The following is a 144179-nucleotide window of genomic DNA, read 5'->3' on the forward strand; positions in this document are numbered from 1 at the left end:
AAGATCTCCCCCATCTCGTGAGGCTCCACACATAGACGACCACTCTGATCTTCAAGGGGACCAATTGTGTCCCTTACTATCTTTTTACTCTTAATATACTTGTAGAAACCCTTAGGGTTTACCTTCATATTATCTGCCAAAGCAACCTTATGTCTTCTTTTTGCCTTCCTGATTTTCTTTTTTAGTATTTTCTAACATTTTCTATACTCTACAAGTACTCATTTGCTTCTTGTTGCCTATACCTGCTATACACCTCTCTCTTCTTCTTAACCAGATCGCCAATATACCTTGAAAACCAAGGTTCCCTATGCCTGTTAACTTTGCCTTTAATCCTGACAGGAACATGCAAACTCTGCACTCTCAAAATTTTGCCTTTGAATGCCTTCCACTTATTGAACACATCCTTGCCACAAAACAACTTATGCCAATCCACTCTTCCCAGACCCTTTCTCATTTACACAAAATTGGCCTTTCTTCAATTTAGAATCTCAACTCGAGGACCAGACCTATCCTTATCCATAATTAGCTTAAAACTAATGACATTGTGGTCACTGGACCCAAAATGTTCGCCTACACATACTTCTGTCACCTGACCTGTCTGGTTCCCTAATAGGAGATCAAGTATTGCATTCTCTCTCGTTGGTACCTCTACATATTGATTTAGAAAACTGTCCTGAACACATTTGACAAACTCCAAGCCATCCAGCCCTTTTACAGTATGGGAGTCCCAGTCAATATGTGGAAAGTTAAAATCTCCTACTATCACAACTTTCTGTTTCTTACATCGGTCTGCTATCTCTCTACAGATTTGCTCCTCTAATTCTCTCTGACTATTGGGCGGTCTATAATACAACCCTATTAGTGTGGTCACACCTTTCCCATTCCTCAGCTCCACCCATATGGCCTCTGTAGATGAGCCCTCCGGGCTGTCCTGCTTATGCACAGCTGTGATATTTTCCCTGACTAGTAATGCCACTCCTCCCCCTTTCATCCCTCCCCCTCTATCACGCCTGAAACAACGGAACCCCGGAACATTGAGCTGCCAGTCCTGCACCACCTGAAACCAAGTCTCACTAATAGCAATAATGTTGTAATCCCACGTGCCAATCCACGCCCTAAGCTCATCTGCCTTTCCGACAATACGTCTAAGTGCTTGGAATGAAAGATGATTCCGAGGCAAGGACCAACGTAATCTCTGTGCAATTGCACCCAAGGTCTACCAGGACACTCCCATGGGTGTAATGGGACTGCCACTGGTAACTCTTGCAGCTGTTGATATTGCACACAGTGTTTTACCCCCCGTCCAATATCACCGTCCATCCCCGGCCACCAAAGATAACTTTGCGCTATCGTCTTCATACGTGAGATTCCTGGATGGGCATGTGTCGCTCTACTAAGAGTGGTTCGCTTCCTTGTGAAGGAACTACCACTCGTACACCCCATAATAGAATACCATCTTGACTGCTCATCTCGTATCTTCGGTTGCAAAATGGCTTCAATTCATCAGAGACTGATTTCTGGGACCAGCCATGTAACACTTAGTCTCTCACTCGAGACAGGACTGGATCACAATTCGTCCAGTTTCTTATCTGCCTGGCACAGACTGGCGAGGAATCTCGGAAATTCATCACTAATATGAGTGCTTGAGGAATTGGGATGTGGTCATTGTTCTCTTGTAAAGGAAGGCGACTTAGGGCATCGGCATTTGCTATATGAATCCCTGGTCTATGTACAAATGTTATTCATATGCTTCCAAAATTAGGGCCCATCATTGTATATTCGTGCTGAAGCTATGGGTGATATAGCCTTTTCCTCACTAAAGACCCAAAAGTGGTTTGTGGTCTAATACGATCGTGAAATGTCGCCTGTGCACGTATTGGTGGAATTTTTTACGCCAAAAATAATGAACACACTTTCCTCTTGGAGCTGAGAATATCCTTTTTCAGCTGTGATAAGTGTCCTGGATACATAGCCTAATGGCCTCTCGGTGCTCTCATCCATTTTGTGAGACAGGACCGCTCCCAATCCATAGGGGGACCCGTCACAGGTTAGCACCAATTCCTTTGTCTGGTCATAATGCACTAACAAATTTGAAGAGTATAAGAGCTGTTTTACTTTCACAAAGGCTTCTTCTTGGGGTGACTCCCAAAACCAACCCTGTTTTTTTCCTAGCAGAGAATGTAGAGGGGCTAGAACTGTGGAATAATTTGGTAGAAATCGCCCATAATGATTTACCATCCCTGAAAATGATTTAAGTTCAGAGATGTTCTTAGGTGCAGGTGCCTCTCTTATTGCTTTACCTTTCTCCACAACAGGGTGTAACCCTTGGGCATCTACCCAAAGGCCCAAATAAATGACTTTGTTTGCCTGAAAAGTGCATTTTTCCTTCTTCAGGAACACTCCTGCTTCCATAAATCGTTCCCAAACTTCCTCCAGGTTCGCCAAGTGTTCCTTTTCTGTGAACCCAGTTATCAGTACATTGTCCAGGTAGACCATTACTTGAGGTAGGCCCTGTAGTAAGCTCTCAATTGTCCTTTGGAAAATGGCACAGGCCGAGGAGACACCGAAGGGCAGGCATGTATGTTGATACCCTTTGTGGGTATTTATGGTCACAAATTCCCGGGAGGCATCTTCCAACTCCAGTTGCTGATATGCATGACTCATGTCAAGCTTTATATACGTTGTACTTCCTGCTATAGGTCTTCAATCTTGGGAATGGGGTACCTGTCCAGTTTGGCTGCTCCGTTGATTGTTAGTTTATAGTCCCCGCAGATCCGGATGGTCTGGTTTGGTTTAAGGACAGGAACCTTGGGTGCTGCCCACTCTGAGAACTGGACCAATCTTATGATTCCCAGCCACTCTAGCCGGTTGAACACAGCATCAAACTTCTCTCTCAGGGCGTATGGCACCAGTCTTGCTTTCAAGAAGCGAGGGGTTGCTTCTGGGCCCACATAAATCCTGGCCTGTAGGCCTTGGATTTTTCCCAGTTCATCCTTGAAGACAGTGTCATATTCTATTAGCAGCTCGAGTGGTCTCCCTGCTCGTAACTGGAAGATTTCGGACCAGTTTAATTTAATCTCTTTCAACCAATCACACCCTAGAAGGCTTGGTCCTTCACCTCCTACCACCATCACTGGTAGCTGTGCCGATTGGTGTCTAGAATGAACAGTTGCTCTAGTGATACCTATTACCTGGATTTCTTCATCTGCATATGTTTTCAACTTGGCAGATGTTTGTTCCAAATTTAATTGTTGATCACCTTTATTTAAATATCTGAAAGTGTGTTCTCCTATAACAGTGGGAGAAATACCTGTGTCTCCTTCCATTTTTAATTGTTTACCATTCATTTGCACTGTGACAATAATTGGCTCTGTCTTTCCAACTTTCATGTTGAATAATGAATAAATGTCAGAATTGGTTCTTTCCGGCTCTTCTACACTACAGACTTCATTGAACTTCGATTGTTGTTTGGAGGCCTGTTTAAATCTCACTTTGCAATGTTTCAATATGTGTCCACTCCTGTGACAAAAATAACACTCTACTTTCTTAAATTGCCAATCGCTAGAAGAATGATTGTTTCCATGTCGATACAAATTCGTTTTTGATTTTGTTGCTGAGCGATTTCCTCGCATTTTTTGGTTTGCAGGGGCTGTTTCCCACTTCATAGCAGAGTTCCGGCTTTTCACGCCACTTTCTGCTGACTGTTCCCGCCCAACTAGGAGGACAGCACTATTTTGTGCCCCTTGAATTGCTTGTGAATCCCTTCCGGAGATTTCCATCACCAGCGCTATTTCTAACGCTTTCTTAAAATCAAGATCCACTTCAGCCAGCAATCTTCACTGAATAGCATCCTCCTGCACGCCACATACCAAACGATCTCTGAGCATGTCATTCAGGGTTTCACCCAATTCACAATATTCCGTTAGTTGTTTTAATTTCACCATGTAGATAGCAATGGACTCTCCTGGGACTCCATTCCATCAATTAAACCGGAATCTCTGCATTGTGACTGAGGGCTTGGGTTGAAAATGTCCCTGAATGAGGTCTATTAATTGAATGAAAGTCTATGAATCCAGGGCACTGGGGGCCTTCATGCTTCAAATTAAACTGTAGGTCTTGCCTCCACAAATACTCAAGAGAATCGCTCTTCTCCTTCCCACCTCTGTGATTTTGTTGGCTTGAAAGTAGAACGCAAGTTGATCTATATATTGAGAATAATCGTTTGTGATTGGTTCAAAGGGTTGGTTCTGCCAAACTGTGGCATTTCAGATCAGAATATCTTCTTTTCTTTTTAATGAACTTAGATACCGACAATCTCTGGGCAAGTTACAGCAGCGCATCTGATGTTTCCTCATCGCCAGTTTGTTATAGAGTTGATCTTCCAGACAACTTTTCTGAGTGGACACAGTGAACTTTATTTACAAGACAGCAGCAGCAACTTACATATGTGCATCATACTCCATAACTAAAGAAGAACTCTCCCCTAGAGGTTCCCTGCGCTGCTGAGATGTTGATTTACACAAATCATGTGATCTTACAACGCAGGATCATTCTTAAAGCCACAGTCCTAAGTTTATCTAAACTATAATTACCACAGAGAGATTATTACCTTTAAGGTTCTGCTTCTTAGTCTGGTGACTAGTTCCTCATACTGACTATGCAGAGCCTCCTTCCTCATCCTGCCTTTTTCTTGGTACCCACATGGACCACGACCACTGGAACCACCACACCCACTGCAAGTTCCTCTCCAACCCTGAGCAGATGCCAGAACCCTGGCACCGGGCAGGCAACACAACCATCTGCACTCTCGCTCTTTGCTACAGAGAACAGTGTCAATCCCTCTCACTACTCTGTCCCCTACTACCACTATGTTCACTTTTGCTCCCCCAATTTGAATGGCTTCCTGTACTACGGTGCTGTGGTCTGTTTGCTCATTCACACTGCTGTCTCTGCTCTCATCCAAACAAGCTGAGTGAACCTCAAACCTGTTAAATAATTGCTGAGGCTCACACTCCTGCACTCCTGCCCTCTGGGTCCCCTTATCTTCCTCACTCGCAGTCATACCCTCCTGTCCCTGGCCACTGACCAAATCAGAAGACCCTGTCTTAAGAGGTGTGATTGCCTCCTGGTATAAAGCATCCAGGTAACTTTCCCCCTCCCTGATGTGCCGCAGTGTCTGCAGTTCAGCCTCCAGCTCAATGACTCAGAGCCAAAGCTCCTCAAGCTACAAACACTTACTGCAGACGTGTTTGACCTGGATCACAATGTTATCCAGGAGCTCCCACATGCTGCAGCCTCGACACATCACCTGCCCTGCCATCCTTAACGTGTTTTAAATAATTACTCAATTATATTAATCATTTACCTATGTCGTTTCCTTGTATATTTTATTAACTTTACCACAAATTTGTGTACCTTTTAAAGCCTGAGGGATAGAATGGAGCTTATTCACTAGGCGGATACTCACCAAATTGCTCACTCCTTTCCCTGGACTGGAGCAAGAACCAATTCCTATGGGGTGAGAAAGATAAAAAGAGGAAATAAACACCTCCTTCCCTGCTTCACTGAACTTCCCCTCTCACCAATCTCCAAGTCTCCACTCAGTTAGCTCAGCTGAACTACGTTTGCCTTGGCTGCACTAAAGAATCCTGAATCCATTGTAGACTGAACTGCGGCTTCAGTAACCAGGTTCAGGCACTTAGCTAGTTAACTACTCAGCTCCTACAGCTGAGAGTGAGTTTACCTTGTCTAAATTGCCAGAATGGAAGAACTCAGCCTGCCTGCACAGTACTTTCCAGTTACTGCTAATTACAGACTAGATTAGCTTTTAAAAACAAAATTTAAGAGTAAAAATTAACACTTTAACACCCCCGCACGTCCAACCACCAAATTCCAAGTCTTCACTCAGTTATCTCAGCTGCACTCCACTTGCCTTTGTTTGTAATTTGTTAATTAGGTAGTTAGTCAGAACTAGTTTCCTAGCCATAAGTGGCTGAATCAGCTGACTAGGATTTTAACTGGTATAAATACAGGAGGTTTAACAGACCCATGAAGTAAGTAGTACAAAGGTGAAACTTTGTCTGAATGGAGTGAGGCTGAGAGCTGAACTCTGGGAAGTGAGGGAGGAGGTGCTTTCTGGTCTTGTACAAGAATAGAGTGGTCCAAGAGAAGGAGCTGGAGACAGTGAAACCATGTCAATGTATTTGCCCACTCACTCAAGCTGTCTAAGTCCACATCCTGGGAGTGGCTGGCTGTGCAGTTTACAATATTCTAAGAATCAAGGCTTCTGGAACACTGTTGATGCTGGAGAGACAAAATTCACCACCAAGAGAGAAAGCGAAGGAAAGAAACTGATTTTATAAAGAGGTTTGGATAAACACTTGAAGGGAATGATATGCAGGAACATGGGAAATTAACAGGGAATGAAACTAAATGGAGGGGAAAAGGCATGGGGAGGTTTGAACATAGGAATGGGAATATTAAAATTGAGGAGTTACAAGACCAGGAATCAGTGGAGGTCAGTGAGCACAGGGATGATTAGTGAATGGGATTCGGTGTGAGGTAGGACATGGGAAGCAGAGTTTGGGATGAGCAGTAGTTTATATGGGGTCAGAAATCAGCTCTGGGTCGAATAGAAATCAAAGGTTGCATCAGCCTGGTTCAGCCTCAGACATTGGTCAGGGAAGTGGATGCAGTTCATGGATATGGAATGGAGTTTATAGTGGGGACTGATGACACTGACTTCAGTCTTCCCAAGAGTTTAATGAGAAAGAATAAGAAAATGAATCATGGTTTACAGAATTATCAGGGACACCAACTGCAACACAAGTGAAAGAAAATTACAAAACCAAGAATGCAGTTAGCAATGGGGTATAGAGTTAATAACTGATTATAGAGAATCACCAGCAGCAACAGCAGCAAAGAGGGCAGAGTAAATGATGGGAACAGTAATACAGTTAAACATGGTGGACAGAGTTAATAGAGAGACTTACCAGAGACACCAACAACAGCCAGGATGGGATAGTAAAAGTACTGAACGATGTAAAGTGAATATTTGATCTGAATTTTTAACGATAGATGATCATAATATGTGGAAAGAAAGTAAAAATCCCAGGAGAAACTCCTGTCCATTGTTGTAACATTCCAGTCGATTGTACTCAGATTCCAATCCATTGTTGTAACATTCCAATCCATTGTTCTCAGATTCTGATCCATCCTCTTCCCCTTCTCTGGAGCCGCTGATCCCTGTCAGTGTTGGTGGTGAGGTTCCCGCTGACATTATGGGATAACACATTGAAAGGATTCCCTTTTAACAGAAGAGGGAAACCCTCCAGTGACACAATTAGGATCCATGGAGAGTGACATTAATTACAGTCACTGAACAAACAAGTTCAGTTAATCCCTTCCAATCCAACACTTTTTATACCACAATAAAGTAGAACATTTACCCGGTCTGGATGTGATTTGTGAGGGTAACTGAGGGAAGGAATGGTGGAAATAGTGGACACACTGACCCTAACCTTCCAATCCTCCTTGGATATGGCGGTGGTGCCAGAGAACTGGAGGGTTGTAAATGTTCCATCCGGTTTAAAAAAGGAGAGGGGGATAAACCCTGTAACTACAAACCAGCCAGTCTCTCATCAGTGAAACATTGGGGGAAACTTCTAACTTCTAAAATCTGTAACAACTTAAAATGTGGTTTGGAAAACATGAGTTAATAAATGAGCAGCAGCAAAGGTATGTTCATGGGAAATCGTGTCTGACCAACTTGGAGTTCTTTGAGGAAGTAATGGAGAGGGTTGATGAGCTCAGCCTGGTTCATGTTATGTATATGGACTTTCAATTGTCACATGTTAGGAAGGTGAAACCCATAGATTAAAGGGGCAGTGACATTGTGGATATGACACTGGCTATGGGACAGAAGCAGACAGAAGTGGTCAACGGTGACAATTCAGGATGGAGGGGAGTACACAGAGATGTTCCCCACGAGTCAGTATTAGGACCACTGCTCCTTCTGATACAGTTAAATGACCTGGACATATATAAAGGATAGAATTTTGTTGTTTATAGATAACAGGAATACAGAATGTAAACAGTGAGGAGAATTGGAATAGGCTTTAGGAGGACATAGATTGGTGAAATGGAGAGAGAATTTGTGGTGTCCAATGATTCAATTGTTCTGCGTTTGATTATGTCTGTCTGTTGACTGATCAGTGCTCATGGTGCTTGATTAATTAAGCCTGAGTGTGGACTCAGAGAAAAGTAAATAAAGCTGGAGAAAGTGCTGGAAGCTGGAGCAGACATTTAAAACACTGCGAATAAAATCTGTTAGACACGTAGAAAATCAACATCAATGTGAGATATAAAATATAAAACATACCTGAGAAATGAAATTTAATGCAGAGCAATGTGAATGATTCATGTCGGAGGAAGAATGAGGACAGATGATATAAATAAAATCAGGTGATTTTAAATGAGGTGCAGGGACAGTGGAGAACATGTACACAAATCCTCGAAGGCTTTTACTCTCGATGGGTGTGAATTTCCAGCCCCATCCACCACCGGGATCGTCTGCTCCCATCGAAAGTCAATGGGCTTTTGTTTGGGCCACCAAATCTCCCGCAGCAGGTCCCACCATGGCGTGGCTGGAAAATCCTGGCCTCTGTCTCTGTCTAAACCAAATATCCTGCAGGGATTTTTAACAATTTGATCAACTTCTCCTGTCACCTTCAAAGATTTGTGCATTCCAGATTGGAACAACTCACTGGATAAAAATGTTCTCTTTCTCTCCCCTCTGGTTCTTTTGACAAATATTTGAAATCTTGTAACTGAGTGTTTTTCCAGTGGAAACAGTTTCTCCTCACTCTGTCAATACTCCACATTAATTTGAACACATCCATTCAATCTCCCCTTGACTTTATCTGCTCTAAGGAGAACAATCCCAGCTTCTATGATCTCTCCATATAACTGAAATCCTCATCCCTGGTACCATTCCAGTAAATCTCTGCTGCACTCCCTCCAAGACCCTCACATCCTTTCTCATATGAAACACCCAGAATTCGACACAATTCCTTTTATCCAGTGAGTTGTTCCAATCTAGAATGCACTGTCTGAAGACATGCTGGAAACAGATTCAATAGTAAGTTTCAAAAGGGAACAGGATAAATACTGATAGGGGGGATTTGCAGGGTTATAGGGAAAGAGCAGGCAGGAGAGACAAAGCAAAATCGCTCTTTCAAAGATGGTACAGACATAATGGAGCAAATGAATTCCATTCAGGCTGTATGATTATCCGAACCTGTGATTACAGAATCCAGTGAGTCCACACCTCGTGTACAATTGACATTCAGCTGTTAACTAGTGCACCATCCAGATTCCATCACTTACTGATCAAAATACAAGGCTATGACTGTGACATACGCTACAAACTGGCTTGTTCCATGCTCACATCTGATCCAAAACTGCAGATATTTCCTTAGATCTGCAAGTGGATTTCATCGAAATGGAAATTGAAGACATCTTTCATATCGACCGGCTGAATTTCGGGAAGAATAGATGCCAGCAACTGCAACAAGAGATGTCCAACGTTCCTGTATTGCAACAGTTATGGAAGACCGTGATTGGAGGGTGGCCAGAGTCCTTCCAGGATGTTCTAGAGGCTCTAAGACTATTTTGGCCTCACAGAGATGAGCTTGGGATTCCCCAAGGGCCAGAAAGTCCTTGTTCTCTTAGACCTGACATCCTCCAGCAATTGCACCAAGTGTATATGTGGATAGATTGAACCAGGAAACAGGCTGGAGAACAGTATAGTGATCAGGTATGAATCTAGACATCGAATGATAAGAACGTAAGAAACAGGAACAGGAGTAGGCCATTCGGCCCCTCGAGCCTGCTCCACCATTCAATAAGATCATGGCTGATCTTCTTGTGTTTCGATTTCCACATTCCCATCTACTCCCGATAACCTTTGATTCCCTAGCCTAACAAGAATCTATCTACCCCTGCCTTAAAAATATTCAATGACCCCAACTCCACCACCTTCTGAGGCAGAGTCCCAAAGTCGCACAACCCTCTGAGAGAAAAATGTTCTCCTCATCTCCATCCTAAAAAGGTGACCCCTAAATTTAAAACAGTGCCCCCTAGTTCTGGACTCTCCCACAAGAGGAAACATCCTTTCCACGTCTACCTTGTCAAGGCTGTTCAGGATCTTGTATAATTCAATCAAATCACCCCCCTCACTCTTCTAAACTCCAGTGGAAACAAGCCCAGCCTGTCCAACCTTTCCTTAAAAGACAACCCACTCATTCCAGGTATCAACCTAGTAAACCTCCTGTCAACTGCCTCCAATGCATTTACATCCTTCCTTAAATCAGGAGACCAAAACTGTGCAGAGCATTCGAGGTGCAGTCTCACCAATGCCCTATATAACTGAAGCAAAACATTCTTACTTTTATATTCAGTTCACCTTGTAATAATGGATAGCATTCCATTAGCCTTCTTAATTACTTGCAGTACCTGTACACTAAGTTTTTGTGGCTCATGTACAAGAACATCTAGATCCCTCTGCACCTCAGAATTATGCAGCCATTTTCCATTTAAGTCATACTCTGCTTTTTTGTTCTTCCTGCCAAAGTGAACAACTTCACACATCCCACATTAAACTCCATTTGCCAGATCTTTGCCCACTCACTCAACCTTTCTATATCCATCAAGAACCTCCTTATGCCTTCTTCACAAAATACTTTCCTACCTATCTTTGCGTCATCTGCAAATTGAGCTACCAGCCTTCACTCCCCTCATCTAAGTCATTGATGTAAATTGTAAAAAGTTGAGGCCTCAGCACAGACCCCTGTGGGTCTCCACTTGTTCACATCCTGCCAGAGGGAATGTGAGGCGTGCCAAGTCAACATGCCCTGACATCAGAAGAATCATTATTACCTCACAAGGTACCCACACATCCAATAAACATTTGATGGTCCAGAACCTGAGTATTGCTGAAAAAAAGAGACAGTTTTTGTCAAAGCTTTTCATCTTGCACTCGTCAGGACAATTTGCAAGAATGGCAATATAAGGGAAAAAACAAATTTATACTGTGTGAGTAGAGAGTGCTGATTGGTTAGCAAGTAGACTCTGATGGTAGAGATGCTGCCATGGAGAATGCACCAGGTGATGGTGACTTACAGTTAACTGCTAAGAATTGTTTGAAATGTAAACCAGGCAGCTTGACTCTGATTGATCAAGACATTGCCCTGAGGAATGAACGAGTGAATGGCTGTCACTTATTTTGTTCAGTTAAACAGGCGCAATGTGCGTACATGTTCTTTCTGTCTGCAATGAACAGGGCCCTGTGAATAAATATATGTAGCTTCCAGTACACACAAATGGGCCACACTGTGAGGCTGCCTGACAATCTTAAAATCTTAAATTGATCATCAGCATAATTCTTAGCACACTGCTGATTGTTTAGCAAATGTTCTCCAATCGCGAATCATATCTAATGTTGCACATTATGTTTTATGGGCTGGTTGGATCCAGCCTGTACCTTGCCCATTGTGAACAGTGGATGGGACATGATGTTGATATGATCCGCCAGGTTTTGGGACATACGGCCTACATACCTAGCATCACACTGGCACTGAAACTCATATACCACATTACTCACTTGTGTGATAGGCAAAATGTCTTTTTGGCTTGATGGCAGCATCTTGTTAGTGGCCAATAGCACTCGTGTTGCTATTGCATTGTAGCAGTGTGAAACAACTAGTTTCACCTGCTGCTCAAATTTTGAGATACCTTGCCCTTCTAGAGTAGTGTGAGGTAGATTGGGCACTTTTCACAGCCAAAGGAGACAGTCTTAGGCCCGTTCTTGAGTTTGCGTGATATACAGTGCGAAATAATCTGATCAGGGTAGCCATTATCCTGCAGGATGCCTTTGATGAGCCCTATTTAAGCATCAAGCTTGCATGATGAGCAAATGGCTTGGGCCCTATTTTAAACTTCAAACAGTGCATGGCAGTTAAATGTCAATCACCATCAACTGGTGCATTCTCCATGGCAATGCCTCAACCAATCAGAGTCCACTTGACCAGCAATAAACACTCTGTTCTCATACAGTATAAATTTGTTGTTTCCCTTTCATTGCCATTCTTGCAAATTGACCTGACGAGAGCAAGACAAAAGAGTCTCTTTTTTCATCGATACATCCAATAATTAGAATTTTAACCGATCTCTTCAGCATCCATGGGGTGATTTCTTGGTTGTGATGATTTCGCCAAATATTCATCAGTTCCATGATACATCCAGCGCAGCCACTGCCAACGCATTGGGTGGAATTTTATGCCGGCAGCATTTTACAGTCACGCCAAAGCTAAGGGACTTTTGAAAGGCTCCCGGCATTTTACAGCCCCACCCAGGCCATGACAGGGCTGTAAAATTCTGCCCATTGAGTTCAATCTTCAGCCTATTTGAGGCACCGTAAGAAGTGGTTTCGGACAACGGAGCCCAATATTCTGGAAAACCATTCAAGGTGATGTGTGAAAAAGTGGGGAGTTGACATATTACCTCATCACCCACACTACCCCAGGCCCAATAACGTGGCCGAATGGATGGTCTGCACTGTAAAGTCTTTAATTATAAAATGTTGATCGAATCTTCCAGCACAGGAAGAGGCCATTCTGCCCACTGTACTTTTCAGGCTCTTTGAAAGAGGGACCCAATTCATCCCATCCCCTCACTCCTTCCCTGTAGCCCTGCACATTTTTCCTTTTTCAATAAATATCCATGTCCTATTTGAAACTGAATTATTAAGTGATATTGAATCTTCTTCCATCCCCCTTTCAGACAATCATCATAACTCCCTGTGAAAAAAAAAAATTTCTCCCCATCTTCCCCCCGGCATTTTTGACAATTGTTTTAAATGGAGTTGAAAGTTGTATTGGTGACTTCCTGATTCTGGTTGTGGACCTTGCCTGATGTTTGGGGAAGGACCGTACAGATTAACAATGACAAAAGGCCAATTACTGACCTACAGCTGGAGACTGAAAGGTCACCTTTAATGGTCAGAATCACAATGTCAGACCACAGAGCAAGATAGGATCAAACAGCACAGGAGGAAGTCATTTGGCCCATTGTGTCTGCGATGGCTCTTTACAACAATGAGCTGCAGTTCCACTACTTTAGAATGAATCAATATAAAAATATCCGTATAATTCAGGAGACTGGAGGACCCTCTCTAGCCAATAAAAAATCAAAGCAGCAAGTTTGTACAAAGTGACCTGTAAAAACCCCACTGGACAGAGCTTTGTAATATAAACTCGGTTTCTAATTGTTGGCTTGTATGCAATGCTGAAAAATTTTATTCACTTAAAGAATGTAAAACGTTAATTTTATTGGATAGTGTTATGATTCCCATAGAGACTGGTAACTTTAAAAAAAGATATGAACTTCCCAGTAAACAACACAAAGAATCATATGACAAGATTTCATATTTGAAAACCTTTGCTGTAACAAAACACCAAAATCAACCCAGACTAAACACTGCTTAATAGGAAACTAATACTCCAAACTAGAGAAAAGGTATTCTCCATTAACATCTTAACAGAGCCAAAAACACCACACCACATTTAGACATTACATGGATCTCTCAGCAAAAACGTAGTCTTGTTTTTCAAAGCCCAAATCCTTCCTGGTTTTAACAAGATATTTCTCACTGCCCAAGATTTCATTGAAGTCACGTAGCGAGGTCTCCAGGCAGAATTCACAGGAGGTCACATCCCCCTCTCCAAATTAATCTATTTTATCTTGAATTAAAGGAGGAAGTTTAAAACATAACTATCTTCTAAAGTCCACCATTTACACAAACAGACATGTATGGTAAGCACTTACCCAATTTCTCAACATGCACTTTGAGCAGTTGTGACTCCTCTCTGGGAATGTTAATCAGTAAAATATGATTATATATGTGAACAGAACTGCAGTGAATACACATTGAGCAGGGTGATGCCGCACAGACTGTTTCACCACTCCTCCAACTACCTTCCACATGATCCATCCAGCACCGGTGTCCAGTGTCAGGAGTGTGTGATATCTGCAACATGCAGTGCTGCCAAACCCCTCGGCTTCCCTGTGAACCCACAGCCTCTACCACCGAGAAGACAAAGGCTTCAAGTGTAGTGGAGAAACTACATAAACATCCTTCCCTGGAACATACACGGCATCTTGACATGTGGGGAATCGTCTTTAGTCAGTGTATAACAGTCGTGTGTGGATGACTGCCTTCAACACAGCACTCATGGTTGAAGTGCACCTGATAAACTCCATCTGATCTTTGAGTCTGATCATTGATGAACAAGAAATGCTACAAGGAGCATCTCAATCCACAACCCTTGGTGTATTACAGCCTTATCTGAAGGTCTGGAGAAGGAAACAGCCTTTCACTGCCGGACATGCATGGGCACACCCTGGCTCCTGATGGTGTCAATGAGAGCTGGATTTCAGAATGCAGTCTTCAGTGCCAATGGTAAGGACCGCGTTCACTCTGTTAACATTCTCACTGAGGGTGCAAAAACAGACCCAAGCATTGTTTGCAATAGATATGTGTGTTTACAACTTGTGTAATTGTGATGTTAGTGTGAGGTCATCCATTTTGGAATTGAAAAAATAAATTCCAAAATGTTCTAAATGGTTAGAAACCAGGAACTGGAGAGGAACAAAGTGGTTTGAGATTCCAAGGACACAAATTATTAAAAGCTGGTGGTCAGGTAAAGGTAGCAATAAAAAAACAATGAGTGGAATGTTGACCCTTACCTCAAGGAAGCTGGATTGTAAAAGGAATGAATTTCTGCTTCAGTTGTATTGAACCTTGGTCAAACCCCATCTGGATATTATATTCAGTTCTGGGCACCCAGCTCAGGAAGTGCCGGGTAGATTCACCAGAATGAAAACGGTGCTTCGAGGGTTAAATTATGAGGAGAGGTTGTATAAGCCTGGCTTGTATTCCATTGAGTTTAGAAGATTGAGCAATGATCAGATTGAGGTGTTTAGAATGTTAAAAGGATTGAAGAGGTCGATACAGAGAAACTATTTCCTCTGTTGGGGGAATGAAGAATGAGGGAACATATTGAGCTCAGTCATTTAGGAGGGAAATCAAGAAATAACTTTTCACACAAAGAAACCGGGAATTTACCCCCAAAAGGCTGTGGATGCTGGAACAACTGCAGATAACAAGACTGAGATTGAGGGATTTTTGGTGAGGAATGATTTCAAGGGATCTGGAGCTAAGGTGGGTAAATGGTGGTGAGGGATCAATCATCTGTGATCTAACTGAATGGTGGGAGGGAAAACCACCTCCTCTTGTTCCAATGTTCCTAATCTTTATCAGTCCCTCCTCAGACAGGGGAAGCATTGCAGCAGAACGATGGTTAAACTTTGGTTTTCTATTAGTCAGGATTCATCAATTGACGTTAAATGTGTCTCGATCACCCTTATCTCCTGAGGTTTTGTGGATAAGCACAGACATTAAAAACAAAATGAGGAAAAAGTTCAGATTTTCAAGCGGAAAAGGCTTCGGACACCGATTTCCTTTACTTTCAATTTAGTATACGGTATTCACTGCTCCCGATGTGGTCTCCTCTACATTGGGGAGTTCAAATGCAGACTGGGTGACTGCTTTGCGGACACCTCCGTTCAGTCCACAAGTATCACCCTGAGCTTCCTGTTGCTGGTCATTTCAATTCTCCACCTTGCTCTCACTCTGACCTTTCTGTCCTTGACCTGCTACAGTTTTCCAATGAAGCTCAACACAAGCTCGAGGAACAGCACGTCATCTTTCGACTGGACACTCGACAGCCTTCTGGACTCAGCACTGAGGCTAACACTTTTAGATCAGACCCTCTGTCTTCATTTTGTTTTTTTTGCTGGTTTGATTGGGTCTCGTTTTTTTCTTTATTCCTTCATGTTACATTCAGACGGTTGCTATGCAGCCATTCACACCTCATCTGGACACATCTTCTGTTTCTTTCCTTTCCCAATTACCACTGCCTTTGGCTTTTGTTCCATGAAACCTTTTATCCTTTAATCTCTCCTGCCCTACTCCCTATTACACACCTTCCCTCCTGTTCTTCCACACCTCTCCCCGACCACTTGCTCAAAACCTATGACATTTCGAAACTTCCTGGGATTTATTACAAGTTGTTGTTGTTGTTGTAGCAGTGTGAGAGTCTCCATTTCCCATCACTCCATTTATCAGTCTGCACGCCAAGCTCCCTGGGTCAGTGTGGGCAGTGCCCACCAGTCATCCTCATGGATCAATGAACAAAACCACGTGAGATGATTGGATTAATGGTGCCTTCAACATGAGAACTTGTGGAGCTGAATTCAGTCAGGTGACACCAGAGCAACTCAGAGTGATTCCTATTGGTCCAAATAAAACCGGCCCTCCTGGTAATAAACCCATGAGTTCTGTCATTGGTGGAGCTTGTAGAGGTTGGGGCTGGTTAATTGGTTCAACGTTGCTGCTTCTGGTCTCATTGGTGTCAGGTGAGTGCAGCTTGTGTGTATAAAAGTGCTGCTCGGTGGCTGAAGGGGTGGTTGAGTTGTTTGGTATCATGGGGGATTTTGTAGTGAGGGCTTTGTTCCCAGTGCTGGTGCTAGTTGGAGCTGTTTGTGGCTCTGATACTTGGCAACAGTTTCTAGGCCAGAGTCAAAGCCACCCCTGTGCCTCAGACAGTCTCTCCTCCTGGGCCTCCCTTTGGTTCCCATTTCCGTGTGTCTGAGGGTGGAAGTTTGTCTCCTCTGCAGACTGTGATGGTGCAGTGTGGAGAGGACAAGCTGCTGCTCTGGGTCCAGCTGGATTTATTTGGAACCTGGCACCTGATCAAAGCTGCTGACCTGACCCCAGGGACAGCAGGTTGTTGGCCAACCAGGATCTACTCTCAGAACCACACTGTCCTCTTTGACTATGGATTCCATGAGTGTGGCAGCAGGTTGCAGGTAATGGGAATCCTCAGCTCTTGCTCTAAGTTTGGGCTGTTGGTTATTCCCCACTCTTCATTCCAACACTGGGTGAGATGTCAATGATATTGAGGAGATAGCTGTCTCCTGCTTTATAAAACTACAAATTAGCTTTCTAGTCTGTATTGTACTTTGATTTAACTGGTCCTTGAGTCTTTCCAACCTATGACATCAGCCCCATTGGTTTTGAACCTTCTCTTTGGATCCTCCAAGCTTTTCCTTTTGTTGTTTTGAGGATTTTCATCTCTATTCCCCTCACTCAGATCAATTCAACTGGAGACTTCAGTTTCAGTCCAGTTTAATCCAATTTGATTGTCTCTTAAATGAAGAAAATGGAATAAGAATTAAGTCCTCTTTGACTAAAGAGTAACTCCACACTTCCCAGTTTCCCTGCCATTGGAATAAATGGGGCCCTGGCTTCAAACTGTTCTATTTCCATGCACCATGTTATTGTCCACTTGTGGCTACTTTTACTGTTAACTGAAGCTGTCCTTTTGTTGAGAGACTTCCTGATTAATGGACCCTGATCTTGTGCGCATGATCTCTCTCCTTCGATAAGGGCTGAGGTTACAAAGCAACAAATAACCATATGAGGCCATACGGCCCCTTGAGCCTGTTCCCCAATCTCCCCACAACAAATTCTTTGATGCCCCAAAGTAAATCCATCTGTCTAAAATATACTCAATAACTGAGCATTCACAGCTCTCTGGGGCAGTGAAGTCACAAAATGCATGACCTACAGGATGTTCTGGCAGTGTTACATGTGGGACTGAGCACACTACTGCCGACAGTGATTTAAGGCCCATGATCCAGAACCAGGGTCGGTTTGCTGCTGAACACAAATGTGGGTAGACCAAGCTGTACCTGTGAAAATAATTCTAGTTAATGAAGACTTAGTTAAGCTACAGGAGACAATGGAGACTTCTTCAAAACACAGCATTCTTTGAACACCCTCAAACTGGGATAGAATTCCTAAGATTCTTTCCTTGATGAATGAAGAAATTCCATGGTACGTTAATCCTAAATGACTGGCGCCTGACCTGAACTGACAGCCCCTAATAGTAAACTCTCCAGTGATGGGGTAGCAGTCTCTTCACACTGACCCTGTCAATCCCCCTCAGAATTGTTTTCAGGGGATGGGATGACTTCATTGTTAACCCCTGTGTAGAACATTCTCATTTCAGATCAGTTCTTCATTCCTTCACCTGATTCTTTCAGATGATTGGAGATTTCCTCATCTACACCACCCACAAGGACTCCACCCCGAGATACAGCTTCATTGACCACAATGGGTAAGGAGCTCTCTGCTTTCTCCAGCTGGTCCCATCTCAATGGCTTCACTTGATTCACTTCCTGTCCCTTTTTAATCTTTCTTCAGTTGCCTCCTGGACAGCAAAGCTGAGGACTCCTTTTCAACCTTTGTGTTGCCAAGAGACGAGCGGGAGCTGTACAAGCTCCGGTTTGACCTGGATGCGTTCCGTTTCCTTGGAGATGACCGTTCCTTGGTAAGAGGAAGCTGATCATTGGGGTCTCCATGTTGGGAGGGAGTCACTGAATCATGACTTGTGTTGAATGTGTCCCTCAGATTTTCATCACCTGTCACCTGAAAGTTGCTCCATTGGATCAGAGGGATTCCAGGAACAAAGCTTGTACTTTCCAGAAGGTGCAGAATGTGTAAGTTCCCTCTCTCCCCATCAGGGACGTTGTGTGGGGATGTGATGCACAACCTGGTTGATGGGCTCTTTCTCTTGTTTAGCTGGACCCCATTTGGAGGAATCAAGCATTGACATTTGTGCCTGTTGCCATGTGGGTAACTGTGGTGCCACAAGGGAGTTGTGGTTTGGTCCCAGAGGAAGGAGAGATCTTGAACCTGAAGCTGGTGGGACATTGATCCTCTAGATGTTGGACGTCCCCCTTTCCCCTCTCTAACTGGAATGTTTGATGTTGCAGAGAGTGAAGCTGAATTGAAGTGGGAGGGTGAGGCCTCACCTGGAGCCCTGCTCATTCTGGATACTGATGTGACCAAGCTGGCAACAGAGTCCCTGAATGAGGCTGAGCGAAGGATGCAGGAGAGGTCTCCAGGTGGTGAGTTGGCCGACTGCTGGTTTCCATTTCCCCCTCAGTGTTTCCTTCACTAACCATTGGTTTCTCATTGCTTTGTAGGTGTGGAGTCTGAGGTGGTCCTGATCGTGGCCCTGACTGTGACAGCTGTCTCCCTGATCTCTGCTTCATTCTGGAGGTTATTAGCTATGAGGAGAGGTTGGAGAAACTCGGATTGTTCTCACTAGAGCGACGGAGATTGAGGGGCGACTTGATAGAAGTTTACAAAATTATGAATGGCATGGACAGAGTAGATAGTCAGAAGCTTTTTCCCAGGGTGGAAGAGTCAATTACTTGGGGACATAGATTTAAGGTGAGAGGAGAAAACTATAGAGATGTGCGGGGCAAGTTTTTTTACACAGGGTAGTGAGCGTCTGGAAGTCGCTGCCAGAGGAGGTGGTGGAAGCAGGTACGATAGTGGTGTTTAAGAGGCAGCTTGACAACTACATGAATAGGATGGGAATAGAGGAATATGGACCCCGGAAGTGCAAAATGTTTTAGTTGACGGGCAATATGATCGACGCAGGCTTGGAGGGCCGAAGGGCCTGTTCCTGTACTGTACTTTTCTTTGTTCATTGCTGGCCTTGCTCCTGTACAGGAAACACAAGCAAACTCAGGTCAAACAGTGATCAAATGATCAATAAAGCTGAGACTCCTTCTACCTTGTGTCAGGGAGCTGAATGGTCTATGCATTCTACTTGTTAGTTAAATATCTCCATGGACATAATGACTGGTGTTAGTCTATCCAAGCACAGAACTAGGCCTCCTGAATGATGGGTTTACTGAAGGTTGAGAGAGGCAGGAATTGCTCATTTTTTTTCTGGGTGCTTCAGACCCCAGGCTTGGTATCTATAGCCACCCAGTGTTGGGGAGGGGGTGTGAGCAGGTCTGGCATGTGGGGGAGGGGATGTGAGCAGATCTGGGACCTCCTTGTGGACCTGTTCCTGAGCCTGGCTGGTGTGGGTGTTTACTCAGGCTGCCTCACTCTCATCCATGGTGATGTTCACCACCTGGAGAGGGGGCTCACTGTATTGGAGTGTTTGAGGTTTGCTGTCATCAGTGGTGCCAGAAGGACCGAGTGGATGATCCATCTCAGCCTCCTCCTGAGGTCTCCAGCATCAGATGCCAGTCTTCAGCCGAGTTGGTTCACTCCTCATGATTAAAGAAATGGCTGAAGGCCCTGGATCTGCATCTGCACTGGCCCTTACAATATTCCAGCAATAGTACTGAAGGCTTGTGCTCCAGAACTTGCCGTTCCCCTGTTCAAGCTGTTCCAGTGCGGCTACAACACTGGCATCACCCAGCAAAGTGGAAAATTGCCCATATGTGACCTGTCCACACAAAAAGCAGGACAAATCCAACCCAGCCAATTCCTGCCCCATCAGTCGACTCTCGATCATCAGCAAAGTGATGGAAGGGGTTGTCACAAGTGCTGCTTGATAGCACTGTCGCTGCTCACTAACACTCAGTTTGGGTTCTGCCAGGGCCACTCTGCTCCTGACCTCATCACAGCCTTGGTCCTCAGGGCAGTGTCCAAACCCCAAACATCTTCAGCTGCTTCATCAAAGACCTTCCCTTCATCATAAGGTCAAAAATGGGGATGTTCACTGATGATTGCACAATATTCAGCTTCATTCAGGACTCCTCAGATACTGAAGCAGCCCATGTCCAAATGCAGCAAAACCTGGACAATATCCAGGCTTGGGCTGACAAGTGGCAAGTAACATTCGTGCCACATGAGTACCAGGCAATGAACACTTCCCACCAGAGAGAATCTAACCACCTCCCTTTGAAATTCAATGGCATTACCACCACTGAATTCCCCACTATCAACATCCTGTGGGTTACCATTGACCTGAAACTGAACTGGGCGAGCCACATAAATACTGTGGCTAAAAGGGCAGGTCAGAAGGCATGAAACCCGCAGTGAGTATTTCCCCTCCTGATTCCATTAAGCCTGTCCACCATCTACAAGTCAGGAGTGTGATGGAATAATCTCCCCTTGACTAGACAAGTACAGCTCCAACAACACTCGAGAAGCTTGACACCATCCAGGGCAAAGCAGCCCACTTGACTGGCACCCCATGCTCAATCATTCGCTCCCTCCATCACCAATACACAGTGCACAAGATGCTCTGCAGAAACTCACCAAGGCTCCTAGAACAGCACCTTCAAAATCCACAAGCACTACCATCTAGAAGGACAAGGGCAGCAGATAAATAGGATCACAACCAACTGGATGTTCCCTGCTAAGCCACTCACCATCTGACTTGGAAATATATCGCCGTTCCTTCACTGTTGCTGGGTCCAAATCCTGGAACTCCCTCCCTAACAGCAGTGTGGGTGTACCTACACCACAGGGACAGCAGTGGTTCAAGAGGGTAGCTCACCACCACCTTCAAAAGGGCAATGAGGGACGGGCCATAAACGCTGGCTGAGCCAGTGATGCCCAAACCTCATGAATGAAGAAAGTATTTTGTATCTGCTTTCATGGTAGACGACACGAACAACATCCCAATAATAGTGGAAGGTCAAGGGGCTACAGGGAGCAGGGATCTTAAAACAACCACTATCACGAAAGAAAGAGTAATGGGAATACTAATGGGACTTAAAGCTAACAATTCCCCTGGACCTGATGGCCTGCATTCTAGGGTCCTATAAGAAGTGGCTGCAGAGAGAGTTTATGCATGGGCTGTCATCTTACAAAATTCCACAGGTTCTGGAGATGTAATGAAGTCAGGAGCTGAGAGTCCCTGGCGAAATCCATACTGGGCATCAATGAGCAGGTTATTGCTCAGCAAGTGCTGCTTGATAGCACTGTTGATGACTCCTTCCATTGCTTTACTGATGATCGAGAGTAGACTGATGGGGCGGTAATTGGCTGGGTTGGATTGCCCTGCTTTTTGCGTACAGGACATACACGGGCAATTTTCCACATAGCCGGGTAGATGCCAGTGTTGAGCTGTACTGGAACAGCTTGGCTAGGGGTATGGCAAGTTCAGGAGCACAAGTCTTCAGTACTATTGCTGAAATATTGTCAGGGCCCATAGCCTTTGCAGTATCCAGGGTCTTCATCTGTTTCATGATATCACGTGGAGTGAATCGAATTGGCTGGAGATGGGCATCTGTGATGCTGGGGACTTCCGGAGGAGGCTGAGGTGGATCATCCACTCAGCACTTGTGGCTGAAAGTTGTTGCAAATGCTTCAGCCTTATCTTTTTCACTGATGTGCTGGGCTCCCCCATCATTGAGGATGGGGATATTTATGGAGCTGCCTCCTCCAGTGAGTTGTTTAATTGTCCACCACCATTCACAACTAGATGTGGCAGGACTGCAGAGCTTAGATCTCATCCGTTGGTTGTGGGATTGCTTAGCTCTGTCTATCACTTGTTGCTGATGCTGGTTGGTACGCAAATAGTCCTGTGTTATAGCTTTACCAAGTTGACACCTCATTTTTAGGTATACCTGGTGTTGCTCCTGGCATGCCCTCCTGCACTCTTCATTGAACCAGGGTCAATCGCCTGGCTTGGTGATGATGGTAGAGTGGGGGATATGCAGGGCCATGAGGTTACAGGTTGTGTTCGAGTACAATTCTGCAGCTTCTGATGGCGCTCAGCGCCTTATGGAAGCCCAGTCTTGATTTGTTAGATCTGTTTGAAATCTATCCCATTTAGCACAGTGGTAGCGCCCCACAACACGATGGAGGGTATCCTAAATGTGAAGGCAGGACTTGGTCTCCACAATGATTTGTGCAATGGTCACTCCTACCGATACTATCATGGACAGATGCATCTGCGACAGGCAGATGGGTGAGGATGAGGTCAAGTATTTTTTTTTCCCCTTATAGGTTCCCTCACCACCTGCCGTAGATCCAGTCTAGCAGCTATGGCATTTAGGATTCAGCCAGAGGTGGTGCTAATGAGCCACTCTTGGTGATGGACATTAAGGTCCCCCACCCAGAGTACATTCTGTGCCCTTGCCACCCTCGGTGCTCCCTCCATTTGGTGTTCGGTATGGAGCAGCACTGATTCTTCAGCCGAGGGAGGAGGGAACGTGGTAATCAGAAGGAGGTTTCCTTCATGTTTGACCTGATACCATGAGACTTCATGGGGTCAAGAGTCGACACTCCCTCCCGACTGTATACCACAGTGCCGCAACTTCTGCTGGGATGATGATGATGGTGGTGTCCGGGACCTAATCTGTAAGGTATGATTCCATTGCTTCACTAGCCCCCAGATGTTAGTTAGGAGGACTTTGCAGTGTTGACAAGGCTGAGTTTGCCGTTGTCATTTCCGGTGCCTAGGGGAATGCTGGGTGGTCCTTCCGGTTTCATTCCTTTGTTTGGAGCTTTGTTGTGGTTTGATACAACTGAGTCGCATGGAAGAGTCAACCACATTGTGCTCTGGAGTCACATGTTGGCCAGACCAGGTAAGGATAGCAGATCAGACGGGTTTTGACAACAATTGACAATGGCACCATGGTCATCGTTAGACTTTTAATTCCACATTTTTCATTGAATTCGAATTCCACCACCAACCATGGCAGGATTCAAACCCTGGTCCCCAGTGCATTACCCTGGGTCTCTGGGTTACTCGTCCAGTGACAATTCCACTACACCATCGCCTCCCCTCAACACTGAAACCCATTGTTAAGGAAGCAGGAGCAGAAAATTGAGAAAATCAGAATACAAACGGCAGATTAGTTTTGTGAAAAGGAAATTGTGTTGGACAAGTTCATGTGAGTTGTTTGAGGATGTAACAAGCAGGGTGGATAAAGGGGAACCAGTAGATGTAGTGTATTTGGATTTCCAAAAGATATTTGATAAGATGCCATATAAAAGGTTATTATCCAAGGCAAAAGTTCCTGATGTTGGGAGTAATATATTTGCATGGATAGAGGTTTGGGTAACTAAAGGAAAGAGAGTCAGGAGAATTAGCTCATTTTCAAATTGGCTAACAGTCACTAGAGGAGTGTCCCAGGGACCCGTGCTGGAATCTCAACTACTTACAATCCATATGAGCGACTTGGATGAAGGGACCGAGTGTATTATTGACAAATTTGCATCCAATACAAGGATAGGTGGGAAAGCAAATTGCCAGGACACACAGATCAGGATTTTCCAGCACCATCTGTCACCAGGATCTTCCGGTCCCGCCAAATGTTAATGGAACTTTGGCTGACCTGCCCCATCCCCTGTGATGGGCACTGCCACATGGGGCTGGAAAATCCCGGCAAAGGGATATCGATGGGTTAAGGGAGTCGGCCAATATTTCAGAGATGGATAAAAATGTGGGAAAACGTGAGGTTACCCACTTTGGCAGGAAGAACAGAAGAGCAGAATATTATTGAAATGCAGAGAGACTGCAGAATGCTGCAGTACAGAGGGAACTGGGTGTCCCTCATACATGAAACTCCAAAAGTTAGCATGCAAGTCCAGCCAGGAATTAGGAAGGCAAGTTGAATGCTGGGCTTCATTACAAGGGGGACAGAGTGTAAAAGTGGATTTCTTACCAGGAGGGCCGATTTCAATCCTATTAACATTCTAAACACCTCAATCTGATCATTGCTCAATCTTCTAAACTCAATGGAATACAAGCCAGGCTTATACAACCTCTCCTCATAATTTAACCCTCGAAGCACCGTTTTTATTCTGGTGAATCTACCCGGCACTTCCTGTGCTGGGTGCCCAGAACTGAATATAATATCCAGATGGGGTTTGACCAAGGTTCAATACAACTGAAGCAGAAATTCATTCCTTTTACAATCCAGCTTCCTTGAGGTAAGTGTCAACATTCCACTCATCGTTTTTTTATTGCTACCTTTACCTGACCACCAGCTTTTAATGATTTGTGTCCTTGGAATCTCAAACCACTTTGTTGAGAGTCCCGATGTCACCACGCGCCATCGCGATATTTAGCTGGGCGGGCGCGCGATGAAGTGTGACGTTCGCCTGCCATTAATTAAAGGGCTTGTTAAGGCCCTTAACTCGGCAATCAACGCTGATTTTGAGGTGCCCGTGTGATCATCGGCTCTGTGCACGGGCACAACGGGCAGGCGGGTAAGTGACTTTTTAATGAAACTCATCCACGGGCGGGATATGTGGGCTCAGTGGGGTTGTCAGTGTTTTATGTGAAACATTTATTGCAGCAAGTTTTTTAAACTTGCCTGTGTGACCTGTAGCAGCTCAGAACGAATTCCAGCAGCTTTCTCTGTACTTTGATGCTTCAGCTCAGCACTCTCCAGTCAGGAACCTTTATCGGGCCTGCAGCTTTCCAGAGGCCTCCATTCAGCCTGGGTATGGGTTCTGACATCTCCACTGGAGGCAGCTCCTCTGAGGAGGAAGGGAGGGATAGAATAAGGAGGAGGCCAGGAGTGGACAATCAGCCTCCAGGGGAGCCACCTTTGGGAGGCCAGGCACAGGCACAAGGGGCGCAGGGCTAAGAGGGAGTCCAAGGTGGAAGGGGCCGCAGAAGACGCCACTATCCCACTGCCAGGATATACAGGCAGCGAAGCAGCTACCTCAATATGACTGAGGTGCAGTGCTGAAGGAGGCTCCGACTGTCAAAGGAAACAGTCAACAGCATCTGTCAGATGCTTGGCCCTGTGATCTCCCCTAACTGTGTGGGTGGACACCCCATGCCAGCGGTGCTGAAGGTCAAAGTTGCCCTCCAATTCTATGCCTCAGGCTCCTTCCAGGGCTCAGTGGGTGATCTTTGTGGTGTCTCCCAATCAGCTGTCCACACTTATGTCAAGCAGGTTACACTCTGTTATGCTCTGTTCAGATGGGCATTGACCTCCAGTCACTTCCGCTGTGACCAGGCAAGTCAGACACAGCTAACCAGAGGCTTCGCGGCCATTGCTGGCTTCCCCCGCGTCCAGGGTGCTATAGACTGTACACATGTGGCCATCAAGGCGCCAGCAGGTGAGCCCGGTGCCTTTGTCAACAGGAAGGGCTTCCACTCCATGAACGTGCAGATACTGTATGATCACAGGATGCTGATTCTGAAAGTCTGTGCAAGGTGCCCAGGCAGCTCCCACGACGCCTACACCCTCAGACACTCCCAGGTGCTGGGGCTCTTCAGTGCTCTGACTCGGCTGGATGGATGGCTGCTGGGTGACAAGGGCTATCCCCTCAGAAGGTGACTCATGACGCCTCTCTGCTAGCCAAGAACAGAAGCTGAGCAGCGCTACAATAGGAGCCACGCCTCCACAAGGGCTGTGGCGGAGAGAGCCATCGGTCTTCTCAAGATGCGCTTCCGATGCCTGGACCGCTCAGGGGCCACACTCCAGTACCCCCCCAGATCGTGTCTTGGTGATAGTGGTTGCATGCTGCACTCTCCCCAATCTTGCACTGGAAAGGGGGGATGCAGTGGACGATGAAGACCTTGATGCAGTGTATGAGGCTGCACACGATGAATCCAGCAGTGCCTCAGAGGATGAGGAAGCAAAGGGCAATGATGAGGGGCAGCACGCCAACCCGCTACTACACCAAGGAGGCAGGGACACCCGGGAGACTTTAATCCAACGAACCTTCAGCTAGCTCCGCACAAATGGATCTGCAGGACCAGAATTGCCTGGCGCATCCATAAGCGGCACTTAGGTGCTACATCTTCCACCTCATCAGCTGCAACGAAGGGCTTCCTACATAAACATCAATGTCCACTCAAATACTCATGATATGTCTGTGAAACATACAAATACAGCACAAAGAAGCCTCCCTCAGCCATGGTAACACATGTGGACTTTATTTCCATCCATCAGATGGTGCCACAAAAATCAAAACAAAATGTTGCTCCAACATTGAAAAATAGAAATTCCCTAATCTCGGGCCAACACAAAAGCACCAGTGACAAAACCGTGGTGGGCCTAACGTGCCTTATGCTTGCGTTTGTGGGTGCTACGTCTTGGTGCTGCCCCATCGCTCGGAGTGGCTTGTGAGACAGCCTGCTGACTCTGCTGTCCTGTTGGCCTCGATGACCTTGGCGGACGTCATCTGGCCCGTGGAGCCTGTGCTGGCACAGCCTGGGAGGGAGTGGCCAGTTCCACAGCTGGCACCTCCCCAGTTGTCGCAGCCTCAATGGATGCAACGGTCACTGGCAGAGGGGCAGAGCTGCTGCCCTCATCCGGAGCGCCCTGAGAGGAGCACGCACAGACAACAGGCAGCTGCTGTGCTGATGTGAGGTCACTTTGGACCTCCCTGCTCCCTGCAGGTGGATGGGCACCGCGCTGGGACAGTTGGTGCCCAGAACAACTTCCACATTGCCAATGACCACCTGTGGCCAGTAGCGCTGTGAGGACTTGCAGGTCTGAGCGTAACCCCATCAGAAGCTGATCAATTTGTTTGAAGCCCCTCTCGATGAGCGTCGACAATCTCTCCATGGAGGAAGCCTGACGCTCTGACATGAGGTTCATGCCATCACTGACACTCTGCCTGGATTCCTCCACCACAGAGACCAAGTGAAGCACACACTCATGCAACACTCCCAGATTCTCCCGCGCACCCGGCCGCTTGTCCTGCAGCTGCTGCATGGCGGACATCTCCAGAGGCACATCATCACTGCCGGACTCAGCATGCGCCTAGTCCCCTGCAGTCCTCTGGCTGCTGGCACCATCGGCTCTCTCTGTCTGTGCCATCTCCTCCAGCGATTGTGAAGTGCCCTCTCCTCTGTGCTACGGGACACTAGCTGATGTTACATTCCACACTGATGTGGTAGTCGCTGCGCTGATGCCTGCCTCACTGAAATGGTGTGACGCTCGTGACAATTGATACCCCTCAGGTGTGGAAGGGGGCATCTGGACATCCTCATTGCGGCCATGCTCTGATGATGCTGAAATTAACAAGGACAGTGGGTCAGTTAGCGTTCAGTCAGCAACACAATTCATCCCTTTCCCCCCAGGCTCATAATGTGCTCAACCTTCAAGTACCAAAGGAGAGGAACATTGGTGGGGTGGTGAATAGTCAGGAGGAGGCCCAAACATTACAGGTGCATACAGACAGGCTGGTCAGATGGCCTAAGGAATGCCACATAGAATGTTATGTGGATAAGTGTGAGGTTATGCACTTGGGCAGGACAAACAAGGTACGGGAAAACAGGAGAAATGGTAGGACCGTGGAAAGTAAGGATGATTACAGGGACCTTGCTGGGCAGACCCGTTAAGGTAGCAGAACAGGAACATGGTGCAGGGAGAACCCATCTTCTCATCAACCACTAAGCCTGATGTAGGCATGGTCACTATCTGCTTGACCACCCAGCTCACGCCAAATGCCCAATGCAGTAACGACACAAAGACATGGAGGGAGGCAGGTTGGCCTCAAAGGCTAAGGCTACCTGCTGGGTTAAATGGCCAAGGTCAACATGGTCCTCACCCTTCCAAAGCGCAACAAATCATTGAAGCGCTTGTGACACTGGATCCATGTTCACTGCACAACATCCCTGGAAGTGACCACCTCCGCCACCTCCTGCCAGGCCCACTTCATCACATGGGGGGGCCCTCCTCCTCCCATCCTGGGGAAACAGGACCTCTCGCCGGGCTGCCACCTCCTCAACAAGGGCAGCAAGGCAGTCATCAGAGAAGCGAGGGGCACATTGGCCCCCTGCTGGCCTAGCCTGCAGCCTGCCCTGCTCCTGGCCCACACCCTGCAGCCTGCCCTGCTCCTGGCCCACACCCTGCAGCCTGCCCTGCTCCTGGCCCACACCCTGCAGCCTGCCCTGCTCCTGGCCCACACCCTGCAGCCTGCCCTGCTCCTGGCCCACACCCTGCAGCCTGCCCTGCTCCTGCCCCACACCCTGCAGCCTGCCCTGCTCCTGGCCCACACCCTGCAGCCTGCCCTCCTCCTCTGGCCTTCCCTCTACCACAGCCTGCTGTGCAGACCCCCTGCAGTACAACCTGGAGCTGGCCATGGTGATCAGCCTAAAGGAGGCTGCCTGGCCTTATTTTATACAGACTGCCGGTTCCCCATTGGAACCAGCGGTCTGGACACGCCCGCAGCAATTTTAAAAGTCCCGCTCTCCACGAGAGTGTGAAATGCGCTGGGTGGGCCTTAATTGGACCCCCTGCGAAAAATGGCAGTGCTGCCCACAATTGCTTCAGCTCCACCCACCCGCCGAACGGAAAATTCAGCCCATGTTTTCCAAGCCACATTTTAAGTTGTTGCAGATTTTAGAAGTTAGAAGTTTCCCCCAATGTTTCACTGATGTGAGACTGGCTGGTTTGTAGTTACAGGGTTTATCCCCCTCTACTTTTTTAAACCGGGTGGAACATTAACAACCCTCCAGTTCTCTGGCATCACCCCCATATCCAAGGAGGTTTGAAAGGTTATGGTCAGTGTGCCCACTATTTCCACCATTCCTTCAATCACTCCATTATTGTTGGCTGCCTGGCCATCAAGCTCTGGAATTCCCTCCCTACACATCTCCACCTCTCAATCTCACCTTGCTCCCCGAAAGCCACTCCATAAAACTTACCACTTTGACCAAGCTTTTAGTCATTTGACCTAATATCTCCTTATGTGCCTCAGTGTCATATTTTGTTTTATATTGCCCCTGTGAAGTGTCTTGAGGGGGAAAGGAAGAAGTGGAGGATCATGATCAACATTTACTTTATTAATTTTAGTGTCATTGTTTTTGCCATTTAATCTCTCCTGCCTTCACCACAATATAAAATTTCTTGTTTGTTCTTTCAGGTAGAATCATTGCAATAGATCCCTGGACACAGTGCTTCTGAAAATCTCAATTTCCTGAAACAATCTGAAAGCTTTGTTCCGACCCTGAAGAATAATTTTCCTATTTATTCCCCTTCCTCACAGCTAACTCAGTGACGATTGTGACCCTGTCTAAGGGAAAATGTGGTCTCTCTAAATGTGTGAATTACTACCTGGTGGCCATGGCAGCAGCAGATCTACTGGTAATTATCATCGACCTGATATTGAGACACATTCCAATTGTTTATTGGGAACAGTTTCTTTTCCTGAAGTTGATGCCGATATGTAATATCCATGGCATCCTGCTTCATGCAGCCACTGACTGTTCTGTCTGGTTCACCGTCACTTTCACCTTTGATCGCTTCGTGGCCATTTGTGGCCAGAAGCTGAAAAGTAAATATTGCACCAGTAAAATGGCAGCTATGGTTCTGGGAACAGTGACTGTTCTGAGCTGTTTAAAGAATATTATCTGGTATTTTATATACACAGTTCGGTATTTGCTGTTCAACTCCCCCTTCTTTTGTTTCGTACCAGAGTCTGTTCGGTTTTCTACAGTCTGGGTATCAATTGAGTTCCTGCATCAGATTATAACCCCGTTTATCCCATTTGTTGTGATTTTGCTGCTCAATGTTTTCACTGTCAGACACATTTTAGTGAGCAGCAGAGCCCGCAGGAGACTCCGGGCTGACAGCAGTGGGGAGAGTCCCAGAGACCCAGAGGTGGAGAGTCGAAGGAAATCCATCATTTTACTGTTTGTTATCTCGGCCAATTTCATCCTGTTATGGACAACGTTAATGGTTTATTCTGTATGGTACCGGATGTGGTTGTTACGGTATAGGTCTGTACAGTTTCATGTAGTTGTAGAGGAGTTAGGTTTCATGCTGCAGCTCCTGAGTTGCTGCACAAACACTTGTATTTATGCCGTGACCCAGACTAAGTTCAGAGAGCAGTTGAAGAATGTGCTGAAATATCCGTTAAATCTAATTGTTCAATTAATTCAATGATGAAAAGAACTGAATCACCGGGATTAAAATTGTACAGTTGAAGGCTCATTGAGCTGAAATGTTTCACAGTATCACAATATCTTTAGAGTGCAGAAGGAGGACATTCGGTCCATCGATCCTGTACTGGCTATCTGAAAGAGCTTTCCACCTAGTTCCACTCCCCTGCCTTATCCCCGTCACCTTGCACATTCTCTCCTACATTGGGCAGAGTTTAATGGGGCCATCGAGAGTGGGAATGTGGTGGGCGGAGTGACTTAATCTGGCAGGAACCGAAATCTCATCTTCCCGATGGCAGAAGGTGGTGACATTGTGGATTTGTCACTGGACTTGTCATCCCTGAGACCCAGGGTAATGATCTGGGAACCCAGGTTCAAATCCCACCATGGCAGATGGTGAAATTTGAATTCAATAAAAATCTGGAATTAAAAGTTTGATGATGACAACAAAACCATTGTCGAGTATTGTAAAAACCCATCTGGTTCACTAATGTCCTTCAGGGAAGAAAATCTGCTGTCCTTACCTGGTCGCCCTACATGTGACTCCAGACCCACAGCAAAGTGGCGGACTCTTAATGCCCTCTGAACAAGGGCAATTAGGGATGGGCAATACATGCTGGCCCAGCCTGCAACGCCCACATACCATGAATGAATGAAAAAAAAGATTTTAATGGGTTGAGTTGGCGACGTTTCAGTGGTGGGTCGGCATTCACAGTGTCCGATGACGGGAACTTCTTTTCCCTACATGAGCATCCCATGAATACTCATTAAATTACAACTTTTCCACATTAAGTCCGACCATCAAGATTAAGTCAGCGGTGAACGGGAAACTTGTGCCACCTGATTTAGGACTGGTTAAAGGTGGCATGTACCAGGTGAGCTGGTCCATTTGGTCAAGCGGTGAGTGGTTCTCTTTGCTGAACTCTGAGGCAAAGAGTAGGGGAAGAGGAGAATGTTCACGGACATGGACTGTCAGTAGCAGCAAGAGCGGAGAGGGGGGTATTGCAGGTTGGGTCGGGGTATCAATGGGAGCAACAGAGAGACACTGGGGGGTTGGGCAGTGTGGGTAGGGGTGAAGAATTGGGAGGAGAGCAAATGTCTGGCATACTGGGTTGAGTCCATCCTGTCAGATGTCATTGTGTCCTGGGTGGCAGTTATACCCCACAGGGAAGATCCACACTCAGAGAGGGCAGTTGAAGCTTGATGGAGGGCAGGTGCAGCTTGAGGGAGGGCAGGTTAATGGTGTCTGAGGGTGAGTCGAGGGCTTCGCATTGCACAATGTGGCATTGCAGGGAGGAGAGGAATTGCCAGGTGAAGACATGAGGAGCTGCTCTCTGACTCAGGTGAGGATGATGGTGAGGATTCTGAGGAAGAGGCCAGGAATGTTGCAGCACCTTTCCAAGATGTGAGGGCCATGGAGGGATGTGCCAGGAATGTCAGAGACTCGTCTTGTGCAGGAATGAGGCACCGAACTGAGCCACACACCATCACCTGTAAACCATTGCCACCTCAGAATGGTCACCCATCTCTGCCAGCTTCAACCCTCCCTCCACCCGGAGCAACTCCCACTGTTCCCGGACAGCCTGGAGGAGAACCTGCAGGGAGGCATCACTAAACCATGGAGCCACTCTTTGTCTCACCTCAGACATATGACTGAGCAGGGGTGGGAGTGAGGGGGTCCCAGGAGGTGATTGGACTTTGGGGGAGGTGAAGCAGGGGGACCCAGGAGGTGATTGGACTGTGGGGGAGGGGAGTAAAGGGGACCCAGGAGGTGATTGGACTGTCGGGGAGGGGAATGAGGGGGTCCCAGGAGCTGACTGGGCTGTGGGGGAGGGGAGTGAGGGTGTCCCCTGAGGTAATTGGATTGTGGGGGAGGGGATTGAGGGGGTTCCCAAGGGGATTAAATGAAACTACGAGGGTTTGAATGGTGCGGGTTGGGTGGAGAGTGTGACAGCCCCAAACGGGGGGTGAATTCTTCGCTTGAAAGAATAAAATTCCTTTTCTGAAATTTGTGCCCCCAGTTGAGCTGCTCCCGGCTGTGGAGCGGGCATGTTTGTCCCGGGGTCTTTTATAACCTGCCCCATTCTGCAAATTAATCACCTGACAGTGTTCGGGCATTTCCTGCCCACCCCCACCACCCGATCACACCTGCCCCACGTGCCCACCCTGTGATCACACCTGCCCCACGTGCCCACCGCATGATCACACCTGCCCCACGTGCCCACCGTGTGATCACACCTGCCCCACATGCCCACCGTGTGATCACACCTGCCCCACGTGCCCACCGTGTGATCACACCTGCCCCACGTGCCCACCGTGTGATCACACCTGCCCCACGTGCCCACCGCTGGCTCTTTACGTTTTAATTGGTCTGGTGTCCACACCGGCTCTCGACACGCAAACGGAATTGGCCTCACTCCCACTCCCACCAACGGGACCCAGGCTTCGCCTATTAAATTCCGCCCAGTGTGTCTGACCGTCCGAGATGTGGAAAAGGTTTCCGTTTAGGACAAATGCAGCAAATCAAATATCCATCCCACCCCGAGAGAGGGAAAAACCAGAGAAAAGGACAGAAGGAGATCGAGACTCAGTTAAATAGAGAAAATGGAAATATTTCCCACCCTTAATGTCTCTCTATTCCAGTCCAATCTTCAGCGCTGGGGAAATAATTTCAGAGTAAATCAGGCAGCTCGAGAGTTGAACCCAAGTGGTGACACAAAGGAAAGGAGAAAAATCCGGAATGAGCTCGGGACCTTTCGATTTTCAGTCTAACCCCCTCCCAACTGAGCTCTGTAAGGGGCTATTCAACCAAGGTGTTTGGAAGTGGGTGAAGGGGCGGAGAGACGGTGGGAGTGAGAGGGACAGTGAGTCGGCCGTGGTCAATAGAAGGTCAGGAATGAAGGTCAGAGGAACAGAACAGGCTGGAAAGACAGAAAAAGTGAGGAGCCGAGGCTGTGAGAAAGAGAGAGTAAAGGACAGGCTTGTTCAGTTGGTTGGGGTGTGGGGTTTATAATAACCGGGATCTGTGTTTGATCCTCTCCCAGCTCAGAGGGAATTGGACCAACATTCTGTCTGTACAATTATAGAATGATGCAAGGAAGCAGGAGGCCATTTGACATCTCACAGGCAATCTCCAACTTGGAATTCCTCAGCAGAGAGTTGAAGAAATGTTTGATCAAAATGAAATTCAACAACAGGATCAGACAGTCTCCCCTTGTTACCTCACAATAGCACCTCGCTGTTAAAGACTGAACTTTATTTCAGTTCATCTGTACTTGATGTATAATGCGGATCAGTGGGATTTCTGACCCATCCCTCCCTTCACAATCCAGTAGAATTGAGAAAGCAACTGGGGAATGTTATACACATGTTGTGTTCTATCGGTTTTTATAAACACTTGAATGTATTTCATGCCATGCCCAACACTGTGGGGTTTCCACTGGTGTGTGAATGAAACTCAGTCAAGCATTGATAATGGCCACAGCTGTCCAAACAATTGACTGCTCTCTGGGAAGTAAGAGGGCAGGTGGTTAAATTTTTCTCAAGGGTAGTTTTTCTTTTATGTGTGTAAACCAATGTTTTCTTTTATCAGCCAGAGCCATTTAAATCACAGTAGAAAAGATGACAGCGTAGGCTGACAGGACATTTTGTAACACGTTTCACTGGATTATGGTACTTTCTCCACTGGAAAAACACCATGATGCATGTGAACAAATTCACAAGGCTGGTCAATGTTAGGCTCAACTTACCTTTAAAAGACAGATCCTTATGATGAATCACTGCATCCAAAATACATCGAAATTACAATGCAGCATCTAATAGGGATATTTAAAAGTGTGAAAAGACTTTATACTTCCCTTTCAGAATGTTCCAGACTCCTCAGCAGGCCCTCCAATTTCTTCACGAACTCTCAAACCTGATGTGTTTTTAATGTGTTTCCAAAACCCCCGCCCACCCATGAATGGAAATGGTGTGTGGGCGGAAATCCGATTTCACCCCCATTTTAAATGGGGAAACTGACCTCAGCCGGGGAGAGGGGGGGCGGTATTTTTCACACTCGACGTTCCTGACCCACAAAAAAACCTGAGGAAAATGACATGGGCTCGGGAATGCAGAGGAAAATCGGATTTCCTCAGAAAATAAGCAGTGTGGCCATTCACACACTGAAACATGTCTCCGAACCCAGAGAGAAATTCAGCCCAGATAGAGAAATAGAGAGAGAGAGAGAGAGATGGAGGTAAAGAGGGACAGAGACAGAAAGAGAGAGAGAGAGACATGGAGGGAAATGAGAGAAAGAGACAGATTGAGAGGGAGAGAGACACCAATGGAGGCAAAGAGGGATAGAGAGAGAGGTTGTCAGGGACAAAGAGAGATTTAGTGCTCTGTAGACAGATTCAAAGTAAAAGACAGAGAGAGACAAAGATTTTGAGAAAGGAAGTGTGACAGTGGGTGTGAGACAGAGAGAGACAAAGAGAGAGAAAGACAGAAACAGACAGAAACAGATCGAGGGATCAAAAGAGAGACAGAGAGATGTGTGTCAGTAAATTGTTGAATTAATGATGTTGCCTTCTTCCTTCCCTTCCCAAATTCCGACTGACTGTCTGTTCTCTATAAATATCCGGAGTCTCCGGATGTGCCTTTCACTCCCCTGACTGTTACTGAACCGGTTTAAGAGGTGATGCATTCTTCCCCCCTTTTCCGGGACAGTGATCGTGTCCCAGGCAGTCGGATGGGAACGGAAGGTGAAGTGAAGAAAGAAAATGGAAGTAAAGCTGATGATTAAATAAAAACAAAATCCCGCAGCTGCTGGAAAACTTGTATAAAAACAGAAAATGCTAGAAAACAAAACTCTCGATGGTTTCTTGTGGTGTGGACGTACATTGTATTCGTCTCCTTGGCGCTGCTTTTTCTTCTTCTTTCTCTGTGTGGGCCGTCTCAATGCCTTGGAGGCTGAGGAAGAGCGTTCCTGTGGTGAGAAGGTGGTTTACTGGTTCGCCCACATCTGCTTTTCATTGTCTATGGTGAGAGGATGCTCCCAGGGTCCAGCATCTCTTGTGGGTGTGACGTGCTGGCTGGAAGCTGCAGTGTGTGCGCCGTGGGTTTTGTGTGGAAGAATAAAATACATCAACAGGTCAACTAAGGGTTAAACAGTTAGCACCATAGTGGAACACTACAGCACAGTTCCCTCTCTCGTTAGCACCATAGTGGAACACTACAGCACAGTTCCCTCTCTCGTGAGCACCATAGTGCAACACTATAGCACAGTTCCCTCTCTCGTCAGCACCATAGTGGAATACTACAGCACAGTTCCCTCTTTTGTTCTAGCAGGTACACCTGCAGCTGCCAGCTAATTGAGCAGGAGGGGAGAAAGGGGAGTGCCATGGGCAGGCTTCCTGGAGTCCTTGAGACGGGGCTGGGATGTCTGCCCCCAACACAAGGAGACAGGATCAAGCAATGGTCATCTGTTCTCTAGAGTGTGCACCCACTAGCACTCAAGATAAGGTCAAGCATGGTTATCTATTCTCTGTCTCACTTTTTATTACTAATTGAGCTTCCCCCAATATCCTGTATAGTCATAAATTAGAATAGACTAATTGTGTGACAATGATTCTCAATGTAATTGATCATTGAAAGTTAGACAGTCTTATCACCTTCAAGCTCTTTGATATGTACAACTTCTACTATAAATATGTGTGTGCTCTGATGCTTCCTCAGAGTGCCAGCTAGCTACCTTGTATGCTACTGGGCTCTCCGTGATATCACGATTAATAAAGGCTTCCGAGACAAACCTCCTGGGTCTGAGTGTTCACTCCGATTTCCGCGACAGTTTGTGTTGACCAGTTGAACCATCATCGGATTTGGAGGTAGAGACTTCTCAGACTGCTGGTCACTCACTTGTACCACATCTACTGGAGGTGCCATGGTAATCTCGTGGGCGGTAGGTTGGTCTGACCACTTTTCTGGGACCCACGATGATAGTGGACAAATCGGCTCCAACAAAGAGGGAAGAGAGATGGAAGGTGAAGTCCGAGTCTGAATACTCTTCAGTGTTTGAACGCTCAGAACCGTGCGGTTCTGGCTGGCCAATGACAGCTGTGGTCTTGACACCCTCTGCCCTCTGGACGAGATCCAGGACCTCGCAGATATCCCTGCTCAGGAGAGAGAAAGGCTGGTTACAGGTGACAGACATCAGCTCAAAGATCTGTTTGCTGCCATACCTCAGTGGTTTCAGGATCATGCTGATAACCGGGAGTCGGACTCCTCCTGCCCCGGAGAGTGGAGTGTCCGTCGTTCGAAACCAGAGGTCTTTGAGCCGCGGTTCCTTGTCTGACAGGACAGGCACTGAATCAAATTCAAAATTTGTCAGTTGTCCATTTACCAGAAGGTCAGCTTCCAAAATGAAGAACCACAACCTTTGACCTCACCCAAGAAGCATGGCTGTGGCTCTTCTGGGATTTCGGACACGGCCTCATGGATGACCTTTGGCCTCTCTGTGGGGGGCTGGGATTTTGAGCTGCAGAATTTACCAAAGTGTCCATGTCTGTTCCAGGGGGAGCTTTGGACCCGACTGGCAGGACACTGATCTCTCCTGTGAGGGGTTCACACCGCAGCGCTGGCAAGGACACTCTGCTGGGCAGCTCAGGAATAGCTTTCCTTTTTTTTTGGAAAAATATATTTCATTCATAAAATATCTGGAAGAACATTACAAAACATTTCTAAATCGCCCTCACAAAAAGTACAATTAAATTCAACTTTTACACATGGATCACAAGCTGCTGCAATACGATCAATGAATATTACAACCATTTCAATCTGGTCATTACAGACAATTAGACAATGGGATTGCAGTTATCAACATACATCATGTTGCTCTCTGAGATGCATCAATACAATTATAATACAATGAGTATTCAATGCAGACAATAATTGTGAGCTGGACAGCCCAAGGGGTCTATACATTTCCCAGCCCCAAAGAGCGTCTTTCACCGAGTTGATGATCCTCCAGCTGCAGTTGATGTTTGTCTCGGTGTGTGTCTCTGGGAACAGCCCGTAGAGCACAGAGTCCTGTGTCACAGAACTGCTCAGCATGAACCTTGACAGAAACCACTGCATCTCTCTCCAGACCTTCTTTGCAAAGGCACAATCTACAAGGAGGTGAACAACGGTCTCGTCCCCACCACAGCCACCTCGATGGGAATGTACTGCAACAGCGAGAGTGCCTCACGCCTGACGACCAGGTTCCTACCCGCAATGGAGAGGGATCATCGCTCCCACATGGCCAGTTTTCTTTTCACCAGAGACACTCGCTCCTTCCAGTTTCTAACGCCTGGAACAGCTTGAACAGGGGAACGGCAAGTTCTGGAGCACAAGCCTTCAGTACTATTGCTGGAATATTGTAAGGGCCAGTGCCTTCAGCCATTTCTCGATATCATCTGGAGTGAATCAAATTGGCTGAAGATTGGCATCTGATGCTGGAGACCTCAGGAGGAGGCTGAGATGGATCATCCACTCGGTCCTTCTGGCACCACTGATGACAGCAAACCTCAAACACTCCAATACAGTGAGCCCCCTCTCCAGGGGGTGAACATCACCATGGAAGAGAGTGAGGCAGCCTGAGTAAACACCCACACCAGCCAGGCTCAGGAACAGGTCCACAAGGAGGCCCCAGATCTGCTCACATCCCCTCCCCCACATGCCAGGCCTGCTCACACCCCCTCCCCCACACTGGGTGGCTATAGATACCAAGCCTGGGGTCTGAAGCACCCAGAAAAAAAATGAGCAATTCCTGCTTCTCTCAACCTTCAGTAAACCCATCATTCAGGAGGCCTAGTTCTGTGCTTGGATAGACTAACACCAGTCATTAGGTCCATGGAGATATTTAACTAACAAGGAGAATGCATAGACCATTCAGCTCCCTGACACAAGGTAGAAGGAGTCTCTGCTTTATTGATCATTTGATCACTGTTTGACCTGAGTTTGCCTGTGTTTCCTGTACAGGAGCAAGGCCAGCAATGAACAAAGAAAAGTACAGTACAGGAACAGGCCCTTCGGCCCTCCAAGCCTGCGTCGATCATATTGCCCGTCAACTAAAACATTTTGCACTTCCGGGGTCCGTATCCCTCTATTCCCATCTTATTCGTGTATTTGCCAAGCTGCCTCTTAAACACCACTATCGTACCTGCTTCCACCACCTCCTCTGGCAGCGAATTCCAGACGCTCACTACCCTGTGTAAAAAAACTTGCCCCGCACATCTCTATAGTTTTCTCCTCTCACCTTAAATCTATGTCCCCAATAATTGACTCTTCCACCCTGGGAAAAAGCTTCTGACTATCTACTCTGTCCATGCCACTCATAATTTTGTAAACTTCCACCAAGTCGCCCAGCAATCTCTGTCGCTCCAGTGAGCTTCAGGGGCATGTGGTTGGTCATTGAAACAGAGGCCTCAATGTGAATGAGCTCACCCAGGTAGTAGACAGTCGAAGTGCGCTCTGTAAGCCAGTCACCTGAAGTACAAGAGGACAAGGGTTCGAGACAGTGGCTGTAACTCCCAGTGAGTGACTACAGGAAATCACTCCCCATCCACCCATCACATACCATTCATTAGGCGCAGAGAGAATGACAGATGCCCTTCTCCAGACTTGGTGGAGCTGAATGGGATCCAGGTGGGCTTGTTGGGGTTACTGCTCACATTGCCCTTCCTGGAAAGGCAGGGGAATCATTTTAGGACAACTTCAGAGAACACCAGCAGCTGTAGATCTTATTGACAAAGCGAGTAAAGATTCTCACCTAAAATAACGACACTCAATGGGAACGACAGCTCCATTCGTTCTCACAATGACAGATCCATGATACTCTGGGGTGTGGTTCAGGTGGGTGGTGTAGATGAGGAAATCTCCAATCATCTGAAAGAATCAGGTTAAAGAATGAAGAACTGATCTGAAATGAGAATGTTCTACACAGGGGTTAACAATGAAGTCATCCCATCCCCTGAAAACAATTCTGAGGGGGATTGACAGGGTCAGTGTGAAGAGACTGCTACCCCATCACTGGAGAGTTTACTATTAGGGGCTGTCAGTTCAGGTCAGGCGCCAGTCATTTAGGATTAACGTACCAGGGAATTTCTTCATTCAGCAAGGAAAGAATCTTGGGAATTCTATCCCAGTTTGAGGGTGTTCAGAGAATGCTGTGTTTTGAAGAAGTCTCCATTGTCTCCTGTAGCTTAACTAAGTCTTCATTAACTAGAATTATTTTCACAGGTACAGCTTGGTCTACCCACATTTGTGTTCAGCAGCAAACCGACCCTGGGTCTGGGTCATGGGCCTTAAATTACTGTCGGCAGTAGTGTGCTCAGTCCCACATGTAACACTGCCAGAACATCCTGTAGGTCAAGCGTTTTGTGACTTCACTCCCCCAGAGAGCTGTGAATGCTCAGTTATTGAGTATATTTTAGACAGATGGATTTACTTTGGGGCATCAAAGAATATGTTGTGGGGAGATTGGGGAACAGGCTCGAGGGGCCGTATTGCCTCATCTGGTTATTTGTTGCTTTGTAACCTCAGCCCTTATCGAAGGAGAGAGATCATGAGCACAAGATCAAGGCCCATTAATCGGGAAGTCTCTCAACAAAAAGGCAGCTTCAGTTAACAGTTAAAGGAGCCACAAGTGGACAATAACATGGAGCATGGAAATAGAACAGTTTGAAGCCAGGGCCCCATTTATTCCAATGGCAGGGAAACTGGGAAGTGTGGAGTTACTCTTTAGTCAAAGTGGACTTAATTCTTATTCCATTTTCTTCATTTAAGAGACAATCAAATTGGATTAAACTGGACTGAAACTGAAGTCTCCAGGTGGATTGATCTGAATGAGGGGAATAGAGATGAAAATCCTCAAAACAACAAAAGGAAAAGCTTGGAGGATCCAAAGAGAAGGTTCAAGACCAATGGGGTTGATGTCATAGGTTGGAGAGACTCAGGAACCAGTTAAAGCAAAGTGCAATACAGACTAGAAAGCTAATTTGTAGTTTTATAAAGCAGGAGACAGCTATCTCCTCAATATCATTGACATCTCACCCAGTGTTGGAATGAAGAGTGGGGAATAACCTACAGCCCAAGCTTAGAGCAAGAGCTGAGGATTCCCATTACCTGCAACCTGCTGCCACACTCATGGAATCCATAGTCAAAGAGGACAGTGTGGTTCTGAGAGTAGATCCTGGTTGGCCAACAACCTGCTGTCCCCGGGGTCAGGTTAGCAGCTTTGATCAGGTGCCTGGTTCCAAATAAATCCAGCTGGACCCTGAGCAGCAGCTTGTCCTCTCCACACTGCACCATCACAGTCTGCAGTGGAGACACACTTCCACCCTCAGACACACGGAAATGGGAACCAAAGGGAGGCCCAGGAGGAGAGACTGTCTGAGGCACAGGGGTGGCTTTGACTCTGGCCTAGAAACTGTTGCCAAGTATCAGAGCCACAAACAGCTCCAACTAGCACCAGCACTGGGAACAAAGCCGTCACTACAAAATCCCCCATGATACCAAACAACTCAACCATCCCTTCAGCCACCTAGCAGCACCTTTTATACACACAAGCTGCACTCACCTGACACCAATGAGACCAGAAGCAGCAACGTTGAACCAATTAACCAGCCCCAATCTCCACAATCTCCACCAATGACAGAACTCATGGGTTTATTACCAGGAGGGCCGATTTTATCTGGACCAATGGGAATCACTCTGAGTTGCTCTGTTGTCACCTGACTGAATTCAGCTCCACAAGTTCTCATGTTGAAGGCACCATTAATCCAATCATCTCACGTGGTTTTGTTCATTGATCCATGAGGATGACTGGTGGGCACTGCCCACACTGACCCAGGGAGCTTGGCGTGCAGACTGATAAATGGAGTGATGGGAAATGGAGACTCTCACACTGCTACAACAACAACAACAACTTGTAATAAGTCCCAGGAAGTTTCGAAATGTAATAGGTTTTGAGCAAGTGGTCGGGGAGAGGTGTGGAAGAACAGAAGGGAAGGTGTGTAATAGGGAGGAGGGCAGGAGAGATTAAAGGATAAAAGGTTTCATGGAACAAAAGCCAAAGGCAGTGGTAATTGGGAAAGGAAAGAAACAGAAGATGTGTCCAGATGTGGTGTGAATGGCTGCATAGCAACCGTCTGAATGTAACATGAAGGAATAAAGAAAGAAACGAGATCCAAACAAAGCAGCAAAAAAAAACAAAATGAAGACAGAGGGTCTGATCTAAAAGTGTGAGCCTCAGTGCTGAGTCCAGAAGGCTGTCGAGTGTCCAGTCGAAAGATGACGTGCTGTTCCTCGAGCTTGTGTTGAGCTTCATTGGAAAACTGTAGCAGGTCTAGGACAGAAAGGTCAGAGTGAGAGCAAGGTGGAGAATTGAAATGACCAGCAACAGGAAGCTCAGGGTGATATTTGTGGACTGAACGGAGGTGTCCGCAAAGCGGTCACCCAGTCTGCATTTGAACTCCCCAATGTAAAGGAGACCACATCGGGAGCAGATAATACTGTATACTAAATTGAAAGTAAAGGAAATCGGTGTCCGCAGCATTTTCCACTTGAAAATCTGAACTTTTTCCTCATTTTGTTTTTAATGTCTGTGCTTATCCACAAAACCTCAGGAGATAAGGGTGATCAAGAAACATTTCATGTCAATTGATGAGTCCTGACTAATAAAAAAACAAAGTTAAACCATCGTTCTGCTGCAATGCTTCCCCTGTCTGAGGAGGGACTGATAAAGATTAGGAACATTGGAACATGAGGAGGTGGTTTTCCCTCCCACAATTCAGTTAGATCACAACTGATTGGTCCCTCACTGCCATTTACCCACCTTAGCTCCAGATCTCTTGAAATCATTCCTCACCAAAAATCTCTCCATCTCAGTCTTGTTATCTGCAGTTGTTCCAGCATCCACAGCCTTTTGGGGGTAAATTCCCGGTTTCTTTGTGTGAAAAGTTATTTCTTGATTTCCCTCCTAAATGACTGAGCTCAATATGTTCCCTCATTCTTCATTCCCCCAACAGAGGAAATAGTTTCTCTATATCGACCTCTTCAATCCTTTTAACATTCTAAACACCTCAATCTGATCATTGCTCAATCTTCTAAACTCAATGGAATACAAGCCAGGCTTATACAACCTCTCCTCATAATTTAACCCTCGAAGCACCGTTTTCATTCTGGTGAATCTACCCGGCACTTCCCGAGCTGGGTGCCCAGAACTGAATATAATATCCAGATGGGGTTTGACCAAGGTTCAATACAACTGAAGCAGAAATTCATTCCTTTTACAATCCAGCTTCCTTGAGGTAAGGGTCAACATTCCACTCATCGTTTTTTTATTGCTACCTTTACCTGACCACCAGCTTTTAATGATTTGTGTCTTTGGAATCTCAAACCACTTTGTTCCTCTCCAGTTCCTGGTTTCTAACCATTTACAACATTTTGAAATTTATTTTTTCAATTCCAAAATGGATGACCTCACTCTCACCTACATCAAACTCCATCTGCCAAGGTTTTGCTCTCTTACTTCATCTTTCAATGTCTCTTTACTACTCCCCGCTTCAATCTGCACTAATTCCTATTCTCCTAATTCAGTGTCATGTACAAGCTGAACACACAACTCTATCCTGATCCAACTCACTATAAAAATGGTGAATGTTGAGCCACACTGCAGATTCCTGTGAAACACCCCTTGTCACATCCCATCAATGTGAGACCAGACAGTGTATCCCCACTCTCTGTTTCCTACCTCACAACCAATTTCCAACCCACATCTAAAGCTTCCCTCCAATTCCATCTGCTCTTATTATTGCCAATAATCTTTTGTGCGGCACCTTAATATGTTCGTTCTGGAATTCCATATCTCTAACACCCATATACACCAGCACTTTTCCAGCACTTTCTGTTTTTATTTCAGATTTCCAGCCTCAGCTGTATTTTTGCTTTTCTCCATCTAAACCCCTCTGTCTACCTTATTACAGACCTCCTCAGGATGTTCACACTGGTGGCACAATGGTTGCTGGAATGGGCGACTGCTGCGCCCCAGCAGCCAGCTCCTCCTAACCCACCTGAAGGACAACCTAGGGCTGTGGAGGTTCGTGAGGAAGGGGAAGGTTCTGAGAGCACCTCAGACCCTCATCTTCTCCTAACTCCCAGCCCCTCCACCAGAGCACTCATGTGCGGTACTTGTCCCAGTGACAATGGCTGCCCCTGCGGAAATGCAGAGGCCGCAGTCTGAATGGGTCCCCAATGGGTAACGGGTCCGTGTTCGATGTAACAGGCCACCACGCTCCTCGATGCTGTACAGCACGAGAGATGAGCAGCCTCCTCCACCTCCTCTGAGGCAACTTGTCCTCAATCACTTCATTAACATCACCCTTACACAAGCTGTAAACACACATATCTATTGCAAAGAATGTTTGGGTCTGTTTTTGCACCCTCAGTGAGAATGTTAACAGAGTGAACGCGGTCTTTACCAGTGGCACTGAAGACTTCATTCTGAAATCCAGCTCTCATTGACACCATCAGGAGCCAGGGTGTGCCCATGCATGTCCAGCAGTGGAAGGCTGTTTCCTTCTCCAGACCTTCAGATAAGGCTGTAATACACCAAGGGTTGTGGATTGAGATGCTCCTTGCAGCTTTTCTTGTTCATCAATGATCAGACTCAAAGATCAGATGAGTTTATCAGGTGCACTTCAACCATGAGTGCTGTGTTGAAGGCAGTCATCCACACGCGACTGTTACACACTGACTAAAGACGATTCCCCACATGTCAAGATGCCGTGTATGTTCCAGGGAAGGATGTTTGTGTGCTTTCTCCACTACACTTGAAGCCTTTGTCTTCTCGGTGGTAGAGGCTGTGGGTTTACAGGGAAGCTGAGGGGTTTGGCGGCACTGCATGTTGCAGATGTCACACACTCCTGACACTGGACACTGGTGCTGGATGGATCATGTGGAAGGTAGTTGGAGGAGCGGTGAAACAGTCTGTGCGACATCACCCTGCTCAATGTATAGTCACTGCAGTTCTGTTCACATATACAATCATATTTTACTGATGAACATTCCCAGAGAGGAGTCACATCTGCTCAAAGTGCACGTTGAGAAATTGGGTAAGTGCTTACCATGATTGTGTATTTTTGTGAATGGTGGACTTTATGAGATGTTAATGTTTTAACCTGCCTGTACAAAGCAAATCTGTCTGTATCATAAGAGACGCTTCCAACTGAAACAATCCCATCAAATTAACAGGGAATCAAGTACATGTTTAAGTTTTAAACCTGGACACATTCCCTCTGTAGGAGCTCGTTGGGTTATTTTTAATGGTGAAACACAGCAGATTATTTGATTATCGAGTGTGGATTGGAGCAGCATTTTCAATAAGAGGCCGAATTCTTCATGCTGCCCCTTCCTGGTTATGTCAGCTGGTGGACTTTCTGCTGCCAGACACTGCCCTCTGCCTCCAGCTTAATGGGCTCCCTGATCTCACTCAGAAACAGGCAGATGTTGTGATTTCTATCACTACAAAACAGAATTGGCAGTGGAGCTGTATCCGTTTTCCTGAAAACAATGCAGCTGTTTCTGCAGGTTGCACTGTACATGGACAACTGGCTAATAGGAACCATTTTAGAAAATAAACTAGATTAAACTAAACCAAGTAATTTGTATGGTATTCATACAGTTAATTGATAAACATTTTAAATTGCAAAATGCATTTCAGAAAGAGCTGTAACAGCTCAGATTAATATTAAAATAGTGCCTGTTGCGATGTGCAAAGCTTGTTTAGTTTGCTGACATTTTATAATTAAAGACTTTACAGTGCAGACCATCAATTCCGCCATGCTATTGGGCCTGGGGTAGTGTGGGTGATGAGGTAATATGGTCAACTCCCCACTTTTCACACATCACCTTGAACGGTTTTCCAGAATATTGGGCTCCATTGTCTGAAACAACTTCTTACGGTGCCTCAAATAGGCTGAAGATTGAACTCAATGGGCAGAAAATTTCGGCCCCGTCACAGCTATATAAGTGCCCATCCAGGTACTTTTTAAAGGATGTGAGGCAACCCGCCTCCACCATCCTCCCAGGCAGCAAATTCCAGACCGTCACCACCCTCTGGGTAAAAAAGTTTTTCCTCACATCGCCCCTAAACCTCCTCACCCTCACGACTGACCCTTCAGCTATGGGGAACAGCTGCTCCCTATCCACCCTGTTCATGCCCCTCATAATCTTGTACACCTCGATCAGGTCACCCCTCAGTCTTCTCTGCTCCAATGAAAACAACCCAAGTCTATCCAACCTCTCTTCATAACTTAAATGTTTCATCCCAGGCAACATCCTGGTGAATCTCCTCTGTACCCCATCCAGTGCAATCACATCCTTCCTATAATGTGGCGATCAGAACTGCACACAGCACTCCAGCTGTGGCCTCACCAAGGTTCTATACAACTCCAACATGACCTCCCTACTTTTGTAATCTATGTCTCGATTGATAAAGGCAAGTGTCCCATATGCTTTTTTCACCACCCCACTAACATGCCCCTCCGCCTTCAGAGATCAATGGATACACACACCAAGGTCCCTTTGTTCCTCACAACTTCCTAGTGCCATCCCGTTCATTGAATAGTTCCTTGTCAAATTACTCCTTCCAAAGTGTATCACCTCACACTTTTCAGGGTTAAATTCCAACTGCCACTTATCTGCCCATTTGACCATCCTGTCTATATCTTCCTGTAGCCCAAGACACTCGACCTCACTGTTAAGCATGCAGCCGATCTTGCCACCATTTGCCACTTCTGTCTGCTTTCTGTCCCATAGCCAGTGTCATATCCACAATGTCACTGCCCCTTTAATCTATGGGTTTCACTTTCCTAACATGTGACAATTGAAAGTCCATATACATAACATGAACCAGGCTGAGCTCATCAACCCTCTCCATTACTTCCTCAAAGAACTCCAAGTTGGTCACACACGATTTCCCATGAACATAGCTGTGCTGCTGCTCATTTATTAATTCATGGGGCAGAATTTTCTGGGTGATGAGCGGGGGGGTCGGGCCCCACACATCAGGGTTTAAAATTGCTCTCGGTGACGCCGGGGGAGAGTCCCGATGTCACCGCGCGCCATCGCGATATTTAGCTGGGCGGGTGCGCGATGAAGTGTGACATTCGCCTGCCATTAATTAAAGGGCTTGTTAAGGCCCTTAACTCGGCAATCGACGCCGATTTTGAGGTGCCCATGTGATCTTCGGCTCTGTGCACGGGCACAACGGGCAGGCGGGTAAGTGACTTTTTAATGAAACTCATCCACGGGCGGGATATGTGGGCTCAGTGTGTTTGTCAGTGTTTTATGTGAAACATTTATTGCAGCAAGTTTTTTAAACTTGCCTGTGTGATCTGTAGCAGCTCAGAACGAATTCCAGCAGCTTTCTCTGTACTTTGACGCTTCAGCTCAGCACTCTTCAGTCAGGAACCTTTATCGGGCCTGCAGCTTTCCAGAGGCCTCCATTCAGCCTGGGTATGGGTTCTGACATCTCCACTGGAGGCAGCTACTCTGAGGAGGAGGGGAGGGATAGAATAAGGAGGAGGCCAGGAGTGGACAATCAGCCTCCAGCGGAGCCACCTTTGGCAGACCAGGCACAGGCACAAGGGGTGCAGAGCCAAGAGGTAGACCAGGTGGAAGGTACCACAGAAGACGCCACTATCCTGTTGCCAGGATATACAGGCAGCGAAGCAGCTACCTCAATATGACTGAGGTACAGTGCTGAAGGAGGGTCTGACTGTCAAAGGAAACAGTCAACAGCATCTGTCAGATGCTTGGCCCTGAGATCTCCCCTAACTGTGTGGGTGGACACCCAATGCCAGCGGTTCTGAAGGTCACAGTTGACCTCCACTTTTATGCCTCTGGTTCCTTCCAGGGCTCAGTGGGTGATCTTTGTGGTGTCTCCCAATCAGCTGTCCACACTTATGTCAAGCAGGTTACAGACGCTCTGTTCAGATGGGCATTGACCTTCATCCACTTCCGCTGTGACCAGGCAAGTCATACACCGCGAGCTAGAAGCTTCGCGGCCATTGCTGGCTTCCCCCGCGTCCAGGGTGCTATAGACTGTACACATGTGGCCTTCAAGGCGCCAGCAGGTGAGCCCAGTACCTTTGTCAACAGGAAGGGCTTCCACTCCATGAACGTGCAGATAGTGTGTGATCACAGGATGCTGATTCTGAAAGTCTGTGCAAGGTACCCAGGCAGCTCCCATGACGCCTACACCCTCAGACACTCCCAGGTGCCGGGGCTCTTCAGTGCTCCGACTCGGCTGGATGGATGGCTGCTGGGTGACAAGGGCTATCCCCTCAGAAGGTGACTCATGCTGCCTCTCCGCGATCCAAGAACAGAAGCTGAGCAGCGCTACAATAGGAGCCACGCCTCCTCAAGGGCTGTGGCGGAGAGAGCCATCGGTCTTCTCAAGATGCGCTTCCGATGCCTGGACCGCTCAGGGGCCACACTCCAGTACCCCCCAGATCGTGTCTTGGTGATAGTGGTTGCATGCTGCACTCTCCCCAATCTTGCACTGGAAAGGGGGGATGCAGTGGACGATGAAGACCTTGATGCAGTGGATGAGGCTGCACACGATGAATCCAGCAGTGCCTCAGAGGATGAGGAAGCAAAGGGCAATGATGAGGGGCAGCACGCCAACCCGCTACTACACCAAGGAGGCAGGGACACCCGGGAGACTTTAATCCAAAGAACCTTCAGCTAGCTCCACACACAAATGGATCTGCAGGACCAGAATTGCCTGGCGCATCCATAAGCGGCACTTAGGTACTACATCTTCCACCTCATCAGCTGCAACGAAGGGCTTCCTACATAAACATCAATGTCCACTCAAATACTCATGATATGTCTGTGAAACATACAAATACAGCACAAAGGAGCCTCCCTCAGCCATGGAAACACATGTGGACTTTATTTCCATCCATCAGATGGTGCCACAAAAATCAAAACAAAATGTTGCTCCAACTTTGAAAAATAGAAATTCCCTAATCTCGGGCCAACACAAAAGCACCAGTGACAAACCCGACGTGGGCCTAACGTGCCTTATGCTTGCGTTTATGGGTGCTACGTCTTGGTGCTGCCCCATCGCTCGGAGTGGCTTGTGAGACAGCCTGCTGACTCTGCTGTCCTGTTGGCCTCGATGACCTTGGCGGACGTCCTCTGGCCCGTGGAGCCTGTGCTGGCACAGCCTGGGAGGGAGTGGCCAGTTCCACAGCTGGCACCTCCCCAGTTGTCGCAGCCTCAACAGATGCAACGGTCACTGGCAGAGGGGCAGAGCTGCTGCCCTCATCCGGAGCGCCCTGAGAGGAGCCCACACAGACAACAGGCAGCTGCTGTGCTGATGTGAGGTCACTTTGGACCTCCCTGCTCACTGCAGGTGGATGGGTACCGCGCTGGGACAGTTGGTGCCCAGAACATCTTCCACATTGCCAATGACCACCTGTGGCCAGTAGCGCTGTGAGGACTTGCAGGTCCGAGCGTAACCCCATCAGAAGCTGATCAATTTGTTGGAATCCCCTCTCCATGAGAGTCGACAATCTCTCCATGGAGGAAGCCTGACGCTCTGACATGAGGTTCATGCCATCACTGACACTCTGCCTGGATTCCTCCACCATAGAGACCAAGTGAAGCACACTCTCATGCAACACTCCCAGATGTTCCCGCGCACCCGGCCGCTTGTCCTGCAGCTGCTGCATGGCGGACATCTCCAGAGGCACATCATCACTGCCGGACTCAGCATGTGCCTAGTCCCCTGCAGTCCTCTGGCTGCTGACACCATCGGCTCTCTCTGTCTGTGCCATCTCCTCCAGCGATTGTGATGTGCCCTCTCCACTGTGCTATGGGACACTAGCCGATGTTACATTCCCCACTGATGTGGTCGTCACTGCGCTGATGCCTGCCTCACTGAAATGGTGTGACGCACGTGACAATCGATACCCCTCAGGTGTGGAAGGGGGCATCTGGACGTCCTCATTGCGGCCATGCTCTGATGATGCTGAAATTAACAAGGACAGTGGGTCAGTTAGCGTTCAGTCAGCAACACAATTCATTCCTTTCCCCCCAGGCTCATAATGTGCTCAACCTTCAAGTACCAAAGGAGAGGAACATTTGTGGGGTGGTAAATAGTCAGGAGGAGGCCCAAACAATACAGGCGCACACAGACAGGCTGGTCAGATGGCCTAAGGAATGCCACATAGAATGTTATGTGGATAAGTGTGAGGTTGTGCACTTGGGCAGGACAAACAAGGTACGGGAATACAGGAGAAATGGTAGGACCGTGGAAAGTAAGGATGATTACAGGGTCCTTGCTGGGCAGACCCGTTAAGGTAGCAGAACAGGAACATGGTGCAGGGAGAACCCATCTTCTCATCAACCACTAAGCCTGATGTAGGCATGGTCACTATCTGCTTGACCACCCAGCTCACGCCAAATGCCCAATGCAGTAACAACACTAAGACATGGAGGGAGGGGGGTGGCCCTCAAAGGCTAAGGCTACCTGCTGGGTTAAATGGCCAAGGTCAACATGGTCCTCACCCTTCCAAAGCGCAACAAATCATTGAAGCGCTTGTGACACTGGATCCATGTTCACTGCACAACATCCCTGGAAGTGACCACCTCCGCCACCTCCTGCCAGGCCCACTTCATCACGTGGGGGGGCCCTCCTCCTCCCATCCTGGGGAAACAGGACCTCTCGCCGGGCTGCCACCTCCTCAACAAGGGCAGCAAGGCAGTCATCAGAGAAGCGAGGGGCACATTGGCCCCTTGCTGGCCTACCCTGCAGCCTGCCCTGCTCCTGGCCCACACCCTGCAGCCTGCCCTGCTCCTGGCCCACACCCTGCAGCCTGCCCTGCTCCTGGCCCACACCCTGCAGCCTGCCCTGCTCCTGGCCCACACCCTGCAGCCTGCCCTGCTCCTGGCCCACACCCTGCAGCCTGCCCTGCTCCTGGCCCACACCCTGCAGCCTGCCCTGCTCCTGGCCCACACCCTGCAGCCTGCCCTGCTCCTGGCCCACACCCTGCAGCCTGCCCTGCTCCTGGCCCACACCCTGCAGCCTGCCCTGCTCCTGGGCCACACCCTGCAGCCTACCCTGGTCCTGCCCCACACCCTGCAGCCTGCCCTGCTCCTGCCCCACACCCTGCAGCCTGCCCTCCTCCTCTGGCCTTCCCTCTACCACAGCCTGCTGTGCAGACCCCCTGCAGTACAACCTGGAGCTGGCCATGGTGATCAGCTTAAAGGAGGCTGCCTGGCCTTATTTTATACAGACTGCCGGTTCCCCATTGGAACCAGCGGTCTGGACACGCCCGCAGCAATTTTAAAAGTCCCGCTCTCCACGAGACTGTGAAATGCGCTGGATGGGCCTTAATTGGCCCCCCTGCGAAAAGTGGCAGCGCTGCCCACAATTGCTTCAGCTCCACCCACCCGCCGAATGGAAAATTCAGCCCATGTTTTCCAAGCCACATTTTAAGTTGTTGCAGATTTTAGAAGTTAGAAGTTTCCCCCAATGTTTCACTGATGTGAGACTGGCTGGTTTGTAGTTACAGGGTTTATCCCCCTCCTTTTTTAAACCGGGTGTAACATTAACAACCCTCCAGTCCTCTGGCACCATCCCCATATCCAAGGAGGATTGAAAGGTCATGGTCAGTGTGCCCACTATTTGCACCATTCTTTCCCTCAGTGACCCTCTCACATCCCATCCAGACCAGGTAAATGTTTTACTTTATTGTGGTACAAAAAGTGTTGGATTGGAAGGGGTTAACTGAACTTGTTTGTTCAGTGACTGTAATTAATGTCACTCTCCATGGATCCTAATTGTGTCACTGGAGGGTTTCCCTCTTCTGTTTATAAGGGAATCCGTTCAATGTGTTATCCCATAATGTCAGCGGGAACATCACCACCGGCACTGACAGGGATCAGCGGCTCCAGAGAGAGGGAGAGGATGGATCGGAATCTGAGAACAATGGATTGGAATGTTACAACAATGGATCGGAATCTGAGAACAATGGATTGGAATGTTACAATAATGGATTGGAATCTGAGAACAATGGATTGGAATGTTACAACAATGGATCAGAATCTGAGAACAATGGATCGGAGTTTAACCGATGGGCTTGGCTGGCTTTCTAATAATTCTGATTGGATGACATTATCATGGCGAGTTTATGGGCTACTTCTGGTTATTCAAGCAGGTTACTACCCCATCCTCGCTATTGTTGGTGTCCCTGGTAAGTCTCTGTTTCCAGCTATTAATTCGATAAACCGTGTTTAGCTGCCTTAAAGGGATGTTGGGGAGAGGGATTGGGGTGGGATGTTAAGCACAAGGTCCATGGTCCCACCATCTGTAGCTTGGATATGATTCCAGACAGCAGGATGAGGGGCAGCTGGGAGTTCAGAAGGGGTCAAGGCAGAAACATAACATCACCCTAAATGCTCACGCTGACACTGGATGCTACAGGCTCTGTCACAGCTGGTCCCAAGATAAGGAGAACCATCGCCTCACTCAGGCTGAGAGGAGGAATGTTCGCCTGCCCCATCGGTTTTCTCTCTCTCCCTTTGATTATGGAATCACCACTTCAATCACTCCATTATTGTTGGCTGCCTGGCCATCAAGCTCTGGAATTCCCTCCCTACTCCTCTCCACCTCTCAATCTCACCTTGCTCTCCGGAAGTCACTACATATAAGTTACCACTTTGACCAAGCTTTTAGTCATTTGACCTAATATCTCCTTATGTGCCTCAGTGTCATATTTTGTTTTATATTGCCCCTGTGAAGTGTCTTGAGGGGGAAAGGAGGAAGTGGAGGATCATTATCAACATTTAGTTTATTAATTTTAGTTTCATTGCTTTTGCCATTTAATCTCTCCTACCTTCACCACATCATAAAATTGCTTGTTTGTTCTTTCAGGTAGAATCATTGCAATAGATCCCTGGACACAGTGCTTTTGAAAATCTCAATTTCCTGAATCAATCTGATAGCTTTGTTCCAACCCTGAAGAATAATTTTCTTATTTATTCCCCTTCCTCACAGCTAACTCAGTGACGATTGCGATCCTGTCTAAGGGAAAATGTGGTCTCTCTAAATGTGTGACATGCTACCTGGTGGCCATGGCAGCAGCAGATCTACTGGTAATTGTCATTGACCTGATATTGAGACACATTCCAATTGGTTATTGGGAACAGTTTCTTTTCCTGAAGTTGATGCCGATATGTAATATCCATGGCATCCTGCTTTATGCAGCCGCTGACTGTTCTGTCTGGTTCACCGTCACTTTCACCTTTGATCGCTTCGTGGCCATTTGTGGCCAGAAGCTGAAAAGTAAATATTGCACCAGTAAAATGGCAGCTAGGGTTCTGGGAACAATGACTGTTCTGAGCTGTTTAAAGAATATTATCTGGTATTTTATATACACAGTTCGGTATTTGCTCTTCAACTCCCCCTTCTTTTGTTTCGTACCAGAGTCCGTTCGGTTTTCTACAGTCTGGGTATCAATTGAGTTCCTGCATCAGATTATAACCCCGTTTATCCCATTTGTTGTGATTTTGCTGCTCAATGTTTTCACTGTCAGACACATTTTAGTGAGCAGCAGAGCTTGCAGGAGACTCCGGGCTGACAGCAGTGGGGAGAGTCCCAGAGACCCAGAGATGGAGAGTCGAAGGAAATCCATCATTTTGCTGTTTGTTATCTCGGCCAATTTCATCCTGTTATGGACAACGTTAATGGTTTATTCTGTATGGTACCGGATGTGGTTGTTACGGTATAGGTCTGTACATATTCATTTAGTTGTACAGGAGTTAGACTTCATGCTGCAGCTTCTGAGTTGCTGCACAAACACTTGTATTTATGCCGTGACCCAGACTAAGTTCAGAGAGCAGTTGAAGAATGTGCTGAAATATCCGTTAAATCTAATTGTTCAATTAATTCAATGATGAAATGAACTGAATCACCGGGATTAAAATTGTACAGTTGAAGGCTCATTGAGCTGAAATGTTTCACAGTATCACAATATCTTTACAGTGCAGAAGGAGGACATTCGGTCCATCGATCCTGTACTGGCTATCTGAAAGAGCTTTCCACCTAGTCCCACTCCCCTGCCTTATCCCCGTCACCTTGCACATTCTCTCTTACATTGGGCAGAATTTAATGGGGCCATCGAGAGTGGGAATGTGGTGGGCGGAGTGACTTAATCAGGCAGGAACCGAAATCTCATCTTCCCGATGGCAGAAGGTGGTGACATCGTGGATTTGTCACTGGACTCGCACCCCTGAGACCCAGGGTAATGCTCTGGGAACCCAGGTTCAAATCCCACCATGGCTGATGGTGAAATTTGAATTCAATAAAAATCTGGAATTAAAAGTCTGATGATGACACCAAAACCATTGTCGATTATTGTAAAAACCCATCTGGTTCACTAATGTCCTTCAGGGAAGAAAATCTGCTGTCCTTACCTGGTCGGCCTACATGTGACTCCAGACCCACAGCAACGTGGCTGACTCTTAATGCCCTCTGAACAAGGGCAATTAGGGATGGGCAATAAGTGCTGGCCCAGCCAGCGATGCTCACATCCCATGAATGAAGGAAAAAAAAGAGTTTAATGGGTTGAGTTGGCGACGTTTCAGTGGTGGGTCGGCATTCACAGTGTCCGATGACGGGAACCTATTATCCCTACATGAGCATCCCGCTAATACTCATTAAATTCCAACTTTTCCACATTAAGTCCGACCATCAAGATTAAGTCAGAGGTGAACGGGAAACTTGTGCCACCTGATTTAGGGCTGGTTAAAGGTGGCATGTACCAGGTGAGCTGGTCCATTTGGTCAAGTGGTGAGTGGTTCTCTTTTCTGAACTCTGAGGCAAAGAGGAGGGGAACAGGAGAATGTTCACGGACATGGACTGTCAGTAGCAGCAAGAGCGGAGAGGGGGGCATTGCAGGTGGGGTCGGGGTATCAATGGGTGCAACAGAAAGACACTGGGGGGTTGGGAAGTGTGGGTAGGGGAGAAAAATTGGGAGGGGAGCAAATGTCTGGTATACTGGGTTGAGTCCATCCTGTCAGATGTCATTGTGTCCTGGGTGGCAGTTGTACCCCACAGGGAAGATCCACACTCAGAGAGGGCAGTTGAAGCTTGATGGAGGGCAGGTGCAGCTTGAGGGAGGGCAGGTTAATGGTGTCTGAGGGTGAGTCGAGGGCTGCGCATTGCATAATGTGTCATTGCAGGGAGGAGAGGAATTGTCAGGTGAAGACATGAGGAGCTGCTCTCTGACTCAGGTGAGGATGATGGAGAGGATTCTGAGGAAGAGGCCAGGAATGTTGCAGCACCTTTCCAAGATGTGAGGGCCATGGAGGGATGTGCCAGGAATGTCAGAGACTCGTCTTGTGCAGGAATGAGGCACCGAACTGAGCCACTCCCCATCACCTGGAAACCATTGCCACCTCAGAATGGTCACACATCTCTGCCAGCCTCAACCCTCCCTCCACCCGGAGCAACTCCCGCCGTTCCCGGACGGCCTGGAGGAGAACCTGCAGGGAGGCATCACTAAACCATGGAGCCACTCTTTGTCTCACCTCAGACATATGACTGAGCAGGGGTGGGAGTGAGAGGGTCCCAGGAGGTGATTGGACTGTGGGGGAGGGGAATGAGGGGGACCCAGGAGGTGATTGGACTGTGGGGGAGGGGAACGAGGGGGACCCAGGAGGTGATTGGACTGTGGGGGAGGGGAACGAGGGGGACCCAGGAGGTGATTGGACTGTGGGGGAGGGGAATGAGGGGGACCCAGGAGGTGATTGGACTGTGGGGGAGGGGAACGAGGGGGACCCAGGAGGTGATTGGACTGTGGGGGAGGGGAACGAGGGGGACCCAGGAGGTGATTGGACTGTGGGGGAGGGGAACGAGGGGGACCCAGGAGGTGATTGGACTGTCGGGGAGGGGAATGAGGGGGTCCCAGGAGCTGACTGGGCTGTGGGGGAGGGGAGTGAGGGGGTCCCAGGAGCTGACTGGGCTGTGGGGGAGGGGAGTTAGGGGGTCCCAGGAGCTGACTGGGCTGTGGGGGAGGGGAGTGAGGGGGTCCCAGGAGCTGACTGGGCTGTGGGGGAGGGGAGTTAGGGGGTCCCAGGAGCTGACTGGGCTGTGGGGGAGGGGAGTGAGGGGGTCCCAATAGCTGACTGGGCTGTGGGGGAGGGGAGTGAGGGGGTCCCAGGAGCTGACTGGGCTGTGGGGGAGGGGAGTTAGGGGGTCCCAGGAGCTGACTGGGCTGTTGGGGAGGGGAGTGAGAGGTTCCCCTAAGGTAATTGGATTGTGGGGGAGGGGAGTGAGGGGGGATCCAGGAGCTGACTGGGCTGTGGGGGAGGGAAGTGAGGGGGTTTCCAAGGGGATTAAATAAAACTATGAGGGTTTGAATGGTGGCGGGGGAGGGGGGGGGGGGTGGGGAGAGTGTGACAGCCCCAAATGGGGGGTGAATTCTTCGCTTGAAAGAATAAAATTCCTTTTCTGAAATTTGTGCCCCCAGTTGAGCTGCTCCCGGCTGTGGAGCGGGCATGTTTGTCCCGGGATCTTTACATTTTAATTGGTCTGGTGTCCACACCGGCTCTCGACACGCAAACGGAATTGGCCTCACTCCCACTCCCACCAACGGGACCCAGGCTTCGCCTATTAAATTCCGCCCAGTGTGTCTGACCGTCCGAGATGTGGAAAAGTTTTCCGTTTAGGACAAATGCAGCAAATCAAATATTCATCCCACCCCGAGAGTGGGAAAAACCAGAGAAAAGGACAGAAGGAGTTAGAGACTCAGTTAAATAGAGAAAATGGAAATATTTCCCACCCTTAATGTCTCTCTATTCCAGTCCAATCTTCAGCGCTGGGGAAATAATTTCAGAGTAAATCAGGCAGCTCGAGAATCGAACCCAAATGGTGACACAAAGGAAAGGAGAACAGTCCGGAATGAGCTCGGGACCTTTCGATTTTCAGTCTAACCCCCTCCCAACTGAGCTCTGTAAGGGGCTATTCAACCAAGGGGTTTGGAAGTGGGTGAAGGGGCGGAGAGACGGTGGGAGTGAGAGGGACAGTGAGTTGGCCGTGGTCAATAGAAGGTCAGGAATGAAGGTCAGAGGAACAGAACAGGCTGGAAACATAGAAAAAGTGAGGAGCCGAGGCTGTGAGAAAGAGAGAGTAAAGGACAGGCTTGTTCAGTTGGTTGGGGTGTGGGGTTTATAATAACCGGGATCTGGGTTTGATCCTCTCCCAGCTCAGGGGGAATTGGACCAACATTCTGTCCGCACAATTATAGAATGTTGCAAGGAAGCAGGAGGCCATTTGACATCTCGCAGGCAATCTCCAACTTGGAATTCCTCAGCAGAGAGTTGAAGAAATGTTTGATCAAAATGAAATTCAACAACAGGATCAGACAGTCTCCCCTTGTTACCTCCCAATAGCACCTCGCTGTTAAAGACTGAACTTTATTTCAGTTCATCTGTACTTGATGTACAAAGCGGATCAGTAGGATTTCTGACCCATCCCTCCCTTAACAATCCATTAGTGTTGAGAAAGCAATTGGGGAATGTTATACACATGTTGTGTTCTATCGGTTTTTATAAACACTTGAATGTATTTCATGCCATGCCCAACACTGTGGGGTTTCCCCTGGTGTGTGAATGAAACTCAGTCAAGCATTGATAATGGCCACAGCCGTCCAAAGAATTGACTGTTCTCTGGGAAGTAAGGGGGCAGGTGGTTAAATATTTCTCAAGGGTAGTTTTTCTTTCAATGTTTGAAACCAATGTTTTCTTTTATCAGCCAGAGCCATTTAAATCACAGTAGAAAAGATGACAGCGTAGGCTGACAGGACATTTTGTAACACGTTTCACTGGATTATGGTACTTTCTCCATTGGAAAAACACCATGATGCACGTGAACAAATTCACAAGGCTGGTCAATGTTAGGCTCAACTCACCTTTAAAAGACAGATCCTTATGATGAATCACTGCATCCAAAACACATCGAAATTACAATACAGCATCTAATAGGGATATTTAAAAGTGTGAAAAGACTTTATACTTCCCTTTCAGAATGTTCCAGACTCCTCAGCAGGCTTTCCATTTTCTTCACGAACTCTCAAGCCTGATGTGTTTTTAATGTGTTTCCAAAACCCCCGAACCCTCTGAATGGAAATGGTGTGTGGGCGGAAATCCGATTTCACCCCCATTTTAAATGGGGAAACTGACCTCAGCCGGGGAGCGGGGGGGCGGTATTTTTCACACTCGGCGTTCCTGACCCACAAAAAAACCTGAGGAAAATGACATGGGTTCGGGAATGCAGAGGAAAATCGGATTTCCTTTGAAAATAAGCGGTGTGGCCATTCACACACTGAAACATGTCTCCGAACCCAGAGAGAAATTCAGCCCAGATAGAGAAATAGAGAGAGAGAGAGAGAGATGGAGGTAAAGAGGGACAGAGACAGAAAGAGAGAGAGAGACATGGAGGGAAATGAGGGATAGAGACAGATTTAGAGGGAGAGAGACAGACATGGAGGTAAAGAGGGATAGAGAGAGAGGTTGTCAGGGACAGAGAAAGATTTAGTGCTCTGTAGACACTCAAAGTAAAAGACAGAGAGAGACAAAGGTTTTGAGAAAGGAAGTGTGACAGTGGGTGTGAGACAGAGAGAGACAAAGAGAGAGAAAAACAGAAACAGACAGAAACAGATCGAGGAAGCAAAAGGGAGACAGAGAGATGTGTGTCAGTAAATTGTTGAATTAATGATGTTGCCTTCTTCCTTCCCTTCCCAAATTCCGACTGACTGTCTGTTCTCTATAAATATCCGGAGTCTCCGGATGTGCCTTTCACTCCCCTGACTGTTACTGAACCGGTTTAAGAGGTGATGCACTCTTCCCCCCTTTTCCGGGACAGTGATCGTGTCCCAGGCAGTCGGGTGGGAACGGAAGGTGAAGTGAAGAAAGAAAATGGAAGTAAAGCTGATGATTAAATAAAAACAAAATCCCGCAGCTGCTGGAAAACTGGTATAAAAACAGAAAATGCTAGAAAACAAAACTCTCGATGGTTTCTTGAGGTGTGGACGTACATTGTATTCGTCTCCTTCGCACTGCTTTTTCTTCTTCTTTCTCTGTGTGGGCCGTCTCAATGCCTTGGAGGCTGAGGAAGAGCGTTCCTGTGGTGAGAAGGTGGTTTACTGGTTCGCCCACATCTGCTTTTTGTTGTCTATGGTGAGAGGCTGCTCCCAGGGTCCAGCATCTCTTGTGGGTGTGACGTGCTGGCTGAAAGCTGCAGTGTGTGCGCCGTGGGGTTTGTGTGGAAGAATAAAATACATCTACAGGTCAACTAAGGGTTAAACAGTTAGCACCATAGTGGAACACTACAGCACAGTTCCCTCTCTCGTGAGCACCATAGTGGAATACTACAGCACAGTTCCCTCTCTCGTTAGCACCATAGTGGAATACTACAGCACAGAAGTGTGAAATCTTATGGAGATTAAACAGAAATTCCATAGTCCTTACCACCCCCAGGAGTCCAGGGAGGGTGGAAAGGATGAACTTTTTAAAAAATAAATCAATCAAGAGACAGGGAACAGCCCAAAATTCTAATGCGCCGTGGGCTACCCCAAGCAGGACCGCCAGGTTCACCCCATTTGAAATGATAACAGGTAAGGGCCATGCGGTTACCTGAAGATATTATAGTAGGAGGTGTAGGGCCACAGAAAGGAAAAATACAGGACAATGAAAGGGAAGTAAATGAAGGCATTACACACAGTTAAAGATACATGGCAATTGACCAAGCGGTAACCCAGAGAACGGGAGCCGATGTTAATTTCTCCACAGACCTACGATCCTGGTCGTGGGCCTATCAGTACTGGCAACAAGGTCGGGGATCATCACGGCTCATCCCGCACCGTAGGAGGAACTTTGGTACAGCACGGACAGTGCCGAATGCGACACGCAACGGGGAATGATAAATTAACAGTAGGAGAACAAGTGCTTTCAAAATGTAGTAAGGGTTTGCTTCAGATCCAGCATGGGAGGTCCGCCACTACCCAGCCACCTCCCACCTCTACTTTCACAGTCTGAGTAGAGATAATTGAAGCCCCTCAAACCACACTGACTGACCCATCTTGTCCGACTATGCATCCAGGACCGGTGAATGGTTTGGTACTGGTTAATCAGAAGTTTTGTATGATAATGTACACCATGAGCTGGTACCCATAGTCTAGAATGTATCCGGTGTCGTCTTCCCCAATGGTACTCAACCCATACCCAAGCACTCTATACGGCTCTGATGCGCCAGTTGCTGACTGAAGCAGTTCAGTTCAATGGCGAGGTGCGATCAGGCTTGGGAGGGAACCGCGTTAAGTGCAGCCTGATAAATGATGCCACTATGATATTCAAATTAGGGACATCATTGGTTAATCCAAAGTCTGGCTACCGTGCTCGAAAGTCATGCGGGGACTATCAATAAATTAACTGAAATAGGGAAAAATATTTCAGACGAAGCAAGCAGAAATGCTGTATGCAACGCCTATGGATCTTGGGCACTGGAACAAGCCCGAGAAAATTTAAGACAGACTAAAGAAGGGGTAGTCCCTTTATGGGTAACTAATGAGCATTTATTGAATCTCTCACGACACAAGAATCATGACTTGACCGGTTGCCAGCTCAGGGGTTTAACACCTGTATGTAGAATGAATGTTGAATGTATAGTGAATAGTAATATGCTAATAGGCATTGTATTAGTAATACCTGTCATACCTATGTCAATGACATAACCCAGGCAAGACGCCCACAGTGACTGCTGGTACGGGACCCCAGCCATGGGGCCCATTTGTACACCTACAAATGGACTTTATACAAATGCCTAAATGTATGGAATATAATTATGTTTTACTTCTAGTATGTTTGTTCTCGCGATGGGTGGAGGCGTATCTCACTCGAGGAAATGATGCTGTTGTTGTTGTAAAATTGTTGTTCATTTTACTGCTAAAGTGATAAAGGAACTGTCGAAGGCCTTACAATGCAACCATTACCTTTCCTGCCCATACCACTCCCAGTCTACTGGGGCGGTGGAAAGACAAAATGGTATTCTGAAAAACAAACTAAATTATGTGAAGAAACAGGTTTGAAATGGCCTGAAGCTCTACCCTTGGCGCTCATGGCTATGCACTCTCACCCTAACCATACCACCTCCCTCTCTCCTTATGAAGTTGTAATGGGATGTCCTATGCGCCTCCCAGTGACCCCACCCTTGTCTGCTAGGGAAATGGACATCCACGCTATGGATGAGGGATTGATTACATACTGTATAGTGCTCACTAATTCTCTCAAGAGCTTGCACATACAGGTAGTAGAAGCTCAGAAAAAGCCCACCATTGAAGACTGCCATCAATACCAGCCCGGGGACCTAGTCCTAGTAAAGACCTTCAGGAGAAAGAGCTGTTTGGAACCTCGATGGGAAGGGCCTTTCCAAGTCCTGCTCACCACCCATATGGCTGTAAACGTTGAAGGACGCCCTTGTGGATCCACGCATCGCACGTCAAGCAGACGCTGACCTCGGACGGAAGTGCTTGTGCAAGAACTTTAACTGAGCCGTCAGAATGCTGACTCTGATTTGGATCCTGACCTGCGTGGTCCTTGCGGGGAATGGAATACCAATTCTGCAGTTCAACGAATGCAGGCCGTAGCCTCGCAAGTTAAGCAGATTAAATGTTGGATTTGTACTCATTTTTCTCTATGCAAAACAGCAGCTGAATTGCATGAGAGGGTGGAAAGGACCCTACCTTGTGCTGCTAACAACTCGAACGGCCCTGAAGATTAAAGGGAAGGAAGACTGGGTCCACGCCACTCACTGTAAAAGACATTGTCCGGCAACAATATAGCAGCTGTTACCAAGTGATCTAACTTGTATTATGTATTGAAACGGAAGTTTTGAGTAATTTTTATAAAAAAGATTCTTGGTGGTCTGTAATACTAGGTTGGTTCTCCGGTTGGGGAAGTTGGTTGCTATACGTTTTAATTGGGTTGGTCGTAGCATGTGTTATAGGGTGTTGTGCATGTATTGCTTTGCGGATTTGCTGTTCTCAGATTATTAACAGTGTCTCTACTGGATTAGGAGGAGCTCCAGTTGTCCCTCAATTGATGCGCACTGGCCCCAGTGAAACCCACTGGTGGAGAGAAAAGGTTTACCCTGCCAGGGATCGGCCTTTCCCTTATGGTTATGAGCCCCCTTATGATGAAGAAGATACTATTCCTCTTTGGTATTAATCTGAAAGATTAACAAGGAGGGATTGTGGAAGAACAAAATACATCTACAGGTCAACTAAGGGTTAAACAGTTAGCACCATAGTGGAACACTACAGCACAGTTCCCTCTCTCGTTAGCACCATAGTGGAACACTACAGCACAGTTCCCTCTCTCGTTAGCACCATAGTGGAATACTACAGCACAGTTCCCTCTCTCGTTAGCACCATAGTGGAATACTACAGCACAGTTCCCTCTTTTGTTCTAGCAGGCACACCTGTAGCTGCCAGCTAAATGAGCAGGAGGGGAGAAAGGGGAGTGTCATGGGCAGGCTTCCTGGAGTCCTTGAGACGGGGCTGGGATGTCTGCCCCCAACACAAGGAGACGGGATCAAGTAATGGTCATCTGTTCTCTAGAGTGTACACCCCCTAGCACTAAAGATAAGGTCAAGCATGGTTATCTATTCTCTGTCTCACTTTTTATTACTACGTGAGCTTCCCCCAATATCCGGTATAGTCATAAACTTAGAATAGACTAATTGTGTGACAATGATTCTCAATGTAATTGATCATTGAAAGTTAGACAGTCTTATCACCTTCAAGCTCTTTGATATGTACAACTTCTACTATAAATATGTGTGTGCTCTGATGCTTCCTCAGAGTGCCAGCTAGCTACCTTGTATGCTACTGGGCTCTCCGTGATATCACGATTAATAAAGGCTACCGAGACAAACCTCCTGGGTCTGAGTGTTCACTCCGATTTCCACGACAGTTTGTGTTGACCTGTTGAACCATCATCGGATTTGGAGGTAGAGGCTTCTCAGACTGCTGGTCACTCTCTTGTACCACATCTACTGGAGGTGCCATGGTAATCTCGTGGGCGGTAGGTTGGTCTGACCACTTTTCTTGGACCCACGATGATAGTGGACAAACCGGCTCCAACAAAGAGAGAAGAGAGATGGAAGGTGAAGTCCGAGTCTGAATACTCTTCAGTGTTTGAACGCCCAGGACCGTGCGGTTCTGGCTGGCCAATGACAGCTGTGGTCTTGACACCCTCTGCCCTCTGGACGAGATCCAGGACCTCGCAGATATCCCTGCTCAGGAGAGAGAAAGGCTGGTTACAGGTGACAGACATCAGCTCAAAGATCTGTTTGCTGCCATACCTCAGTGGTTCCAGGATCATGCTGATAACCGGGAGTCGGACTCCTCCTGCCCCGGAGAGTGGAGTGTCCGTCGTTCGAAACCAGAGGTCTTTGAGCCGCGGTTCCTTGTCTGACAGGACAGGTACTGAATCAAATGCAAAATTTGTCAGTTGTCCATTTACCAGAAGGTCAGCTTCCAAAATGAAGAACCACAACCTTTGACCTCACCCAAGAAGCATGGCTGTGGCTCTTCTGGGATTTCGGACACGGCCTCATGGATGACCTTTGGCCTCTCTGTGGGGGGCTGGGATTTTGAGCTGCAGAATTTACCAAAGTGTCCGTGTCTGTTCCAGGGGGAGCTTTGGACCCGACTGGCAGGGCACTGATCTCTCCTGTGAGGGGTTCACACCGCAGCGCTGGCAAGGACACTCTGCTGGGCAGCTCAGGAATTGCTTTCCTTTTTTTTGGAAAAATATATTTCATTCATAAAATATCTGGAAGAACATCACAAAACATTTCTAAATCGCCCTCACAAAAAGTACAATCAAATTCAACTTTTACACATGGATCACGAGTTGCTTCAATACGATCAATGAATATTACAACCATTTCAATCTGGTCATTACAGACAATCAGACAATGGGATTGGAGTTATCAACATCCAAATTTTTTTGACAGTCTGCTCGGGGAACCATCCCACAGGATCCACCCTCTCCTTTTCCCTCAGGGCCTCTAGGACGTTACGTGCCGACCACTGCCTGATGGATTTGTGGTCAAAGGTGTTTCTCTGCATAAATTTTTCCACCAGGGACAGGTGGTACGGCACGGTCCAACTACTTGGAGCGTTCCGCGGCAGCGTGGCCAGACCCATCCTTCGCAACACCGGGGACAGGTAGAACCTCAGCACGTAGTGACACTTGGTGTTTGCGTACTGAGGGTCTACGCACAGCTTAATGCAGCCACACATAAAGGTTACCATCAGTATGAGGGCGATGTTGGGCACGTTTTTTCCCACTTTATCTAGAGGCTTGTACATCGCGTCCCTGCGGACACGATCCATTTACAACCTCCAGATAAAGTGAAAGATGGTTCGGGTGATCGCCATCGCGCAGCAGTCTGGAATGGGCCAGACCTGCGCCACGTACAGCAACAGCGAGAGTGCCTCACACCTGATGACCAGGTTCATACCCGCAATGGATAGGGAGCGTCGCTCCCACATACCCAGTTTTCTTTGCACCATAGACACTCGCTCCTTCCAGTTTCTAACGCATGCCCCGGTCCCTCCGAACCATATCCCCAGCACCTTCAGGCCGTCAGCCCTGACGGTGAAGGGGACAATGGATCGGTCAGCCCAGTTCCCAAAGAACATGGCCTCACTCTTCCCATGATTTTCCTTGGCTCCTGAGGCCAGTTCGAACTGGTCGCAGACGTAGATCAGTCTGCGCACCGAGCAGAAGATGGCGACATCGTCCATGTACAGGGAGGCTTTGACCTGAGTGCCTACACTGCCTGGGATGATCACTCCTCTTATGCCCGGATCCTTCCTGATGGACTCGGCAAAGGGTTCTATGCAACACACAAAAAGGACAGGGGAGAGAGGGTAGCCTTGCCTGACTCCAGATTTAATAGGAAAGCTATCTGATTCCCACCCATTGTTTAGGACTGCGCTACTGATGTTAGTGTAAAGCAGTTGGATCGAATTGCGAATTCCGTCCCCAAAGCCCATTTTGGAGAGCACATCCACCATGTAGGTGTGCGATATTCTGTCAAAGGCCTTCTCCTGATCCAAGCTGATGAGGCAGGTATCCACACCCCTGTCCTGTACATAGGCAATCGTATCCCTGAGCAGCGCCAGGCTGTCAGAGATCTTCCTGCCTGGCACAGTGCAGGTCTGGTCAGGGTGGATCACCAATTCCAGAGCGGATTTGACCCGATTGGCGATGACCTTGGACAGAATCTTATAGTCCACATTCAACAGTGAAATGGGTCGCCAATTTCTAATTTCCTCCTTTTCCCCCTTGTGCTTGAAGATGAGGGTGATGATGCCTTTCCTCATGGATTCTCACATACTGCCAGCTAGGAGCATACTCTCGTACACTTCAGGCAGGTATGGGCCGATTAAGTGCCACAGAGCCGAATACAACTCCGCCGGCAAGCCGTCGCTTCCGGGAGTTTTACTCTTCTCGAATGACTCAAGGGCCTTAGTCAGTTCATCAGGAGTTAGCGGTTTGTCCAGGCTCTCCCGTGTACTGTCGTCTAAGACCTCCGTGATAGAGGACAGGAAGGACTGGGAGGCCGTGCTGTCTGTGGGTTTCACGTCATACAATCCGGCATAAAAGGATTTGCTGATCTTCAAAATGTCGGACTGCGATGACTTTACTGAGCCGTCTTCTTCCTTCAGGCTGCTGATCACAGAGCGCTCTCTGTGTACCTTTTGGAAGAAGAAACGTGAGCACGTCTCATCCTGCTCCACGGAGCGGACTCTGGAATGGAAGATGATCTTGGAGGCCTCCGAGGGAAAGTGCGAGGCTTGCTGGCTCTTCACCTCTTGGAGTTTCTCCTTGACATCGACCCCCATCGACTGCAGCCGGAGCAGATTCTGCATGTTTTTCTGGAGTTGAGACATTTCCCTCTGTTCCTTTCTAGCTTTCTGGGTGCCTTTGAGGATGAAAAACCTCTTGATGTTTCCCTTGATCGCTTCCCACCAGTGTGTCAGGGACTCAAAGAGGGGTTTCACGGTTCTCCAACCTTTGTAATCCCTCTTGAGCTCCTCAATGTTCTCTGGGGTCAGCAGTTGCACGTTTAGCTTCCATGCCCCCCTGCCCACCCTCTGGTCTTCCTCTAAGTGGCACTCAGCCAGTAGGAGGCAGTGGTCAGAGAAGAACACCGGCTTGACATTGGTGGATCTGACTGCGAACGCTCGGGACACAAACAGGAAGTCTATCCTGGAACGGATGGACCTGTCTGGCCGCAACCAGGTGTATCTATGCTGTGCTCCGTCTACAGGGTTGCTGAAGACGTCGTGCAGCTTGGCATCCTTTACTGTTTCCATCAGGGATCTGGACGTAGCGTCCAATGTGCTGTCGGCCCTGCCGGATCGTCCAGCCGCATCGATGATGCAGTTGAAGTTGCCGCCCAGAATGATCGGCCTGGAGGTCACCAGCAGCAGTGGGAGCTGCTGAAAAACCTCCAGCCGCTCGACCCCTTGTGCCGGGCCATACACGTTAATTAACCAGAGTGGAGCGTTCTTGTACATTACGTCTGCTACGAGGAGGCGCCCGCCCACCACCTCCTTAACCTCGGAGACGGGAAGTTGCCTCCCTGCAGCAGAATACCCAGGCCGGAGGAACAAGAGTCGTTTCCTCCCGACCAGATCGATGGCCCATGGGACCACTATCGTGGCCATTGCCTGTAGGAGCTGAGGTGCGGTATCGCACACTCCCGCAGAAACAACAGGTCAGCTTTGACCTTGGCAAGGTAGTCCAAGGTCGCAACACATCGTGTAGTAGATTTAATGCTACGCACATTTATGGATACAATCTTTACACCCATTTTAAAGCATTTAGTCTCTTACCAAACCTGTTGCCTCTGAGAGTCCCAGACCTTTGGTCTGCTCCTGCATACCCATGGTGTTCACAAATTGCCTCACTTTGGATGGGCTGAGGAAACCTCCTGTCCTGAACATTCCCATTGGAGATGTTCTGCTCAGGTGGCATCTGAGGTTCTTGCAAGGGACGAGATTTGAATTGTTCTCAGTTGGAGAAGTCTCTCCGATCCTCTCCCCCTCTGGGGCGTCGCTGCTCCCGGCTTCTCAGAGCTGGGGTGCGCTGAGCGCTTCATTGCTCCCAGATTGCTGGGGCTGGGGTGCGCTGGCCTCTTCAGGTTGTGGGAAAAGTTGGGGTGCCCTGGTCTCCTCATTGTCTCCAATGTTCTGGAGCTCGGGTGTCTCATCCTCCAACTCCCTAGAGCTTTTCCGCTTCTTCTGTAGGTGTCGCCCTGGCACATCTTCGTCCGAAGAGCAGCTGCCCTTTTCATCCGTGTCGGATGGGAGACGCCTCTTGCCACTTGTCTGGGAAGTGGCTTGGTCCCTTCTTAGCCCCTTCTTCCTTTTGGCTCTCTTCACCAGCTGCCACTCCCCCTGCTGCTTTTCCACTGCTTCCTCCTCCTCCATTGATTTGCTTTCCTGAGGAGTGGGAGGTTCAGGGGGTAGTGCTGTTGATTGGCTGTCTGCTGCCTCAATCCTTTCCTACACCTTGTCTCTGTCTGTGTCCTCCTTTGTCCCGTTGTTCTCACTGGAGGCCTTTGTGGTTGGAGTGTTGCAAGTGTCCTTGGTAGTAGTGACACGAAGCATTTCTTCTGCCTCCCCATCGTTGGCTTTGGCTGCCTGTGCATAAGTGAGGCAGCATTTGGGGCAGGTCCTGTAGAGGTGACCTGCCTCGCCACACAGGTTGCAGCACTTAGTCTGTTTGCAGTCCTTTGCCTGGTGCCCTTCCTGTTTGCAGTTCTTGCAGAGGGCGGCACTGCAGTTGGCCGCCACATGACCAGACTTGCCGCATGAGCGACAAAGTTTGGGCTGCCCAGCGTAGACAAGGTAGCCACGGCTTCCCCCGATAGCAAAGCTGGAAGGAGGGTGGAAGGTGGCTCCCTTACCGTCGGTCTTGAGCTTGACCTTAACCTGGCGTTTGCTGGTCCAAATCCTAAAGGTGTCTCTAACCTCGGTGCAGCTCCCAACCTTATCGAGGTACCTGGCGAGGAAGTTGAGCACGTCGGCGACAGGGACATAGGGGTTGTAGAGATGCACCGTCACCACCCAGTCCCGTTGCAACGGCAGAGCAAAGAGCGGCTCCACCGTCAGGATCTTCATCTCCGGCTGGTCTCTCTTCTCCTCAAACGCCTTCAGGAACTAGACGCAGGCAGCAACATTCCTGAAGGTCACGTCAAAATATCCAGTGCTGGGGAAGTCCTGCAGGGAGTAGATCTCCGCAGCTTCAAATCTATACGACTCCAAAAGGATTTGCTTAAAGAAGAAGGCCCGATCCATGGGTGCACCTCCTTCGCTGTCTGTCACCGCCACCCTAACGCTGTTACCTACCCCCTGGTTTGGGGCGTGACTGGTTGTAGCCATCACCTCTTTAAGTTCCCAATGTTCGGCACTGAATCCCCTTCAAAGGAGAACAAACAGCCACAGAAGAGCCTCCAACATCAAAGAGCAAAAAGGCCAGAGCCTTTGCTGAAACCACCCTGTAAAAGAAATGATACCCACAAAAACAACCCTTACACACATGCAGAAGCAACCGTGATCATGGTCTCTCCCCTACCAGGTAAGTATGCGATTGCTTTCCCTGATTTGGATTGTCCCGGTGCCTTTGTGACTTTGATAAGCTGGACTGAGGGTTGTTTCTGCCCCATGTTGTATTCTCTCCCCTTAGGGTTGTCCTGTGTTTCTCGTGTGGCTCAGACAGTCTAACTATCCAGATTGCCTTGTCCAGGGTTAGATCATCTTTAGTTTGTTGGAGGTCAGAGTGAATCGTCTGCAACACCCACCACGTTTCTGTCTCTGATGAGTTCAGACTCCCAATCTCCATATTCACACCCGTCTGCTATCCTGTCGAGATCATTGATGGAATAATCGACAGGCTCCGCAGGCTGTCCCACTCTCTTGTTGAATTTAGCTCTCTACAATTTTTTTTGGATTGCAAGTGGAAATAAACATCAAATGATTTTAAAACCTCATCAAATTTGGCAAATGACTCATTAATATTCTGTCTTAAGATGATGTCATCTACAATTGGGCCTGTAGACTAAAGAAGTGTGTTACTTGCTCTTCCTCTGACTTTTTATTTAAACCAGAAGCGATGCTGCAGCTTAAAAAAGATTTCTCCAAATACCCTAATTCTGTGACTGGCCTGGGCCTTGTGTTAGTCCAAGTGGAGTTGGAAGTGTTGAATTGTGATCCATGTTAAAGATGTTTAAATTGTGGGTACAGCTTTAAGAGCTTACAGGCTTCCAAGATGGCATCACCGTTCACTGTCATACAAAGGGTTTCCCACGCTTGCTGGGTTTGGTGGGCTATGCAACATGGTGGCAGCGTGCTTCTCAAAGAAAAATTTGTAACAATGGCTGCTTGGGTCAGCTGTTTGCGGACTTATTTTGTTCAGCGATTTACTGTTACGAGTCGTGAGGTGTTCAAATTCAATGCAGGCTTGCTGCTTTCCGAATCGGACAGTCGCCGCGTTCCCGAGAGGCTGAGTAATTTAATTTGCGCGGGCAAAACCGGTGGGCGGAAATCAGCGGGCACACGGGGGAGTCAGAGCAGCGCCCGCCAAAAATTAAAGGGCCAATTGACCCCGATTTTACGTTATCCGTGCAATTTTTCACTCGTCGCACGGGCGAAACCAGTGGGCGGAAATCACATTTTTATCATTTCCTCATCCACGGGCAGGATAAAAGGCCCCTGGAGCAGCAGCACTTTCTCTGTCATTGCCAGTCCTTTGCTGTGTGAGTCCAGAGTTGCCCCAGAGTTTCTTGGCATCTCGTTTGATTGTCAAGCCCACATTTCAGCATCGCAGGTCCTCATCTTCCCTGGAAGGTCCCCCTGAGTATTGCAGCACAGTTGCTCCTTCATTTTAAAGCCACTGCTCCTCTGCATCCCATCTAATGGGGACAGTGTATTCCACCGGTGGAACCACCCCTGAAGGGGAAGAGAGGGGCAGGAGGGAGCGGAGGCCAGGTGGGCATGGGCTCAGTTGGTGTAGGGCCAGCAGGGAGGCCAAGGCAGGAGGGCATGACGAAGACATCACTGCCCAGTGGCTAGAGTCTTCAGGCAGCGACCCAGTTGCCTCCTGGCAGCCTTCAGGGAGCTGCCTCTTCCGTTTTCGAATAGTCCACCCCGTCCCCATTGGACCTGGTGCCTGACGAGTTCCCGACCCCGCACACAGAAAAAGCATCCGGCGATCCCGTTTTACACTGCGAGGGCCTTAATTGGCCACCAAGCGTAAGAGTGGGTTTTATATCCAGGAGCTGGTTTTACATCCGCTTCGGCTATGCTGACTTCAGGCGCATCCTGAGAGTAAAATTCAGGTCTTAGTCTTTCCGCGTTTTAGTTAAGTTGAGGGTTTTTGATCCTGAGCTGCCACCTTGTTGGGATGGTGTTGGTCACACAATCTGTCTGTTCAAGAAATCTTCATAATCTTCTGAATATTAACAGCAAGTCTTTATTAACTACTTGTAATGATGTACATATATGCAGTAAAGGGTACAGGCAAGGAGCTAACTCCATGTCCAGGTCTTAATACATCTCTTTTCAACACCACACTGACCCTAGGTCTGGGTCATGTGCCTTCCTACATCATTGTGTGGGTGGTACTGGGCTCAGTCCCACTTTAACCCTGTATGTGCCAAACCCTTCTACTACAGGAAGGAGTGATTAAACAACAGAATGGATGATGGTGTGAAGGGATTACCCATTTCAAACAGAGATGAGGGGGAATTTCTTCTCTCAGAGGATTGTGAATCTTTGGAATTCTCTACCCCAGAGAGCAGTGGAGACTGGCTCATTGAATATACTCGAGGCTGAGTTAGACTGAATCTCAAATGACAAGAGCATTAAGGGTTGTTGGGAACAGGATAGTAAGTGGAGTTGAGACCAGGATCTGATGAGTTATGATCAAATTGAATGACAGAGAAGCCTCGAGGGACTGGGTGCTCCTATTTCTTCTGTTAAATTGAGCAGCAAGATGACAAGTAACACCTGAAAAACACAACTACCAGGAGTGGGGTTCGAACCCACGCAGACACATGTCCATTGGATCTTAAGTCCAACGCCTTAACCACTCGGCCATCCTGGTATATGGGGAACATTGAATCAAATGAAATTGAATGTGATTAGGATGCCATCTGACTTTGTACAATTTCTCATTCTGACTGCTCGTCCTTCCGAAGCTAATGAATTGGAACAGACTGTGAACTGGAAAACAATCTATAAACACTGCAGTGTATTTAACTCCTTATCCAACACTGTGAGACAGCTTTCAGTGTTTATAAAGAGTATAATTTATTGAGTGGTCTCTTGGATCAAACAGGGTAACAGAAGGGGGTTTGTGTACAGAGGATTTGGGGGTGAGCTCTGATTCCGAACCCTTTCTGGATTGTAAGGAATAAAGAATGAATGAGAGCGAGAGATGCAATGTGGGAGAAGGGATGATGGAAGAATTTGTCCATGAACCTGATTAAAAGTTGCTCAAGCATAAGATAATATTAAGATATCATGAGCGGAACATTAACATAATCTGAGCTCCAAGATCTGGTTGGGTCCCATTCCCCTGAAGTGAGGAACAAGCCGGTGGGGAAATTCCCCCGGAATTCTATTCCCTGTAAGAAGATTAGCTCACGGTGAGGTGGAAATAACTCCATTGGGACTGTGTCAGATTGAAGAACCATTGTTCACTCCCTGGTTTTGAGCGTTTTAATTTGGTTTCATCTCCATTTAAATTAGAGAGAATCCAAGGAGAGACTTTCCACTCCTGACCCCGTGTCTCTCAGACTAATGGGAGTGAAACCACATCTGACACCGAGCCTGAACAGGGAGGCCTGCTCTCCCCGTGTTTAAAGGGAATGAATCTGATCTTAACCTTGTCTTAATGTAACGTTGACTGTCTGGAAATGTCTGGTTGAGAATGTTTTCCTCTTATATTAATGGAGCGGATGAGCAGAAATGAGAGGCTGTTCAACCGAGAGGTTTGGAAGTGGGTGAAGGGGCGGAGAAACGGTGGGAGTGAGAGGGACAGTGAGTCGGCTGTGGTCAATAGAACGTCAGGAATGAAGGTCAGAGGAACAGAACAGGCTGGAAAGACAGAAAAAGTGAGGAGCAGAGGCTGTGAGAAAGAGTGAGTAAAGGACAGGCTTGTTCAGTTGGTTGGGGTGTGGTGTTTATAATAGTCGGGATCTGGGTTTGATCCTCTCCCAGCTCAAAGCGAATTGGACCAACATTCTGTCTGTACAATTATAGAATGATGCAAGGAAGCAGGAGGCCATTTGGCCCATCGTGTCTGTGCTGCCTTTTTGGTGAAACTCTACAATCAGTCCTAATTCCTGCTTTTACCCTAAAACCCCGGACATTTTTCTATTCCAGTGTTGATCCAAATCTCTTTTGAAAGTTACTATTGAATCTGCTTCCAGAAGCTGATCAGACAGAACATTCCAGATCACAGGAACTCACTGTGTAAAAAATGTTTCCTCATGTCACCTCTGCTTCTGTTGTCAATCACCTTAAATTTGTGTCCTCTGGTTATCAACCCGTCTGCCGTCAGAAACAGTTTCTCCCTATTGACCCGATCAAAACAGTTCAGGATTTTGAACGCCTCTGTCAAATTGCCTCTTCTCTGCTCCAAGGAGAACAACCCCAGCTTCTCCAGTCTCCCCACAAAACTGAAGTCCCTCACCCCTGGTATCATTCCAGTAAATCTCTTCTGTTCATTTCCTCCCTCTCGTCAATAATTGGGATGAAATGTTTTAGAGGAAAAGCACAAATGAAATAAAGAGTGAGAGAGAATTAAATGTTGATGAAAATGGGCATCAATGTTTGGAAAGAGCGAACGATTGAAGTTGAATTATTGATCAGTGAGGGGAATATATCACACTTTGAGGTTTCAGTGGGTGGATTTACTGATCAAGCTAGGAATTGAGGGGAAGCTGGTTCATGGTCTGTGGAACAAACTCCTCTCCGTGGGGCAGAGCCAACAGCTGTCTCTATCCAATAACAGGCAGGGAAGAGCCAGTGCCTCAGGATTGGCTCGGTCAGTCTGGAGGGTATTAGAGTTTGAATCTTCGGGTTGTGGATTCTTTCTGTAAGTTGGTTGCTTGTTCTGTTCCGTTTTTAGCTTGTTTTCACAGGCGATCTCCAGATCTCACAGAATCACAGCGCAGAAGAGGCCCTTTGGCCCATCGAGTCTGCACCGACACGTGAAAAACACCTGACCTACCTACCTAATCCCATTTATCAGCACATGTTATGACATGCCAAGTGTTCGTCCATGTACTTTTTAAAGTATGTGAGGCAACCCGCCTCCAACACCCTCCCAGGCAGTGCATTGCAGACTGTCACCACCCTCTGGGTAATACAATTTTTCCTCACATCCCCCCTAAACCTCCTGCCCCTCACCTTGAACTTATGCCCCCTTGTGACTGACATTTCAAAAAGGGGAACAGCTGCTCCCTATCCACCCTGTCCATGCCCCTCATAATCTTATACACCTCGATCAGGTCGCCCCTCAGTCTTCTCTGCTCCAACGAAAACAATACTTGTCTATCCAACCTCTCTTCATAGCTTAACTGTTTCATTCCAGGCACCATCCTGGTGAATCTCCTCAGTACCTCCTCCACTGCAATCACATCCTTCCTATAATGTGGCGATCAGAACTGCACACAGTACTCCAGCTGTGGCCTCACCAAGGTTCTATACAACTCCAACATGACCTCCCTACTTTTGTAATCTATGCCTCGATTGATAAAGGCAAGTGTCCCATATGCCTTGTTCACTACCCCACTAACATGTCCCTCTGCCTTCAGAGATCTATGGACACACATGCCAAGGCCCCTTTGTTCCTCAGAACTTTCTAGTGTCAGGCCATTCACTGAAAACTTCCTTGTCAAATTACTCCTTCCAAAGTGTATCACCTCACACTTTTCAGAGTTTAATTCCATCTGCTACTTATCTGCCCATTTGACCATCCCGCCTATATCTCCCTGTAGCCCAAGACACTCAACCTCACTGTTAACCAACGGCCAATCTTTGTCATCCACAAACTTACTAATTCTACCCCCCCCCCCCGACATAGTCATCTATATCGTTTATATAAATGACAAATAATAGGGTGAGCACAGATCCCTGTGGTATGCCACTGGATACTGGCTTCCAGTCACTGAAGCATTCTCTTGTCATCACCCTCTGCCTCCTACAAATAAGCCAATGTTGAATCCACCTTATCAAATTACCCTGTATCCCATGTGAATTTGCCTTCTTTATAAGCCTCCCATGTGGGACCTTGTCAAAGGCTTTGCTGAAATCCACATAAACTACATCAACGGCACTACCCTCATCTACACACCTGGTCACCTCCTCAAAAAATTCAATCAAATTTGTTAGACATGACCTTCCTCTGACAAAGCCATGCTGACTATCCCTGATCAAACCTTGCCTCACCAAGTGGAGATAGATTCTCTCCTTCAGAACTTTCTCCAATAGCTTGACGTGAGACTCACTGGCATGTAGTTCCCTGGCTTATCTCTACAACCCTTCTTAAATAGCGGAACTACATTAGCTGTTCTCCAGTCCTCTGGCACCATCCCCATGGCCAGAGAGGAATTAAAAATTTGGGTCAGAGACCATACAATCTCCTTCCTTGCCTCCCTCAGCAGTCTGAGACACAAATCATCTGGACCTGGAGATTTGTCCACTTTTAAGCCTACCAACACCTCCAATACCTTGTCACTCCCATATCAATTGGCTTAAGAACCTCGCAGTCTCTCTCCCCGAGTTCAATACCTTCATCCTCATTCTCTTGGGTGAAGACGGATGTGAAGTATTCATTCAACACTCTAGCAATGTCCTCTGGCTCCACCCATAGAATGCGCTCTTGGTCACTTATGGGCCCTACTCATTCCCAGGTTATCCTCTTCCCATTGATATGCTTATAGAATATCTTGGGATTTTCTCCGGATAGTCGGAGTCCGGATGTACCCCAGAAGATGCACCATGGGACATTATCGGAAGTGCCAACGCACTGACTCCACGGGAACTGCCAGGGAAGTTTGAACATCTGATGGGCAATTCACCTGCTCCCTAGGACCCTCCGCAAAAGTCTCCAACTTCAGACAGTTCCCGTGTACTTACCTGAATAGATACCCAGGAAATGTTAGACCGATGAAAACCTAGTCTAACTCCTGGGTAACTGCACAGCTGACTGACCAATCACTCACAATATCCTCCCACCTGACTGCCTCGTGACCCCCAACTACCCCCTGACCCCTGACTCCCCATTGACCTCCCGACACCCCCAACTCGACCTGACTAGCTGCTCCACCCGACTCCCCCAGCGCACCCCATTCCCCCGACTCAACCTGACTAGCCTTTGCCACCAGGACAGAGTTTGATGTTGGGAATGTTCCGGCAATAATAGTTTCCAGAAATAAATTCTCTTTCCTGTCAATTCTGATTTTCACACTCGGTTTTAATTTCATACACTTTTATATTGGAACAATCTTTCAGAAATGTGCTGTGTCCATTTTTTGTGTAACAGCTCTGTCACCCAGTGTGAGAAATAAAACACAAACCGTCCAGTGTGGGGTTCAAACCCACACCCAGCTCCGTCTGTGTGTCCGATCAGTTCAGTTAGATCGAGCGCAGTGTAATAACACCAAGGTTACAGGGCTTTCACACAAGATAGAGAGGGAGTTAAAAAGGGAGCTGGGGTGGCCATTTCTGTTAGAGAAGCAATTCCATCTGTGAGAAGGATTGAAAGATTAGATGGATCATCAACTGAGGCCAGATTGATTGATTTTAGGATCAAAAAAGAGGCAGTCACGCTGCTGGGAATGTACTATAGACCCCCAAACAGTCAGAGGAAGGTAAGAGAGAAAATATGGAGGCAAATCTCTGAGCAGTGCAAAAACAGTAGGGCAGTAATTGTAGGGGTTTTTTAACTACCCCAATATTAACTGGGATAGTTTCAGTGTGAGAGCAATGGAGGGAACAGAATTCTCTTGAAGCATTCAGGAGAACTTTTTTGGCCAGTATGTAGCAAGTCCAAGAAGAGAGGGCACAGTTCTGGACTTAGCTTTAAAAATTGAATCAGGTGGAAGGAGTCACAGTGGGGAGCATTTTTGTAGTAGTGATAATAGTTCAGTTAATTTTAACATCATTGTGGAAAAGGACAGTGATAGAACAGGAGTTAAACTTCTAAATTGGGGCACGGCCAATTTTATAAGCTGAGGAGTGATTTAGCAAAAGTGGATGGAAACAGCTACTTGAAGGTAAATCAGTGTCAGGGCAGTGAGAGGCAACCAACGAGGAGATTCAAGGGGTTCAGAGTAAACATGTTCCCACAAAGAAATGGGTGGGAGAGACAAATCTAGAGCCCTCTGGATATCAAGGAGCTTTCAAGGAAAGATAAGGCAGAAAAGGAAAGCTTATGTCAGACACTGAGAACTGAATATTACAGAAAGCTGAGAGAAGTAGGGAAAGCGGACGGGTGAAATCAAAAAGGAAGTTAGGAAAGTAAAGAGAGGGCATGAAAGAATATTGGCAAGCAAAATCAACACAAAGATGATTGATCAATACATTTAGAGTAAGAGGATAATGAAGGAAAGAGTGGAGCTCATAAAACACCGAAAAGGTAACCTGTGTGTGGAGGCGGAGGATGTAGGTATGGGTCTGAATGAATACTTTGCATCTGTCTTAACAAAAGAGGGGGAGGAGGCAGACATTGTAGTTCAGGAGGAGGAGTGTGAAGTATTGGATGTGATAAACGTAGGGAGAGAGGAAGTATCAAGGGGATTAGCATCGCCAGAAGTGGATAAATCACCAGGGCTGGATGAAATGTACCCCAGGAGGTGTCCGCTCCAGTCAACAAAGATCTGACTACACTAATCCCATTTTCCAGCGCTTGGCACATAGTCTTGGAGGCTATGGCAACACAAGTGAATATCTAAATACTTCTTAAATGTTACGAGAGTTTCTGACTCAACCATCCTTTCAGGCAGTGAGTTCTAGACTCCCACCACTCTCTGGGTGAAAAAATGTTTCCTCAACACCCCTCTCAGCCTTCTACCTCTTCCCTTAAATCGATGTCCCCTGCTTATTGACCCATCTACTAATGGAAAACGTGCCCTCCTATCCACCCTATCTATGCTCCTCATAATCTTATACACCTCTATCAGGTCCCCTCTCAACCTTCATTGCTCCAAGGAAAACAACCCCAGCCTATCCAATCTTTCCTCATGGCTCAGACCCTCCAGCCCAGGCAGCATCCTGGTAAATCTCCTCTGCAACATCTCCAGCGCATTCACATCCTTCCTATAATGTGGTGACCAGAACTGCACACAGTACTCCAGTTGTGGCCTAACCAGCGTTTTATACAGTTCCAGCATAACCTCCCTGCTCTTGTATTCTATGCTTCGGCTAATAAAGGCAAGTGTCCCACATGCCTTCTTAATCACCTTATCTAGCTGCCCTGCTACCTTCAGGGATCTTTGGATATGCTGACCAAGGTCCCTCTGATATTCAGTGCTTTTCAGGGTCCTACCATTCATAGTGTATTCCCTTGCCTTGTTAGCCATCCCCAAGTGCATTACCTCACACTTTTCCGGGTTGAATTCCATTTGCCACTGCTCTGCCCACCTGACCAGTCCATTGATATCCTCCTGCAGTTTACGGCTATCCTCCTCACTATTTACCACTCTACCAATTTTCCTCTTATCTGCAAACTTCTTAATCATACCCCCTACATTTAAATATAAATCATTTATGTACACCACAAACAGCAAGGGCCCCAGCACCGAGCTCTGCGGAACCCCACTAGAAATAGACTTCCAGTCACAGAAACATCCCTCTACCATCACACTCTGCTTCCTGCCTCTCAGCCAATTTTGGATCCAACATGCCACTTTGCCTTGGATCCCATGGGCTCTTACTTTCATGCCCAGTCTGCCATGAGGGACTTTATCAAAAGCCTTACTAAAGTCAAACGCATTACCCTCATCAACACTCCTGGTTACCTCCTCAAATAATACGATCAAACTTTTCAAACACGATCTTCCCTTAACAAACCCATGCTGACTGTCCCCGATTAATCCTTGTCTCTCCAAGGCCAGATATATTCTGTCCCTCAGAATTCTTTCTAGTAACTTCCCCACAACTGCGGTTAGACTGACTGGCCTGTAATTTCCTGGTCTATCCCTTCCTCCCTTTTTTAATAATGGGACAACGTTAGCAGTCCTCCAGTCCTCTGGCACCGCACCTGTGGCCAGAGAGGATTTGAAAATTGCCAGGGCCCCTGATATCTCTTTCCTTGGCTTCCACAACAGCCTGGGATACATCTCATCCGGGCCTGTGGATTTATCCATTTCTAAGGCCGCTAGACCTGCAAGTGCCCCCTCTCTCTCTATGTTAATTTCCTCTAATATTTCACAGTCCTCCATCCTGATATCTGTATCTGCGTCGTCCTTTTCCATTGTGAAGACCGACGTAAAGGATTCATTGAGGACTGCACCCATGTCTTCCGGGTCCACACACAGATTACCTCTATTATCCCGAATTGGCCCTACTCTTTCCCTAGTTATTCTCTTACTCTACATATATTTAAATAACCCCTTTGGGTTTTCCTTTATTCTACACACCAATGCTTTCTCATGCACTCTCTTAGCTTTCCTAATTTCCTTTTTAAGTTCCCCTCTACACTTTTTACACCCCTGTAAGGACTCAGCTGTATTGAGCCCTCGGTATCTGCCATAAACTTCTCTCGTTTTCTTCATCCTAACTTTTATGCACCTTGACATCCAGGGTTCTCCAGGATTGGTTGCCCCCACCCATTGTCTTTACGGGAACATATTTGCCCTGTGCTCTCACTATTTCCTCCTGGAAGACCCTCCACTGCTCTGGCACAGTTTTATCTGCAAGTAGCTGCTCCCAGTCCACTTGTGCCAAATCGCATCGCAACTTAGTAAAAAAGCCTTTCCCCAGTTTAGAACTTTTATTCCTGGCCCAACCTTATCCTTTTCCATAACTATCCGAAATCTAACTGAGTTATGGTCACTATCTCCAAAATGCTCCCCTACTGATATGCCTTCCACCTGCCCGGGCTCATTTCAGAATATTAGGTCCAGAACTGCCCCCTCCCTTGCTGGGCTTTCTACGCACTGTCTAAAAAAGTTCTCCTGGATGCAACTTCAGAATTTTGCTCCCTCCCTACCTTGCACAATAAAACTATCCAAGTTCATATTTGGGTAGTTAAAATCCCCTACCATTACTGCCCTATTATTCTTACACTTCTCTGAAATTTGATGACATATTTGATCCTCTATCTCTCCCTGACTGTTTGGGGGCCTATAGTACACAGGTCATATCTGACTAATTAGATTGAAGTTTTTGAGGAAGTAACAAGTAGGATTGATGAGGGTGGTATAGTTGATGTGATACACATTGATTAAAACAAGGCTTTCGACAAGGTTCCACATGGCAGACTGCTTAAAAAAATAAAAGCCCATAGGATCCAGGGGAACATAGGAAGCTGGATACAAAATTGGCTCAGTGGCAGGAAACAAAGGATGGATGTTTTTGCGACTGGAAGGCTTTTTCCAGTCAGGTTCCACAGGGCTCAGAACTGGGCCCCCTGCTTTTTGTGGTCTATATTAATGATTTGGGCATAAATGTAGAATGATCAAGAAGTTTACAGACAGCAGAAAAATTGGTTGATAGCGAGGAGAGTTGCTGTGGACTGGAGGAAGATATCAATAGACTGGTCAAGTGGGCAGAAAAGTGGCAAATGGAATTCAGCCCAGAGAAGTGTGAGGTGATGCATTTGGGGAGGTCAAACAAGGCAAAGGATTACACAATAAATGGGGGGGGACCGAGAGGTGTAGAGGAAGTGAGGGGTATTAGAGTGAATGTCCACAGATCCCAGAAGGTAGCAGGACAGGTTGAGAAGGTGGTTAAGAAGGCAGATGGAATCCTTTCATTTCTTAGCCGAGGTGTAGAATATAAGAACAGGGAGGTTATGCTGGAACTATATAAAACATAAGTTAGGCCACGACTTGAGTACTGTGTGCTGTTCTGGTCACCTCGTTACAGAAAGGATGTAATTGCATTCGAGAGGGAACAGAGGAGATTTACCAGGATGTTGCCAGGGCTGGAAAATTGCAAATATGAGGAAAGATTGGAGAGGCTGGGGTTGTTCCCCTTGGAACAGAGGAGGCTGAGGGGAGATTTGATTGAGATGTACAAAATTGTGAAGGGCCTGGATAGACTGGATGGGAAGGGCCTATTTCCTTTAGCAGAGAGCTCATTGATGAGGGGATATAGATTTTAAGTGATTGATAGAAAGATTAGAGGGGAGATGAGGAAAACCTTTTCTCACCCAGAGGATTGTGTGGGTCTGGAACTCACTGCCTGAAAGGGGAGTAGAGGCCGGAACCCTCAACTCATTGAAAAGGTGTCTGGATATGCACCTCAACTGCCGGAACCTGCAGGGCTACGGACCAAGTGCTGGAAAGTGGGATTAGGCTGGGGGGGTTCGTTCTTCAGCTGGGGCAGACACGATGGGCTGAGTGGCCTCTTTCTGCGCTGTAAACATTCTACGATTCTACATTACATTCAGACGGTTGCTATGCAGCCATTCACACCTCATCTGGACACATCTTTTGTTTCTTTATTTTACCCATTACCACTGCCTCTGGCTTTTGTACCATGAAACCTTTTATCCTTTAATCTCTCCTGCCATCCACCCTATCACACACCTTCCCTTTTGTTCATCGACATCTTTCCCCACCAGACCAACTCCTATTGGTCCAAATAAAATCGGCCTTCCTGGTAATAAATCCATGAGTTCTGTCATTGGTGGAGATTGTGGAGATTGGGGCTGGTTAATTGGTTCAATGTTGCTGCTTATGGTCTCATTGGTGTCAGTGAGTGCAGCTTGTGTGTATAAAAGGTGCTGCTCGGTGGCTGAAGGGATGGTTGAGTTGTTTGGTATCATGGGGGATTTTGTAGTGAGGGCTTTGTTCCCAGTGCTGGTGCTAGTTGGAGCTCTTTGTGGCTCTGATACTTGGCAACAGTTTCTAGGCCAGAGGTTTCTATGGAGCAGAGTCAAAGCCACCCCTGTGCCTCAGACATTCTCTCCTCCTGGGCCTCCCTTTGGTTCCCATTTCCGTGTGTCTGAGGGTGGGAGTGTGTCTCCACTGCAGACTGTGATGGTGCAGTGTGGAGAGGACAAGCTGCTGCTCAGGGTCCAGCTGGATTTATTTGGAACCAGGCACCTGATCAAAGCTGCTGACCTGACCCTGGTGGACAGCAGGCTGTTGGCCAACCAGTATATACTCTCAGAACCACACTGTCCTCTTTGACTATGGACTCCATGAGTGTGGCAGCAGGTTGCAGGTAATGGGAATCCTCAGCTCTTGCTCTAAGCTTGGGCTGTAGGTTGTTCCCCACTCTTCATTCCAACACTGAGTGAGATGTCAATGATATTGAGGAGATATATCTCCTGCTTTATAAAACTACAAATTAGCTTTCTATCTTGTATTGTATTTTGCATTAACTGGTTCCTGAGTCTCTCCAACCTATGACATCAGCCCCATTGGTCTTGAACCTTCTCTTTGGATCCTCCAAGCTTTTCCTTTTGTTGTTTAGAGGATTTTCATCTCTATTCCCCTCATTCAGATCAATCCAACTGGAGGTTTCAGTCCAGTTTAATCCAACCAGGTTGTGCCTTAAATGAAGAAAATGGAATGAGAATGGAGATGTATTGGACTAAAGAGGAACTCCACACTTCCCACTTTTCCTGTCATTGGAATAACTGGTGCTCTGGCTTCAAACTCTTCTATTTCCATGCTCCATGTTACTGTCCACTTGTGGCTCCTTTTTACTGTTAACTGAAGCTGTCCTTTTGTTGAGTCACTTCCCTATTAATGGATCCTGGTCTTGTTCTGATGATCGCCCTCTTTGGATAAAGGGCTGAGGTTGCATTGCAGCCCATAATGAGGCCATTCGGCCCCTCGAGCCTGTTCCCCAATCATTAAGATCCTGACCGAACTTCTACACAACCGCCATGTTCCTGTCCTCTTAACAAGCTCTTTGATTCCTGTCATCAAAATATGATAAATATCCTAATATTGTGCTTTATTGTATTATTGGGGTTTGGATAATTTGTGTGGGGCTGAATTGGACAGTTGGTCTGGAGGCTTTGAGTCATCAAAAAGAATCGAGCTTTGAAATGCTAAATCCATAAACATGGCTGAAGTTTTAGAATGAGATGTGATGAAAATTTGCTTTTTCATATAACTTCGGATAGCTTGAATTTCCAAGCGATGGTGGGATGTTACACCCAGCTTTCAGAAACTAAGCTGAAGTGTTAATTTTTTCAAAAGGTTACTGATAAATTAGTACTCAAGTTTTATATTATGAAAAGTGAAGTTGCAACAAGATATGGGAACAATGCAATTTACCTGTCAAGGGGATGAGGCTGAGTCAGTGGTGAAGACATCCTAAGATCTTTCACAAATGTGAGAAGCCTCCAGCCTCTGCATCAAGTTCCTGTCTAAAGGAACCAAGGATGTGTTAACTCGTGTTGAATTCTCCTGTCCAGGTGGTGTTGCTTTGCCTGGGTCCATTCAAATTTTTTTTACTGTTGCCTTAATAAAGGTGTCACTGGGAGCCAGATTAATCAGAAGATTTTGGGAGTTCTTATAGTAATTTATAGACCTATGTATGTGCTTAATCTCTTTTTTAGTTCATGTTTACATTTTTATCTAAACCTCCTGAATTTGTGGCAGTCTTTGCTGTTCCTGAATTCCGGACACTGATCTCAAAATAAAATACTAATTGCAAAACAGTTGAGCGCATGATCAAGTTTCCCTCGTGGATTTGATCCACCTGACTAGCATCATCTGCCACATCATAACATTCCCTTAATGACACAAAATAAATCCATCTGTCTCAAACATACTCCGTGACTGAGCATTCACAGCTCTCTGGGATAGAATCCCAAAGATTCACCACCTGCTGAATGAAGTAATTCCCTGTCACATTAATCTTAAGTGACCCCCTGACCTGAGAAGCCTACACCTAATAATCAACTCTCCTCCGGCTGGGAGGAAGCAGCCTCTTCACACTGACCTTGTCAATCCCCCTCAGAATTGTTTTCAGGGGATGGGATGACTTCATTGTTAACCCCTGTGGAGAACATTCTCATTTCAGATCAGTTCTTCATTCCTTCACCTGATTCTTTCAGATGATTGGAGATTTCCTCATCTACACCACCCACCTGAACCACACCCCAGAGTATCATGGATCTGTCATTGTGAGAACGAATGGAGCTGTCGTTCCCATTGAGTGTCGTTATTTGAGGTGAGAATCTTTACCCTCTTTGTCAATAAGATCTACAGCTGCTGGTGGTCTCTGAAGATGTCCTAAAATGACTCCCCTGCCTTTCCAGGAAGGGCAATGTGAGCAGTGACCCCATCAAGCCCACCTGGATCCCATTCAGCTCCACCAAGTCTGGAGAAGGGCATCTGTCATTCTCTCTGCGCCTAATGAATGGTATGTGATGGGTGGATGGGGAGTGATTTCCTGTAGTCACTCACTGGGAGTTACAGCCACTGTCTTGAACCCTTGTCCTCTTGTACTTCAGGTGACTGGCTTACAGAGCGCACTTCGACTATCTACTACCTGGGTGAGCTCATTCACATTGAGGCCTCTGTTTCAATGATCAACCACATGTCCCTGAAGCTCTACATTGACCGCTGTGTAGCTACATTGAGCCCAGACAAGGACTCCACCCCGAGATACAGCTTCATTGACCACAATGGGTAAGGAGCTCTCTGCTTTCTCCAGCTGGTCCCATCTCAATGGCTTCACTTGATTCACTTCCTGTCCCTTTTTAATCTTTCTTCAGTTGCCTCCTGGACAGCAAAGCTGAGGACTCCTTTTCAACCTTTGTGTTGCCAAGAGACGAGCAGGAGCTGGACAAGCTCCGGTTTGACCTGGATGCGTTCCGTTTCCTTGGAGATGACCGTTCCTTGGTAAGAGGAAGCTGATCATTGGGGTCTCCATGTTGGGAGGGAGTCACTGAATCATGACGTGTGTTGAATGTGTCCCTCAGATTTTCATCACCTGTCACCTGAAAGTTGCTCCATTGGATCAGAGGGATTCCAGGAACAAAGCTTGTACTTTCCAGAAGGTGCAGAATGTGTCAGTTCCCCCTCTCTCCATCAGGGACGTTGTGTGGGGATGTGATGCACAACCTGGTTGATGGGCTCTTTCTCTTGTTTAGCTGGACCCCATTGGAGGAATCGAGCATTGACATCTGTGCCTGTTGACATGTGGGTAACTGTGGTGCCACAAGGGAGTTGTTGTTTGGTCCCAGAGGAAGGAGAGATCTTGTACCTGAAGGTGGTAGGACATTGATCCTCTAGATGTTGGACGTCCCCCTTTCCCCTCTCTAACTGGAATGTTTGATGTTGCAGAGAGTGAAGCTGGATTGAAGTGGGAGGGTGAGGCCTCACTTGGAGCCCTGCTCATTCTGGATACTGATGTGACCAACCTGGCAACAGAGTCCCTGAATGAGGCTGAGCGAAGGATGCAGGAGAGGTCTCCAGGTGGTGAGTTGGCCAACTGCTGGTTTCCATTTTCCCCTCAGTGTTTCCTTCACTAACCATTGGTTTCTCATTGCTTTGTAGGTGTGCAGTCTGAGGTGGTCCTGATCGTGGCCCTGACTGTGACAGCTGTCTCTCTGATCTCTGCTTCATTGCCGGCCTTGTTCCTGTACAGGAGACACAAGCAAACTCTGGTCAACCAGTGATCAATAAAGCAGTGATTCCTTCTCCCTTGTGTCTGGGACCTGATTTCTCTGCATCCTCAACATGTTAGTTAAATGTCTCTGTGGAACTAATGGCTGGGGCTAGTCTATCCAAGCACAGAACTCGGCCTGATGATGATGGGTTTACTGAAGATAGAGAGAAGCAGTAACTAAATTTTTTTGTGCTTCAGACCCCAGGCTTGGTATCTATAGCCACCCAGTGTGGGGGAGGGGGTGTGAGCAGTTCTGGGTCCTCCTTGTGGACCTGCTCCTGAGCCTGGCTGCCTCATTCTCTTCCATGGTGATGTTCACCCCCTGGAGAGGGGGCTCACTGTATTGGAGTGTTTGAGGTTTGCTGTAATCAGTGGGTATGTATGGTCTGGTCTACACCGATCAAATAAACATCCTGTTTGCAATCATTTGTCTTTCATCTCTAACACCTGGTGAAATTGTACAATTGACTGGTCAACCAGTTAACAAAGGCCTGTCTATTGTGGGGAATAGTTAATCTGCAGCTCAAACAGAAGGTGATCTGAGAGACAGCATGGCTTTAAGTGGATGGGACTAAACTCTCAATTTTCATCGGAGCTCACTAATGAGGATGTTGTCCACTTGGACTTCCAGAAGGGATTCCAACTTTCACAGACATGGAGGGAAAATGAAGTGTTTGGGGATCCGGAGAACATCATCTGACTGTCAGGAATTGACATGTGGTGGTTGCCAGGGATCTGATCTGGTGCCTGAACTTCATTTATAATTTGTAGGGATATCCAAGCTTGCAGGTGGTAATTTTCATGCAGACAGGAGCAAAAGGGATTGAATGAGTGACTAAATGATTGTTCATGTTCTGTGATGGAGAGTGAGGTCATCCACCTTGAACAAAAACTAGAAAAATCATGCTGTTATCTGAAGGAACAAATTTGAGTCCAATACCTCATTTGTAAATGGTTAATTGGGGCTAATGGGATGTTGGCCTCTCTCAGATGTGATGCTTCAGTTTTCCAAACTCTGGGCACCCACACATCTGGATTTCTGAGGTTTGGACATCGAACAGCAAAGGAGCCATTGTGTTCTTAGTCTCGCTGCTGATTGGCCAGAATAAAGTTTGGGGGGAGGAGCAGTTTAACTCCTAGATAGAAGGTTGAGTCTGATCTAAGGTGTTTAAACTGTTGGGAGGATTTGGTAGGGTGGGTTTGGGGAATAATTTCCTCTCTGTAGGGAATTGAGAACAACAAACCTGAACTGACATTGAAGCAGGGCCATTGAGAGTGAAATTGAAGGGGAGGGGGAGAGTACCTGAGGAGAGGAAAGTATTAATATTAGCTCATGTCAGACCAGGAAGAGAAATTGTGTGCTCAACAGTTTAGTGGGAGTAAGGTTGAGGGTACATGAGATGAGGGGTCGGGAGCAAGATGAAGTTGGAGAGTGCCTGAGGGGAGATGGAGAAAGACATCAGTCCAGGCTAGGATAGGGAAGAGCCCGAGAGGAAGTTTGTCCTGATGGGTGAGGGGAAGGAAGGGAGGTGGCAGAAGCAGCTGATCTGAACCTTTGTCACAAAGTCCATGAACTGTTTGTTCTTGTTGGTGATGGGAAAGGGTTTTCAAAGATGGTTTGGAGTGGAGAAGATGGAGGGTTCCTAACATTGTAGCATGACCCTGGAATAGTGATGAGTTTTGGCATAGGACAGCGGGACACTGCTTCATGGGGTCCAGCCAGCTCTGGTGGTTATCACTAAACCAATTGTTCTCCCTGGGTATTCAAGACTGAATCACTTTGACTTAAGCAGAGATGATGGTTGGAGCAGGGAGAATGGTCTCCTGTGAGAGACCAATGGATTCATTGGGGACTGGGGGATCCAAGATGAAGTTGCATTATTAATTTTTCCAAGGATGATGATATTGCTGGCAAGGCCAGCATTAATTACCCCTCAGAAGGTGATGGTGAGCTGCTGCACTCCATGGGTATTCAGCTGCACACACTGCTGCAAGGGAGGCAGTTCCAGGATTTTGACCCTGTGACAATGAAGGAACGGTAGTTATAGTTCCACAACAAGATGGTGTGGTTTGGAGGGGAACTTGCAGGTGGTGTTCAAATGTAGCTGCTGCCCTTCTAGATGGTAGAGGCTGTGGGTTTGGAAGTTGCTGTCTAAGGAGCCTTGAGTTAGCGCAGTGCATGTTGTAGATGGTACACAGTTACCATTGTGCATTGGTGGTGCCCCAAGATGGCCGAGCAAGCTACTCAGTGGCAGCAAGTAAATGAAACTGGATGTATCCAGCATCCACCTAGGCACTGGAAGCAACAACGACAAATCCTGTCCTCCTTACAAACGTATGGTGCTTTGAGCCAAAATTGGGAGAGCTGTCCCACAGACACTCCGAGCAGTAGCCTGACATCGTCATACGTATGAATCATCGCCGTCCCTGGGGATGTCCTGTTCCACTGGCAGGGCAGGCCCACCAGAGGTGGCAGCCCAGTGGTGTACAGGAGGGAGGGAGTTGCTCTGGGAGTTCTCAACATTGACTCTGGACCCCAGGAAGTCTCATGGCATCAGGTCAAACATGGACAAGGAACACTTCTGCTGACTACCACCTACTGCCCCCACCTCAGCTGATGAATCAACACTCCTCCTCCATGATAAACACCACATGGAAGAAGCACTGAGGGCAAGAAGGGTACAAATGTACTCTGGGTGGGGGACTTAAATGTTCATCACAGCTGCTGAGTCCTCAAGGACATAACTGCAAGACTGGGTCAGCAGCAGGTGGTGAGGGAGAAACCTACCTGACCTTGACTTCACCAATCTACCTGTTGCAGATGCCTCTGTCCATGACAGTATTGGTATGACAAAAACTGGGCATCTATGAGGCACTGTGGGCCATCAGCAGCAGCACAATTGTGTTCAGCCACAATCAGTAACCTTGCGGCCCAGCATATCCCCCACTCTACCGTTACCATCAAGCTGGGGTACCAACCCTGGTTCAATAAATAGTGCAGGAGGGCATGCCAGGAGCAGCACGAGGCAAACCTAAAAATGAGGGGTCAACCTGATTAAACAATAACACAGGATGACTTGAATGCAAAACAGTGGAAGCAGCAGCAATAGACAGAGCTACAAGCAATGGATCAGATCTAAGCCCTGCCACATCCAGTTGTGGATGGTGGTGGACAACTAAACAATTCACTGGAGAAGGGGACTCCTCAAATATCCCTATGCACAATGATGGGGGAGCCCAGCACATCAGTGCAAAAAGACAAGGCTGAAGTATTAGCATCAATCTTCAGCCAGAAGTGCCAAGTGGGTGATCCATCTCAGCCTCCTCCTGAGGTCTCCAGCACCACAGATGCCAGTCTTCAGCCAATTTGATTCACTCCACATAGAACCATAGAAAAGTTACAGCACAGAAGGAGGCCATTTGGCCCATCTTGTCCAGGGTGCCCTTTCGAGTCCCACCTTCCTGCACCTGGCCCATAGCCCTGCAGCTTACAGCACTTAAGGTGCAGATCCAGGTCCTTTTTAAAAGAGTTTAGAATTTCTGCCTCTACCACCAACTTGGGCAGTGAATTCCAGACACCCACTACCCTCTGCGTAAAAAAGTTCTTCCTCATGACCCCCTACACCTTCTGCCACCTATCCCCTGGTTCAAGAATTCTCCACCAAGGAAAACAATTTTACCCTGTCCACTCTATCTATTCCCCTCATCATTTTGTACACCTCAATCAAGTCACCTCTCAGCCTTCTTTGTTCTAGGGAAAATAACCCAACCTATCCAATCTCTCCTCGTAGCTACACTTTTCTAAACCTGGCAACCTTCTTGTAAACCTCCTCTGCACTCTCCCCAGGGCTATTACGTCCATCCTGTAATGTGGTGATCAGAGCTGCACACAATACTCCAGTTGCGGCCTCACCAGTGTTTTATACAATTCCAACATTATATCCTCACTTTTATATCCTATACCTCTGCCAATATAGGAGAACCTTCCATATGCCTTCTTTACAACCTTGTCTACATGATATCAAGAAATGGCTGAAGGCCCTGGATCTGCATCTGCACTGGCCCTTACAATATTCCAGCAATAGTACTGAAGGCTTGTGCTCCAGAACTTGCCGTTCCCCTGTTCAAGCTGTTACAGTGCGGCTACAACACTGGCATCACCCAGCAAAGTGGAAAATTGCCCAGATGTGACCTGTCCACACAAAAAGCAGGACAAATCCAACCCGGCCAATTCCCGCCCCATCAGTCAACTCTCAATCATCAGCAAAGTGATGGAAGGGGTCGTCGCAAGTGCTGCTTGATAGCACTGTCACTGCTCACTAACACTCAGTTTGGGTTTTGCCAGGGCCACTCAGCTCCTGACCTCATTACAGCCTTGGTCCTCAGGGCAGTGTCCAAACCCCAACCATCTTCAGCTGCTTCATCAAAGACCTTCCCTTCATAAGGTCAAAAATGGGGATGTTCACTGATGATTGCACAATATTCAGCTTCATTCAGGACTCCTCAGATACTGAAGCAGCCCATGTCCAAATGCAGCAAAAACTGGACTATATCCAGGCTTGGGCTGACAAGTTGCAGGTAACATTCGTGCCACATGAGTACCAAGCAATGAACATTTCCAACAAGAGAGAATTTCCCTTTGACGTACAATGGCATTACCATCGCTGAATTCCCCACTATCAACATCCTGTGGGTTACCATTGACCAGAAACTGAACTGGAAGAGCCACATAAATACTGTGGCTAAAAGGGCAGATCAGAGGCTAGGAATCCTGCATTGAGTATTTCACCTCCTGATTCCCTTAAGCCTGTCCACCATCTACAAGGCACAAGTCAGGAGTGTGATGGAATAATTGCCCCTTGTCTAGACAAGTACAGCTCCAACAACACTCGAGAAGCTCGACACCACCCAGGGCAAATCAGCCCACTTGACTGGCACCCCATTCACAATCATTCACTCGCTGCATCACCAATGCACAGTGCACAAGATGCTCTGCAGAAACTCACCAAGGCTCCTATAACAGCACCTTGCAAATCCACGACCACTACCATCTAGAAGGACAAGGGCAGCAGATAAATAGGAACACAACCACCTGGAAGATCCTCTCCACGCCACTCACCATCTGACTTGGAAATATATCGCTGTTCCTTCACTGTCGCTGGGTCCAATTCCTGGACCTCCCTCCCTAACAGCAGTGTGGGTGTAACTACACCACAGGGACTGCAGTGGTTCAAGAAGGCAGCTCACCACCACCTTCACAAGGGCAATGAGGGACGGGCCATAAACGCTGGCTGAGCCAGTGATGCCCAAACCTCATGAATGAACAAAAATTATTTTGAATCTGTTTTCATGGTATACGACACGAACAACATCCCAATAATAGTGGAAGGTCAAGGGGCTACAGGGAGCAGGGGTCTTAAAACAACCACTATCACGAGAGAAAGAGTAATGGGAATACTAATGGGACTTAAAGCTGACAAGTCCCCTGGACCTGATGGCCTGCATTCTAGGGTCCTATAAGAAGTGGCTGCAGAGAGAGTTTATGCATGGGCTGTCATCTTACAAAATTCCACAGGTTCTGGAGATGTAATGAAGTCAGGAGCTGAGAGTCCCTGGCGAAATCCATACTGGGCATCAATGAGCAGGTTATTGCTCAGCAAGTGCTGCTTGATAGCACTGTTGATGACTCCTTCCATTGCTTTACTGATGATCGAGAGTGGACTGATGGGGCGGTAATTGGCTGGGTTGGATTGCCCTGCTTTTTGCGTACAGGACATACACGGGCAATTTTCCACATAGCCGGGTAGATGCCAGTGTTGAGCTGTACTGGAACAGCTTGGCTAGGGGCATGGCAAGTTCAGGAGCACAAGTCTTCAGTACTATTGCTGAAATATTGTCAGGGCCCATAGCCTTTGCAGTATCCAGGGTCTTCATCTGTTTCATGATATCACGTGGAGTGAATCGAATTGGCTGGAGACGGGCATCTGTGATGCTGGGGACTTCCGGAGGAGGCTGAGGTGGATCATCCACTCAGCACTTGTGGCTGAAAGTTGTTGCAAATGCTTCAGCCTTATCTTTTTCACTGATGTGCTGGGCTCCCCCATCATTGAGGATGGGGATATTTATGGAGCTGCCTCCTCCAGTGAGTTGTTTAATTGTCCACCACCATTCACAACTAGATGTGGCAGGACTGCAGAGCTTAGATCTCATCCGTTGGTTGTGGGATTGCTTAGCTCTGTCTATCACTTGTTGCTGATGCTGGTTGGTACGCAAGTAGTCCTGTGTTATAGCTTTACCAAGTTGACACCTCATTTTTAGGTATACCTGGTGCTGCTCCTGGCATGCCCTCCTGCGCTCTTCATTGAACCAGGGTCAATCGCCTGGCTTGGTGATGATGGTAGAGTGGGGGATATGCAGGGCCATGAGGTTACAGGTTGTGTTCGAGTACAATTCTGCAGCTTCTGATGGCGCTCAGCGCCTTATGGAAGCCCAGTCTTGATTTGTTAGATCTGTTTGAAATCTATCCCATTTAGCACAGTGGTAGCGCCCCACAACACGATGGAGGGTATCCTTAATGTGAAGGCAGGACTTGGTCTCCACAATGATTGTGCAATGGTCACTCCTACCGATACTGTCATGGACAGATGCATCTGCGACAGGCAGGTGGGTGAGGATGAAGTCAATCATTTTTTTTCCCTCACCACCTGCCCCAGACCCAGTCTAGAAGCTATGTCAATTAGGACTCAGCCAGCTCAGTCAGTAGTTGTGCAACCGAGCCACTCTTAGTGATGGACATTGAAGTCCCCACCCAGAGTACATTCTGCGCCCTTGTCACCCTTAGTACTTCCGTCAATTGGTGTTGGAGGAGGAGGAGCGCTAATTCTTCAGCTGAGGGAGGACGGTACGTGGTAATCAGAAGGAGGTTTCCTTCTTGTTTGACCTGATACCATGAGACTTCATGGGGTCCAGAGTCGACACTCCCTCCCGACAGTATAGCACTGTGCGGCCACCTTTGCTGGGATGATGACGGTGGTTTCTGGGACCTGATCTGTGAGGTATGATTCCATTGCTTCACTAGTCTGTGAGACAGCTTTTGGCACTAGCCCCCAGATGATAGTTAGGAGGACTTTGCAGTGTTGACAAGGCTGAGTTTGCCGTTGTCTTTTCCGGTGCCATGGAGAATGCTGGGTGGTCAGCAGAATTAGTTCATTTTCAAGTTGGCTAATGGTCACTAGAGGAGTGTCCCAGGGACCCGTGCTGGAATCTCAACTACTTACAATCCATATGAGCAACTTGGATGAAGGGACCGAGATTATTGACAAATTTGCATCCAATACAAGGATAGGTGGGAAAGCAAATTGCCAGGGCACAGGATTTTCCAGCACCACCTGTCACCAGGATCTTCCGGTCCCGCCAAAAGTTAATGGAACTTTGGCTGACCTGCCCCATCCCCTGTGATGGGCACTGCCACATGGGGCCGGAAAATCACGGCAAAGGGATATCGATGGGTTAAGGGAGTCAGCCAATATTTCAGAGATGGATAAAAATGTGGGAAAACGTGAGGTTATCCACTTTGGCAGGAAGAACAGAATAGCAGAATATTATTGAAATGCAGAGAGACTGCAGAATGCTGCAGTACAGAGGGAACTGGGTGTCCCTCATACATGAAACTCCAAAAGTTAGCATGCAAGTCCAGGCAGGAATTAGGAAGGCAAGTTGAATGCTGGGCTTCATTACAAGGGGGACAGAGTGTAAAAGTAGGGACGTCTTGTTACAATTGTACAGGGCTTTGGTGAGACCACTCCGACTGCACCGCGGACAGATTTAGGCACCTTACTCAATGACAAATACACTTACATTGGAGCCAATTCAGAGAAGGTTCACCAGGTTGACCCCTGGGGTGAAGGGGATTGTTTATAAGAAAAGTTTGGGCAGATTGAGGGTATAAACATTGAAGTTTTGAAGAATGTGAGCTGACCGCATTGAAACATATAAGATACTGAGGAAGATTGACAGGGTAAATATTGAGCAGTTGTTTCCCCTGGCTGGGAAATCTTGAAACATGGGGGCACTGACTCAGGATAAGGGGCCCATCATTTACAACTGAAATATGGAGACATTTCTTCACTGAGAGTTGTGAATCTGTGGAATTCTCTACCCCAGAGGGGGAGTGGATGCTCCATCATTGAATATAGTTAACGCTGAGAAAGAACAGATTTTGGATCTCAGGGAATCGGGGGATATGTGGAGTGAGAGCAGCAAAGAGCTCCCAGAATGAGAGCTGCTGAAACATAGGATTGAACCAGGGAGCTTCAGATCCTCAATCTAACACTGTCCCAACTGAGCTATTTCAGCCACCATTTTGCTGTGTTTTTGTGCCATTCTTTTAGAAGAAAATATAACCCCACCTGCTGGAATTCTCCCTCCTGCTCATTCCTCATTTCGTGGCACTGCAACCTGACCAGGGCGTTTCATCTCTCCTCTCTTACACCCAATCACACACCTTCCCTTTTCTTCATTTTATCACCCTCCCCTCGCCTAAAGCCCATCACATTTCAAACTTTTCCCACTCCTCATCAAAACTTATCTGCCTGAAACTGCAACTCTCTTTCTCTCTACACACCCGCTGTCACACCCGCTGAGCATTTCCAACATCTCTCTTCATTAAAAACAATTCTCTCTTACTCCATATCAGAAACACAATGGACATTATGCAAAATAAGTTCCCTCTCACATTCCCTCTCAACTTGTTTGCTTTAAAACTTTGCATTTTTATTCTTCTGAAATTGTCTCAAATTAAACACACAAACTCCTGACATGGACCCATGCATCCATTTAGCACGGATGGACGATCAGTTCACAGACATTTCACTATTAATCTGCTGCTGTTAATTGTTGCCATGGGCCTTTAAATTAGGCAGAGGGTGATGACATCATACAGACACACTTGGCCACCATATCAGAAAGCTCCCAGAGTGTAATCTCCGATCTAGCGCTTTGAAAGGTTGGAATTATTGATGTAAACTTGGAAATGTTTGACTTCACAGGCTGGGATTGCCTCAATCTCTCCCTACACTAGTCTTCCTCCCGAGCTGTTTGTGTTTGAGCTATCCCACTCGATTTGGGGCAGGATAGTGGGGGAAATCCAGGCCCAGGACAAAGAGACAAAACCTGAAAATCAGAGCCAGGTCATTGAGGAGAGAAGTTAGGAAACACTTCATCACACAAAGGGTGGGAGAAGGGTAGAACTCGATCCCACTATACAATCACAGAGACAAGCTCAATTAATCATTTAAAACCTGAGATTGAAGGAGCTTTGGTGGACCAGGGAACTCAGGGAGATGGGGACAAGGCAGGTAAATAGTGTTAGGATTCACATCAGCCATAATCTCATTGAATAGTGAAACTCATGTTGCTACGTTTCAATGTTTTTCCTGTAGCTTTGATGTGGATCATTTCGAAATAATGGACTCTTCTGATGTCATACAGTCCTCGTGTTATGATGTCATGAAGATAAATAAATTACAGCAGAGCCTTGGTAGCGGAGAGAGTTTTGTTTGAGACGGCAGCAAGCCCTTTGCTTAAGGATTTTTAATTGAAATACAGGACAGGGCATTGGTGAGACCACATCTCGAATACTGTGTGCAGTTTTGGTCTCCTTATTTAAGGAAGAATTAAGTATGTTGGAGGTGTTTCAGAGGAGGTTTACTAGATTGATACCTGGAATGAGCAGATTGTCTTATGAGGATAGGTTGGACAGGCTGAGCTTGTTTCCACTGGAGTTTAGAGGAGTGAGGGGTGACCTGATTGAAGTCTATAAGATCCTGAATGGTCTTGACAAGATGGAATTAGAAAGCATGTTTCCTCTAGTGGGTGAGTCAGAACTAGCGGCAACTGTTTTAAAATGAGGGGTCACCCTTATCAGACAGAGATGAGAGTTGTGCGACTTTGGAACTCTGCGTCAGAAAGTGGTGGAAGTGGGGTCATTGAATATTTTTAAGAAAGATTCTTGTCAGGCAACAGAATCAAAGGTTATCAGCGGTAGGTGGGAACGTAGAAGTCGAAACACAAACAGATCAGCCCTACTGTTATTGAACGGCAGAGCAGACTCGAGGGGCCGAATGGCCTACATCTGCTCCTATTTCGTATGTTCATAAGTCAGCAATGGAAAAGAAAGCTAGACAGCATATGAACATCAGGAATAGTGTTGTAAATGATGATGATGAACAATGTCTACACTACCGGCTCAGTATGGTGCACCAAATATCCTATCCTGCCTCATTGGACGAACAATGGAAGAAGTCAGGGAAATTGTACACCACAGAGACAAAGAAACTTTTATACATCCCGAGGCGTCCCACTCAAACCAGACCCAAGTCCTGTCTCCAGTTCCGGTTGCTAAGAAACAACAGAAAGATTCAGCTGCTGGAGACGGTAACAGAGAAAAGGCACCAGTTACCAGATCGGTGGAACTTGGACCGAACACCAAGGTTGGCACAAAAAACAAACCCAACTGGCGGCTGTGAAGAAGAAGGTGAGAGGGAGGTGAAGGGTGAACTGAGGAGGCAAGGGTCACAGTGTCAGGAGGAGGTGGTCACTCAGTGGGATCGGAGGTCAAGATCCAGTGTATAGACCGTCCACTCTCTTTCACTCCTCAAACTCTTCCACTAGGTATTAGTTCCGGAGCAGCATTCACAGAAACCTTGAGAACAAGCCACTTGTCATCGTGACTAGGATTTGCCATTTGATCATTGTCCAGACTGCCATTGACACTCACTCCTTAAGAAATGCACACTTAACCCGTTCACACTCTCTCTGCAGCTGCTGCCCAATCTCCAGATTTTTCTCCAGTCTTGGAAGATATTGCTGTCTCTCACCTATGCTGTCACCCCTCCCACTGATCCTTATTTGAAACCCTCTAATCTCCCGCCCTGTCTCTCACAGCACCGGGACCCCATTCATCAAAGTCACAGAGAACAGCTAGTGTGACAGCAACAATTACTGACATCAGAACCTGGATGTGTGAGAACTTTCTCCAAACCGTCCTCGGTTAAATTAAAGACAGCCTGTTTGGTTCCTGCCAGGACTCGTGTTTCTGGTTTTCACCCATCAGCCTCTCTGACTGCCGGGCCTGACTGCTTGGAATTATGCACCTACCTGAAGCAGAGCTCTGTTTCCTGTTGTGTATCCACAGTTACTTTTAATAATGAAATGTGTCCATCTGCAGGAACGACTGGATCAGGTAAGTGAGGAAAACCAAAGGCTGAAGACAGCGATCACCAGAACGACTGAAGAACTGAACCAGATCAGGACGAAGCTTCAGGAAGAAGTTTTGGGAACCTGAAAATTCAATTTTAGCCTCGTTTAAAAGTTGCCTCATTAACTTTGTCTCCAGATTGTTTCGAAATTCTAAATTGTATATTCACCAAGACTCGGGAACTCCAACCAAGTCACAGCCCGAGCTCCCTCCGTTTGATTTCACTGAGTAGTGAGGTTTATGGTGTGTCATTGGTGAAAGAATTTGTTTTGTAATTTCAAATCTCTCACTCTCATAAGATTGTTCTGGAGAAAATGTTCCAGCGAATACATTTCAAGACAAGAAGCACAAAGAAATTCTGGGGTTAGCTATTTCGTGACTTTTAGTTTAAATGATTTTTACACAGCAACAAGAACTGGAACTGCCCAGCTCTTTCCAATCTGAACTACATGCAAAGAAGGAGGTGTCTCAGAAGGTGGGCGATTTGCAGGGGGGCGTCGCTGACTTGAAAGAAAAGGTATAAATCCCACCCAAAGTGCAACAATGTCCAGTGATTTCCACTGGCCTTATATTGTGTGCTTCTTAACCTCGTAGTAGTTTCATTTGAGGGATCATCATCCCAAATGGCTGCTGTAAGCAGGGAGCTTGTATTAATATTACACTCTGCCCCTATTCCTTTTATTCAGGAGTCTTGTCCATCTTTTCAGGTGTCCTCAGTCTTTGCATCTTGGAGTGTATGTGGTACAATGGAGTATGTTAGACTCAGTCCCATAAAGGGTTAACTGTAATAGTCTGTGATGTCAGAGAAGGAAGTGACTTTCTCATGTGATGTGAGATTCTGGGACAATCTGAAGTGAAAGGAAAGCAAGTATGGTCAGAAGCTTGTAAGAATGTTCTCCTTAATCTGTGAATATGTGAAAATAAATGTTAGCGTCTTTATAGCTAGCAGTCTTCAGAATTCACTGAAACTGCTCCAGCCCAACAGCACAATCATATAGTGCACAGTTTGTCTTTGATGATGTGGAACTGGAGCATGTTCTTTGTAACAAGCTGAACATTCCCTGTAATGTCGGACTGGCTGGTTAATGTACACTGTGCAGCTGAACATTCCCAGTAATGTCGGACTGGCTGGTTAATGTACACTGTGCAGCTGAACAGTCCCTGTAATGTCAGACTGGCTGGTTAATGGACACTGTGCAGCTGAACAGTCCCTGTAATGTCAGACTGGCTGGTTAATGTACACTGTGCAGCTGAACAGTCCCTGTAATGTCAGACTGGCTGGTTAATGTATACTGTGCAGCTGAACATTCCCTGTAATGTCAGACTGGCTGGTTAATGTACACTGTGCAGCTGAACATTCCCTGTAATGTCGGACTGGCTGGTTAATGTACACTGTGCAGCTCAACATTCCCAGTAATGTCGGACTGGCTGGTTAATGTACACTGTGCAGCTGAACATTCCCTGTAATGTCGGACTGGCTGGTTAATGTACACTGTGCAGCTGAACAGTCCCTGTAATGTCGGACTGGCTGGTTAATGTACACTGTGCAGCTGAACATTCCCTGTAATGTCAGACTGGCTGGTTAATGTACACTGTGCAGCTGAACAGTCCCTGTAATGTCGGACTGGCTGGTTAATGTACACTGTGCAGCTGAACATTCCCTGTAATGTCGGACTGGCTGGTTAATGTACACTGTGCAGCTGAACATTCCCTGTAATGTCAGACTGGCTGGTTAATTTACACTGTGCAGCTGAACATTCCCTGTAATGTCAGACTGGCTGGTTAATGTACACTGTGCAGCTGAACATTTCCTGTAATGTCGGACTGGCTGGTTAATGTACACTGTGCAGCTGAACAGTCCCTGTAATGTCAGACTGGCTGGTTAATGGACACTGTGCAGCTGAACATTCCCTGTAATGTCGGACTGGCTGGTTAATCTACACTGGGCAGCTGAACAGTCCCTGTAATGTCAGACTGGCTGGTTAATGGACACTGTGCAGCTGAACATTCCCTGTAATGTCGGACTGGCTGGTTAATCTACACTGTGCAGCTGAACAGTCCCTGTAATGTCGGACTGACTATTTTTTGGAAAAATATACTTTATTCATAAAATATCTGGAACAACATTTCAAACCACTTCAAAATCACCATCACAAAGGTACAATCAGATTCAGCTTTTACAACATGTATCACCAGGTGCATAAGTACAAACAATGAATATTACAATCATTTGCAGACATTCATTTGAGCTGTACAGCCCGAGGGGATTTAAATATTTCCCAGTCCCTCGGTGCCCTGGCAGAAAGGTCTTAGACAGTGACCCTTCCCCATTGCGCCTTTGCGGCAGCTGCCCCAAGCTTTAGTGCGTCCCTCAGCACGTAGTCCTGGACTTTGGAATGTGCCAGTCTGCAACACTCGGTCGGGGACAACTCTTTGCGCTGGAAGACCAACAAGTTTCGGGCAGACCAAAGAGCGTCTTTCACCAAGTTGATGATCCTCCAGCTGCAGTTGATGTTTGTCTCGGTGTGTGTCCCTGGGAACAGCCCATAGAGCACAGAGTCCTGTGTCACAGAACTGCTCAGGACGAACCTCGACAGCAACCACTGCATCTCTCTCCAGACCTTCTTTGCAAAGGCACAATCTACAAGGAGGTGAACAACGGTCTCTTCCCCACCACAGCCACCTCGAGGGCAACGTGCAGAGTGGGTGAGACTCCTGGCGTGTAGGAAGGATCTGACGGGGAGGGCCTTTCTCACCACCAGCCAAGTCACGTCTTGGTGCTTGTTGGAAAGTTCTGGCGTTGAGGCATTCTGCCAAATAACAGTCTGCTCGGGAAACCATCCCACAGGGTCCACCCTCTCCTTTTCCCGCAGGGCCTCTAAGACGTTACGTGCCGACCACTGCCTGATGGACTTGTGGTCATAGGTGTTTCTCTGCATAAATTTTTCCACGAGGGACAGGTGGTACGGCACGGTCCAACTACTTGGAGCGTTCCGCGGCAGCGTGGCCAGACCCATCCTTCGCAACACCGGGGACAGGTAGAACCTCAGCACGTAGTGACACTTGGTGTTTGCGTACTGACGGTCTACGCACCGCTTGATGCAGCCACACACAAAGTTGGCCATCAGTATGAGGGCGATGTTGGGCACGTTTTTTCCCCCTTTATCTAGAGGCTTGTACATCGCGTCCTTGCAGACACGATCCATTTTCGACCTCCAGATAAAGTTAAAGGTGGCTCGGGTGATCGCCATCGTGCAGGTGTCTGGAATGGGCCAGACCTGTGCCACGTACAGCAACAGCGAGAGTGCCTCACACCTGATGACCAGGTCCTTACCCGCAATGGAGAGGGAGCGTCGCTCCCACATGCCCAGTTTTCATTTCACCATAGACACTCACACCTTCCAGTTTCTAACGCATGCCCCGGTCCCTCCGAACCATATCCCCAGCACCTTCAAGCTGTCAGCCCTGACGGTGTAGGGGACAAAGGATCGGTCAGCCCAGTTCCCAAAGAACATGGCCACGCTCTTCCCACGATTTACCTTGGCTTCCGAGGCCAGTTCGAACTGGTCGCAGATGTGGATCAGTCTGCGCACCGACAGCGGATCCGAGCAGAAGACGGCGACATCGTCCATGTACAGGGAGGCTTTTACCTGAGTGCCTCCACTGCCTGGGATCGTCACTCCTCTTATGCCCGGATCCTTCCTGATGGACTCGGCAAAGGGTTCTATGCAACACACAAACAGGACAGGGGAGAGAGGGCAGCCCTGCCTGACTCCAGATTTAATCGGAAAACGATCTGTTTCCCACCCATTGATTGAGACTGCGCTACTGATGTTAGTGTAGAGCAGTTGGATCCAATTTCAAATTCCCTCCCCAAACTACAGTTTGGAGAGCACATCCACCATGTAGGTGTGCGATATTCTGTCAAAGGCCTTCTCCTGATCCAAGACCTCCGTGATAGAGGACAGGAAGGACTGGGAGGCCGTGCTGTCTGTGGGCTTCACGTCATACAATCTGGCATAAAAGGATTTGCTGATCCTCAAAATGTCGGACTGCGATGACTTTACTGAGCCGTCTTCTTCCTTCAGGCTGCTGATCACAGAGCTCTCTCTGTGTACCTTTTGGAAGAAGAAACGTGAGCACGTCTCATCCTGCTCCACGGAGCGGACTCTGGAACGGAAGATGATCTTGGAGGCCTCCAAGGCAAAGAGCGAGGCTTGCTGGCTCTTCACCTCTTGGAGTTCCTCCTTGACATCGACCCCCATCGACTGCAGCCGGAGCAGATTCTGCATCTTTTTCTGGAGTCGAGACATTTCCCTCTGTTCCTTTCTAGCTTTCTGGGTGCCTTTGAGGATGAAAAACCTCTTGATGTTTCCCTTGATCACTTCCCACCAGTGTGTCAGGGACTCAAAGAGGGGTTTCACGGTTCTCCAACCTTTGAAAACCCTCTTGAGCTCCTCAATGTTCTCTGGGGTCAGCAGTTGCACGTTTAGCTTCCATGCCCCCCTGCCCACCCTCTGGTCTTCCTTTAAGTGACAGTCAGCCAGTAGGAGGCAGTGGTCAGAGAAGAACACTGGCTTGACATCGGTGGATCTGACTGCGAGTGCTCGGGACACAAACAGCAAATATATCCTGGAACGGATGGACCCGTCTGGCCGCGACCAGGTGTATCTACGCTGCGCTCCGTCTGCAGGGTTGCTGAAGACGTTGTGCAGCTTGGCATCCTTAACTGTTTCCATCAGGGATCTGGACGTAGCGTCCAATCTGCTGTCGGCCCTGCTGGATCGTCCAGCCGCATCGATGATGCAGTTGAAGTCACCGCCCAGAATGACCGGCCTGGAGGTCGCCAGCAGCAGTGGGAGCTGCTGAAAAACCTCCAGCCGCTCGGCCTTTTGTGCCGGGGTGTACACGTTAATTAACCGGAGTGGAGCATTCTTGTACATGACGTCTGCTACGAGGAGGCGCCCGCCCACCACCTCCTTAACCTCGGAGACGGTGAAGTTGCCTCCCCGCAGCAGAATACCCAAGCTGGAGGAACGAGAGTCGTTTCCTCCCGACCAGCTGCTACTTCCCCCTGCTGATTTTCCACTGCTTCCTCCTCCTCCATTGATTCGCTCTCCTGAGGAGTGGGAGGTTCAGGGGGTAGTGCTGTTGATCGGCTGTCTGTTGCCTCAATCTTTTCCTCCACCTTGTCTCTCTCTGTGTCCTCCTTTGTCCCGTTGTTCTCACTGGGGGCCATGGTGGTTGGAGTGTTGCAAGTGTCCTTGGTAGTGGTGACATGAAGCATTTCCCTGCTTCCCCCTCGTTGGCTTTGGCTGCCCGTGCATAAGTGAGACAGCGTTTGGGGCAGGTCCTGTAGAGGTGACCTGCCTCGCCACACAGGTTGCAGCATTTAGTCTGTTTGCAGTCCTTTGTCTGGTGCCCTTCCTGTTTGCAGTTCTTGCAGAGGGAGGCGCTGCAGTTGGCCGCCACATGACCAGACTTGCCACATGAGCAACAAAGTTTGGGTTGCCCAGCGTAGACAAGGTAACCACGGTTTCCCCCGATAGCAAATCTGGAAGGAGGGTGGAAGGTGGCTCCCTGACCATCGGTCTTGAGCGTGACCTTAAACTGGCGTTTGCCTGTCCAGATCCCCAAATCGTCTCTAACCTCGGTGCAGCTCCCAACCTTGTCGAAGTACCTGGTGAGGAAGGTGAGCACGTCGATGACAGGGACGTGGGGGTTGTAGAGATGCACCGTCACGAATCGGTCCCGTTGCAACGGCAGAGAAAAGAGCGGCTCCACCGTCAGGATCTTCATCTCCGGCTGGTCTCTCTTCTCCTCAAACACCTTCAGGAACTTGACGCAGGCAGCAACATTCCTGAAGCTTACGTCAAAATATCCAGCGCTGGGGAAGTGCTGCAGGGAGTAGATCTCCGCAGCTTCAAATCCACACGCCTTCAACAGGATCCTCCTGGCGAAGAAGGCCCGATCCATAGGTGCTCCTCCTTCGCTGTCCTTCACCGTGACTCAGACGGTGTTTGATACCCCATGGTATGGGGTTCGATTGGTTATAGCATTTGCTTCACGACCTTGCCCTGGCAGAACCACGATCATGGTCTCTCCCCTGCCAGGTAAGTAAGGGTTATGTTGGGCACGTTTTTCCCCCCTCATCTAGAGGCTTGTACATCGCGTCCCTGTGAACATGATCCATTTTGTAGTGCATTTCCACAGCACATCACTTCAGATTCAGGCTAGTGGTGAAAATCTGAAGAGTTTCATGCATTGCTAATTACAGAGACGCCTAATAGGTCACAATGTTCTGTAACTGCTCCCAGACATGCTACACCACAACGTAGCAATTTAAAGCCTTTTATTCTGCACTGGTAAACTGAAAGGAAGCAGAAATATCCAGATGCCAACTATGGCACATGGCCAATAAGACGTAAAGCTCCATCAAGCACTCACTTTGATTAGACAAGTACAAGAGGGCAAGAGAACAGGCTGCACTCCATTAGCTGCACTGTTCACTTCTGAACATTTAATTCAGTGTCTTAATTAGTTTCATTCATATTCAGGTATCACAGTTTAAGCAACTCCCTCTGTGCACTACAGAAAACTCCAGATTAAGCGTTCTGTTACCCTACATGGTGTAAGAAATCTAAAGCCTCTCTCTGCAATCCTACCCCCAAAAAAATGATCTGTACACGCAACACGCCTACCTTCAACTTTCATCCCCTTCCTGTTTTAGATAAAATTCAAAACAACCTGACCACGTGTTAAATCCTGCCAGGATTGGGTGCTGAGTGATTACTCTCCCCATTGGGTAACCATGTGATCCTGCTGGCTTCTGCAGCCAATGCTCGTTTAACCAAAGTGGACCCGGCCAAGGGGGCCACGTGCGCGAGAGACTGAGCGAAGGGGGAGTGTGGACCTGCCATGGTGCATTCCACAAAGCAGCGGGGAGTGACGTCACAGGACAGCAAGGCACTTCCTTAAACTCGGAGTCAGGAAACGACCAATTTCAATCGGGGTGCGTGCAACAGTCACAATAATAATCCAAGCATTGGCACAGAGCAGGTCTAGAGGCATTCATTAAAGTTAATGACTTAAACATTTTACTCAATAGATTGTAAAAGAGGTAATCGAGGATTTTTTCTTCAGTCATGGATGGGCAGCTGAGAGCTGCTGCTTACAATCCCTGCGCGGTGTGGGAACTTCAGGACATGATTCTTGGGGGGGCCACGGGTGGAGGAGGAGTTCCAGCTGCTTGAGCTCGAGCCCAGGTTTTCCAAGCTTGAGGGGCTGCAGTCACTGCGGAACATGAGGGAGGATGAGAATTCCCAGGATCATACGTTCCAGGAGGTGATCACGACACAGGCAGTGAGAGATCAGGACTGGAGACGGGCGGCCATCAGGAAGAGGCAGGAAGTGGAGACTTCGGGGTGTGCGCCGCTCTCAAACTGGGACTTGGGATTGGAGACTGCTGGGAGTGACGATACCTTAAAGAGTTGCAGTCAGATCATGGCACCAGAGGGCAAGGGACAGCAAAGTGTAGAAATGCAGTTGTCATAGGAGATTCTATAGTTAGGGGGACAGACCAGGTTTCGTCATCATGAGTTCCACATGCTGTGCCGTCTCCCTGGTGCCAGGGAAAAGTACATCACAGAGAGGAGACAGAACACTCTGCAAAGGGAAGGGAGGGAGTCACAAGTTGTGGCACATATCAGTGTCACCAAGTAGAGGGGGCAGATATTGAGGTTCTATGGTCAGATTTTCAGAAGCTAGGGAAGATGTTGGAAAGTATGACCCTGAGGGTACCATCACAGAATTAATCTCTGGATTGCTCCCAGTGCCAGGCGCTGGTGACAGTAGAGATAGGAAGATAGGGAGGATCAGTACGTGGCTTGAAGCATGGTGCAGGAGGGACGGCTTGGGACATTGGGACCGGTACTGGGGCAGGAGGAACCTAGTCAAAAAGGGACAGGTGCACCTCAACAGGACTGGGACCATTGCCCTGATGGGAAGTTCACTCGTGTGGTTGGAGAGGATTTAAACTAAATTGGCAGGTGGATGGGCACCAGCGTATAGAAACAGAAAAGATGAATAAGGTGCATAAATGGAGTGTTGGACTGTACCAGAGAATGGGGTATTTCCCTATTAGGAGAGCACGATGAAGCAGGAATACAAAGACAGGTTTGCGATGCATGTATGTAAATGCACAAAGTTGAGATATTTTGGTGAATAAGGTTGGTGAGCTACAAGCACAAACAGCCGTGTAGGAATATGATGTAGTGGCAACAAGAGAAACATGGCTCAAAAATGCTGAGGACTGGGCACTCAATATACATGGATATAAAATGCTCAGGAAAGACAGGGAAGGAAAACAAGGGAGGTGGAGTGGCAGTACTGATTATGGAAGACATTGTAGAATTAGAAAGAAAGGATATCCTTCACAGGGCAAGGGCAGAACCGATTTGATTCAAGTTGAGAAGCAACAAGGGTACAGATCACGCTACTGGGGCTATTCTGAAGGCGCCCAAAAAGAGAGAGAGATAGAGGATAAATCTGCAGGGAAATCACAGAGATATACATGAACTATCGTGTAGTGATACTAGGGAGCTTCAATTACCCAAATATCAACTGGGATAATGCTGGAGTAAAGGGTAAAGAGGGGAAGGAATTTCTGACATGTGAACAGGAGAACTTCCTTGGCCAGTATGTTCTTGGCCTGACCAGGATGGTTGCAGGGGAGGCGATGGCGCAGTGGTATAGTCGTCGGACTAACAATCCGGAGACCCAGGTCAGTGCTCTGGGGACCCAGGTTCGAATCCCGCCACAGCATATGGGATTCAATAAAAATGTCTAACGATGACCATCAAACCCATCTGATTCACTAATCATCGCCCTCCCTTAGCTTAGTTGAACACCACTTGGAGGAAGCACTGAGGGCGGCATGGGCCAGAATGTACTCTGGGTGGGGGAATTCAATTTCCATTACCAAGTGTGGCTGACCAAGCCTTAAAGGACATGGGTGCTAGACTGCGTCTTCTGCAGGTGGTGAAGGAACCAACAAGAGGGAAAAACATACTTGATCTCATCCTCACCAACCTGCCTGCCGCAGATGCATCTGTCCATGACAGTGTCGGTAGGAGTGACTACTGCACAGTCGACGTCCCATCTCCATCATGTTGTGTGGCACTGTCACTGTGCTAAATGGGATAGGTTTCGAACAGATCTAGCTGGGCATCCATGAGAGGCTGTGGGCTATCAGCAGCAACAGAATTGTACTTCAACCACAATCCATAACCTCATTGCTTGACATATCCCCCACTCTACCATTGCCATCAAGAACATCATTCAATGAAGAGTGCAGGAGGGCATGCCAGGAGCAGCAACAGGCAGACCTAAAAATGAGGTGTTGACCTGGTGAAGCTATAACACAGGACTACCTGCATGCCAAGCAGCAAGTGATAGCTAAATGATCCCATAACCAACAGATCTAAGCTCTGCAGGCCTGCCACAACCAGAATGATGGGGGACAATTAAACAACTCACTGGAGGCAGCAGCTCCACAAATATCCCATCCTCAATGATGGGGGAGCTCAGTCACACCAGTGCAAAAGATAAGCTTGTGGCCGTCAGCCAGAACTGCCGAGTGGATGGTCCATCTCGGCCTCCTCCAGAGGTCCCCAGCATCACAGATGCCAGTCTTCAGCCAATTTGAATCACTCCATATGATATCAAGAAATGGCTGAAGGCACTGGATACTGCAAAGACAATGGGCCCTGACAATATTTCAGCAATAGTACTGAAGACGTGTGCTCCAGAACTTGCCGCACCCCTAGCCAAGCTTTTCCAGTACAGCTACAACACCGGCATCTAACCGGCTATGTGGAAAATTGCCCAGGTATGGCCTGTACACAAAAAGCAGGACAAAGCCAACCCGGCCAATTATCGCCCCATCAGTCTACTCTCCATCATCAGTAAAGTAATGAAAGGGGTCATCAAAAGTGCAATCAAGCGGCACTTGTTTAACAATAACCTGCTCACTGACACCACTCAGCTCCTGACCTCATTACAGCCTTGGTTCAAACATGGACAAAAGAGCTGAACTCCCGAGGTAAGGTGAGAGTGACTGCCCTTGACATCAAGGCCACATTTGACCGAGTGTGGCATCAAGGAGCACTAGCAAAACTCGAGTCAGTGGGAATCAGGGGAAAACTCTCCACTGGTTGGAGTCATACCTAGCATAAAGGAAGATGGTTGAGGTTGTTGGAGGTCAATCATCTCAGCTCCAGGACATCACTGCAGGAGTTCCTCAGGGTAGTGTCCTCAGCCCAACCATGTTCAGCTACTTTATCAATGATCTTCCTTCCATCATAAGATCAGAAGTGGGGATATTCGCTGAAGATTGCACAATGTTCAGCACCATTCGTGACTCCTCAGATACTGAAGCACTCCATGTCCAAATGCAGCAAGACCTGAACAATATCCAGGCTTGGGTTGACAAGTGGCAAGTAACATTTGTGCCACACAAGTGCCAGGAAATGACCATCTCCAACGAGAGAGAGTCTAACCATCGCCCCTTGATGTTCAATGGCATTACCATCACTGAATCCCCCAATTTCAACATCCTGGGGGGGGTTACCATTGACCAGAAACTGAACTGTTCTAGCCATATAAATACTGTGGCTACAAGAGCAGGTTAGAGGCTAGGAATCCTGCAGTGAGTAACTCACCTCATGACTCCTCAAAGCCTGTTCACCATCCACAGGGCACAAGTCAGGAGTGTGATGGAATACTCCCCACTTGCCTGGATGAGTGCAAGCTGCAAAACACTCGAGAAGCTTGACACCATCCAGGACAAAGCATCCTGCTTGATTGGCACCATATCCACAAACATTCACTCCGTCCACCACGACACACAGTAGCGCCACTGCGTACCATCTACAAGATACACTGCAGGAATTCACCAAGGCTCCTTAGACAGTACCTTCCAAGCTCACAATCACTGCCGTCTAGAAGGACAAGGGCAGCAGATAGATGGGAACACCATCACCTGGAAGTTCCCCTCCAAGTCACTCACTATCCTGACTTGGAAATATATCGCCGTTCCTTCACTGTCGCTGGGACAAAATCCTGGAACTCCCTCCCTAACAGCACTGTGGGTGTACCTACACCACATGGACTGCAGCAGTTCAAGAAGGCAGCTCACTACCACCTTCTCAAGGGCCACTAGGGATAGGCAATAAATGCTGGCCCAGCTAGCGAAGCCCACATCCCGTGAATTAATTTTTTTTTAAAAATCTGGTGCTGGGAAACGAGGCAGGCCAAGTGGACTAAATGTCTCTGGGGGAACACTTGAGCAAGAGTGATCATCATATCGTAAGATTTAGACTAGTAATGCAAAAGACCAAGAAGCAATGTAAGGTAGAACATCTAAATTGAAAGAGGCTATTTTCAATGGGATCAGAAGGGATTCAGCCAAGGCAAAATGGAACCAAAGAAAGACAGAAAGAACTGTAACAGAACGATGGGTGATCTTTCAGCAAGAGATGCTTCAGGCACAGACTTTGTACATTCCAACAGGAGGGAAAGGCACAGGAACCAAAACCCAGGCTCCTTGGAAGACAAGAGATATAGAGAAAACGAAGAAACAAAAAAGGAAGGAGGGTGTATGATGCATGTCAAGTGAATTCTTCAAGCAAGAAACAGATCAAATACAATAGGTTAAGGGGAAGTGAAGAGGAAAATATGACTGACAAAGAGAGAGTATGAGAACAGAATGGCAGTCAACGTAAAAGGGAACCCAAAAATCTTCCAGTAGCACATAAATAGTCACCGGGTAGGAGATGGAGTGGGTCCGAAAGGCACTAAGGGTGATGTATGCTCAGAGGCACAGGGTAAGGCTAGAATACTTAATGAGTACTTTGCATTAGTGTTTATGAAAGAAGAGGAAGCTGACAAAATATTGGTAGAGGTAACGAATGGGGTGAAAATTGAGAGACAGGAGGTATCGCATAGGCTGACTACATTTTGAGTCGATAAGTCATCTGATCTGGACGGCTTGCACCCCAGGTTGCTAAAGGAAGTGGAGGTGGAGATAGAGAAAGGGCTTGCCATAATTTTCCAATCATCCCTTAATATGGGTGAGGTGCCAGAGAATTGGAGTGTGGCAAATGTGACACCCTTAGTGGAGAAAGGCAAGGTCAGTCCTGACAACTGCAGGCCAGTCAATTCAACATCAGTTATGAGGAGGGTTTTAGTGACTGAAGGCACTTGGAGATGTTTGGGTTAATTAAGTTCCAGCACAGATTTGCAAAAGGCAGATTGTGCTCGACAAACTAACGGAATTCTTTGAAGTAACAGAGATGGTTGATGAAGGGAATGCAATGGTTTGTCAGCTATATGGGTTTTAAGAAAACCTTTGACAAAAGTACCAGATAAAAGACTGGTTAACAAAATTGTGATGCATGGAATAAGAGGGTCAGTGTCTAATTGGATAAAAAGTGTCTTAAGGTCAGAAAAACCTGATCCTTATTAGCTGATAGTGCAAGGACTAGGGGGCACAGGTTTAAGGTTTTGGCTAAGATATGCGGGGAAACGAGAGGAAGAGCTTTTGTACACAGTGAGTGGTCATGACCTAGAAAACTCTGCTCACAAGTGTGGTTAAAACAGGGACAATGAACTATTTCAAAAAGGAAATTGGACGAGCATTTGAAGGAAAAAAACTTGCAGGGTTTGGGGAATAGAGCGGGGGAATGGGACTGAGTGCTCCACGGACAGTCAGCATAGACTAGATGGGCCAGATTAACTCCTCCTGTGCCATAAATTGACTCTATGGCTCTTGTAAATAACTGGGAGTTATCAATTCAGTCTTGTAATCCTACCCTGCTGCGGGCTTGAAAGGATAAATTTGTTAGGAAGAAAACAGAAGTCAATTGCCCCGTACATCCATTCTGTGGTGCACCGCATTACAGTAATTTTACATCTAATCTCATTTAGGAGTTCAGATTTCTAACATAGCTTGCAATCACTTCCAGGCATTCATTATTCATTATTTCCTCCTACTAAACATTGGCAAGACTGAAGCCATTGTTTCTGGTCCATGCTCCAAACTCCATCCCTCACCCTGGCAACAGTCTCAGAATAAGCCAGTCTTGTTCACAGCTTTGGTGTCACATGCAGTGAACTTCCAGCCTCTCATTCCTGCATCACTAAGACCACCTATCTCCACCTCTGCAACATTGCCCGACTTCACCCCCAACTCAGCTCATCTGCTTTGGAAAGCCTCATTGATGCCTTCACTAACTCTAGAATTGACTATCCCAACCCACTCCTGGCTGCTCTCCCACGTTCCGCCCACCGTAAACTTGAGGTCATCTAAAATTCTGCTGCCTGCCTCTCAACTCACGCCAAGTCCCGTTTCCCTATCACCCCTGTCCTCGCTGACCTGAACCTTGACTGTAAAATTCTCACCCTTCGTGGTCTCGTCCCTCTCTACCTCTGCAATGTCTTCCAACCCCACAGCCCTCAGATATCTGTCTTCATCTAATTCCCTTGTGCGTTCCTGATTTTAATGCTCTGCCGTTGGTGGCCAGACCTTCAGTTGCCTCAGCTCCAAGTTCTGGAATTCCCTCTTTACACTTCGCTGCTTCTGAACTTGGCTTTCCTCCTTTAAAATGCTATTTGAAAAATACCTCCAAGCTTTTGTGAGTGAGCAAGGATTGCTCAGTTTACTCCAAGTGTTTCTCTCTCAATTCTCTCGAATGCAACGCCTGGCTTTGTAGGAATCAGCTGGTTACCTGTATTAAGTACTCAAACTGGTAGATGCAGAGTCCCAGCTCTGCCATACTGGGTTTGAAGAGCTCCCGCAATCGATATTCTTGCATCAAACGCACAAACACACAAAAGGCTTCTTCCTCGGGCATCTATAAAAGGAAAGAGAAATTTGCTGCAGGCGAGGCACCGGGAAAACGTGCAAACAATTTCATTTCTGCACAGGCTCAAATTAAACCATAAGGCTATTGGCTAAAGAGCAGCGATTATTGAGGAAGATTTCATTGTCAAAGAAGCAAATACAGAAGGTGTAAAAGAAGCTTCCAGCTCTTTACACAATCCCTTGGAAGAGCTGTGGGAAATAGTTATGGCGAGAATAAAATGTGGGTTTTAAATTCTTCCCCTGAGGCTATTCTGTTACTCTATTTGAAATGGGATTACTAGGTCTACAAGATTGCTATAACATTTAACAGAATAAACACCTGGAGCACTCACAGATTTTTAAAGGATCCACATAAAACTGGTTGTTACATCCTGACAATGTCAATGAATAAATATTCGACTACTCTTTGACAGCATTTCAGTTTTATGATGGTGTAGTTCAGGCAGCATCTTTCACAGGATGCCTGCTGTGAATAATAATGCCCTAAAATTAGGCTGACTACCTGGCAAGTTTCTGATTGTTTGTTTAATCTCAATGGGCTAGATGGATTACACACTCTACACACTGCTTTCATACAGGAGCATCAGTCAAGGCCTGTTCACTGGGTTAATACTGCACAAAGCAAGTTCCATCCTGTGTGCAGAACACCTGGTTATGTGAATCACAGAGCAGAAAAGACCCTTCGGCCCATCGAGTCTGCACCAACACATGAGAAACACCTGACCTTTCTACCTAATCGCATTTACCAGCACTTGGCCCATAGCCATGAATGTTATGACATGCCAAGTGCTCATCCAGGTACTTTTTAAAGGATGTGAGGCAACCCACCTCCACCACCCTCCCAGGCAGTGCATTCCAGACCGTCACCACCCTCTGGGTAAAAAATTTTTCCTCACATCCCCCCAAACCTCCTGCCCCTCACCTTGAACTTATGTCCCCTCGTAACTGACCCTTCAACTAAGGGGAACAGCTGCTCCCTATCCACCCTGTCCATGCCTCTCATAATCTTATACACCTCGATCAGGTCACCCCTCAGTCTTCTCTGTTCCAACGAAAACAACCCAAGTCTATCCAACCTCTCTTCATAACTTAAATGTTTCATCCCAGGCAACATCCTGGTGAATCACCTCTGTACCCCCTCCAGTGAAATCACATCCTTCCTATAATGTGGCGACCAGAACTGCACACAGCACTCCAGCTGTGGCCTCACCAAGGTTCTATACAACTCCAACATGACCTCCTTACTTTTGTAATCTATGCCTCAATTGATAAAGGCAGGTGTCCCCTATACCTTTTTCACCACCCCACTAACATGCCCCTCTGCCTTCAGAGATCTATGGACACACACGGCAAGGTCCCTTTGTTCCTCAGAACTTCCTAGTGTCATGCCGTTCATTGAATACTTCCTTGTCAAATTACTCCTTCCAAAGTGTATCACCTCACACTTTTCAGGGTTAAATTCCATCTGCCACTTACCTGCCCATTTGACCATCCCATCTGTATCTTCCTGTAGCCCAAGACACTCAACCTCACCGTTAACCACCCGGCCAATCTTTGTGTTATCCGCAAACCTACTAATCCTACCTCCCACATAGTCATCTATGTCATTTATATAAATGACAAATAATAGGGTGAGCACAGATCCCTGTGGTACGCCACTGGACACTGGCTTCCAGTCACTAAAGCATCCTTCTCTCATCACACTCTGTCTCCTGCAACTAAGCCAATTTTGAATCCACCTTATCAAATTACCCTGTATCCCATGCACATTTGCCTTCTTTATAAGTCTCCCATGTGGGACCTTGTCAAAGGCTTTGCTGAAATCCATATGGATCAAATATCTGAAATAAAAGATTGCTCTAACAAAGCTGATCCTTGAAACACCAGGGAAAGGGTCGAGACCTTACACTAAGATACTTAGACACAAGCGCCATACCATTACAATGTTCAGCAGGAATTGCTGACCCTGGTACATCACTGGAGAAATTATTCACACTAACCTGCATGAGGAGCAGCCCCACAATGAATGCACTTCCTTGGCAATATCCAACTTCACGGTCAACTAGAGAGTATGCCTGTAACAAAGCAACTGAATGCAGTCTCAAACCTGGGAGAAAATTCAGATACTTACACCACATGGTGACTCAGCAGCACAGTGATGGTTAATAGACAGTTATATTGCTGCTTAACAATAATGGGAATATTGGAAGCTCTGTCTGTCAAACTAACAAGGGCCTATAGAACCAACCTATCCAAGGTCTTGTTCAATTATTTGCACTACCTGGTATACATGAACGAGATTGCACTATAATGGATCTTAAGAGTACAGCTTAGTAAATGTTAAGTTTTCACCTTGCAGGTTATGACGATGCAAAACCCTCCATGGGTTATTCCTTGACAATTGTCAATGTGACTATTATCCGTGTGCTAATAATAAAGTGATAATGAGTCAGACATACCTCCATTGCCCATAGCCCATTGTCGCAGTATGTAACATGTCAGTCAGGCTGCTCAGTCACACGTGACAGAATCTAGGGAAAAGGCCATCCCTTGGTACACTGAGTTCCTTGGGTACATTAACCATTGTATATTTTCTGGAATACCGTCAACCCGTGAGGGTGCACAGGTAAGAGTTACACACACCAGCTTTTAAGCTTAAATTTACTGCTTTTGATTCAAATTCATTGAATTCGACTTCTTTCAGTGCTAACTTCTCTATTTGGTGTTGTCGATGTAATTCAAATCGAGTATAAAAGTACACGGGGAAGTAAAAGTGAAATGAATTATGGCTTGAACGGCTCAAGTTCAAGAATTGGTGAACAGCTGCTTTCTCTGCTGCAAATTAAATGACTCTAGTCTTGTTTGTCTAGTGTTTACTCTAAGGGTGAAATTTGTTTAATTTGAAATGACATTGCAGCCCTCAATGAGATCCCAACATCGAATTCACTTCCCCGTATCCATCATTCCATTTCCCAGCACTGAGTCGATAATTTAAAGATGTGCTGTATTATTCCAATCCCAAGCCACTTGAAGAAGTACGAGGCTAGACACTAATACTTTTCTTGATAATAGGTTTATTTACAGAATGCAGCATTCCATCCGTCTGCTTCCTATCTACTGTAGGCCTGAGGACAGCAGCCACTAATTGTTGCAATTTTGTATTTTTGCATTTTATTTCTGCTTTGCTCTTGATTTTAAGTCTAGGTTGAATATTTAAAGTTATTTTGTATTGAATCTTACTTTGGAGACATTGATCTAAACCTAGCTGTGATTATTATTGATTAGTTAATCAAAGCACAAATCAGTAGGGACGTGTTTTCCCAAGACCTTGTTTTCCATGTTGGGCCATCCACAGCTCTTGTTTGGTTTACGACTCTGTTATTTTAGTAATCTAATGGGGAAAAAGTTATTTTTTTATTCATCAGAAGTCCCTTTACTTACTGTATTCGATGATCCTTGAACTACAACCAGGACAATGATTAGGCTTACATGGGGCGGTCAACTATGGTGTGGAATCAGGAGATGAAGTTTGATTGATGGACATGCAGCCTGACTGATGGCAGTTCAAAGGATGTGTAAACAACTTGAATAGGCAAATTTGTTGAGAGCCTGCAGTGCCTGTGAGGAGAATTGATAAGGACATGTGTTTACCAGGCCTGTTTTGAGAAGATCTGAACAAGGTCGCGAAAGACTGGAGTGGAGCAAGAAATCTGGCTTAAAAGGGACGCTGCTTCCAGGATTCAGTGCTGCAGCCAGAGTGGGATAGTCAACCACTGGAGGCTGCTGGGGGAATGGCCAGGAACAGAGTGACTGACTGCAGTACCCATCCACTGTGAGGTTATTTGGAGACTTTGAGATGTATGAACCAAAGGGAATTTTACCGAATTAGGTTCCTGTCGTGGGACAGACTAATTTGCAGTTATCCATTCTGGGGAGTTGTTGTAAGCAGACCAGTTTGAGGTTAACATTTGTAAAATAATAAATATATATAATATATAAATAATATATATGCTTGTAATATAGTATTATTAGAGTTGCCTTTCTTCCTTTTAATATATAAAGTGCTTTCTCCTTTCAATAAAGTTATCTTTATTTTTACTTTTTTTTTAAATCAATTATAATTGTTATATCACTATCATTATCTTAATTTTCATTATTCAATAATCATTCACTATTCAATAAAATTGTTGTTTTAACACGTTACTTGGCATTGTCACTCATTCCTGTTATGTCTGGAGTACAGCTCCGAACCCAAGTGAGACTCCGTAGGGATACTTTCATCCCCCTTACACAACCAACCAAGTGTCCCAGCAGTCTCTCTTTATAAGTGTTCTAAGTACTTAATTAAACAATGCCCTTCATCAGTGCATCTTAATATAATTAGAAATTCATTTACATGCCGTGGCATAGCACATAACCCTTTGTAGCCCACGGTGTAAGCATGAGTCCCCATATGATAAGTTACCATTTTAGAGCAGCCTTTAGGGAGCTATCTAACAGAAAAGTAGATGTTCCTTGCACACAGAGGCAAGACAACATTGAGGGGGTGTCAGTGATGGCCTCTTCAGTGTTGGGAAATGTAGTTCACTTTCCAGTATCCGTTATTTCAGGTTGGGATCGAATTGAGGAATGCAAAGTCTTGTGACTTTTTTTAAAAAGTAGGATATCCTGAGAAATTGCAGACCTGTCTGAATTAGGACTGATGTGGTTCTAATCGGATCTATGTCTTAACTTCATTTATCCACCTTTGTTCCAAACATGAACCTTACCTGACAAAAATCTATCAATCTCAGTTCTGAAAAGCCACAGTGGCCTCAACAGCTTTTTGGGGGAGAATGTTCCAGATTTCCACCATTGTGTGTGAACAAGGCCTTCCTGATATCACCCCTGAATGCAAAATGCTGCAGATGCTGGAAATCTGAATTATGAACAGAAAATGCTCAGCAGGTCCGGCAGCATCTGTGGAGAGAGAAATCAAGTTAATATTTCAGGTTGATGGCCTTTCTGAGCCAGTTCTTGTGAAAGGTCATCAATCTAAAATGTTACCTGTTTCTCCCTCCACAGATGCTACCTGACCTGCTGAGTATTTCCAGCACTGTTTTATATCACTCCTAGTGGCCCAACTCTAATCTTAAAGTTGTGGGCCCTTGTTCCAGAGTCCCCCACCAGAGGAAATAATCCTCCACAGTTCCCAGTTTCTCGCCTTTAGTAAATAATCCGATTTAACTTTTTCAGGTCCAAAGTGGGTGACCTCGCACCCACCCCACACTGAACTCCATCTGCCACAGATTTTCCCCACTTCCTTAATCAATCAATGTCCCTTCACAACTTCTGCTCCCATTTACTCTATTACTGTTTCACCACGGGAGAGATTCTCTTGGTGAATTTATAGAGCAAATCTAAACCACACATCCTTTTTGGCCAAAATGTTGTAATTGGGGAAGTTACAAAGGTCACAAAGTGAAGCTTCACTCAACATCCAGGCCAAGCAGCTGCTGTACCTGGAAACAGGCTCCAGGGTGTGCATGCCTGCTCGTTGTGAGGTGTACTTTTAGAAATTCAATCAATCCAACATGAATAATTTACAAGACACTGGACTCCCCAACAAAATGTTTCCATAACCCAGCAACTTGCCTTCAAAAGCTTGCATCTATATAGTAAACCCAGGAGAGATCGGAGAACCAGAGGGGTTTAGGGAGGGAATTCCAGAGCTTAGGGCCAAGACAACTGAAGACACAGACAACAGTTGTGAGATGGAGGAAGTGGAGGATGGACAAGAGCCTGAATTGAAGGAGTGCACAGCTCTCAAAGGGTTGTTGGGGCTGGAGGAGGATATGGAGATAGGGAGGAGCGAGGCCATTAAGGGGTTGGAACATAAGATGAGAATTTTAAATTTGGGGTGCTGCTGGACCCATGAGACGATTTAAGTCGGTGACCACTGGGGTGATGGATGAATGAGACTTGATGTGAATTCAGATATGGGCAGAGCTTTAGATGAGCTTAAGTTTACAGGGGGCTAAAACTGAGAGGCCAGCCAGAGGAGAATAGGAATAATCAAGGTTGGAGTAAACAAGTCTTCAGCAAAGGGATGAGGAAATCATAACTGGGTTGGAGTTAAGTCTCATCTCTCACCTTCATGACATTGAACAGCACCTCTTGTCCGAGACTGTCTTGTCCTTTAAAGAATTCATGCTCTGGGTACGTGCGAGCAATGTCTCTCCGGATCAACTTCTCACAGGGAGAGGTCATCTTTAGCAACTCTGAATACTGATTTTTCACCGGCATGTCAGTCGCATTGCATAGTAACTGCCAGACAATCCCCCAGAAATGGTGCGGAATTCCTTTCCGAATAAGCTCCTGAAAAGAAGAGACATTTCTTTCATTTCTTCCCCCTCTTATCCAATTTCCCTTCTACCACCTGAAAAGGCACTGGGCTAATGTTTCCTGTGCAGCGAAACCCTGCAGCCCTTTGCCCAAGTAACTACTCTACACAGAAGCCCAAACACCGAGCAAATCAACCACATTGAGCAACTCCAGCAGAGGTTACTGGACAGCTTTAAGGAGAAGACCTGGCCATTTTCCCCTCCTTAGCTTAGAGCCACTGAGGACAGCTACAGCATCAGTATCCAGAGAAAGGGTTATTGCTATTGGCTTCAGTATGCCAACCCAGAACCCTTCCATTCTGTAATTACCCATTAAGACAAAAAGAAAGGCCTACAGAGAATGACATATTGTTTATCAGATATGAACACAATGTTCAAATCACAACCAACCATGCAGTCAGCAAAATCCTTCAGAGCTGCCCACGGGGTGGGAGAATAGCATGTGCTCATTAACCCCTCCAGCTTTTCCCTCCCGCATAGTGCTCAGCACCTTACTAACCTGGCAAGATCACCTCTACACTTTCTAGATTTGACCTTCAACCAGAAATAAAATGAAGTGACGTTTTGAACTGAAGCTCATTAAGTCTTTCTATTATCGGCGTGGTGGGGGAACTTTGGAGCATGAGCATCCGCAGGCAACAGTCAGGTTAGTAACTTGCTCAAGAATCTTTCACTGCAGTCCTGAGTACCCCAATGACAACATCATCTTTCCCTTGTGCATGATACTCGAGCTCTGGTTGGCACTTTCTTACAGCAGGGGCCACCGAAGATTGATAACTCCAGAGTTGGTAAGAATTGAAACTGTATCCCTCACTGTTACACAGTCTGATGGTTCTCAAACTCACTGTAACACTTTACTCCAAACCCTTCCCATCCCGACTCACCCCACCACCCTCTTGGGTGCATTAGGAATAAGAGTTATTTCATCTCAAGTCTATCCCCTCTCCCACACACCATAATACTGTTGTTAGGGCAAGGGAGAGTGGGGAAATTAAACTCCTTTATTTTTCTCGCCCTATGTCCTAAGCAGAGGTGTTTTAATTTTTGAAATAGGCTTTGGCGTGTTTCCCCAGACTTCTGTTTGTGAAGTTAATTTAAAAGTGACTCGCAGCAAACTCTCTTTAGGGTTAAATCAGAAGTATTGTTTATTCATGCATTCAAACACAGGGGAGATTGTCGCAACTGCATACACAGGAGATAGGAAAGAAAAGAGTTTTACAATTAGGAATAACTTAAAACAAAAAAAACAAAGATGTGGATATTAATTCACATGAATGTCAAGAGTCCAGAATGTCAGAGTCCACTGAGGGTTCCTTCACCTTAGGAGTTAAAGTTCAGGTGGGTTTAGCTAGCTGAAAGCAGGAGTTGCAGAATTCCTTTAAAGTTGGTGCTGACGCAGCAAGTTGGGGTTGGTATCCAGAGACTTGGTCCACTCTACAGGCAATGGCAGGAATCTTCCAGAGAACAAGGTTTTGACTTGAGACAGGCTTTGTTGTCAGCCTGGAGTCCTGCTTTGATGTTGACAGGTTGGATGTTAATAGCAGACTGCCCTTGGAGTTCAGGAATGTAACATTAAAACTTTCCAAAGGCTAAAGAAGTTTAGGTCATGTGATGTTGCCCATTGATGAGACATTTTCAGGGTAACAATCAGTTTCTATGCCTCTGGTCAAAATCTATCATTCACCTTAGGAGATAGATGGTGGTTATTAGCACCTCCACACATATAGCAAGTTTCGATGGCTCTCTCTTGTTATAAGTCCAGGCTGGGCAGACAGAACATATGCTGCTGCCTTATTTCATTGACTCTAATGGGTTCACACAATGATAGGTGAGAGATTCCATGAGGATGAGGGTTGAGCTTTGTCCTCTAATTGCTGCTGGAAGCTTCCAGAACTGTAGCCACCGTACAAATCATGTGACCTGCAGCAGCCATGTTTTTGCTCCAGCAAAGTCCATTATTAAATGTGCAGAAAGTACAATTTGATTCAGTTTAGGATCTCTTTCATGTCTTATGGACATGACACTGTCTTTATCAAAGATCTCTGTATGGTCATTCAGTGACTAACTCTGTTAGGGTAGGGTGGATGTGTGATGTGTGTCAGTGTTGGGGCAGGTGACTAAGAGCTGTGAGCCGACTGTAAGTATGTTTTAGCAAACAGATCTCTGCACAAGGTGCTAAAGCTTTAGGTCATGTACTCATCAGGACAAACACAAGGATGTCAAATTTCAAATGATCACGAGGAGAAAAGGATGCTGATTGGTTGGTAAATTGAGAAAATTTAAACAACAGGTTAAGGAAGCCATTTTATACTGTTACTATGCCACAGCTATGTATTTTCCATGAACAGAATACTGCCGTCAGTCCAAAAAGACATTCTGCCTGCCACACAATTGAGCAACATCATGTCAGAATTTCAGTGCTGGTGCAACACAAGCCTTCCATCCCAGCGATTAGCTGATCGAATCACACAGCACCTTCCTTCAGTTGTTCATAGTAGCCAGTGCACAGGCTGTAATGTCGAGCTCGCAATATGGCTCATTTACACTTGCGAGAAGCAACATATATTTCATAAGCAGGGACCCATTGTCTGCAAACAAAGCAAATATGTTCAAGCCTTGTGCCATTTTTCAATTACCCAGGAGCTTTGGGAGCCTATAGTTCCCTGTTACTTTCTCCACAGCAATGCCTTGGCCAATCAGAGTTGACTTACCAACCAATCAGCACCCTCTTCTCCTGTAGTTTACAATGTTGTGATCATTTGAAATTTGGCATTCTTGTGTTTGTCCTGATGAGTGCAGGGTGAAAAGCTTCTGCTCTCGTTTCAGCAATATTCAAGCTCTGCACTACAAAGCAACTGCTAGCTACTGTTGTACACGCAGAAGACTATAGTGTGGTAATGCTGACAGACCCTGGAATTTCAGCCTCATGCGAGAACGTTAAAAGGATCACCTTCGCTGAATGTCATCCCAAGTGGTTAACAAATTCAGAATTTTTCTGAGGAATACACAAATGAAAGGTTAAAGTAAACTATTGTGTTTTGGACAACAGCTGTAGGATTCCTGGATATCTGATTTTGAAAGGGATTTTCTCTCCCTCTCTCGCTATATCCCCAAAGCCAGCAATCCACCCTTCATATTCGCCACCCCCCACCCAGCCCCGATGCCACTCGAGCCAGTCTCCAGGAGGCAAGTGACAGCAGGTAGTTTCCATTCTCAGTGCGTAAAGCCAGGTGCTGCTTCCTGTAATACCACAGGATATAAAATACAGACAAACACCCGGATACAAACAGCTGCATCTCTGAGCAAAAAACTCACTACAAAAAAAAACATTTAGAGCTAGATTCCCACCCATGCAATTGCTGGACTTCCAATTCCCAATCTGCACATTAACAGCAAATGGGTTATTCAAGGAGCAGTGGGGCTGAGTAGGGATGAAAATGGAGATCAACTGGTGGATGCAGAATGCATGGTTGAGGTGTTTTCCAAGAAAGAGGACTTTGCCAAAGCTAGTTTAACTAAGACGGGTCTTGTGGTGCAGTGGGTAGTGTCCCTACCTTTGGGCCTGAAGCTCCAGGTTCGAGTCTCACTCCAGACTTGATGGCCACAGAAGGCATGTTCATAACATAGCCAGATTATCAGCTTGTAAATCCTTCCAATACACCTGATGGCAGGCTGTAAGAGTGGGAGTGTTTCCTGGTCAGCCATACTGCAGGAGGCAACAGTAAACCACTGCAGTTATTTGCCAAGCACAGTCATGGACCAATCCAATGGGAGTCCATTGTCATCAACACCCTCTTAGAGCATGGTACCTGAAAGAGTAGGAGATTGCCAGGATATTGGGTGAGATGAAACAAAGGGGAAGCATCAAAATGGCTGGCAGCACTCACTGAATAAGTCACCTCACCCAAACAGGATGCATCATAGGTTCCAGAGGAAGACCAGGGTAGAAATTGCAGACGCGCTGGCCAAAATTTTTGAATCTTCCTTAGAATGTGGTGCCAGAGGGCAGCAGGACTTGTTCAAAAAGGTGGAGGAGGAGAAACCTGACAATTACAGGTCAGTCACTTTAATATCAGTGGCTGGGGAAGCTTTTTAGAAACAATAATCCAGGAGAAAATTAACAGCCATTTGGATAAGCATGGATTAATAAAGAGGAGCCAGGACAGATTTATTAAGGATAAATTATGTTTGACTAGCTTGATTAAAGTTTTTAATGAGGTAACAGAGTGGATGATGAGATTCTAGCTCACGGTTTCAATATGAACTTCCAAAAGGCAATTTATCAAATGCCACAAATTAGGCTCGTTAGCAAATTAAATCCATGGGATAAAAGCGACAGCAGCAGCAGCACGGACACAAAATTAGCTGTGGGATAGAAAACAGTTGTAGTGAATCAGACTGGAGGGTAAGTGTATAATGTTCAGTATGAAGGCCGCTGCTGTTTCTAATATACCTCAGTGACTTGTACTTGGAGGTACAAGGCCTAATTTCAAAATTTGTAGTTGACATAAAACCTGGAAGTGTAGTGAACAGCAAGAAAGACAATAATAAACTTCAAGATGACACAGACAGGCTGATGGAATAGGCAAACCCATGGCGGATGAAAGTCAATATAGAAAAGTGAGGAGTGGTAAGTCTTGGTGGGAAGAATGAGGAGAAACATTCAATCCTAAATGAAGTCTAAAAGGCGGCACACCTGGCCAGGGTGAGTGTGTTTGTGGACAAATCTTTGAGGGCAGCAGGACAGGTTAACTAGGCAATTACTAAGGCACGTGGGATCCCGAGTTTTAGAAATAGAAGCATACAGTACAAATGCCAGGAAGTTACCACCTAGGTAACCACAAGGACAGCAAGTAGATGGGAATACCACCTCCTGGAAGTTCCCCTCCAAGCCACACATTATCCTTACTTGGAAATATATCGCTGTTCCTTCACTGTCGCTGGGTCAAAATCCTGGAACTCCCTCCCTAACAGCACTGTGGGTGTACCTACACCACAGGGACTGCAGCGGTTCAAGAAGGCAGCTCATCACCACCTTCTCAAGGGCAATTAGGGATGGGCAATAAATGCTGGCCCAGCCAATGACACCCACATCCCATAAAAAAAGTTATGCTAAACCTTCAACACAAGTTCACCAGTCCAATTCTGAACACCACACTTTGGGAAGGCTTTGGAGAGGGTATAGAGGAGATGAACTAGATTGGATCCAGGGATAAGGGATTACAATTACATGGTTAGGCTGGAGAAGCTGCGTTTTTTAAAATTTATTCTTTAATGGGATGTGGGTGTCACTGGCAAGGCCGGCATTTGTTACCCATCCCCGATTGCCCTTGAACTGAATGGCTTGCTAGGCCATTTAGAAGGCATTTAAGAGTCAAGTCTGGAGTCACATGTATGGCAGACCAGGTAAGGACAGGTTTCCTTCCCTAAGGGGCATTAGTGAATAAGACGGTTCCAGTTTCATGGTCTTCAATACTGAGACTAGCTTTATATTCCAGATTTTATTAATTGAATTTAAATTCCACTGGTGGTGGGATTCGAAACCCCACCCCAGAGGATTAGCTTTAGCCTCTGGATTAGTAGTCCAATGGCATTACCTCTACACCACCATCTCCTCTTAACCTGGAGCTGTTCTCCTTAGAGCAGAGAAAGGCAAGAGGAGATTTGATAGAACTGGTCAAAATCATAAAGGCCTTAGATTGTTTATCTTGATTTGCTGTCACTCCAATGGCCGATGGGAATAATCAGGGACACGGATTTGAGGTGAATGGCAAAAGACCGGGACCAACATAAGGACATATATTTTTACACAAGTGGCTAGGGTTTCGAATGCTCTGCCTGACAGCGGTGGACAAAGCAGCCTTCAAAAGAGGATTGGGTAAACGCTTGGAGAAAAAAGGGGTGTGGAGGAGTGGCACAAACTGCATTGGTCCTTCAAACAGCCAGGGCAGGTTTGATGGGCCGAAGGTCTCCTGTTCTGTTATACTCTATGAACAGTCTTTCAACTCTATAACCATTTAATGCAATGATATGGAATATAATGAAGTTTGTAATTTCTTCAAATTTCCCAAGTTGATCAATTGAAACCAGATTGGAAGGGAGGGGGCTGAGCAGGAGTTAAGTCCCACTGCAAAGTAACGGGGACTTTATGGTTTATGGGGTCTGATAGGCTGAAGGGAAAAAATGAACGTTGGAAAGCCATGATAAGAAACTGAAAACATCTGGAATGTAAAGCAAGCCAGTTAGCTTCTGGAGGAGGATGAGGTAACATTTTGATGGGCTCCACCAAACTTTAAACTACTTCTCCCTTCTTTTAGCTGCCTGATACATTGGCCCAGCATTTTCTGCTCTCATAAAACTGCCAGGCCCTTGACCTGATTGATACCAGCAAGATCTGGAGGCTGATTATCAGCTTTACCATTTTGGAAACGGTAAAATTACATGGTGTCGAGTGTCCAGTCGAAAGATGACGTGCTGTTCCTCGAGCTTGTGTTGAGCTTCATTGGAAAACTGTAGCAGGTCAAGGACAGAAAGGTCAGAGTGAGAGCAAGGTGGAGAATTGAAATGACCAGCAACAGGAAGCTCAGGGTGATACTTGTGGACTGAACGGAGGTGTCCGCAAAGCGGTCACCCAGTCTGCATTTGAACTCCCCAATGTAAAGGAGACCACATCGGGAGCAGATAATATTGTATACTTAATTGAAAGTAAAGGAAATCAGTGTCCGCAGCCTTTTCCACTTGAAAATCTGAACTTTTTCCTCATTTTGTTTTTAATGTCTGTGCTTATCCACAAAACCTCAGGAGATAAGGGTGATCGAGAAACATTTCATGTCAATTGATGAGTCCTGACTAATAAAAAAACAAAGTTAAACCATCGTTCTGCTGCAATGCTTCCCCTGTCTGAGGAGGGACTGATAAAGATTAGGAACATTGGAACATGAGGAGGTGGTTTTCCCTCCCACAATTCAGTTAGATCACAGCTGATTGGTCCCTCACTGCCATTTACCCACCTTAGCTCCAGATCCCTTGAAATCATTCCTCACCAAAAATCTCTCCATCTCAGTCTTGTTATCTGCAGTTGTTCCAGCATCCACAGCCTTTTGGGGGTAAATTCCCGGTTTCTTTGTGTGAAAAGTTATTTCTTGATTTCCCTCCTAAATGACTGAGCTCAATGTGTTCCCTCATTCTTCATTCCCCCAACAGAGGAAATAGTTTCTCTATATCGACCTCTTCAATCCTTTTAACATTCTAAACACCTCAATCTGATCATTGCTCAATCTTCTAAACTCAATGGAATACAAGCCAGGCTTATACAACCTCTCCTCATAATTTAACCATCGAAGCACCGTTTTCATTCTGGTGAATCTACCCGGCACTTCCTGAGCTGGGTGCCCAGAACTGAATATAATATCCAGATAGGGTTTGACCAAGGTTCAATACAACTGAAGCAGAAATTCATTCCTTTTACAATCCAGCTTCCTTGAGGTAAGGGTCAACATTCCACTCATCATTTTTTTATTGCTACCTTTACCTGACCACCAGCTTTTAATGATTTGTGTCTTTGGACTCTCAAACCACTTTGTTCCTCTCCAGTTCCTGGTTTCTAACCATTTAGAACATTTTGAAATTTATTTTTTCAATTCCAAATTGGATGACCTCACTCTCACCCGCATCAAACTCCATCTGCCAAGGTTTTGTTCTCTTACTTCATCTTTCAATGTCTCTTTACCACTCCCCGCCTCCATCTGCACTAATTCCTATTCTCCTAATTCAGTGTCATTTACAAGCTGAACACACAACTCTATCCTGATCCAACTCACTATAAAAATGGTGAATGTTGAGCCACAGTGCAGATTCCTGTGAAACACCCCTTGTCACATCCCATCAATCTGAGACCAGACACTGTATTCCCACTCTCTGTTTCCTACCTCACAACCAATTTCCAACCCACATCTAAAGCTTCCCTCCAATTCCATCTGCTCTTATTATTGCCAATAATCTTTTGTGCGGCACCTTAATATGTTCGCTCTGGAATTCCATATCTCTAACACCCATATACACCAGCACTTTTCCAGCACTTTCTGTTTTTATTTCAGATTTCCAGCCTCAGCTGTATTTTTGCTTTTCTCCATCTAAACCCCTCTGTCTACCTTATTACAGACCTCCTCAGGATGTTCACACTAGTGGCACAATGGTTGCTGGAATGGGCGACTGCTGCGCCCCAGCAGCCAGCTCCTCCTAACCCACCTGAAGGACAACCTAGGGCTGTGGAGGTTCGTGAGGAAGGGGAAGGTTCGGAGAGCACCTCAGACCCTCATCTTCTCCTAACTCCCAGCCCCTCCACCAGAGCACTCATGTGCGGTACTTGTCCCAGTGACAATGGCTGCCCCTGCGGAAATGCAGAGGCCGCAGTCTGAATGGGTCCCCAATGGGTAACGGGTCCGTGCTCGATGTAACAGGCCACCATGCTCCACGATGCTGTACAGCACGAGAGGTGAGCAGCCTCCACCACCTCCTCTGAGGCAACTTGTCCTCAATCACTTCATTAACATCACCCTTGCACAAGTTGTAAACACACATATCTATTGCAAAGAATGTTTGGGTCTGTTTTTGCACCCTCAGTGAGAATGTTAACAGAGTGAACGCGGTCTTTACCATTGGCACTGAAGACTGCATTCTGAAATCCAGCTCTCATTGACACCATCAGGAGCCAGGGTGTGCCCATGCATGTCCAGCAGTGGAAGGCTGTTTCCTTCTCCAGACCTTCAGATGAGGCTGTAATACACCAAGGGTTGTGGATTGAGATGCTCCTTGCAGCATTTCTTGTTCATCAATGATCAGACTCAAAGATCAGATGGAATTTATCAGGTGCACTTCAACCATGAGTGCTGTGTTGAAGGCAGTCATCCACACGCGACTGTTAGACACTGACTAAAGACGATTCCCCACATGTCAAGATGCCGTGTATGTTCCAGGGAAGGATGTTTGTGTGGTTTCTCCACTACATTTGAAGCCTTTGTCTTCTCGGTGGTAGAGGCTGTGGGTTCACAGGGAAGCCGAGGGGTTTGGCAGCACTGCATGTTGCAGATGTCACACACTCCTGACAATGGACACCGGTGCTGGATGGATCATGTGGAAGGTAGTTGGAAGAGTGGTGAAACAGTCTGTGCGGCATCACCCTGCTCAATGTGTAGTCACTGCAGTTCTGTTCACATATACAATCATATTTTACTGATGAACATTCCCAGAGAGGAATCACATCTGCTCAAAGTGCACGTTGAGAAATTGGGTAAGTGCTTACCATGATTGTGTATTTTTGTGAATGGTAGACTTTATGAGATGTTAATGTTTTAAACTGCCTGTACAAAGCAAATCTGTCTGTATCATAAGAGACGCTTCCAACTGAAACAATCCCATCAAATTAACAGGGAATCAAGTACATGTTTAAGTTTTAAACCTGGACACATTCCCTCTGTAGGAGCTCGTTGGTTTATTTTTAATGGTGAAACACAGCAGATTATTTGATTATCGAGTGTGGATTGGAGCAGCATTTTCAATAAGAGGCCGAATTCTTCATGCTGCCCCTTCCTGGTTGTGTCAGCTGGTGGACTTTCTGCTGCCAGACACTGCTCTCTGCCTCCAGCTTATGGGCTCCCTGATCTCACTCAGAAACAGGCAGATGTTGTGATTTCAATCACTACAAAACAGAATTGGCAGTGGAGCTGTATCCGTTTTCCTGAAAACAATGCAGCTGTTTCTGCAGGTTGCACTGCACATGGACAACTGGCTAATGGGAACCATTTTAGAAAATAAACTAGATTAAACTAAACCAAGTAATTTGTATGGTATTTATACAGTTAATTAATAAACATTTCAAATTTCAAAATGCATTTCAGAAAGAGCTGTAACAGCTCAGATTAATATTAAAATAGTGCCTGTTGCGATGTGCAAAGCTTGTTTAGTTTGCTGACATTTTATAATTAAAGACTTAACAGTGCAGACCATCCATTCCGCCATGCTATTGGGCCTGGGGTAGTGTGGGTGATGAGGTAATATGGTCAACTCCCCACTTTTCACACATCACCTTGAACGGTTTTCCAGAATATTGGGCTCCGTTGTTCGAAACAACTTCTTACGGTGCCTCAAATAGCCTGAAGATTGAACTCAATGGGCAGAAAATTTCGGCCCCGTCACGGCCATAAAAGTGCCCATCCAGGTACTTTTTAAAGGATGTGAGGCAACCTGCCTCCACCATCCTCCCAGGCAGCAAATTCCAGACCGTCACCACCCTCTGGGTAAAATAGTTTTTCCTCACATCCCCCTAAACCTCCTCTCCCTCACAACTGACCTTTCAGCTATGGGGAACAGCTGCTCCCTATCCATCCTGTCCATGCCCCTCATAATCTTGTACACCTCGATCAGGTCACCCCTCAGTCTTCTCTGTTCCAGCAAAAACAACCCAAGTCTATCCAACCTCTCTTCAAAACTTCAATGTTTCATCCCAGGCAATATCCTGGTGAATCTCCTCTGTACCCCATCCAGTGCAATCTCATCCTTCCTATAATGTGGCGATCAGAACTGCACACAGCACTCCAGCTGTGGTCACCAAGGTTCTATACAATTCCAACATGAAATCCCTACTTTTGTAATCTATGTCTTGATTGATAAAGGCAAGTGTCCCAAATGCCTTTTTCACCACCCCACTAACATGCCCCTCCGCCTTCAGAGATCTATGGACACACACACTAAGGTCCCTTTGTTCCTCAGAACTTCCTAGTGTCATGCTATTCATTGAATACGTCTTTGTCAAATTACTCCTTCCAATGTGTATAACCTCACACTTTTCAGGGTTAAATTCCATCTGCCACTTATCTGCCTATTGACCATCCCGTCTATATCTTCCTGTAGCCCAAGACACTCGACCTCACTGTTAACCATGCAGCCGATCTTGCCACCATTTGCCACTTCTGTCTGCTTTCTGTCCCATAGCCAGTGTCATATCCACAATGTCACTGCCCCTTTAATCTATGGGTTTCACTTTCCTAACATGTGACAATTGAAAGTCCATATACATAACATGAACCAGGCTGAGCTCATCAACCCTCTCCATTACTTCATCAAAGAACTCCAAGTTGGTCAGACACGATTTCCCATGAACATAGCTGTGCTGCTGCTCATTTATTAACTCATGGGGCAGAATTTTCTGGGTGACGAGCGGGGGGGTCGGGCCCCACACATCAGCGTTTAAAATGGCGCTCGGTGACGCCGGGGGAGAGTCCTGATGTCACCGCGCGCCATCGCGATATTTAGCTGGGTGGGCGCGCGATGAAGTGTGACACACGCCTGCCATTAATTAAAGGGCTTGTTAAGGCCCTTAACTCGGCAATTGACGCTGATTTTGAGGTGCCCGTGTGATCATCGGCTCGGTGCACGGGCACAACGGGCAGGCGGGTAAGTGACTTTTTAATGAAACTCATCCACGGGCGGGATATGTGGGGTTTGTCAGTGTTTTATGTGAAGCATTTATTGCAGCAAGTTTTTTAAACTTGCCTGTGTGATCTATAGCAGCTCAGAACGAATTCCAGCAGCTTTCTCTGTACTTTGACGCTTCAGCCCAGCACTCTTCAGTCAGGAACCTTTATCGGGCCTGCAGCTTTCCAGAGGCCTCCATTCAGCCTGGGTATGGGTTCTGACATCTCCACTGGAGGCAGCTACTCTGAGAAGGAAGGGAGGGATAGAATAAGGAGGAGGCCAGGAGTGGACAATCAGCCTCCAGGGGAGCCAACTTTGGGAGGCCAGGCACAGGCACAGGCACAAGGGGCGCAGGGCCAAGAGGTTGTCCAAGGTGGAAGGGGCCGCAGAAGACGACACTATCCAACTGCCAGGATAAACAGGCGGCGAAGCAGCTACCTCAATATGACTGAGGTGCAGTGCTGAAGGAGGCTCCGACTGTCAAAGGAAACAGTCAATAGCATCTGTCAGATGCTTGGTCCTGAGATCTCCCCTAACTGTGTGGGTGGACACCCCATGCCAGCGGTTCTGAAGGTCACAGTTGCCCTCTACTTCTATGCCTCTGGCTCCTTCCAGGGCTCAGTGGGTGATCTTTGTGGTGTCTCCCAATCAGCTGTCCACACTTATGTCAAGCAGGTTACACTCTGTTACGCTCTGTTCAGATGGGCATTGACCTTCAGCCACTTCCGCTGTGACCAGGCAAGTCAGACACAGCTAACCAGAGGCTTCGCGGCCATTGCTGGCTTCCCCCGCGTCCAGGGTGCTATAGACTGTACACATGTGGCCATCAAGGCGCCAGCAGGTGAACCCGGTGCCTTTGTCAACAGGAAGGGCTTCCACTCCATGAACGTGCAGATAGTGTGTGATCACAGGATGCTGATTCTGAAAGTCTGTGCAAGGTACCCAGGCAGCTCCCACGACGCCTACACCCTCAGACACTCCTAGGTGCCGGGGCTCTTCAGTGCTCCGACTCGGCTGGATGGATGGCTGCTGGGTGACAAGGGCTATCCCCTCAGAAGGTGACTCATTACGCCTCTCCGCTATCCAAGAACAGAAGCTGAGCAGCGCTACAATAGGAGCCACGCCTCCACAAGGGCTGTGGTGAAGAGAGCCATCGGTCTTCTCAAGATGCGCTTCCGATGCCTGGACTGCTCAGGGGTCACACTCCAGTACCCCCCCAGATCGTTTCATGGTGATAGTGGTTGCATGCTGCACTCTCCCCAATCTTGCACTGGAAAGGGGGGATGCAGTGGACGATGAAGACCTTGATGCAGTGGATGCGGCTGCACATGATGAATCCAGCAGTGCCTCAGAGGATGAGGAAGCACAGGGCAATGATGAGGGGCAGCACGCCAACCCGCTACTACACCAAGGAGGCAGGGACACCCGGGAGACTTTAATCCAACGAACCTTCAGCTAGCTCCACACAAATGGATCTGCAGGACCAGAATTGCCTGGCGCATCCATAAGCGGCACTTAGGTGCTACATCTTCCACCTCATCAGCTGCAACGAAGGGCTTCCTACATAAACATCAATGTCCACTCAAATACTCATGATATGTCTGTGAAACATACAAATACAGCACAAAGGAGCCTCCCTCAGCCATGGAAACACATGTGGACTTTATTTCCATCCATCAGATGGTGCCACAAAAATCAAAACTAAATGTTGCTCCAACATTGAAAAATAGAAATTCCCTAATCTCGGGCCAACACAAAAGCACCAGTGACAAACCCGTGGTGGGCCTAATGTGCCTTATGCTTACGTTTATGGGTACTACGTCTTGGTGCCGACCCATCGCTCGGAGTGGCTTGTGAGACAGCCTGCTGACTCTGCTGTCCTGTTAGCCTCGATGTCCTTGGTGGACGTCCTCTGGCCCATTGAGCCTGTGCTGGCACAGCCAGGGAGGGAGTGGCCAGTTTCACAGCTGGCACCTCCCCAGTTGTCGCAGCCTCAACAGATGCAACGGTCACTGGCAGAGGGGCAGAGCTGCTGCCCTCATCCGGAGCGCCCAGAGAGGAGCCCACACAGTCAACAGGCAGCTGCTGTGCCGACGTGAGGTCACTTTGGACCTCCCTGTTCACCATAGGTGGATGGGCACCACGCTGGGACAGTTGGTACCCAGAACATCTTCCACATTGCCAATGAGCACCTGTGGCCAGTAGCGCTGTGAGGACTTGCAGGTCCGAGCGTAACCCCATCAGAAGCTGATCAATTTGTTTGAAGCACCTCTCCATGAGAGTCGCCAATCTCTCCATGGAAGAAGCCTGACGCTCTGACATGAGGTTCATGCCATCACTGACACTCTGCCTGGATTCCTCCACCACAGAGACCAAGTGAAGCACACTCTCATGCAACACTCTCAGATGTTCCCGCGCACCCGGCCGCTTGTCCTGCATCTGCTGCATGGCGGACATCTCCAGAGGCACATCATCACTGCCGGACTCAGCATGTGCCTAGTCCTCTGCAGTTCTCTGGCTGCTGGCACCATCAGCTCTCTCTGTCTGTGCCATCTCCTCCAGCGATTGTGAAGTGCCCTCTCCACTGTGCTACGGGACATTAGCCGATGTTACATTCCCCACTGATGTGGTAGTCGCTGCGCTGGTGCCTGCCTCACTGAAATGGTGTGACGCTCGTGACAATTGATACCCCTCAGGTGTGGAAGGGGGCATCTGGACGTCCTCATTGCGGCCATGCTCTGATGATGCTGAAATTAACAAGGACAGTGGGTCAGTTAGCGTTCAGTCAGAAACACAATTCATCCCTTTCCCCCCAGGCTCATAATGTGCTCAACCTTCAAGTACCAAAGGAGAGGAACATTGGTGGGGTGGTAAATAGTCAGGAGGAGGCCCAAACATTACAGGTGCATACAGACAGGCTGGTCAGATGGCCTAAGGAATGCCACATAGAATGTTATGTGGATAAGTGTGAGGTTATGCACTTGGGCAGGACAAACAAGGTACGGGAATACAGGAGAAATGGTAGGACCGTGGAAAGTAAGGATGATTACAGGGACCTTGCTGGGCAGACCCGTTAAGGTAGCAGAACAGGAACATGGTGCAGGGAGAACCCATCTTCTCATCAACCACTAAGCCTGATGTAAGCATGGTCACTATCTGCTTGACCACCCAGCTCACGCCAAATGCCCAATGCAGTCGACACTAAGACATGGAGCGGGGTGACCTCAAAGGCTAAAGCTACCTGCTGGGTTAAATGGCCAAGGTCAACATGGTCCTCACCCTTCCAAAGCGCAACAAACCATTGAACCGCTTGTGACACTGGATCCATGTTCACTGCACAACATCCCTGGAAGTGACCACCTCCGCCACCTCCTGCCAGGCCCGCTTCATCACATGGGGGGGCCCTCCTCCTCCCATCCTGGGGAAACAGGACCTCTCGTCGGGCTGCCACCTCCTCAACAAGGGCAGCAAGGCAGTCATCAGAGAAGCGAGGGGCACATTGGCCCCCTGCTGGCCTACCCTGCAGCCTGCCCTCCTCCTGGCCCACACCCTGCAGCCTGCCTTGCTCCTGGCCCACACCCTGCAGCCTGCCCTGCTCCTGGCCCACACCCTGCAGCCTGCCCTGCTCCTGGCCCACACCCTGCAGCCTGCCCTCCTCCTCTGGCCTTCCCTCTACCACAGCCTGCTGTGCAGACCCCCTGCAGTACAACCTGGAGCTGGCCATGGTGATCAGCCTAAAGGAGACTGCCTGGCCTTATTTTATACAGACTGCCGGTTCCCCATTGGAACCAGCGGTCTGGACACGCCCGCAGTAATTTTAAAAGTCCCGCTCTCCACGAGAGTGTGAAATGCGCTGGGTGGGCCTTAATTGGCCCCCCTGCGAAAAATGGCAGCGCTGCCCACCATTGCTTCAGCTCCACCCACCCGCCGAACGGAAAATTCAGCCCATGTTTTCCAAGCCACATTTTAAGTTATTGCAGATTTTAGAAGTTAGAAGTTTCCCCCAATGTTTCACTGATGTGAGACTGGCTGGTTTGTAGTTACAGGGTTTATCCCCCTCTCCTTTTTTAAACCGGGTGTAACATTAACAACCCTCCAGTTCTCTGGCACCATCCCCCATATCCAAGGAGGACTGAAAGGTTATGGTCAGTGTGCCCACTATTTCCACCATTCCATCCCTCAGTGACCCTCTCACATCCCATCCAGACCAGGTAAATGTGTTACTTTATTGTGGTATAAAAAGTGTTGGATTGGAAGGGGTTAACTGAACTTGTTTGTTCAGTGACTGTAATTAATGTCACTCTCCATCGATCCTAATTGTGTCACTGGTGCGTTTCCCTCTTCTGTTAATAAGGGAATCCGTTCAATGTGTTATCCCATAATGTCAGCGGGAACATCACCACCGGCACTGACAGGGATCAGCGCTCCAGAGAGAGGGAGAGGATGGATCGGAATCTGAGAACAATGGATTGGAATGTTACAACAATGGATCGGAATCTGAGAACAATCGTTTGGAATGTTACAACAATGGATCGGAATCTGAGAACAATGGATCGGAGTTTAACCGATGGGCTTGGCTGGCTTTCTAATAATTCTGATTGGATGACATTATCATGGCGAGTTTATGGGCTACTTCTGGTTATTCAAGCAGGTTACTACCCCATCCTCGCTATTGTTGGTGTCCCTGGTAAGTCTCTGTTTCCAGCTATTAATTCGATAAACCGTGTTTAGCTGCCTTAAAGGGATGTTGGGGAGAGGGATTGGGGTGGGATGGAAAGCACAAGGTCCATGGTCCCACCATCTGCAGCTTGGACATGATTCCAGACAGCAGGATGAAGGGCAGCTGGGAGTTAAGAAGGGGTCAAGGCAGAAACATAACATCACCCTAAATGCTCGCGCTAACACTGGATGCTCCAGTCTCTGTCACAGCTTGTCCCAAGATAAGGAGAACCATCGCCTCAGTCAGGCTGAGAGGAGGAATGTTCGCCTGCCCCATCGGTTTTCTCTCTCTCCCTTTGATTATGGAATCACCACTTTAATCACTCCATTATTGTTGGCTGCCTGGCCATCACAGCTCTGGAATTCCCCCCCTACACCTCTCCACCTCTCAATCTCACCTTGCTCCCCGAAAGCCACTCCATAAAACTTACCACTTTGACCAAGCTTTTAGTCATTTGACATAATATCTCCTTATGTGCCTCATTGTCATATTTTGTTTTATATTGCTCCTGTGAAGTGTCTTGAGGGGGAAAGGAGGAAGTGGAGGATCATGATCAACATTTAGTTTATTAATTTTAGTGTCATTGCTTTTGCCATTTAATCTCTCCTGCCTTCACCACATCATAAAATTCCTTGTTTGTCCTTTCAGGTATAATCATTGCAATAGTTCCCTGGACACAGTGTTTCTGAAAATCTCAATTTCCTGAATCAATCTGATAGCTTTGTTCCAACCCTGAAGAATAATTTTCCTATTTATTCCCCTTCCCCACAGCTAACTCAGTGATGATTGTGATCCTGTCTAAGGGAAACTGTGGTCTCTCTGAATGTGTGACATGCTACCTAGTGGCCATGGCAGCAGCAGATCTACTGGTAATTGTCATCGAACTGATATTGAGACACATTCCAATTGTTTATTGGGAACAGTTTCTTTTCCTGAAGTTGATGCCGATATGTAATATCCATGGCATCCTGCTTTATGCAGCCACTGACTGTTCTGTCTGGTTCACCGTCACTTTCACCTTTGATCGCTTCGTGGCCATTTGTGGCCAGAAGCTAAAAAGTAAATATTGCACCAGTAAAATGGCAGCTATGGTTCTGGGAACAGTGACTGTTCTGAGCTGTTTAAAGAATATTATCTGGTATTTTATATACACAGGTCGGTATTCACTCCTCAACTCCCCCTTGTTTTGTTTCGTACCAGAGTCTGTTCGGTATTCTACAGTCTGGGTATCAATCGAGTTCCTCCATCAGATTATAACCCCGTTTATCCCATTTGTTGTGATTTTGCTGCTCAATGTTTTCACTGTCAGACACATTTTAGTGAGCAGCAGAGCCCGCAGGAGACTCCGGGCTGACAGAAGTGGGGAGAGTCCCTGAGACCCAGAGATGGAGAGTCGAAGGAAATCCATCATATTACTGTTTGTTATCTCGGCAAATTTCATCCTGTTATGGACGACGTTAATGGTTTATTCTGTGTGGTACCGGATGTGGTTGTTACGGTATAGGTCTGTACAGTTTCATTCAGTTGTACGGGAAATAGGCTTCATGCTGCAGCTCCTGAGTTGCTGCACAAACACTTGTATTTATGCCGTGACCCAGACTAAGTTCAGAGAGCAGTTGAAGGATGTGCTGAAATATCCATTAAATCTAATTGTTCAATTAATTCAATGATGAAAAGAACTGAATCACCGGGATTAAAATTGTTCAGTTGAAGGGTCATTGAGCTGAAACGTTTCACAGTATTACAATATCTTTAGAGTGCAGAAGGAGGACATTCAGCCCATGGAGCCTGTACTGGCTATCTGGAAGAGCTTTCCACCTAGTCCCACTCCCCTGCCTTATCCCCATCACCTTACACATTTCCTCTTACATTGGGCAGAATTTAATGGGGCCATCGAGAGTGGGAATGTGGTGGGCGGAGTGACTTAATCAGGCAGGAACCGAAATCTCATTTTCCCGATGGCGGAAGGTGGTGACATCGTGGATTTGTCACTGGACTCGTCATCCCTGAGACCCAGGGTAATGCTCTGGGAACCCAGGTTCAAATCCCACAATGGCAGATGGTGAAATTTGAATTCAATAAAAATCTGGAATTAAAAGTCTGATGATGACACCAAAACCATTGTCGATTATTGTAAAAACCCATCTGGTTCACTAATGTCCTTCAGGGAAGAAAATCTGCTGTCCTTACCTGGTCGGCCTACATGTGACTCCAGACCCACAGCAACGTGGCTGACTCTTAATGCCCTCTGAACAAGGGCAATTAGTGATGGGCAGTACATGCTGGCCCAGCCAGCGATGCCCACATCCCATGAATGAATGAAAAAAGAGAGTTTAATGGGTTGAGTTGGCGACGTTTCAGTGGTGGGTCGGCATTCACAGTGTCCGATGACGGGAACTTCTTTTCCCTACATGAGCATCCCACTAATACTCATTAAATTACAACTTTTCCACATTAAGTCCGACCATCAAGATTAAGTCAGCGGTGAACGGGAAACTTGTGCCACCTGATTTAGGGCTGGTTAAAGGTGGCATGTACCAGGTGAGCTGGTCCATTTGGACAAGCGGTGAGTGGTTCTCTTTGCTGAACTCTGAGGCAAAGAGGAGGGGAAGAGGAGAATGTTCACGGACATGGACTGTCAGTAGCAGCAAGAGCGGAGAGGGGGGTATTGCAGGTGGAGTCGGGGTATCAACAGGAGCAACAGAAAGATACTGGGGGGTTGGACGGTGTGAGTAGGGGTGAAGAATTGGGAGGAGAGCAAATGTCTTGTTTGGGTCCATCCTGTCAGATGTCATCGGGTCCTGGGTGGCAGTTGTACCCCACAGGGAAGATCCAAACTCAGAGAGGGCAATTGAAGCTTGATGGAGGGCAGGTGCAGCTTGAGGGAGGGCAGGTAAATGCCCTACGTGCCCACCGTGTGATCACATCTGCCCCACGTGCCCACCGTGTGATCACATCTGCCCCACGTGCCCACCGTGTGATCACACCTGCCCCACGTGCCCACCGTGTGATCACACCTGCCCCACGTGCCCACCACGTGATCACACCTGCCCCACGTGCCCACCGCTGGCTCTTTACATTTTAATTGGTCTGGTGTCCACGCCGGCTCTCGACACGCAAACGGAATTGGCCTCACTCCCACTCCCACCAACGGGACCCAGGCTTCGCGTATTAAATTCCGCCCAGTGTGTCTGACCGTCCGAGATGTGGAAAAGGTTTCCGTTTAGGACAAATGCAGCAAATCAAATATCCATCCCACCCCGAGAGAGGGAAAAACCAGAGAAAAGGACAGAAGGAGATAGAGACTCAGTTAAATAGAGAAAATGGAAATATTTCCCACCCTTAATGTCTCTCTATTCCAGTCCAATCTTCAGCGCTGGGGAAATAATTTCAGAGTAAATCAGGCAGCTCGAGAATCGAACCCAAATGGTGACACAAAGGAAAGGAGAAAAGTCCGGAATGAGCTCGGGACCTTTCGATTTTCAGTCTAACCCCCTCCCAACTGAGCTCTGTAAGGGGCTATTCAAGCAAGGGGTTTGGAAGTGGGTGAAGGGGCGGAGAGACGGTGAGAGTGAGAGGGACAGTGAGTCGGCCGTGGTCAATAGAAGGTCAGGAATGAAGGTCAGAGGAACAGAACAGGCTGGAAACATAGAAAAAGTGAGGAGCCGAGGCTGTGAGAAAGAGAGAGTAAAGGACAGGCTTGTTCAGTTGGTTGGGCTGTGGGGTTTATAATAACCGGGATCTGGGTTTGATCCTCTCCCAGCTCAGAGGGAATTGGACCAACATTCTGTCCGTACAATTATATAATGGTGCAAGGAAGCAGGAGGCCATTTGACATCTCACAGGCAATCTCCAACTTGGAATTCCTCAGCAGAGAGTTGAAGAAATGTTTGATCAAAATGAAATTCAACAACAGAATCAGACAGTCTCCCCTTGTTACCTCCCAATAGCACCTCGCTGTTAAAGACTGAACTTAATTTCATTTCTGTAGCTGGGAGTAAATGCTGCTCAGTGGAATTTCTGACCCATCCCTCTCTTCACAATCCATTAGTGTTGAGAAAGCAATGGGGAATGTTATACACATATGGTGTACTCTCCGAATTGCTTTCCTTTTTTTTGGAAAAATATATTTCATTCATAAAATATCAGGAAGAACATTACAAAACATTTCTAAATCGCCATCACAAAAAGTACAATCAGAATCAACTTTTACACATGCGTCACGAGTTGCTTCAATACGATCAATGAATATTACAACCATTTCAATCTGGTCATTACAGACAATCAGACAATGGGATTGGAGTTATCAACAAACAACATGTTGCTCTCTGAGGTGCTTCAATACAATTAGAATACAATGAGTATTCAATGCAGACATTCATTGTGAGCTGGACAGCCCGAGGGGTCTATACACTTCCCAGCCCCAAAGAGCGTCCTTCACCGAGTTAATGATCCTCCCGCGTAGTTGATGTTTGTCTTGGTGTGTGTCCCTGGGAACAGCCCGTAGAGCACAGAGTCCTGTGTCACAGAACTGCTCAGGATGAACCTCGACAGAAACCACTGCACCTCTCCCCAGACCTTCTTTGCAAAGGCACAATCCACAAGGAGGTGAACAACGGTCTCTTCCCCACCACAGCCACCTCGAGGGCAACATGCAGAGGGGGTGAGACTCCTGGCGTGTAGGAAGGATCTGACGGGGAGGGCCTTTCTCACCACCAGCCAAGCTACATCTTGGTGCTCGTTGGAAAGTTCTGGCGATGAGGCATTCTGCTAAATGACCTTGACAGTCTGCTCGGGGAACCATTCCACAGGGTCCACCCTCTCCTTTTCCCTCAGGGCCTCTAGGACGTTACGTGCTGACCACTGCCTGATGGACTTGTGGTCATAGGTGTTTCTCTGCATAAATTTTTCCACCAGGGACAGGTGGTACGGCACGGTCCAACTACTTGGAGCGTTCCGCGGCAGCGTGGCCAGACCCATCCTTCGCAACACCGGGGACAGGTAGAACCTCAGCACGTAGTGACACTTGGTGTTTGCATACTGAGGGTCTACGCACCGCTTGATGCAGCCACACACAAAGGTGGCCCATCAGTATGAGGGCGATGTTGAGCACGTTTTTTCCCCGTTTATCTAGAGGCTTGTACATCGCGTCCCTGCGGATTGTTGCTGTGTCAGCAGCAGCAGCAGCAGCAGCAGAGAGCTGGCTTAAAATGTCGTGAGGCGAAAGGTGCAGCTGAGAGAGTGTTTGAGAGGTGTATTTGCAAGTGAAAGATGTTTTTGTAAGAGTGAGGTAGAGTGTTTGTGAGATTAGAGTGCTGTCTGTGAGTGTAGGTTGAGTGTGCGTGTTTTTTGTGAGTAGCTGCTGCGGGCGGGCGGGTGGGTGAGTGAGAGAGAGAAAGAAAGAAAGAAAGTTGTGTTTTAGAACATGTACACGTTGAAAATTAAAGAAAGCAAATGTTTGTAAGAAAACTATTTTTTGTATTGAAAATCCCCTGGAAAGGGAGGGGGTGCACCGTTCCCAGAGATACTGCAATACCGGGTCAATGCGTGGAGTGGACGGAGCAAGCCCCTATTCCATCTCCCTGCTCCAAAAATCAATTTAATATATGGTCCCCAGATAAGGGACGTATCAGATATTAAACTGATAAGAACAGATACTTTTTTTTTTGCAAAAATATACTTTATTCATAAAATATCTTCAATCACATTCCAAACCATTCCAAAAACACCATTACAAGGGTACAATCCAGTTCAACTTTTACAAAATGTATCACCAGGTGCATCAGTACAAACAATATTACAATCATTTACAGCCTTTCATTTTGAGCTGTACAGCCCGAGGGGATTTAAACAGTTCCCAGTCCCTCGGTGCACTGTGGCAGAAAGGTCTTAGACAGCGACCCTTCCCCATTGCGCCTTTGCGGCAGCTGCCCCAAGCTTTAGTGCATCCCTCAGCAGGTAGTCCTGGACTTTGGATTGTTCCAGTCCACAACACTCGGTCGGGGACAACTCTTTGTGCTGGAAGACCAACAAGTTTCGGGCAGACCAAAGCACGTCTTTCACCGAGTTGATGATCCTCCAACTGCAGTTGATTTTTGTCTCGGTGTGTGTCCCTGGGAACAGCCCGTAGAGCACAGAGTTCTGTGTCACAGAACTGCTCGGGATGAACCTCGACAGCAACCACTGCATCTCTCTCCAGACCTTCTTTGCAAAGGCACAATCCACCAGGAGGTGAACAGCGGTCTCTTCCCCACCACAGCCACCTCGAGGGCAACGTGCAGAGGGGGTGAGACTCCTGGCATGTAGGAAGGATCTGACGGGGAGGGCCTTTCTCACCACCAGCCAAGCCACGTCTTGGTACTTGTTGGAAAGTTCTGGCGATGAGGCATTCTGCCAAATGACTTTGACAGTCTGCTCGGGGAACCATCCCACAGGATCCACTCTCTCCTTTTCCCTCAGGGCCTCTAAGAAGTTACGTGCTGACCACTGCCTGATGGACTTGTGGTCAAAGGTGTTTTTCTGCATAAATTTTTCAACGAGGGACAGGTGGTATGGCACGGTCCAACTACTTGGAGCGTTCCGCGGCAGCGTTACCAGACCCATCCTTCGCAACACCGGGGACAGGTAGAACCTCAGCACGTAGTGACACTTGGTGTTTGCGCACTGAGGGTCTACGCACCGCTTGATGCAGCCACACACAAAGGTGGCCATCAGTATGAGGGCGATGTTGGGCACGTTTTTTCCCCCTTTATCTAGAGGCTTGTACATCGCGTCCCTGAGGACACGATCCATTTTTGACCTCCAGATAAAGCGGAAGATGGCTCGAATGATCGCCACCACGCAGGAGTCTGGAATGGGCCAGACCTGCGCCACGTACAGCAACAGCGAGAGTGCCTCACACCTGATGACCAGGTTCTTACCCGCAATGGAGAGGGAGCGTCGCTCCCACATGCCCAGTTTCCTTTTCACCATAGCCACTCGCTCCTTCCAGTTTCTAACGCATGCCCTGGTCCCTCCGAACCATATCCCCAGTACCTTCAGGCCGTCAGCCCTGACGGTGAAGGGGACAAAGGATCGGTCAGCCCAGTTCCCAAAGAACAAGGCCTCGCTCTTCCCATGATTTACCTTGGCTCCCGAGGCCAGTTCGAACTGGTCGCAGATGTGGATCAGTCTGCGCACCGACAGCGGATCCGAGCAGAAGACGGCGACATCGTCCATGTACAGGGAGGCTTTGACCTGAGTGCCTCCACTGCCTGGGATCATCACTCCTCTTATGCCCGGATCCTTCCTGATGGACTCTGCAAAGGGTTCTATGCAACACACGAAAAGGACAGGCGAGAGAGGACAGCCCTGCCTGACTCCAGATTTAATCGGAAAGCTATCTGTTTCCCACCCGTTGATTGAGACTGCGCTACTGATGTTAGTGTAGAGCAGTTGGATCCAATTTCAAATTCCCTCCCCAAACCCCATTTTGGAGAGCACATCCACCATGTAGGTGTGCGATATTCTGTCAAAGGCCTTCTCCTGATCCAAGCTGATGAGGCAGGTATCCACACCCCTGTCCTGTACATAGGCAATCGTATCCCTGAGCAGCGCCAGGCTGTCAGAGATCTTCCTGCCTGGCACAGAGCAGGTCTGGTCAGGGTGAATCACCAATTCCAGAGCGGATTTGACCCGATTGGCGATGACCTTGGACAGAGTCTTATAGTCCACATTCAACAGTGAAATGGGTCGCCAATTTCTAATTTCCTCCCTTTCCCCCTTGTGCTTGTAGATGAGGGTGATGATGCCTTTCCTCATGGATTCTGACATACTACCGGCCAGGAGCATACTCTCGTACACTCCTAGCAGGTCTGGGCCGATCAAGTCCCACAGAGCCGAATACAACTCCGCCGGCAAGCCGTCGCTTCCGGGAGTTTTACTCCTCTCGAAGGACTCAAGGGCCTTAGTCAGTTCATCAGGAGTTAGCGGTTTGTCCAGGCTCTCCCGCGTACTGTCGTCTAAGACCTCCGTGGTAGAGGACAGGAAGGACTGGGAGGCCGTGCTGTCCGTGGGCTTCACGTCATACAGTCCGGCATAAAAGGATTTGCTGATCCTCAAAATGTCGGACCGTGATGACTTTACTGAGCCGTCTTCTTCCTTCAGGCTGCTGATCACAGAGCTCTCTCTGTGTACCTTTTTGAAGAAGAAACGTGAGCATGTCTCATCCTGCTCCACAGAACGGACTCTGGAACGGAAGATGATCTTGGAGGCCTCCGAGGCAAAGTGCGAGGCTTGCTGTCCCTTCACCTCTTGACATGCTTGACATCGACCCCCATCGACTGCAGCCGGAGCAGATTTTGCATGTTTTTCTGGAGTCGGGACACTTCCCTCTGTTCCTTTCTAGCTTTCTGGGTGCCTTTGAGGATGAAAAACCTCTTGATGTTTCCCTTGATCGCTTCCCACCAGTGTGTCAGGGACTCAAAGAGGGGTTTCACGGTTCTCCAACCTTTGTAATCCCTCTTGAGCTCCTCAATGTTCTCTGGGGTCAGCAGTTGCACATTTAGCTTCCATGCCCCCCTGCCCACCCTCAGGTCCTTCTCCAAGTGGCAGTCCGCCAGTAGGAGGCAGTGGTCAGAGAAAAACACCGGCTTGACGTCGGTGGATCTGACTGTGAATGCACGGGACACAAACAGGAAGTCTATCCTGGAACGAATGGACCCGTCTGGCTGCGACCAGGTGTATCTACGCTGCGCTCTGTCTGCAGGGTTGCTGAAGACGTCGTGCAGCTTGGCATCCTTAACTGTTTCCATCAGGGATCTGGACGTAGCGTCCAATCTGCTGTCGGCCCTGCTGGATCGTCCAGCTGCATCGATGATGCAGTTAAAGTCACCGCCCAGAATGACCGGCCTGGAGGTCGCCAGCAGCAGTGGGAGCTGCTGAAAAACCTCCAGCCGCTCAGCCCCTCGTGCCGGGCCATACACGTTAATTAACCGGAGTGGAGCATTCTTGTACATTACGTCTGCTACGAGGAGGCGCCCGTCCACCACCTCCTTAACCTCGGAGACGGTGAAGTTGCCTCCCCGCAGCAGTATACCCAGGCCGGAGGAACGAGAGCCGTTTCCGTCCGACCAGATCGATGGCCCATGGGACCACCATCGTGACCATTGCCTGTAGGAGCTGAGGTGCGGTATCGCACACTCCTGCAGAAACAACAGGTCAGCTTTGACCTTGGTAAGGTAGTCCAAGGTCGCAACACATCGCGTAGTAGATTTAATGCTACGCACATTTATGGATACAATCTTTAAACCCATTTTAAGCCGTTTATTCTCCTACCATACCCGTTGTCTCTGAGAGTCCCAGACCTTTAGTCTGCTCCTTCATACCCATTGTGAGCTCAAATTGCTTCACTTTGGATGGGCTGAGGTAGTTCTCCTTGCCAGTGTTCTGCTCAGGTGGCATCTGGGGGTTCGCGTAGAGAGCGGGTTTTGAGATGACCTTTGCTGGAGAAGCTTCTCCAAAACTCACCCCCTCTGGGGTGTTGCTGTTCTCGGCTTCCTGCTACGGCACGGTCCAACTACTTGGAGCGTTCCGCGGCAGCGTGGTCAGACCTATCCTTCGCAACACCGGGGACAGGTAGACCCTCAGCACGTAGTGACACTTAGTGTTTGCGTACCGAGGGTCTGCACCCAGCTTGATGCAGCCACACACAAAGGTGGCCATCAGGATGAGGGTGATGTTGGGCACGTTGTTCCCCCTTTATATAGAGGTTTGTACATTGTGTCCCTGCAAACCTGATACCTTTCCAACCTCCAGATAAAGTGTAAGATGGCTCGGGGAATCACCACCACGCAGGAGTGAGGAATGGGCCAGATGTGTGCGAAAGAGCGCAGAAATCTCCAAGGCACAGAGCTGCCTGAGGGAGATTAGTTTAAGTTTTAAACATGTAAATAAAGAAATTAAAACATTTTAAAACCTGTCCCCTCATGTGTCACATGAGTTGGGGCATATCAATGAATTTTTTAAAAAATTTTTACTCAATTTTTAAACATTTCATGAAGCCTCATCCCGCCTGTGGATTAGCAATAATACTGTGACGGGTGAATTTCTGGAGTGTGTACGAGATGGTGTTTTAGGCCAGCATGTCGAGGACCCAACTAGGGAACAGGCCCTAGATTTGGTATTGTGCAATGAGAAGGGGGTAATTAATAACCTTGTTGTACAGGGTCCTTTAGGGAACAGTGAGTATAACATAACAGAATTCTTCATTAGGCTGGAAAGTGAAGTAGTCCGACCTTGGATTTCCAAAAAGCATTTGATAGGGTGCCACATCAAAATATATCACATTTACAGGTTCCCCTAATCCACATTACTGGTCAAAGAACTCTCATAAATTAGTCAAACATAATATCCCTTTCACAAAACCATGTTGTCTCTGCCTAATTGTAATCAGATTGACCAGCAGCAGAAGTTCCATTCTCACCTCGTTAAGGCTGCCCCCAGCAAATCATCATTGTGGGGCAACCCTTTTTAATGTCAGCAAACTGCTGACAAACTTGTGAACCAGCAGTGGCGGGGCGCGAGCAATATGACCCCTTGTAAAATTCAGCCCATAAGAACATAAGAAATAGAAGCAAGAGTAGGCCATTTGGTCCCTGAAGCCTGCTCTACCATTTAGTAAAATCATGGCCTTAACTCCACTACTCCGCCTGCTTCCATTAACCATTGATTACCTTGTAGATCAAAAATCTGTAAGTCAGCCTTAAATATGTTCAATGACCAAAGCTCCCCTGCTCATTGGGGTAGAGATCTCCAAAGATTAACATCCCTAAGAGAGGAGCCTGCTCATCTCCATTTTAAATGGGAGACCCCTTATTTTGAACCTGTGATTCCTAATTGTACATTTCCCACAGGAAAACATCCTCTCAGCCTCCACACTGTCAAGCCCCTTCAGAATTTTATATGTTTCAATAAGGTCAACTCTCATTCTTCTGAATTCTAATGAGTAGAATCCCAACCTGCTCAATCTTTCCTCATCCTAGGAATCAACAAATGAACTTCTCTGAACGACCTCAATGCAAGTGTATCCATCCTTAAATAAGGAGATCAGAACTGTACACCGTATTCTAGGTGTGATCATACCAATGCCCCGTACAGTTATAAGAAAATTTCCCGACTTTTATTTGGGATCCATTGCGATTGGAAGTCCAGTCCTATGCAGGGTAGCCCCTCTGGTTTTCCCACCAGACCAAAACCAAGTCTCAGTTATTGCTCTAATCTCCAAAATACATTGAGCTAACTTTCTGATTGTAATGCTGACAGTAATCTGTTTTTAAAATATAGCTTACTGCCAGGCCATGCAATTATTTTTTATTATGTTCAGGGCAGTCGGTAAATATACTGGTTGTAGTTGTGATACATTATCCCTCCTTCTCCTCCTAAATTTCTCAAGTGTTGAAAACAGTGGAAGTTACAGTTTTCTCAGTTACATTTGTTTGTTGCCCTTTAGAACAAAACTGTTCATGTTTCCAATGAGATGCTGAAGCATACTGCCAGAAAGCTTGGGTCAGTATCTCTAAAACTCTGCACAGCTCAGCTCATCCTGCATCTCCTGATCATGAGCTGTCTGTGAACGA

At 47.2% G+C, this 144179-nt stretch overlaps 2 protein-coding genes, 1 non-coding gene and 1 pseudogene across 3 annotated transcripts; 1 reads left to right on the forward strand and 3 right to left on the reverse strand.

The window, feature by feature from the left end:
- Positions 1-19683: 19683 nt before the first annotated feature.
- Positions 19684-116306, reverse strand: LOC144668989 (EVI5-like protein). The gene is made up of 5 exons (XM_078531525.1): positions 116122-116306; positions 111990-112064; positions 109853-109978; positions 95966-96148; positions 19684-19700 (listed from the first exon to the last, which is right to left on the reverse strand). The coding sequence occupies exons 1-4, from the start codon at positions 116272-116274 to the stop codon at positions 96128-96130; spliced, it is 375 nt and encodes a 124-aa protein (XP_078387651.1). The 5' UTR covers positions 116275-116306; the 3' UTR covers positions 19684-19700; positions 95966-96127.
- On the reverse strand, positions 71014-71096 carry trnal-uaa (transfer RNA leucine (anticodon UAA)). Its single transcript has one exon. It is a non-coding gene; the product is annotated as a tRNA-Leu (tRNA).
- On the forward strand, positions 75841-84818 carry LOC144668743 (zona pellucida sperm-binding protein 3-like). The gene is made up of 7 exons (XM_078531074.1): positions 75841-75873; positions 83250-83365; positions 83454-83557; positions 83649-83826; positions 83913-84039; positions 84120-84249; positions 84697-84818. The coding sequence occupies exons 1-7, from the start codon at positions 75841-75843 to the stop codon at positions 84816-84818; spliced, it is 810 nt and encodes a 269-aa protein (XP_078387200.1).
- Positions 116307-138066: 21760 nt separating the features above from the next.
- Positions 138067-138242, reverse strand: LOC144669240 (U2 spliceosomal RNA; annotated as a pseudogene).
- Positions 138243-144179: the final 5937 nt, after the last annotated feature.

Source organism: Cetorhinus maximus, chromosome 28 (assembly GCF_964194155.1).
Source record: "Cetorhinus maximus chromosome 28, sCetMax3.hap1.1, whole genome shotgun sequence".
NCBI classification, from domain to species: domain Eukaryota; kingdom Metazoa; phylum Chordata; class Chondrichthyes; order Lamniformes; family Cetorhinidae; genus Cetorhinus; species Cetorhinus maximus.

What these genes read in the sequence shown, in the direction of transcription:
- LOC144668743 (XM_078531074.1), top strand. Translation starts at nt 75,841, where the DNA reads ATGTACTATAGACCCCCAAACAGTCAGAGGAAG. An exon ending in ATTGAGTGTCGTTATTTGAG is followed by an intron (nt 83,366 to 83,453) that starts GTGAGAATCTTT and finishes CTGCCTTTCCAG; the next exon opens with GAAGGGCAATGTGAGCAGTG. An exon ending in CTCTCTGCGCCTAATGAATG is followed by an intron (nt 83,558 to 83,648) that starts GTATGTGATGGG and finishes CTTGTACTTCAG; the next exon opens with GTGACTGGCTTACAGAGCGC.
- LOC144668989 (XM_078531525.1), bottom strand. Translation starts at nt 116,274, where the DNA reads ATGCCGGTGAAAAATCAGTATTCAGAGTTGCTAAAGATGACCTCTCCC. An exon ending in TGCTGTTCAATGTCATGAAG is followed by an intron (nt 112,065 to 116,121) that starts GTGAGAGATGAG and finishes GCTTTGTTACAG; the next exon opens with GCATACTCTCTAGTTGACCG. An exon ending in TGGGGCTGCTCCTCATGCAG is followed by an intron (nt 109,979 to 111,989) that starts GTTAGTGTGAAT and finishes TTCCTTTTATAG; the next exon opens with ATGCCCGAGGAAGAAGCCTT.